This window comes from Neopsephotus bourkii, unplaced genomic scaffold, assembly GCF_033783945.1.
Source record: "Neopsephotus bourkii isolate Nb327-2 ecotype Australia unplaced genomic scaffold, CSIRO-AGI_Nbou_v1 NB_1189, whole genome shotgun sequence".
In the NCBI taxonomy this organism is placed as follows: domain Eukaryota; kingdom Metazoa; phylum Chordata; class Aves; order Psittaciformes; family Psittacidae; genus Neopsephotus; species Neopsephotus bourkii.
This window is the reverse complement of record NW_026901674.1, coordinates 4914160-5058338: the sequence shown is the minus strand read 5'-3', so window position 1 is coordinate 5058338 and position 144179 is coordinate 4914160. Positions and strand designations below refer to the sequence as shown.

At 40.9% G+C, this 144179-nt stretch overlaps 2 protein-coding genes and 1 long non-coding RNA gene across 10 annotated transcripts; 1 reads left to right on the top strand and 2 right to left on the bottom strand.

The window, feature by feature from the left end:
• Nucleotides 1-11638: 11638 nt before the first annotated feature.
• Nucleotides 11639-21170, bottom strand: LOC133218111 (uncharacterized). The gene is made up of 4 exons (XR_009727052.1): nt 20315-21170; nt 18650-18780; nt 15212-15330; nt 11639-11740 (listed from the first exon to the last, which is right to left on the bottom strand). It is a non-coding gene; the product is annotated as an uncharacterized LOC133218111 (long non-coding RNA).
• A 14762-nt stretch (nt 21171-35932) lies between these two features.
• Nucleotides 35933-57509, top strand: ENO4 (enolase 4). Of its 3 annotated transcripts, XR_009727051.1 has the most exons (15): nt 35933-36173; nt 38713-38841; nt 39734-39924; nt 41495-41628; nt 43740-43909; nt 44217-44342; nt 45806-45871; nt 46860-46922; nt 48560-48727; nt 50442-50567; nt 52785-52980; nt 53919-53986; nt 54548-54665; nt 55103-55298; nt 57295-57509. XR_009727051.1 is itself a non-coding variant. In XM_061364243.1 (14 exons), exons 1-14 carry the CDS (start codon nt 36030-36032, stop codon nt 57402-57404), a joined length of 1809 nt encoding a protein of 602 aa, XP_061220227.1. In that variant the 5' UTR covers nt 35934-36029; the 3' UTR covers nt 57405-57509. The 3 variants fall into 3 exon arrangements, 2 of the variants coding, with proteins under 2 accessions (XP_061220227.1, XP_061220228.1); XM_061364243.1 differs by lacking the exon at nt 55103-55298 and having other exon boundaries at nt 35934-36173; XM_061364244.1 differs by lacking the exons at nt 35933-36173; nt 55103-55298 and adding an exon at nt 37113-37701.
• Nucleotides 57510-57991: 482 nt separating this feature from the next.
• Nucleotides 57992-123747, bottom strand: SHTN1 (shootin 1). 6 transcript variants are annotated; one of them, XM_061364238.1, is made up of 17 exons: nt 123565-123746; nt 114259-114311; nt 107078-107138; nt 102652-102746; nt 100357-100525; nt 97724-97821; nt 96685-96766; nt 95202-95296; nt 82093-82239; nt 80659-80812; nt 78250-78355; nt 76609-76691; nt 73054-73166; nt 72372-72425; nt 69481-69601; nt 68416-68548; nt 57992-59940 (listed from the first exon to the last, which is right to left on the bottom strand). In XM_061364238.1, the coding sequence occupies exons 1-17, from the start codon at nt 123620-123622 to the stop codon at nt 59730-59732; spliced, it is 1833 nt and encodes a 610-aa protein (XP_061220222.1). In that variant the 5' UTR covers nt 123623-123746; the 3' UTR covers nt 57992-59729. The 6 variants fall into 6 exon arrangements, with proteins under 6 accessions (XP_061220222.1, XP_061220220.1, XP_061220221.1 ...); XM_061364236.1 differs by having other exon boundaries at nt 68416-68599; nt 123565-123745; XM_061364237.1 differs by having other exon boundaries at nt 68416-68599; nt 73054-73163; nt 123565-123745.
• Between the last annotated feature and the right edge of the window lie 20432 nt (nt 123748-144179).

Genomic DNA, 144179 nt, shown 5'->3' with positions numbered 1-144179 from the left:
CTTCATTTTACACCTGAGGTAACTAAACCAAGAGGTTTTCAAGTCAGTTTTTCACAGGCATCTATAACTCATTTTTCATGCACTGTGAGGGTATTGTGAGGGCTCAGTATCTCTAGAAGACTTAAGGCAGAGAAAACAATAGTTTAGAAGCACTCACTAATTCTGAATGGTTAATTTTAGACTTTCAGAATCCAGCTTACTGCTGCTTTCTCTGAGATGCAGCTGCCCACCATCAGAAAGCATATAAGTCCACCATTTAGAGCACTCAGAGACAGATAGATGCCCAGCTTGATTTCCCCATTCACAGAGGCACCTAATCCTTAGTGAAAATCACAGGAAACCATTGTAAAATGGCTTTTCAAAGTCAGCTGGAAAGCTGGGTCTATTCCTGGCTCCTTTGACAACCTCATTGGCGTAAGTATTTCCCCCCGTAATAGATGTTTCTGTGTATCCATGTGTTTTATACTCTGCAACTATGAGGATTTTTTCTGGAAAGAAAATGAAGTTTGTAAGGTAGTTCTCTTAAAACTGTGTCTTCCTATGGGTGTTTGAAATTTCAAGGACTTTGGATGACTGGATAGGTACGATTATCACAAAGAAGGGAAGAAGCTGTACTTGTATGTTATGTATGAACAAGTTTTATGTGGATACATACCATAATTTCCCCTTAATGTGATACAGTTTATAGACAGAAATACAATTTTAGGTGAGCAATTACAACCACTGCTAAATCTCCTCATTGTAGGCTCTTCTGTTTGTAATGTTTCTGTATTTGGGTGGCCCTTCCCAGCTGGTACAGCTGAGCTGCGGCACTAGGTAAAAGTTAGGAACTGGCCACTTTCTGTGTCCCTGTTCACCAGTTAGGGACCACTGCTTTCTCCAAGACCTACTGTAACGTATTTCTAAGCCTGTAGGTACCCGAGTTACTGTTAGCTGGCAGATGTTGATAGTTTTTCACAGCTAATACACAGTTTCAGCTCCAGCTGATGCCTTGGGATCCAAAGCAGGATTTTTAACTTATAACTTCCTGTGCTTTCTGATCCTTTCAGATGCTTTGAGCATACCTAAGCCAGAAAGTGACTAGCTTTCCAGATGTATATAGTGAAAAAGAGAGGTGCTTGTCTTTTTTTCCCTACTTTCAAACCAACAGTACCTAAGAGGGGCTGACAAGAAATCTGGAGGACTTTTTACAAGGGCCTGTAGGGACAGGACAAGGGGGAATGGTTTTAAACTGACAGAGGAGATTTAGATTAGATATTAGGAAGAAAATAGAGAAGCTGTGGCTGCCTCATCCCTGGCAGTGCTCAAGACCAGATTGGATGGGGCTTGGAGCAACCTGCTCTAGTGGAAGGTATCCCTGCCTCAGGCAGGGGGTTGGAACTGGATAAGCTTTAAGGTCCCTTCCAACCCAAACCATTCTATAATTCTATGATTTTCAGGTAAACTGCTAGGCAGGCTGTTTCTACTGCTTGGTTCTGGAATGTAATGTGACCTGAAATATGCACTACAGTACTGCACAGATGCCACATTTAATTTCTGTGCCTAAATTAAATAGATTTACGATGCAAATCTGGAGCCAAATGTGGATGTATGTTTAAAAGGGGCCCTAAGGCATGTACTTTTGCAGTACAAGACAAAAAGGTTGACCACGATGTCATCCTCTTTTGACTGACAGCCAGCCTCACAAACCAGCAGGCATGCCACCCCTACACACCTAGAAACCCCTGCTGAAAAGGCCCAAAGTAAATTCTTTGCAGAATTTCCCCAGCAGAGGTTCCTGCTCCTTCCTACTAAAATCAGTAGTTTCTGCAGGAAAATCTGAGAATATTATGCTCTAATCAAAAGCTCAAAAGGTGCAAGAGATGAAAGTTAAACTTGTCTATTGGCTCAAGGCTCCTGAGCTCCTTGTATCCGACTCCCTCACAGTTTCAAGTAGGGAAAGGATGGATGTGAGGCTCTCAGCCTGTACTACTGCTGTTACATCAACTTCTGCAGTTAGAAGTCACCAAGACAGAGGATTTCAAAATCATGCCAGATTCAAACTGCTCAGGACTTCGAACACTTGAATCGTTCTCTTTAAATAGGCCAGCAACCACTTTCCACAGCAGCCAAAGCTTCCAATGACTGCAATGTATTACTCAAGATACCATGTACTACACTAATCTACTCAAGAGGTGACGGGGGCACAGAAAACCGTGTAAGGCCAGCATCTGAAAGGAAAGGTTGCAGACTCTTGGGCAAACACGGATGATAAAAGCATTCCTGGCAGCTGTTGCTATCTAAGCATTCTGGAACAGCCAAGGACATCTTCAGAATGGCACAATATCATCTTCAGAAATCCACTCTCATTATCTGTTTGTGCAGTGCTTGTTTTGTCCCTCAACAACCTTGCATAACCCTCTTTACAGCCAATGGAAGTTAAATACACTCAGGCAAGAGCAAAATGGAAATCAGCTCCTTACAAAACAACCATACATTGGCTTTGAGTTCACAGACAGAACTGAACCCAGTAACATTTTTGGATAAACATCACTTTGATTTGCCCCTTCAGGCCCAAACATGTCACATAGATCCAGCTAGGAACCAAAACCACAACTGCCAACATGTTGGCAATGAACTGAATACATATTAAAACAGAGACAGAGCCACGCACAAAACCCAAATGCAAGAGCAATCCACAGAAATCAACAATGAAAACTAAACCGATCCAAGGAAACTTAAGACTGTGATCCTGCCCCTACATTTCACAAAAGCAACAACTTACATGGAATCACAGAACTGTTTGTGTTGGAAAGGACATTAAAGCTCATCCAGTTCCAACCTCTGCCTTGGGCAGGGGCACCTTCCACTAGAGCAAGTTGCCGTAAGCCCCATCCAACCTGGCCTTGAACACTGCCAGGGATGGGGCAGCCACAGCTTCTCTGGGCACCCTGTGCCAGCGCCTCAGCAATTTCATTCCTAATATCAAATCTAAATCTACTGTCTTTCAGTTTAAAACCACTTACCTTCTCTTCTTCACCTGGAGGCTGCATTCAGTGGTTTGCAGAACCTTTAAGCACTTAATCACTGGCAAAATATTCCTACCTTTTCAGTGTTATTCTCACTCTACCTTCTTTTTAATCATCCCCATATGCATGGTATACGATGTACCCAAAAAAAATGTTATGGCAGGAGCTCCAGAAACAGCCAGTGCTTACTGCATAGCTAATGACACTGTCCCAGCTGATTAATTTGTGCCTTTTGATGTGACCTTTTTCTTCAGCCAAGTTAATATGCAAGCTTAACTTTGTGGAGGAAATCAATCAGCTTCTGCTTACAATTCCAAGAGTGTAAATGTGAAGCAAGCTCATTGTTCTATTCCCAGTGCTACAGGAGCACAGACCTACAGCACCGTGAAATGTGATGCATATCTAAAATCAGACAATAGTAATGCAGAAAGATTACATTTTAGATTAGCAACAATGTCCCAGCATCTGGGACAAGGAAAACAAATGCAAGGCAGCTTCAGGAGGAATAATTTGAATAGCCTATAAACACTGCTTAATTCTAAATTAATCCCAACCAAAAAAAGCTTGCTGTCATGGTGAATACACCATTCAACACCTATCAAGAAATGAGAGAAAGTTGAAGTAGTACAAAGGAACAGAACAAAAAATCAGATACAAAGCTATGTTAAACATGATGCTCTCACCTGGAACACTGTATTCGGTTCACACTGTTATATAAGCTGTATCAGAACCAAGCACCATTCAAAGTGCATTATAAGAGTGTATATAAGAGTGTATAAAAGTAAGATACTTTTCCATATAAGAACTTCTTAAGATTGGGATTGGACACAGAGGACAGCCAACTGTAGGCCAAATCTCTGTTGACACACAGCTCTGCCTCATTAGACTCACCAGGCAGTGTTCAAAGGCAGAAGACAGGACCTAAATCCCAACCTCTACCAAATGTCTTGAATCAGAAAAGAATCCTCAATAATTCTGAATATGCTATGTAAGCAAAGAAACTAGAAGAAAAGACATGCTGCAAGAATATCAAACAGTGAGACTGAACATTCCCAAAGAGGAGAGGGCTAGCAAACTGCTAAAATAATCACTTGCCTTTTAATGCCAGCACATAGAATCATAGAATAGTTAGGGCTGGAAAGGACCTTAAGATCATCCAGTTCCAGCCCCCCTGCTACGGGCAGGGACACCTCGCTCTAAACCATATCACCCAGGGCTCTGTCCAACCTGGCCTTGAACACTGCCAGGGATGGAGCATTCACAACTTCCCTGGGCAACCCATTCCGGTGCCTCACCACCCTTACATGCACCACAATCATGCTACTAGTAATGTCCTTGTGTCTTGAGGATGTCCTAGGTGTTTCTGAGGTACTTTTGTGCACCTTTACTTAGGCCCAAGTGAATAACAGTGAGTTCCCACACTCCAGCTAACAGGTCCACTGCAGCAGCTGAACAGCTCCTGCAGAAAGCTTTGAAATGAGAAGCATCCAGGCATGTGAACCAAAACCAGCTAGGATCAAGGGGTAGCAATCTCACAGACAGCATCTGCCCTTACATCTCCATTGTATTGATTAGCTTAAAGTTTTCATTTCAAGTTCTATGGCTTGTACTATATTTTTTCCTTTGTTTTTATTTTCTACATTAGGAGGTACAACAGCTCTGTGTTGCAGCTGTACCAGGAGACAAGAATCAGGACTAGCAGTACAAACATGTCAAAGAAGATGCACAGAAGACATGTCATAGAAGGCATAATATGGTTGAAATTTAAGCTGAAGTGCTACCACACAGTATAGAATTGCTACCTTGTGAAGTACAGTCATTACAGTCTATCTGTAATCTTGTATATTTTTGTGCTATATCTCAATTTCTTCCATTGCTTCTGATAATAATCCAAATCTGACATCCTAGTTACACACTCCAGTAGTTTCTAGGACCCTGGGGAGTGAAATAAAGGACACAGCTGCATCATGTCACTGAAACTATTTACCTTCCCACTCAAAACACAAGTGTCAGCTCAAAGATGCACCAGAAAGGTGCCCACTGCTTTTGCCACCTGCAAACTCTCACCGGTCAGAGGCCATGAACAAAGAGTTCCCAAATGGAGGTAGGGAATGAACAGTCTCCAGCTGCACAACAGTGGGAAAAACCTGACCTTTCCTGAACCGACCCACAAGATCCCCTGTGTCTAATATGTAAATATGTGCATAAACAAACATCACTTAAGACCTACATCAACAGCTCCTTGTTGCCTTTTCATACAGAAAAGGTTTTCAGAAGCATGGGGACATATGAACCCTGAATTCTCACCTTATTTTGGAAGGTTCTTTTTTGTTGAAATGTCACTGGAATCCACAGTTAAATATATCTTGCCCTTAACTTTCATCACGTTTTGCATTTCTTATTAACTATCCCATAGATTTAGTTTGTTGGAAACTTGGATGTCATTTTTCTGCTATGAAACACATTAGCACTGGTGTTTTCTCTGGATGGCTCCTTTAAGGGCTTCATAGCTTTCCTTCTGCTTTATTATTTCTAAACGTTTACAGCTTATTCAGAATCATGCTGCTCTTTTCATCTCTTTTTGGACCCACTGTTCTGGTGTTACGATGCTATGTCTTGAGCTACATTAAGATAACTTGGAAATGGAGAAACAGGATTAAATCCTTCTTATTATTTATGGCTGTAACAAAGCTTAATGGGAAATTGGAGGGAGTGAATTCAAAGAGGGAAAATGATTAAGATGCTTCAGTAAGACATATCTAATTACTTTCAGAAGGCAGCGGCTAACTAACATGGGCGTAACCAGTGCTACTAAACCTTCAACAAGAATCTGAGCAATGCGGGGGCAGACTCACCATAGTGGGAGAGAATTTTTTTACTGGTAAGAAAGCTGTAATGGGATGAAAGGGTGAAAAATTGTAAATCTGAAATTCTAAACACATCAGATGGGAAAAATTAGGGCAAAAGAACAAAAATATTCTGAAAAGGATTGTGTGATGTTGGCAGGGGGAAGGAAATTACCTCAGCAGCTATTGCTTTTGTGTATTCATCTAGAATTTTATCACTCTTCTCTTTTTTTGTGTCAATGTAAGCCAATTCTCATTAATCTGTGAGTCATTCTTATGAAAAGAAGAAAGAGATTAAGAAGTCTGGAGCTGGTTAGAAGCGTTCCTAACTCTATTTATCTACAAGGTGACAAATGAAATTCAGGTTTTCCGAACACAAAACTTAGATTTTTTCTGGAAGTTTCCCAATCATGTCCCATGTCCTAAGCTGATTTTTGTTCAGAAAACAGGCAACAGTATCCAGAGGGTTCTATAGCTGGAACACTGATCTTTCTTCAGAATCTGGCCACTTGTAGTGTGCAGGCAAAGAACTGAGTTCTCTAGAGAAGATGACCTTATTGGCATCAGACACACTGGAATCATAGAACCATAGAATAGTTAGGGTTGGAAAGGACCTTAAGATCATCAAGTTCCAGTCCCCCTGTCATAGGCAGGGACACCTCACACTAAACCATGTCACCCAAGGCTCTGTCCAACCTGGCCTCGAACACTGCCAGGGATGGAGCATTCACAACCTCCCTGGACAACCCATTCCAGTGCCTCACCACCCCCACAGTAAAGAACTTCCTCCTTATATCCAATCTAAACTTCCCCTCTTTAAGTTTGAACCCATTACCCCTTGTCCTATCACTACAGTCCCTAATGAAGAGTCCCTCCCCAGCATCCCTATAGGCCCCCTTCAGATACTGGAAGGCTTCTATGAGGTCTCCACACAGCCCTCTCTTCTCCTTCAAGGGACATGAAGAGAAGTCCCTGGGTACTGATACAAGGGAAAGCAAGAATTGAGTATTCTTATTACTAAATGAAAGAAGGGGCCTCAGCCTCATTGCTACTGAATGCAACCACATTACAGCTTTTTGATTATTAATTCCACCAACTAAACCCACTTCTTGGCAGATAACTCCTAAAGGCTAAGGCCAAACGAGAATGTTTGGGAAGAAAATTTACGGATAAATTCGAAGGGTAAATCTCTGCTTGATATGTTTGTAAAATGGTCTTAAAATAATGGGCAACCATCAAGAAACATAACAGATAGGCAGAAAATACCTTTCTAGCCTTAGCAAGAGCTTCATGACCTATTCTGATGACAGTGTCCAGTCTTCCCAGCTGAACAGATCACATACCTTCTGCCTATATCTCATGGCAGGAGATTGCTACGAGCTGTGACCTTTCTCCTGACATGTAGCTAACCATACAGCATCTCCATGCTTCTAGGAAGTTTTGGTTCCATTGTACCTGCATGGGTCTGTAATTGTCCATGGGAACTGAGTCTGCCTGAAGCTCCTCTATGTTTGCATTTACAGAGTTTGGGACAGCAGGGCACTGGTGACAGACTCCATGTAACCTGTTTCTAGCTGTTAGGTTTCTTCAATATCCCTCAGGCTCCAGCACAGAATTACCTGTAGCACACATGAATTGTTGCAGTGTGACAGCTTCCTCCTGAAACCATTTCTTCTGGAAGACCCCAAGCTGCTGCACAGCTGATACCCCACTGGATGGAAATCAGCACTCGGTGCTCACTATAAGCTATAGCCCATGCAGCTCCTATTGATTGCCACTGTGTAAGTTCTTCAGTTAATGTCAGTGTTTCCATAATTGACTGTAGACCCACAAGGCTGGGATTCTTCTACAGCTCCTGAAAAAAGGCAAGGCTCCAAAACACAACAGGGTATAAAGCTCAAACATTTTACCTGCCTTGGAACATCTCAGCCAAAACAACCAGAAACAGCCCTGCTCTCCTAGCTGTGTACCAGCTAAGACCCAGCAGGCCATAATCTAACAGCTCTTCATGCAGAAGAGGGAAAGGAAGGAGTCCTAATTCTGGAATTTTTATTGCCCCTAATCTACCAGACGCGACTATCAAACCACACTGTGACACTCCTTCCTTAAACACTGGAATAAAGTTAAATTTCAACAAACGTGAGCTGGGAGGGATGGGCTGTCTCCCATGTAAAACCCTCTCACACTTTTTGCTGACATTGCTTTGCAGTTCTTCATAAACTATGGTTTGGATTAGGGATAGGAGTACTTCAGAACAATAAATGAATGCGACAGAGCAATTTTGCTGCATCATTTTTCCCCCCACACCCTTTCTTTCACTTTAGAGGAACAGCCAGGATCAATGCAGAGGGTGCTTGACTTGGCAGATAATGACCAAGGCAAAAGGTCATGTACAAAAACTTAGCTCCAAGAAAGACTCAGCTTAGCAGCTATCTCTAACTGACACTGAGGAGAGACCAGACTCAAGCACTCAGACACTCCATTTCTCTTTATCTGTCAGTGAGTTAATTGCTGCCTCTTTCTCCACCTCAAGAGATGATGAAACCAGGGTGTCCAGCTTCTGAAACAGTCACATGTACTGACACAAACTTTCCCAAATGGCCTTTCAAAGGCTGCTCTGTGGTGCTTCTTACAAAACGCATTAGAATTGTGATCTTTCTTTGCTGGCCCTAATGATAAGGCTAATCCAGTTCTGACTAAATACAGCCACAGTTTTAATACTGGCTTCATCAGGAGTGGGAATGCAGAGTTATATTTGGCATCCAGCGATGATCTACTGCTTACAAGGTCACGGAGCCTGGAATCAAGAAGAAACTGTAACTTCAAGTCACTCTCATGCTCTAAGGTTTGCTGGAAAGAAGCTTATGTTGCTTTTCAAAGAGCTGCTTTGGGGATATATTTAACCAGATCCTTGGGAAAGTCCTTCTTGTGCTAAAATTAGAATCCAATGACCCTAAAAGACAAAAGTTTCTGTAGCAGTAGGTAAAAGTACAAGCCGGGAAGCTGGTTTTTTAGACTCCTTGTCTTTATCCAACAATACACTGCCATCGTGTGGTTCAGTTTATCAACGGCAATATTAAGATACATTGATGCCATATTCGTAGGATGTTTTCAGTTTTTATTGCTTTAATTTCTATTATGTTAATAATGTACCGACTTTATGCTTTCACGGTATTTACTGGAAGTTTAAAAGAAAAGGAAACAATGGGATTCCCTTTTCAAATTAGAAGAGCTAAAAAATATTCAATAACAATATTTGAAATTAACTGCATTTCATTTGCTTTACTTTAATAGTGGCCTGTTTCTAAATGTACACCACTTCCATCCTTCCGTTTTCTTTAATTAATGCAAAATGGGTGAATTCTTGGAATAACTGTATTTTATATATACATATATGTGTGTGTTTACGCACATAAGTTTATTGCTCTCACGTTCAGTTGCTGCTTTGACTTGAGAAAGAGCATATGGCTTTCTAGTTGTTCCCTCAGTCCTTTGTTTTCTAATAATAACTTGCTGTCTTCAGCCTAAGTATTCAGCTATGGATCCCAATGGGGGAACTTCCTGAAAGCCTCTCCCCAATGGGCCAACCTCCTGAAAGCCTCTCATGTTGCTTTGCTCAGAGCTCTGGTCTTAGACAGAGCTGCACCTGAAAAGGTAAGCTCCTTAGAAGCTGAAATTAGGGAAAAGTAGTGCAAAGGAAACATTTCTTATTGCATCTGCTAATTGTTCCTTCAAGATACAGAACAGTGAGACCGTGCCTTGTCTTCCCTAACAGAGAAAAAAAGCATTATGATCACCATGAACATAACATTCATATGGGGCCTGTCATTTCCTCTGAAAAACTCATACAAGGTCACGGCTAATCCAGTGCTAAGCAGTTGGCAGAAGAAACTCACTGTTTCGTTTTCTTCCCTGGAATCTTGTTTTTAATAGCTAATCCTGCTTTAAAAAAAATCAATCCATCTGGCTTCACAGTGTTGGGAAGTCAGTGCTGTCCAGCAAGTCAAGAGTTGTAGGCAGCACTTTATTTGAGATGGTAGGGTAGGATAGAATAGGATAGAATAGGACAGGGCTATTTCACTTGGAAGCAACCTATAACAATCAAGTTCAACTACCTGACCGCTTCATGGCTGACCAAAAGTTAAAGCATGCATATTAAGGACATTGTCCAAATGCTTCTTAAACACTGACAGGCTTGGGGCACCAATCACCTCTGGGAAGCCTGTTCCAATGTTTGACCACCCTCTTGGTAGAGAAATGTTTCCTCATGTCCAGTCTGAACCTGTCCTGGTGCAGCTTTGAACCAGTTCCACATGTTCTGTCACTGCATTCCAGGGAAAAGAGATCAGTACGTCCCTCTCCATATCCCCTCCTCAGGAAGCTGTAGAGAGCAATGGGATCAGTCCTCAGGCTCCTTTTCTCCAAACTAGACAACTCCAGAGTCCTCAGTCACTCCTCACAGAAGGCTGATATGCCTCCCAGCTCCTTCACCAGCTTTGTTGCCCTCCTCTGGACCTTCACATCCTTCTTAAATTGTGGGCCCAGCACTGCACACAGTATTCCAGGTCAGGCTACAGCAGCGCTGAATACAGTGGGATAATCCCCTCTTTTGACCAGATGGTTATATTGTGATGCACCTACTATGTGGTTTGCCCTCCTGGCTAACAGAGCACACCGCTAACTTGTATTGAGCCTGCTGTGATCAGCACCATAGATCCCTTTCTGCAGGGCTGCTTTCCAGGCACTCTTCTTCCAATTTGCACCCAGTATTACTCTGTCCTAGCTACAGAACCCAGCATTTCGACTTGTTAAATTTCATCCCATTAGTCATTGCCCAGTGTTCCAATATATCTAGATCCCCCTGCAAGGCATATTGTTCCTCAAGAGAAGCAACAGCACCTTCCAGTTTGGTATCATCAGCAAACTTGCTAATAGTGCATTCCATCCAGATCACTGATAAACACATTGAAGAGAACTGGTCCTAAATTGGGCCCTGAGGAACCCCCTGATGTTCTATTTCATGCTGGTGTGGTACTTTTTAAGGATGCGCCTCCAATATGTAGGCTGTTACAGATGCAGACTCATAGCTGTGACTGCACACTGAACATGCAACAGCTTGCTTCAAAAGGCTGTCTTTGTTGTTATTCAGAAGGATTGCACCAGCATCTCTAAGGGACACTCAGCTGTTGTTTCAACTAAGCAACTTACTTGGAGAAGACAGCATTCAAAGCTCAGACCAGGTATTTGTTATCGCATGCAAATGGAAAAAGGTGTATCTGACTCAGTCATAAGTGCAATTACATTATGACCTGGAATGTCATAATGTAATAAGTAACTTTCTGATATAAAGTTAATAAAAAAATCAAAGCTGTATTCCTTCTGGCTCTTCTATATATAAACCCATATAAAAACTTGCAAAACTCATTTACATGCATAAATTTATACGTACACAAACACGTAAATTTACATTACTTTTATACATTCAGTTTCTTTTTTTCATATAGTGTAGCCCTTAGATGTCATAGTGGGGAGATAGATACACAGGAATATCCCACAGGTTGTTCAGTGTTATGCCATATACTGTATTACATCACTTTTATGTTCCACATAAAATACAATTTATAAGAAATATATAAAATAAACTTATAAATTGTATTAGGTTCCACAAAATACAATTTATTAGAAAGGCTTTCAAAGACCCTCATCCTCTCCATCTCCCCCATTTTGCTGTTTCTGTATCACTGTTTGTATGAAGTATGTGCACAGCATATGTGCACATATGTATGGACACAGCAATCCAGAGGAGGGCGTCCTATGGCTTTGTATAATGACCCGGGCTCCTGGAGTCCAGAGAGCCGTGAGGAGGGGATGGGGAGAACCAGGACACTGTAGGACAGCGTAAAATCAGGAGTGGATGCAGCACATACATGTAACAAGAAGGGAGAACCCTAAGTGAAGACACCCTACATCCATCAGGGATGAATGGATTTCCTCCTGGGGAAACCTGAGTGCTCACTACATGCCTCAGCTATGGGAGGCAGCTGACCAGCTGGAATCTGGGTGCTCCCTAGATCTACCTGCATACTGCTCCTATGTCCTAGCTCCCCGACACCACAGACTGCACCCCACAGTCTTTCACTCCCTCTTCCCTTGAAATCTCCAAGAAAACCATTCCACAGCTCTTCTAAGAGCTTTGGGGAGTTTTCTGCAGCATAACAAGTCTGGAGTGAGAGGTGAAGATTTCGACCCAAGTCAGTTGTCTCAGCTGCTGGGCCAGTCTTGCTGCAAACTCATATTTAACACTGAACCTGAGACAGTGCCTACCCGAAAGGAGATCCTGTACCTCTTATGGAAGAGGCTGGTTCAAAGTTGGACACCCTGCAGGTCATGTCATCATTAAAAACAGCTCTTCTGTGAAGAGATACCAAAATGAGCTTGAAGAAGCATCCTAAAATATGGCAAAACTTTTGGGACAGCAACCAACATAAAAAGGTGATCAGAGAACTGGAGTTCTAAAGGAAACACCTGCAAACTCTGGCCCTTCTCAACAATTTATGAGCCTTACTTTACCAATCCTGTGCCTGGGGAAGCCTTGAATAAATCATGAGTGAAGGAAACCCTGCCTCTGAATAAAGGTTCTCTTTTAATCAGTACCTTTGTAACAAGAAATTGTTCTATTAAGATCTTTCCTACAGTGAAAGAATATTTTTAAAGGGGAAAAGCTAGACATGAAAAATGCTTTGCTAACTGCTGGGAGGAGCACGTTTGCTTAAAATGGAGCAGAAGTATTTCAAATCACTCAGTGATGAAAATAAAAAATAAACAAGAGGAATGGTATATTTAAAGAAAAGTATAGTGTATCTGATTGTCACACTATTTCAAGTATAAATTATTTATAATGTTATCAACTGCCATATAACTATATTACAAAGAAATAATATTAGAGGTATTTTTAACATTTAAATTCTATTACATTTCAATGGCTTTAGTTGGGAGAGATTTTTCCTGAGGGAAAGCTGTGATAGGTTTCATGTCTTCTGCATTCTGCTGCTGTATTACTGAAGTCAATGGGAGCTTTTTCACTGAACTGAGTAAGAACAGAACTTTACAGCTCTAATCAAACGGAAGGATCTGAGGTCATCTTGATGACAGGTAAGCATTTTGAATTGCTAAATACAGTTTTCCACAACTTCTGGTCAGATGAGTGTCTCAAGGCAGTTATCAGAAGAGTAAACAGTCTCATACTCTGCTGCCCTGAAAACATACACCTCTACGTTTTCAAGGGTTTTTAAACCTGAATTTCCCATCTTGATCCATGAACTGTTACCACTGACAGTTAAACAGGTATGACATTTCATTCCTGTGATGTTTCATTCCAGAAGACCTGCATTTCAACACCAGGGATGCTGACGTTGCATCTGCAACAGAGCTTGCAAAGTGCTTCGAGTTCCTTTCACATGAAATACAGCTCAGATTTCAGATGATCAAGTTGACTGGTGTAACACACGATACACCTGGCATAGTCACTTACATCCAACCAATGAAAAGTCCTCATTCTTCCTACAGTATTCAGTAGGTTCTGCAATTTTTCTCTCAACAGGAGACAAAATGTTAGGTTAGACAACCCTTAAAATTCCCTGCTGGATCTCACAGAATGGGCAAGTCCCACCCTGTGGGGAATGCCACTTTCCAGCAGTCTCCACACATTCCCTGAAAGAGTTCAAATTCTTTACCTCAATTGAACGCGTTTCTCGTCTGGTTTGAATGGCAGCCTGAAAGGAGACACTTGAGAGTTCTTGGTCACAGACATTCTAATTGATCTCTTGGCTGCAGTATACTGTAATTTGTATGGAAATATGCATTTCTCTGTGTAGGCTGTCCTGCAGTGGACTAAGCATAGTCATGTCACCTAACAAGAGCACTTTATGAACCATAATTTTCTCTGTTCAAATTATATCTCTCAACTTAGGAGGTACATGAAGCACCTTTCCATACACACACACACAGGAGAGAACCTGTCAAAACATGTAGCTTTGATAACATTGACTCAAAACCTGAACGTTTAACAAGAGCTCTCTACGAATTAGATGGGGAAGAGCCTAAAAAATCATGTTTTCCTATGGCTAACATGTTTTCCACGCTATCTGTAAGGCAGAACGAGCTGTGGCATTAAAGGTGCACATCTCATGAGATAGGCTGGTAAGTTATGAATGCAGAAACAGACTTCTAGGAGGAAGAATTGGCAGCACACTGAGCACTTCCCTTCCTGCTCCCTATGCTGTGGGATCTGGTGCATCCCCAGCTGTGCTATAAAGCAGACCTCTCAAGGCTCACGCACTGCATCATTCTTTTATATCATACTCTGTCAGTGTCAGCACTGCACATTTTTATATGGCAGTACCATGGCTTCTCTCACACTTTTGGATCCCACACATCAGATGCAGGTGGTCAGTCTGCTCTGTGATTATCTGACCAGCTGCATCTGATGTGTGGGTCAAGGAGCACAAGAAAGGTCACGTTACTGGCGTTGCAGCTGGGGAATGTGCTGTTTAGCAGGAGCCAGGACTGACAGGAGCCCTCCTAGAAGGCATGGTCCCCTCTCAAGGCTATGTGCTGCAGGATTCAGCTCTTTAATGACTGGACATCTATTTATCACCTAACTTTGCACAGAAATGTGTGCCCCACCATGTGGAGTCTCACATATCTGAAGACCAGAAAGTTAAGAGGTCTGTCTTTTTAGTTTTCTAATGAAATATATGCAAGAGGAAGAGATAGGATGACAACTCTGAGATATGTCTGATATTTCCTCAAGAAACCTTTTGTTGACCCTACCTCTTCCCTTCTGCTATTATTGGTCTGCTCTTGAAGATACAGAAACAACAACATGAATTCTAATCTTTTAATTTTTCCTCTCCTTGATTTATAAAATATAAAGGCAATAAGGAGGTACTTATGGTGAAGGTAACACCTGTGAACTGATTTATGTTTACTTAAGAGTCTCTCTTTGCAACAATCAAAAATTACATTTCAGAAGTACGCACTTGTATGCAGTTAATTGAAATGAAAAAGGCGAATATTTCATTCTGAGGTTTTAAATGTCATCCACCCCAAAAAAGCACTGTAAACGTTTTAGCTGCTCTCAGTAGGGAAGGCCAGTGACTGACATATTAAAAGCCTTGAGGCTGCAGTTACCAACTCTGATATTCTAGATTCTTCCACAGATTTAATTCCTTTCCTCATTGTCAACCTTCCCAGGCATGTTAACAACATTCTGGTTATTCCTAACGTTTCTTTCTCCAGCCTGATTTTTCATCACTTCTAGAACTGTGCCAAGGAAGACCAAGAACTGAGAAATACCTCTATGCAGAGAGCTTCCATACAATCTTGTGTATCGTTCATTCCACGCTGATGGACGCAGCAGGCTTCTGTTGATGCACATGATCCTCTTTAGGATTCCCATAAAACTAGGAATGGCACTGCATAAACACAGGCATAATAAATCAGCACATTTTAACAATTTTCCCCACAAATACAGCCCCCCAAAAACTGAGTAAAATAATGTTGAGGAAAATATTACTGTCTATGCCTTTACAACAATTAGGATCCCACGGTTTATCTGAGAGAAAAGCTCCCTTTGGCAGAATCTTCACTGACCACTATTTGTTTAGAGTACCATATTTGTTGGAACACAGACATCTGTTTTTTAAGGCATTTAATCTTTCACTACACATGAAAACCACAGTTCTTACATGTAAAGAGGACTTCTGTTCTTAAAGATAGGTCATTCCTGTTATATTGCTTGGCTATTAGTGCAATTGCATTTATTCTTTATGTACTGAACCCTAAACATCTGCTAGGCTGGAAAATCTTTGTGCACTGTTCTTACTTCATTATATCCAGAGGTGCAAACATAAAAACACGGAAGAAACAATATGCAGTTCACCCTATCTCAAGTAATCAGACACAGATAAAATAGTAATGTTACTTGGAATGTAACTGGATAAATCCAAAGCAGACATTCTGTTTAATGTTTAAAACACTAACTCATGTTAAAACCTTTTAAATGGAATGTGTATGTTTTGCTGTTCTTCATATAAGGCAGTACACACAGACAATAAAAAGAAGAGTCAAATGCTTCAACGATTCAAAGTATATTTCAAAGACAGGTAGGGTTACCAATATCTGCCCCCAGTGTGTAAAAAAACAACATGAGCATTCAGAGAAGCCATGAATTCAGCCCATGCTTAACCTTCTATAGCAGTCTATCAATACTATTCTGCAGAACATAACATCTATCTGCTTTCTCCAAGTATTTTCCTCTCTAGTTACAGCATTTGCAGCTATGGTTGTTGACTGTTATTTCTGATGAAAGTGAAATAATAGTCATTCCCTACAGATATTATTCACACTTTCTTTTATCCTCTGGTCAAATAAATCCAGCATTCACAAGTGAAAACAGCTTTCAAGATTCCACACCAGCTCTCAATCCCTGCTTACTAGTTTCCACCCAAGAACCCAAGCATTCCTGTTCCCATAATGCCTTGATTTTATTTGCCACATTACATCCATAATATTCCACTCGCTGCCTTTGGAACAATGCAAACACTTTCACCTGTGCTACCACCAGCCACAAAAGGGGTTTGCTACACTTATTTCACTAACTCTAAAGGAACTGCACTCAGTCTTTGAAGAGATTGTACTAGTGGAGTCTGAGGCTGCATCTACCTCCTGCAGTGTACCTTCACCAAAACAAAACAGATGGAGCTAGCTTGGTATTTGGCTGTACATAAAGTTGTACCTTGCATAGAAGAAAGGCTTAGGAAATGTTAATGAGTTCTCCAGAACAAAACTCCCCTTCTAAAACCATTCCCACCAGTTCACTTCTTTCTTAGTTCTACCAATAGTTGATCTTACACATCTACTATAACATCAGTGGAAGAAAGGGATCCACATTTCCAGTCCACCTTTGAGTAATGCATCCACATTCTTTCATTTAGAAGGTAAAATATGATTGGAAATATCTGGCAGAGGAGCCGCCTTATGCAAAAATCAGTGCTTTATACATCACATTGCCTTTGTGTCCCCTGCTCTACACACATTGGAACTAAAACCACAGCAACACCCTCACTTCCCAGTCCTCAACAATCTCTCCCTTTCCTCCCCTCTCCTCCTGTATTTCTAGTAGTTTAAACAGTTCTCCCACACCAGCACAGAGGACAGGCATAAGAAAACCTCATTATTACACTGGGCAATAGATTACAATGACAACAGAAGGGGTAACTCTAACCTTACCTGGCTTCTAGATTTGCAATCATAAACAGCTTAATTTCAAGGATCAGATTATGATTCTTACTACCTTCTCATAGTAACAAAGGATTCAGATATTACATTTCTGCCTTTATTAACTGATAATCTGTGTTATTTTGGGTGCCCGGTACTTCATTTACTTAGTTACTCCAAGAGAGAATGAAAAATTTAATTCTTGAAAGGTTTCCAATTTGTTCCCTTCTCCAAATTTATTTGCTTTCATTCTGCTATTGAACGTGAAACAAGAGCAAAAAATGGAGGGACAGGGTGCTCTAATGGCCAGAATTAATTAATCCAAGAAAGAGGATATCCATCCTTCCTCCTGGCAGGTTTGCACCTCTATTTTGCTTCAGTGGACCCTTAGCAAAATCTAGACATAGATACAGGACAGGGAAACAAAAAACCCAAGAATGCAGAGGCTGCTGTTTGCTTTGGGGTTGATCCTAGCTTCCTCCTATTCTTTTCTGTTACTGTTTCAGGATAAGGCAAGAAAAGATACACAGCACATGACCAAAATTTATACTTATTATTATTTATACTTATCATTATACTCATTATACTTATTACCATTTTAAAAGAAGATTCACTCCTATTTTGTTTTTTCAATACTGTAAAGGTTGAACACTCAAGTAACCCACTGTGTTTATTCCCAGAGGGCTTCACAGAGATTTGTTAAAGATATAAAGTAACATAACAAACAACGAAAGAGCTTGTTTCCCCAACCATTTCTGTTGGAAGCTACATTGTATATGTTCCTATGCAACAAAAAATTAACTTTATGTGTAGGTGTTCCATGTTTTTACAAACTCTACACTCCTTAGTTGTTATAAGATTAAAACAATTTTCTCCCTCAGTAAATGCTTCCCCTGAAAACCACTGGAAGCACATAATTCATCTGCCCATTTATAGATTCTATTTTCTTCTAGGCACTGAGAAACTGCTGATTGTGATTGTTGTTTTCCCTTTTAAGAAGCCAATGTTGAACAAGTGACAGATAAGACAATTTAATGTTTCGGTGACCATACAGATCAATTTTTCATTTATTCTGAAGTTTAAAAGGAGGGGGGGGGGAGAAGGGAGGCAACCAAGGTACGATTGCAGGGATTTTGTTTAGCAAATTATTCTTCTGTACCCAGAAAATTTAACAGGCTGTCTCATTAAACCTGCAGGGAGTTTTAAGGTAGCTTTAGTCCTAATATTTCTCACAAAATGCATTCAAATACTTTTCCCCTGAATCATTTTCTTCTCTATGGAATCTACCAGAAAGGTTTGGAGATAAAGGACAAGTCTTTAAAAGCAAATAATAGAGGAAAGAAGAAAGAAAAGAAATGTATTACCACAAGCTGTAGAAGATCTCAATAAAAAGATAAGCGAAAAGGCAACATTGTGCAGTTTCTGTACTCGGTAAAGAAATGGAAAAAACACACATAGTTGGGAAAGTGTTTGTCTGGAAAAGGTATGGGACTGGTATCACCTAATAGCACTTACCCATTGTCATTGTAGGGTGAGGGACACCTGATTTGCTCTTTCCACCCATTTCATTTCTTCCTGGTTTTTCCCCCTGTAGACCTCTGCCTTCTGTCCCTGCAGGAAACACACGTGCCATCTGATGTGCAGCCCTATTAAGCCAGCTAGCATTATAGCATCATATGTGGGCTGGCAAAGTGTGTGAACTCAGCCCACCCCACAACGGGTCTTAGCTACCTGATAGCTGCACACTTCATACAGGTTCAAACATAAAGACACTAACCCCTGGTGCAATCTGGTGTTCCACATATAAGCGACCCTTCTGGAAAGAGGAGGGGGCCTGAGGTATATGACCTGGCTGTCCTCAGGAAGAGTAAGGATGAAGAACATCTAAGTCAGAATCTCCCTCCTTCCATTTATTCATCAGGAGACTGAACTCAGATGCCAGGACTGTCTACCTGCACCCAATCCTGCTGCCAAATAAGACAGCACTCACAGGAAGTTAATCAGTCTTCATGCTATCATCCCACAAAAGTAAAAACTGAAAGATAGTTTAGCACCATGAGTAGTCAACAGTGACACCTAAATTGCCATCAGCAATATTCAGTGTTTTCAGCCTCCTGAATACATGAAAGACATTTCAAACTTATGTCAAGGATTTTACAGTGATATCACAAGCAATCTTACAGAAGTCCTGGAGATACTATGTTGGTTTATATTCCCAAGTCCTATTGCCTTTGCAACTTTAAACATCAGGGAACCACTGTAAAACACCCCAGAATTTAAGCTTCAGAAATGTAAAAAGAGACCCTAGATATAAGCCTGGTCACTTTTTATTGTTATTATATATATATATAAAACATGAAAGCTACTAAAAATAGCCAAAAATTCCCATCTTTGTACCTTATAAGGGAACATTTTTTTCTGCTTTTGGGCTAAGTCCTGCTCATTTTACTGATGGGAAGTAGAATTTGAAATCCCACGGATGGATATATGTGAGACTAATTTAGAACGTGGGTCTACAGGTAGTAGTTTTGTCCAAGTGTTCACTGAGATTTTTCCATGGGCTTAACAGTTATTCTCATGTTTTAAAACATTACAAATTGTACACTGTATGAACGAATGTGTTTCTAGTCAAGCTTTGAAGTATAACATTTACATCATTATCAGTATCCTGTAAATAACATGCTAAATGCTAGAAGCAGATTTTACTGCCTCATATACTACTCTTGACCACTTAATTAACTCCTACAAAAGCTAATTAATTAGACATCACAGTCTCTAATCATTCTGGAATTTGCTCTATTATGTTCAGCTGGAATATTCTCTTTCCTCGACAGACCCCCTAAAGTTTAGATGAACACAATAAAGCACTCTGGGGTTTTCATTCTCATCTTTCCAGATACTCAAGATCAGGGTGAGAATATTTAGGCTGATTCTATTGCAGATTTTCCCTGTTTAACTCTGTCTTTACTGCAATAGATGTTTTTGTGAGCTTGGAAGGCTTCAACCTGTTTCAGTGCCAGGGTTCTGATATTTAAACTAATGCTGTCAAAAAATGCTTCTTAAGAAGTCAAGAAGAATTCCAGCAGCTTAACTCAATGACTGCTTACTGCTGATACATCACAACTTGCATGCCACACGCACAGGTATTTTATGAAGCAACTTCTCACTTAAAAGTTGTACCTCCAAGATTATTAATTGTTTTGTCAACAAGATGCAGCCAGTCTGTAAAGTCAGCCTGTCTCGTGCTGGAATGAAAGTCCCAATGAGAAACAAGCTGATAAATTGGTTTGGCTGATCATTAAAACCCATCGAGTATAATCGTTTTAGCTGATCTCGTTTAAGTCATTCCGTGAAGCTGCCAAGAGAGTTCAGGGACAGGTCGATCTTCTATTCGCATCATACAAGGATCAGGCAGATAAAATCCGATCAGTTACCTGAGCATTCTTGCATTTATATGTAATTATTCCCTGTTGTTCTAAAGCTTCCATCTGGAGGAAGGAAATCTGTTCTGCTCCTGACCTTTTCAGGCCTCATGTCACTGTATTTAGCTGTAACAGATGGATTCTACCAACCTGATATGAAGATAGAAATAAAAGACTGAAACCACCAGAACAGTGGAAAAATATAGAATCATTAAAGCCTTGAGTCATTGCTAACAGCAGGTCACTGGGTGTATCTTCACTGGATTCATGGGTCGTTGAACATGCCTCACAGTTTGTTCCTGCCCTAAACTGCAAAGGAATTAAAAAGACTCTATTAAAGAGGTGACTGGCACTACCTTCCTCTAATACACACATTGGTGAGAGCAGGAAGAACTGCTAACACAAACTCTACCTCCAAGGTCATGACTACTCCTAACAGACAGCTATAGCCTACAATCAGTACCAGCCCTGAGCAACATTCTGATCTACCTTGGAGGAGCAAGAGCAACTGCTGTAAGTGGTGCAGATTTCTGCATAAAAGTGGAATTCTTCCTATCTGTGCATGTTTTTAATTCCTGTTATTGGCCAGACCAGGTGAATCAACCATAACCTTCTTGCAGATTCATACACAAAACACTTCAATAAAGGGGTTTATTCTTCATTTAAAAAAAGGAAAAATTATGATAATCAACATGGAATTAAGAACTCAGAGGAACAATACACACATGAACTAGCCAGTCATAAAGAAAGGAAGCAACAGCTTCCTTGGGCATGTATTTTATGCTTAAGGAGCAAACTGGTGAAGAAACTTTTCTGAATCTTATAAATGGAAAGCAACTGAGAGAAAACCTGATTCTCTGTCCTTGCTTCAATTCACTTCATCAACTTTATGAAGATAAACTGCAAGGCAGGATGACTAGATTGATGTATGCTGCAGTTTAACATAACTGTACACAGTTTGGAGTAAGCTACAGCAGCATGAATATCTGGGCATATTCCCAGAACTGTACAGAGCACAGGGAAATAGCTTGTAAAACAGCCTTGTCCCCTCCACATACCCATCTTAAGATTCCCGAATTACACATTTTAGGCTACTTAATGTGCTGCATCTGTGGATATAATAAAACAGGGAGATAAAGAGAGATTTCTGCCTAAAAAATCCCCAGCATTACCTTCACGGTGTTCTGCATTTTATAACTTTCCATCATTTGAAACTTCCCAGCACAGCTTCACCTTTGCAGAACGGCACTTTAAGAGGTTAAAAACGTACGTTTGGTGTGCACATTTCTTCAATAACTGGTATGTATGTTACAATGTGAACAGCAAATCAAATTTTTCAGCAGGCAACAGAAACCAAATCACCTTCTCAACACATGCATTCCTGAAACCTGCTGAGGATCTCCATATTTTATGACTGCGGACATCGAATCAAACTACATATGAAGACAGAGGACAAAATGCAGGAAATTATGAACTGGGATAACCAAATGGGTAATTGGCATTTTTTGTATTACCAAAATCATAACACTCCCATTGGACCCATCTGGCAAAAAGTCTGTGCTACTGTCACTGTCATCAAATACCCCAAACCAGCCAACATTACTAAAAGAAGGCTAAAATCCTTTTAGACCACAGGACATTAGTAATAAAGCAAGCATTCTGCTTCATGCTCTTTGACTAGCAACGAAATAGCTCAACATAAGACAAGGAAAACTACTTTTCCCAAAAAAACCCTATCAATCAAAAGAAACAAATATCCCCCCTGGAAATTACCTTGTAGGCTTGCACCGAGCCAGCAACTATCCTGCATGCCAAGTTCTTTTTAAGATGATAAAATAAGATGTACACTACAGAGCCAGAAAGCAGATCAGGCAGGATATTGACTGACGTGATTCATTATGTTTTCTGGTTTCATTTTCTCCTGAAAAAAAATGCCTGTCTCACCATTACCTTCCTATTTTAATATTAATCTCTTTTGAAAGACAGGAATACTGTCTTAATAAACCATGTAACATAACATTTAGGTCTCCCTATTGGGAACATCTGGCTGCTATAATACTTGTCCTCATTAAAAAATAACTTTTATTAAAATATTGGAATAGAATTAAACTTCAGTTGTCCTTGCTCTCATAAAGTATAACTGCTCCTCAGCTGAAAGTTCAGATTTTATAGTTCCAATTCTGATGAATACAGCAGAAGAGGGTTTGTTTGCTCCAGAGCTGAATTTGAGTTGTCTTTTGGATTAGAGATAAGGGCAAATTAATAAAATAATATTAATTTTTAAGTGTTTGACATCATTAATAAGGATGCAACTGTTTCCTGTTACAGTCTTCCTGTTTAAAAAGCCCCTAACACACCCTATCATTAAATTATGGCTACAGCTATCAAATGATTTCCCTTATTGCTTCCTGTCTTTAATATTATTGAGCGTTATTAACTAGTTGTCCATAATTATCAAACTATTACCAGTGATTTCATTCCATAGAGGCCAAAGCAATTTCTGCATGTAGTGACTTTTATGTACAAAGGGAACAGTTAAATACATCAGCTTAAACTGAGAAGTTCAAAATCTAGCTGACATCTGAAACACAGAACATGGTCTGAAGATTAGATTAATCTTAAAGAAATCTAGTAAATTATTTCAAACTTGATCAGTCTAATGCTTTCTGCCATTTCTGGGTAAAACATTTTGAAATCCAGAGTTATTTATGTAATGGTCAGCAAGGGTTTATGTTTTAAGGGTTATTTTCTCAGTTAACATAAACTAGCGTAACTCTGCTGAAGTCAAAGTGCTATTGATTAACTAAGTGAAGATATCTATTTGAAAAAGCCAATTCCCCAATATGCTGATGATCTGATTTTACACTCACCACCTGTCAAAACACCTAAACCTGGCCACCAATCAAAAGCATGTGGCCACATATGAATATGGTCAGTGTGCTACCAAGACACAGGTGAGGACAAAGGAAAACTTCATTTACTCTGGTTTTCTTGTGGTTTTAAGAAAATACCTTTACTACAGTGGGGACAAAATAAAATTTTAAACATGTTCTAAGCCTTTTTTTTTTGGTGATTGTGGAAGCATTTTGTGTTTTCTGAGGGTTATCAGGGTGTTTTGATTGAGATATTTAATGTATATTAATAATATGGAACAGGTTTGGAACACAGAAGTAGAAAAGATTTTATTTATGGAACACTCTGCACTTACTCGTGTTTCTTTTCAGATCTGGACTGCTCAGTGCCTGGTTTCTGGAACCAATACTATTTCTGCACCACTGCCTAAGGTTTATTTGGGGAGGGAGGGGGGAAGCACTGCTAATGATCTCCCAGAGATAAACTAAATTGCTGATTTAGTCAAGCTCATTCTTGACCTTGACACAAGATAGGACAGGCAAAGGGAAGAGCTCAAAATAGAGCAAGTGAAAGAAAGGAAGATCAAACGAATGCTCAGGTCTGGCCAAGAACCCCCCTACATTCAGCTAACACCTGGCTGAGTTAGAAAACATGACCAGCCCAACCTTCCTGTTGGAGCCGATTGAAGCTGTCAGCTCCCGGCTTGTCACCCACTGCATCAGGAGGCCCCTGGGCTGCCACAAGAGCCCTAATTAGGCAGAAATGGCACTTGGGCAACTGACCCGCCAGGACCTTTGGCAAAGCATTTAACATCATTAGTTAACATTTTTATTAAAAAAAGTGTGAATGTAAATGAACAGCCAATGCATTTCAATAGGGTCTGTCGGTGGCATCGCCCCCCCACCCTCCCAACCACACACACACTTTTTTGCATGAATAGTTCACTTGTTTTCTCTAAAGGGGGATGGGGATGTAGAGAATGTTTTTCCAAGGGAACTAGACACGTTCAAAGCAGAAGGAAGGTCTAAAACAATCGCACACAAACTCTTGCCTTTTGGGGAGGGTGGTGGGGAGCGAACAAACAACTAAATGCAATCTTACCTGTACCACACCTAAGGGGACATCTGAAAAGGAAAGTTTGCAGAACCCACACTGGAACAGAGATACACAATCACATATTCACCTGATTGTTCTAAGTGTACTCATTGTATTTGTGTTCTTTTCTGCCACATCCAAGAACAGATAACTAATCCGGTAAGGCTGCAACCCTTTGCCAGAGCTATCAAATGGTACAGCAATGTAAAAGGATGAACATCTAAGAATACTCTGTCCTCTTCTTTTGTATAATTTCTTTAATCTTTGCACAATACCTTTGACAGAAGATTATAAAAAAATACCACTCAGGCATGTTACTGACCTACCTCAAATAACTCTCCACTGGCAGGAATTTATGTGTGAAAAGGGGTTCATTCATACAGAAGAGAATGCAGCCTTGAGACACTTTATTAGTACTCAATTTTTCTGCAGGTACTTTAACTGAGGAGTTTCTGTAATTTATCAATATTTGACTAAAATCCTGGCACAGGTTTTTCTAGATGAGAGACACAAGAAAACATAATAATTACAAACATATTTTTTAATAAAGAACTGGATAGGACTTGGAAGGGTGTCCAGTGCTCAGCCATTTTATGTCCACTTCCCACGAACATGCCCTAGTCCATGCTCCTTTTATTTCCTTTGAACCCATTAGCTTCTTCTTCCTCCACTGGGGCTGTCTCCTGGATAAAGACTATCTTACCTTAGGTTCTGGAATTTGCTCCCTCCATCTCTAACAGACGTATGTTACCAACAATACTTGTTCCACCAAAGAAAAGACTTTTCCTTTGCTAGGAAATCATTTTATTACATTGTAGCTGCACAGACTATCACTTATGCCTTCTAAAATATAGCAAAACAGTATAGATTAAAAGAGATCTTCCACATAAGGTACTTGGGATGAAGGTGATGAAGATGTCAGTTCAAAACCCAACTCATCAGACTTGCTCTGCAGCCGATGGAAGGTTATCCTGTTTCTCAGATCCATGTGTTAGAAACTGAAATAACAGTATTGTTATTTTCTCACACACTGGAATACCCAGAGGTTCGGGTCCCTGTTTCCAAGCCACATAAATGCTGTACCAGGAAAGCAAAAAACCAAACCAAAACAAAAAAACAACCCCAAACTTGGCTCTGCAGCTTTTTCCTGAGTAGTTCAGTTTGTTAAGTAAGCCAATCTTCTCTTTCAACCCCGACCTCAGTACAAAGGGAGAAGCACTGCGTTTCCATACATCACCTGAGAGGGAAAACCAGAAGACCATACCTTCAGACTACATCAGATGCCTCACGAATCTCCTGTTCTGTGATTGATATGCAGCAAAGTTTGTGTCCAAAACATTTGAGTAAGGCCACACCAGGACATAACTCTGTCCCACAGTGCAGCTGCAACCAGTGTTGTCCTCTTTAGCTTCTCCGCAGGAAACTTCTGTCTTATCTTTGTGCTCAGCCTAGTATAAAAAAAGTCTGACTGCAACTCCAAGACCTCTGCACTAATAATATGCACACACAATAAGAAGATTTGTACATGCAGAAAGAACAAAAAGAATGTTACACATGTGCATGGTACACACGAATATGTTCAGACACAAAAGGACTGCATGTTCACAGGACGGGTAAAACCTTCTCCTTTGCAAGTGCTTTGGGATCTAGGGACGATGCCATGAAAGTTCTTACTCTGTGTGTGTATATATACACAAACAAGTGCTTTCATTCTCTTTTTAAACAAGTATGTGTAGCCTTTGAGGACACTCTAGAAACAATAAAACAATATGGGTTTCTAAATACTGATTTTGGCAGTATTCAAATCATTTTTACCAGTGAATTAACAAAACCAAAATCCACATCTTTATTTCTAGACCAGGAATATGAGAAGATAAATATTCTTTAAATGTATTTGCTGACAATATTCATATGGTGATTTGCCTGTCCCAATGAAGCAGTGGTTTAGAGGTCATTAGTTTAAAAGCAGTACCAGCAAAAAGAATAAATGCTCTTTAGGAATTGCCCAAGAAGCTGAATCATTCAAGGCTCAGAAAGTTAGTAACAGTAATGTGTCTGCATCTGACCCCTTTTCCCCATCACATGACTATTTTCCAGTCTAGTTCTTCAGTATGGCTTCTCCTCTCCTGCTGGGAACTAGAGGGGTAGGTGAAGGGAGAGAGAGGTGACAGCTTATTGAAAAGCTTGTGCTCCCTGCCTGGTTTTGGCACATTTTCTGCAGGTGCCTCGCTCTATAGCCACAATAGGCTCTGGAAGAGAGGATTCAGACCTGTCAACAGCTACAGGAGGTAACTCCACAGCTTTGTCTTACAGGCTACAACTTCATTGTCTGCTGCTCTGAACCCTGCAGCACAGGCACCCGTTAATGAGATGAGCCCCTTTTTCCTCTAGCTGTTCCTCCCTCTGTTTCTCTTGCCTTTTTGTAATGACTTAACTTGATCGTATTGGTTCCTTTCTAGTGGGGATTGCTCCAACGATCAGATAGATAATTGCCTGCAGAATACTGCTCAGCAACAACTATTACTTCCTTTGCTGAAAATGTCAGAGCAATTGAAAGCTCTTAGCGAAGTTCAAGAACAACGAGGCAAAAACGAATCACCTTCTATATATGGATGTACCTGTGTATCTATGTTTGCATATGGAGTGGCCAGCTCTCCTGGAAAATCTGGCTTTCTAAGCACCACTTCCAGCATATTTTATATTTTCATAACTTTTTTATGAAGCTAAACAACATAAACATACACCACCCAATTCACATAAAGAAGTATTTATCTCATTTACTTTGGATTTGCATGTCATTTACTTCAATTTTGGAAGACAATATTGTGTAACTGCTTGATTTGCACTTTCCCCAGTTCCCATTCCATTTTTTAGAAACCAAAGTAATGCGATTTATTTTAATGTTTAAATATTGTTTGCATACATGAGATGCTGAGGGAAAGCCTGGCATGGCTTGAAGAAATGGGTGGAGGTACTGAATAGTGCTGTGGCTTAATGCTCTTCTGACTTAGTCACTTGCTAGCAACAGTGACTTGCCTAACATTAGAAACAGGCCAAGTTTTGTGTTGATCTGCTCTGTAGCTTCATGAAGTGATAGCTGATAGGAAAATACTATACCAAGAAAAGGTCATGTAAACGTCACACTCTGAACCTCAGTATAATTACATAATTATATAATATAATTATATTATAATTATAACAGAAATAGTTTGTGCCAGTATTTAATTAATTTCTTCATTGGAAATGTATGAACTTCTACCAAACACGTGATGTCAAGCATTGATAACCAATTCAAGAGCACACCCAAGGACATGATGCTTTTTACCACTCAGGTATGTAGGCTGTAGAGGTGCATGAAATCAAGATCTCCATTTATTTGACTTATAGTACAAATAAGCAAGAAAAAGCCTGTACGTAAAAACATACTCAGAGTAAAAGCAGAAAAACTGCACAAAACCTCACCCCTTTATCATTTTCCAAATCACATTTTTGCTATATGTCATATGCATTATCGCCAGTAACACACCACCATAGTCATATCCATCAAATCTTTGTACCACTAATTCCATAAGGAATAAATAGCTTTTTGAAGCTTACAGCTTTGCGACAAGGATAGAGAGCTGAAGCAGCAAATGGATCACTACGGGCTATTCATACGCTGAGTTAGTGAGGAAGCACCAGAGGGAAATCACTTATTCTTCGGGAAGGAACTCCAACATGTCCAACTACATGATGGTTCTTCTATTACAAGCCCCAGAATCAGTGTGCCTGATATCTGGAGAGATCCAGGTTCCAATCTGGCAATATAACTGAACCAGACTTACACTAGTTAAACTACATGCAGAGAACCAGATGCACAATTTGTTCATACATTGAAAATTTCAGAAACCGAACTACTATTTTAAAACTAATTTCATGGCTACATTTTGTTATACAGAGCTACGTGCAGTAGGCTTGCCCCCTGATCATGTGAATGAATTATAGTATAGGTATCCAATTCAACTAAGCAGCGATTTCTAAAGTCCAACCTGTAACTTGTTCAGTATTACTTTAAAGCTTTTGCTGGATGAAGTAAAAAGATTCAGCAGACGCATGAAATACTGTTTCCTCTTACTATTTTCATAACTATAGCTTGAAAACTTGATAGTTGCAATAGGATCAATTCAAAGAGAGTCCCACAACTTGTTTGTCAAAAATAGAGGGGAAATTCTATCTAAAACTTCAACATCAAGAACTGTGACACAGGAAGCTGAGAATAACTGAGCTCTCTTTGTGTCTGAAGCACAGGCTAGCAGCCTGACTCTGGAGCCCTTGACACAAGCTCACACTTCTAGAGAAAAGCTGGAAGTGGTAATTGCTACTGATGCTTGTCCTGAAAAAACATGGCCTTTTAATGAACTCTCATTACAGGGCAGACTAGCGCTGTAGCTTCACAAACACTTCATGGCCGTCCTGAAAAAGTGACCATTTATAAGTAGAAACACAAAAGAAAAGCTCTACTATCTTCTGACAAGTAGCCAAGGAATTTATGATGTTCCTGTGCCTTTTCTTGCTTGTTATAGTCAATGCTCACAGAATATGGATAGAATTAAAAGGCTAAATTGCTAATTGAGAGCTATGCTGTTTATTAGGATATTTTGCTACAAGCAGGCAACAATTTCTCTCAAATTAAAGCCTAAAATATTTCAACTTGTAGATTACATGCACAGAAAACCCCAACGCAGCACTCGGTATACACAGGAGGTCAAGAGTAGATGATCCGATAGCCCTTTGTGAATTTAAGCTTGTAAGTGCTAGGATACCATTTAACTTTGAAATAAAGCAATAGTGAGCACTTCTCAAAATAATCTCATTGTGTTATTTACTCAGACACAGCTTGCACTGCCAGAATGCTCTAGGTTGTGTGTGATGGCCTGCTTCCCTCCCCGTGAATGGAGGAAGAAACAGAGAATTCATAAACTTACACAGTCAAAAAATGTGAAGGTTTTACCCTCTGACATATACACTTACATACATTTTGGTTCTTTCCATCAGGTCCTCCCGTTGTGTTACTCCCATTAGCTGTTTGTAAGAAATAGAAACTAAAAGCAGCTGTCCTCTATCATGGTTAAAGGTACATTCCTATGCAGTGAGTAGGTAGTATTTTCAGTGGATAACATGTATGGTTTTTAATAAATATACGAAACCTGACAGAATTTAAGAATCTGACACTGAATTCTATTCTTATGCACAATTCCAGTTACTCTCCATCAAACCATAATATTACTTACAGTAATGTAATTAACCATGCCATACCAATACACCGTAACCAAACACAGCTATGCAAGTCCATCAGTGCAACTAATGCCAGAAAGGAATGAGCTTGCTGGAGTGAGTCCTTTATACAGTAGAAGGATGATTAAGGAACTGCAGTGTCTTTCCTAATAGGAGAACCTGAGACAGCTGAAACTCTTCACCCCAGAGAGAAAGCTCAGGGAGCAACCATCAATACATATAAATACCTCATGGGAGGGAAGGATGAGGAGGAAGCTAAAACCTTTCAGTATTGCTAACTGGCAAAACAAAAGGCAATGGGCATGAATTAAAAAAAAATAACACATTCAGTATATGACAACAATATAATTTTTGCTGTGCGTGTGGTCAAACACTGGACCGGTAGCCCAGAGAGGTTATGGAATCTCCCTTTGGGCAGGTATTCAAAACCTGGCTGGACATGGTCCAGTTGATCTTGCCTGAGCAGGGGAGATGGAGTAGATCCTCTCAGAAGGCCCCTTCCCACCTAAACGATTGTGATTCTGTAATTTATATCATAGTATAACTTCAAGAAATTAAGATAAAGATTTGTGAAAGTTCACTAGAGAGCTGTACCCTTGTGTTCTAGGAATATGAAATATTAGGCTAATATTAAACTGAATTGTTTTCTAAACATCATCGTGTTTATTACCTTACTCACTTGTTACAGTTCTCAATCATTCCATAGAACCAAAACTAGCTACCAAAACCAAGCCACATTCAGAAGTAGAATATTTGTACCTCTGTCCATATGTATTTGATTCTCGACACTTTTATCAAAGTTTGAAAAAGTAAAGGGAGGTTTTGTATTAGAAACAGTCACTATTTCTATGTCTGTATCAACCACAGTTTAATTTTAAAAAAGAGAGATGTTTGAAGTATGAACTAATTCCCTCTTTGCAAATGGGCCACCATTTCTCCAATCATAACTTCTCCAAAACACCAAAAACACACCAGACTGACCACATCTTCACACAACTCTTTAATTTCCAGCCATTCTGGAAGAAATGTTATGGATTCACAAGTCTCATCGACTTTTACAAAATAAGGGATAGGACACAGCACCAGTTGGATGTTATTCAAATATATATCTTACACAGAACGGTACATATTACGTATTCTTCAGAAATCAGACTGAAAAACGTTTCTGTTTGTAATCACATTTAGCTTGAAACCTGTGCATACGTTTTACAAATATGCAGCAGCAATATTTCTGCTTTTATTTTTTTTGACTGAGTCTTGAATTGAAGAAAACTATTAAAGATAAATGGAAATAGGGGAAAATAGAGAATTTTATATCTACAATTCATCCAGTATTTTCCTATTCTCAGGGGAACAATCTTGTTTATAGCAAAAAACAGGATCAAAATTGTTATAAATGAAATATGACTCATACAAAACCTGAAAATTTGGAGGTATTGTGCAAAAAATACCAGCAAGAGGAGGCAAGGTTTTTTCTTTTAATAATAACATATTTTTTTGAATTAAGGAAGTGTAAATCAGTGCAATGGAAAAAAATAAGTCAGTTATAAAATCATATGATCTTATGGGCTTATCCTGAAATGATAGTCAAGCTTTTGCTCCAGATGGTGCAATAGTGTTTGTGACATCCACTTTGAACTGCAATCTAGTTATGTGTCAAGCAGGAGAGTCCATTATTCACAGCATCAGTGCTGGCGGAAGAAGGTTAAAAGTTCAAGACATGCCCCAAGTGATTAAGGTTGTAAAAATCAGGAGATATACCACAGGGGAAAAAATGCCATTCTGCCTTTTCTTCCATGCTCAGTTTGTCCCAAAAAAATGTGTTTAAGTTAAAAAAAAAAAGAAATCATCACAGGATGCAGGAAAGCTCCAGTTCTCAGCAGTAATATAAAAATTATGTTTGTATTTGAACTCCTTAAACCCCCCTGCTACCAGCTTTGCTTTCCTGGAAAGAAAGAGAGAGGCTTCTCTTAAAACCGTCAGCAAGTTACAGGACTTAAGAACTCAAATTAGCTGTTTCTCACTTGTGATATTCACTTCAGCTGCTGCATACATGCAAGTAACTCTTGATTTCCAAGTTCATTTTTCAGGTAGCTCACAGATGACAAGTCCATCTGCCCCTGCAAGGCTTCACTTCTGAGTCATGTAAAATCTGCTAACCAATAACAAATAACCTAGAGATCACTTCCATCACCCCAAACTTTCTGTATTTGGAACTGCAAGCGCTGTTTCTCAAATACTTGAGCAAATTCAGAGGGATTTCTAAGCCAATAGAAAAGGAAAAAAGAAGACATATAGCCTGAAGGGTGAAGTTAAACAAAATTAGATTTCAAAAAATCTTCTGCAAAATTCTTTATTGTGAGAGTAATGAATGGAAAGATTTACTAAAACAAAAAAAAAATAAAAAAGTTGCTTTAGTGCTCTGATAAGATTTGATAATTTAAGAAGATATCAAATCATTCTTCTCAGAAAGGTATCTCTCGTCAACAAAGCAGAAAAGTAGAAAAGAGTAATTCCCTTCTAACCAATACATTATTTTTTCTGCCTGCTCTTTGAACTGCAGGTTCAAATGAGAACATCAAGAAAACCATTCCGACCATTAAAAATAAGAGCTGATGAACAGGAATAAATTTTGCTAATTTCTGTAAAAGTAAGATTTTCTTTTAGCAGTAATTAGCCTCAGAACTAGAAAACTCAAGTACATGTTCCTGCTTTTCTAACTCTCTGCTCATCTTGGAGTTTGCTGGTTGGTATAAATGGCAAAAGTATTATGGGCAAGTTGCCAGATCATCTTTGAAATCATGTGAATACTTCATCAGAATTAACTGATGCACGTCCACACATTTCTGTTTTCATGTCCTAGAAAATATTTAACATAGATTTCTCAGAGCCTGGTAAGTTTCAGACTCTGTATAGATTTGTAAGTGCATTTCCATTTCAGAGAATGATATTGACAATATACTGACAAAATATACTGACAAATATCCCTCTAATCCATCATGTCAGGGGCCCTGAACTAGGCAGGTTTCAATAATGCCTTAAAGCTCATCACAGTCACTTCAAAATGCATGCATAAAGAAATCATGTAGTAAACTCCTGATACCTGAAACTAAACCCAGCATGCATCCATAACCTGTGCATTACACTGCATAAATCTACAAACTGAGAAAACAGTTGTATCACAGAAATTTGAGAACAATCTTCTGTAACCTCAAAAATCAGCTCAAAACCTTTGTCTTTAAATACAAATAAATACGTTCCAAATCACCTTTAGAGTCAGAATGATAAATCAAAGCCTATCAGCTCTCACACCTGAGTTCAGCAGACTCCTAAGGAAGAGGCTGAGCTTACCCTTGCACAGCAGGAGTCGAACAGGCCCACAGAAAGAATCCTCAAACTTTAGAAAGAAATTAGTACTAAAACCCACTCATCTTGAAGTAACCATTGGAGCGGAGCACGATTACTCAAGGCAAATGAACTCTTATATCAGTACTCTGGAAATTAAAATAATAATGCTAGAGGAATTATTAGAAATTCTTATATATACATATATATTGCTCAAGATTTTGTAAGTTTTTAATCTTGACTCAATGTCCAATCTAAACATTATGTTCAGTTGTGTCCTAGGACCAAAGCTTTTGTTTACTCTTGTACACAAAGTTCTATTTACTTTTGTACTGGAATTTATGCTTCATAGAATACAGAATATTAAGAATGAAAAGAAACACAGAAGCATTTTAGGTGCAAAAAGGGGGAAATCCCCCACCTTTTATTTAAGAAATTAAAATGCCTCAAAACTAGTAAGATAGCTGTACAAGACTGTTTGTATCACCAAGCTAAAATGGCAATCCTGATTTTATTGGAAATGTTGTGCAGGTTTTATGTACTCAGACATGGCTTCTTGAAGCCCCTGTCAGTGGAATGAGCACACATTACTCTCCTGTGGAATCCCACAAGAACACAGGTGGCAATGAGACCATGATCTTAATTGATTTAAGGGTCAAGTTTGTATCTTTAAAACAACAGTTTAGAACACCAGAAAGCAAATCCTTTATGCAACACTCAAGCACACCATGTTATACTTGCTTTTAGAGTGCCCCAGATTAACATCACATATAAATACTCAAGTGAGATGCAAAGCATCTTGCAAAAAAAGGAAGGTACACAATACAATTTCATAAATTAGGAATAGTTTATCATAATTTATTTCCTGGCACTAGTTATAGTAAAGGCAAGAGGTGATATGCACTACTATTTGCAAAAGAAACACAAGACTCATTTCTTTATCCACCCAAAATACTATATGATCTCAAAGATTCTGAGAGAAAATCTATTGAAGACATCAAAATACAGTGTTACAGGATACCCCTAGGAAAGTGATGATTGCCAGCTTATACAACTGGGTTTGTATGTTTTAAATGCGCATGTTTATATAAGTAAAGCATCTTTAGTGTTTAAAAACAACTACTGTAGGGCACCATTTTTACCTGATCACTTCTCAAAGGCCAGAGCCACACTAGTCACAGGCTTTTCCTCACTGGGTTTTTCCCTGAGGCTTGCAACACATACTTTGATTAGAGAGTTTTTAAATTACACTTTAGCCTGTTAACACTACAGGGCAAATAAAACTAAGAGAAATAGAACTAAATTCTTTTCATTCAACACAACTGTTAACTAAACACCAATTAATTACACCCACACAAGCCTAATGAAGATAATGGGGTTGCAGAGAGTTCACCAATGGTATGAAGTGGCTTGCAGCATCCTAACCTTAATCAGTTAACTACTGCATAATAGGTAGGATCACAGGATAAGCCATCCTCTTTCTACATGCTTACAATTACTATTACTGTTAATGGAAATTACATGGCCATACAGATAATTCATGTAACATTCACTTGATCAGGTACCAAAAGTGATAAATACTTGAGGGGAATCCTTACTAGTATTTCAAATGGTTTATTAAATAAAACAGTGCAAGGTTACTAAATAAACCAAGTATCAATCTGCTTCAGGTCACTGCTGTCCTAAAGGTAAAGCTGATAACTTGTTTTTTTTTTTCCCAGATGGTTAATCAATACCATCTGGGAAGAAGCGGTTTCTCTATGATGCATTTTATTTAGAGCCCTTTAAAAGGCAGAACGTGGGAAACTGATCTAGAGGCACTTGAAATGTATCAGAAGGCACGGTTCTCGCATTGGGTTGTATTATCTAGCATACTGAGGATGCTCCCAGAGCACGACACCAGTTACCTCCACAAGTCTTCTTCCAGGAATACTTTATTAAACTGGAGCTTTCCTGGCCAAGCACACAGACGTAACACAGACCTGGAACTAGTCCACAGTAACGTACCCAAAGGAGCAGCCGCCCATCGTGCTAACGTGGTCTGAAGGAGGAAAACCTAATGAGGTATTCACTGCCTGCTCTCCTCAAGGAACAGGTAGTGTCAGTTTAGAAACTTACTCTGAGGAAACAGCTTGAAAGAAAAGAGGGTTTAACTCTCTGGAGAGGCACCATATTATTTCTGAAGGATGTGAAAGGAAAGGAAAACGATTCAGTAGGGATTTTACTTCATTATCACCCCACCCAGAGAAGCGAACACACAATGAGCAAAGGTCTACACATATTGATTTTAGAGCTGAGGAAGTGTGCAGCTAACAGCTTTTTAAGTATCTCCATTTTCAGTTACTTCAACAAAATTACCAATGAACAGTGTAACAAAGTGAAAGTTTTTTCGTAGGAAATTGCAGACTAAAAATGATCATTTAGGTTGTGAAACGTTTCTTTTCATTGAAAGTAAAGAGCTTTTAAACACAGGAGTTACCGGGGCACTTTGCGGCGTTCTCCTCACTAGACATTTCACAAACCATAATCTGTCTCTCTTTCAGGATGATAATTTCACACCATTTTGTTGCTCGGAGACTTTTAAACCTAAAGAGTACCTGCTCCCGGCATTCTGACTTTGAATCACCACAGCCAGCCTGAGGGAAGCGCCGACACGCGCGGTATGAAGGAAACCAACCCAACCCACCCCACCGCCCGGCTCTGCAGCACCCAGCCCAGCAGCCCAGCACGGGCAGGGGGTTCATCAGCGGCTCCACGGCAGCAACCCCCGTTTACCGACATTCACCCCCTCCTCAGCACCGTGAGGACACACCGGGACCTCCCGATGGGATGGCGGTACCGGCGCGCCGCTCTCGCGAGAGCTGGGGCAGCCGTCGCCTAGCAGCCAGCCCGGCCACAGCCGCGCCATGGAGTCCGAGGCACGGCAGAGGCTGCGGGCGATGCGGATGGAGGCGGCGGAGTACTACCGAAGCCACGGAGTGCCGCAGCGGATGGAGGACGCGCTCAACACCCTCTTCCCCCAGAGCCCCGGGGATCTCTACGGGGAGCTGGTAGTGCGGGGAGGGGTTAGCAGCGCGCAGCCTTGAGGGAAACCCCGCAGAGCCGCCCCCCGCGCCGGGCTGAGGGGCTGCAGGGCCCGGGGGTTGCTTTCCTCGGCGGGCAGGATGGTCAATTTCCTTCCTGTACTCACTACAGGGGCGAGGAGCGGAGGGGAGGCCCCCCCGATGCACGCCGTACCGGGCCTCCCCGCGGCTCCCCCCCAGTACCCGGCGAGGTGCCGGGCTCTGTAATTGCCCTCAGGCAAAAGGGATGCTGCCTGCGCCTTGGGTTTGGTCAACCAACAGGTTGATGAGAGGTGTTCAACTTCTCCGACTCATAGAATCACAGGATGGTTTGTGTTGGAAGGGACCTTAAGGTTCATCCAGTTCCAGCACCCTGCCATGGGCATGGACACCTTCCACTAGAGCAGGTTGCTCCAAGCCCTGTCTGACCTTAGATGGGCTTTGACTCCCACAAGGTTTGCGATGGTTTTACCTTTGCGACCGGTGGCACTTTGACACTGGGCCAAATACATTTCCACAGCATCGGGGCTTTGTCCTGTGCTGGTTTTGTGTACCAAAATAAGGTCCCTTCCAACCCAAACCATTCTATGACTCTGTGTAGGCTTAGGAGGGCACAGGTGGATGTCCCTAACAAAGGTGCTGCCTATCATGGCGTTGTCTGGGGCCGGTGACAATAGGAGACTGGGTGCTATCCATGCTGCAGCATGCTGCAGCTGCTCCTGAAAAGCAAATGGGCCGCAGTGGAAGTGTCAAGAATCGGACCAATTTTATTGTTCCCAGTTGGCAGAATACTGTAGACAGAAGTTCTAATGAAACGTCTGTTAGTGGTGATATTGGAATTACCATCACTGCAATAGTGAGAAACTCTTGAATAAATTCTGATATGTTCTCTGATGTGAAAGTGGCTGTGGAAGTGAAATACTTCATTGCATCTTCCACCATTTCCCATCTCCAAGAGTTTTGCTATCACTAGTGGGAGGGCACTAGAACTGCTAACACCTTTGCTTGGTGTTTGGCATGTCCCTTTTCTATGTAGCTGCGTTTCCTGGTTTTCCCATTTGGTACATTCAAGGTTCCGTGACTGTGTCTGATACCAGACTAAAGAATGAAACTAGTAAGGAAGTATGTAATAAACCTCAGTAGCAACTTAATCCTTTTGGTAAAGCAACATCAGTGTTTATTAAATATGGGCAGAGCCCTGAATAAATTCACATAGGTGGATGATGACAGTTTAAGAGGTCCATTAAAGACCATGTTGGAAGAAGCAAGAGAGCTCTGCCTGCCAGAAGTCCAGGTTTCCATCTTTCATAGACCTCAAAGCGTCCTAACCTAAAATCCCAGATTTCCTATGGAGTAGTGACCTCTAGCTATACCAGTTGTCTTGAGTCTTGCTGCTAAGTGCAGCATAATCACAACTCCTTAAAATTGTGCTGGCCTTGTTAGCTCAGTTCTGGATAACCAAAACCCCACTTCTAATTAGGAGAGTTGGTCCTGGTGATCAATAACCTTACACCAAGTATGTTCTGTAAGAGAGGAATCTACAAAAGAAGTAGTTATCATTGATACTGAAAAACTTCCTGACAAGCTTCTCTTCCAGATTAAATCTGCTATGAAGATCTTTAATACTACGTTATTGAGTGTTGAGACACATCAACATAAGAACATATGTTCTCATGTACATATGTATTTGATGAAGCAACCTTGAAACATTATTAGATATGTGGGACATTACATACTTCCTATAAGCAAGAAATATATTCTAAATATACTTATTGTTTTCCCTGTGTGCAGCATGTACACAATTTTATGCATAGCATTTCACATGAGAACTTTTTCTAAGCAGGAGGATTTGGGTTAAAGATTGGTTCTAGTTTTATTGTTAGGGAAAAAAATTGTAATATAAAGCTTAATAACTACATGTTAATAGATGTTAATAAATAAAAACATGCTACAGGAATTTTAATATACCAGTAGGATCTAGTAGCATTCTTTACGGATTTTAAAGAGTTACTCTTGGCCAGGATTTTTCTCTTTCCTTATGAGAGAGAAGAGACATGCATTCTTTCAAGATCTTGTCCACAGACGAACCCATTATTTTAGAGCACCTCACCGCACAGTGGAGGTGGAGGCTATGCGAATTCTAATAGAAATCAGTTTAATGAGTAGCACAATGACTAATTTTGGTATTCTCTATAAAGCCAAGTAAGCTTTGGACAAATGCCTGGTTTTTAGGAGAGTAAAGGAGATTTGGATACTCATCGCTAACTTTGCTAAATAAAACACATGTTCATCTAACCTGGATGCGGCTTTGGACTTCCACACTTAGATATGAGTTGGTTCTGTTCCCTGGAGTCTCATTCTCAAGGGTATACTACAGAAGTAAATGTTCAGTAACAGAAATATTTTGAATACTGCAGAATATAAATGAATTTGCTCAATGGTGGATTCGATTGAAAATACTTATTGTAATAAACTCCTCTTTGCATAGAAATTGACTTTTAACAAAGTTCTTTCTCTTTCATTTAAGGCTAACTACTTTTCTACATTTTCAAAAGCTCCAGTAATATCCAAATTAGTTGGAAGAAAAGTTCTTGATGGAGTTGGTCAGCCAACACTGGAAGTGGAAACACACTGTACAGTTAGAAACTATGAGAGGGTATGAGCTGCTTCTTCCTGGTTGATTTTTTTTAATAAGGAATCAAGGAGAAGTACTCTTCTACTCACATCCTAAAGAAAAATGTGTACAGGTGAAAAACACAGTATAGGTGAAGGCAGGTTTTTACACTGAGCTAATAAGCTGATGTGGGTGATAGTTAAGTCAAACATGATCATCTAGCACCTACAGTGCAAAACTAGTGGTGCATTGCCATCTCTTCCCCAACCACAAATACTCAAGATATTGTGTTTGCAAGTCTAGCTGTTCTGGAGTAATTGTTTCTGCTTCCTCTCAGCTAAACTAGGGTTCACCTCATTCTTGAATTAAATAGCATTTCTTAGCTACTCACACTATGCAAAGGTAATACTGTTAATGCAGGCAGCACTGTGATATTTGTAAATGATTTCTTCATTAAGGAAATTCTCTTTAAATATCATTCTTCAGCAATACAGAAATGTAAGTTTAAATTACTTAAGTAAGACAAAATGTAACCTATCATGAGGGATGACATTAAGCATGAAAGCTGGTGAATCAAGGTACAACAGGCTACCAACAGCTGCAATAAAACCTTCTAATGACTGTATAGTCTTTAAAATAACTTCATTCTATTCTGATAACAAAATGTATGTGTAAACCAGCTCTGTCAGGAGGTTTTTACCTAAGTAGTTGTAATTGAGGTAAGAAACTTGAATAACATCTGTGATTACCAGAGATTAGGAAGAAACGGATGAAAAAGCGAAGCAAACAGTAAATTTGGAGAAAAGTCCTTATAGAGTTGATAAGAACAAATACTTCTTAGTCCTTCAAATGCCATTTCCAAGTGAGAAATCAATAAATAGTGTTTTATTAAATCGAATAGTGGTTTAAGCCTTTTAACGTTTTTATTTTGCAGAGGATTTGCTCTGTTGTCATGTCTTCGCATTTTCAAACACTTGTGAATGCTTTACCTGAAACAATTGAAGCTGATGAGAAAGAAAGGAATAACTCTGTTAATGCTGCTGTGGAATGGGTCAATGAATCACTGAGCACAATGTTAAGAGACATGAAGCCTACTGACCAGGGTGAAGTTGATAAGATGCTTGGGTAGGTCTTGCTTATTATGCAAATTATTGCATCTGAAATATACACCATTAATTTATATTGTAAATTAAAAACATATAAAAAATGTTTTCTACTGTTTTTTAAATATTTTTAGAACATGATGTCTCAGGTACATGCATCATATTATTTCCTGCTTTTTTCGCAATTATGATACGAAAATTGTGCTGGTTTTTACAAGGTTTCATACATGGGATACAAAAATAAAGAGTCTTTAAGAAAAAAATGCTTGGACATGTTCATGAGTCAAAGTTTCCATTTATGAAACTCATTCGCACCAGTTTAATTCAGTGGGAATGTTTTTTCAGACTGCTACTCCCCTTCTGTTCATTGCACTGCAGAATAACAGTGGTACAAAATGCCTCTGTGTGTGTCTTCTGCATTAAGGTAATCCACAGATCTTCCTTATGTGCAGGAGTCTTCCTTATGTGCAGGAGTCTTCCTTATGTGCAAGCTACTCCAAAAGGCTTCTTAGTTGAGGCAATTATTTTCTTTGGAAATACAGTTTCTGTGGTAAACATCCGTATTTTTTCATACAAACATTTCTTCTTGGGAGCATCCCAAAGTGAAATACAATGGCCATGTTTTTCCATCTAAAGAAATATGTTTGGATTTTATAAGTAAAAAACAAAAGAAGTAAGGTAAAATTATCACAGATGTATCTGAATGTGTTTTCACACTAACATTAGAGGAGCTACCAGACAACATTAGTGGCTTGCTTTACCCTGGAAGCAGTAATATCATCCTTTGTTGTAGTCAGAAGTGTTTCTTTCAGCTATATCACTGAGGGAAATGACACAGCTTTAAGGGGTTGGCCTGCCACACTTAACACAGTCTCAAGCAAACAGACTTAATTGCCTTCCATGTGGATTAGCTTTGGGGAAACCTTGATGAAGGGAGTAAAGTCTCCACTGGGAAGAAATTCTTCCAACTGAAGTGAGTCTAAATAAGATTTTAATGCCTTGTTTACAGTACTTTATATATCTTACATTCTTCCTTTGCCTGAATTGGGTGAGTGTGACCCATGACTTTGGGCATGTAATTGAAATTCTGCCACTTCTGAGCTTGGAGCTGCTTAGATAACCAGTATACAGTTTGTCTATTGGATTAGCAACCTAGGCCAGGCTGCTGTATGTCGTGAAGTTATGACAGGATCTGTTAATACTCACGAAAAGCAAATACATCCTTCATGCCAAAATTGTCTGCTCAAAGCTGACTTTCCAACCACTGTGATTTGAAAAGCATGCTTTAACGTTTATAATACTTGCTTGTGTTTCTTTTTGTTTAACCAACACTGCAGAAGACTACAAAAAAAAAAGTCATTTATTGGCTTCTCTAGCTTCACACAATGAGTCTATGGCAGAAGCTTAAGTAGATGCCCTTAATCCACCTCTTAGCATGTTCTTTGCCATCTATCTGTGTCTGCTTGTCACATATCTAACAATATTTTATTAATATTGTAAATATATTTTGTTATATTGTTAATATTAACAAAACAAATATTAGAACATAATATTGTTAATAGAGACAATAATCTTTATGTCTCTTCCCTCAGTGAATACTTTACAAAAAAGGTAGAGGAAAAAGAAGAAATTCGAAAGCGAGAAGAAAAGGAAAAAGGCCAAGAATCCCCTTCATGCATTCCACCAGCAACAGCACTACCTGGGGGGAAAAAAACAGCAAAACAAGGTTTTATTTTACTTCATTGTAATGTTTTCTGCAATACAGATATTGATAAGGGTGCTAAAATACTTTCTGAAGGATTCTGTGGACACATTACATGATGTCTCATGGTCAAAGGGTTTGGTTACTCTCTTCTAAATCTTTCTGATCACAGCATTTCTGCAGTTTCTACTGCAGAAATGAGAGGGGGGGAATACAGTTTTCTCATCATTCACATGCATTTCTGCCTTTGTTTTACAGTTGGCTTAGACAGGAGGTTATTAATATTCAGAGTGAGGAATAAGAATGGAGGAGGATGCAAATGAATAATAAAAATGAAAATGATAAGGAAAGAAAAGGGAATCACAGCACTGAACAGGGAAATAGAATTAAGATAGAAGTTGAAAAGAGTGGAAAGAGGGAGGAAGGGAAGTTTCTTGCTAACACCAAGAAAAGGTGAAAAGCAAAAGAAGAAGAAGGAAGGGGATGAGATGGGATTGATGGACAGAACATAGTAAAAAGCAGTAAACAATCCTACTAAAGGAAAAAATGGTGTGAGAGTAGGGAAAGAGGGGAAGTATAGTGGCCCGGATTAAAATCCCAAAGGGAAAAAGCACCATATGTTATCTTCATAGATGCATCACCCTCATAAAAAAATAAAAAAAAAAATAAAAAAAAAAAAAAGTTTTTTTTATCATTTATTCAAAGGGCAGAAAATTTTGGCAAATTATTATTTCTTAGCAGTTTAGTTTCCAGTCTCATATACTGTTAGTAAAACCTCCCAACTAATATGTTAGGTATGCACACAGTAAATTCACCTTTGAGCTGAAATAGAATCATAGAATCATACAATAGTTAGGGCTGGAAAGGACCTTAAGATCATCTAGTTCCAACCCCCCTGCCATGGAAAATGTATTATCTGCAGCTGTCAGGACCATCCACATATCATTATGTTGCATCTTATACTTTTAGCCAAGCTTCTGCTGACATATATATTACTTGTTATCACTATGTTTTCTTAATACTTGATTGTGGCATTGACTGTAATATTATTGTTATAATCAACACCTACTATTAACAGCCAATGATTATAAAGCTCCTTGTTGTTCCAGACCACTAACAGATGGTGACTTCCAGCAGCAGGTGCTTTCAGAGCATCTATGGTGTAATTTATGCAGGTTACAAAGTAGTGTAGTGTGAAGGATCTCTTGGAAACACTGTGCTTTGTCAAAGTTGCTGAGTACTGGATTACTAGTGTCTATGTATGTAGCTTTTCATCCTCAGTGAAAGAAGTATAGAATCTGTTTATATGATGAAAACGATGTATTATCTACTCTGCATATCCCAATTAAGGTCCTATTAAGAACATTTTATCATAAAATATCAGTTGTATCCTGTAATATTTATCCTTTATTGAAATAAAAACTTGTTCTGCACTCCTATTAGGAACCAAAGTAGTTGGTCAGGTTAACAAAAAAGTCCCCAGTACAAAAGTGTTGAGAATCAGAGTACTTACTGTGGTTTCACATAGGTGTTTACTGTACAAGTTTTTGTAAGCACTGTAGGCAATAAACATGATAGTGGAGACTGCTAGGTCTCAAGCGTTTTGGCAGCAGTTACTCTACTCTGTGTGAAAGGGAAATAATTCCTTTTGAAAATGTAGACTATGTAAAATACTTGTTTTCTCATTGGAAGACCCAACTATAATAGGACTAAATTTGTTTCACATACATTATTAGAAGAAATCAAGTATGGGAACTCCCCAAAATCAGGTTATTATGTCATCCTCTAAGCTGGTTTTGCAAAAGCTGATCATATAAAGGAGAAGGATAAAGAATACTGAAATCACGGTTATGAAAGGAACCTGAAAAATGAGGCAACATTACTGGATATAAACATAGATAAATAAAACCACAGATTTCAGTGGCTGAACATCTCCAAAAGAAATGGATCTGAAATACATTTGAAACCAGAGTGACCTTTGCATATTTATAACGTCATTTCATATGAAACAACTGATTCTTTTGTAATACATTGGATAGAACTGAAATGACAGTAGCATATTTACATAGAACTGTGGTACATAAGCACATGTTTTAAACCAAGAAAATAATTAACTACTAGTCTCTGACTTGCAGGAAAGAAGGTGTCAGTTCCAGAGAAAATGATCCCACCTGCAGAACCCGTTGAATTGGTGCTTTGTGGCAGCTTAGCTATTGGGGGAACATCCCTTGCTATAGCTAAGGCTGGTGCCACCATTAACCGTGTCCCGTTGTACTTACATATCTCACTGCTGAAACACGATCAGGTACATGTGACTTTTGTCCTTTTTATTTATTTTATCCCAGTTATCACAATTACTCTGGAATTCTGAAGCCAGTAGTCCCTTGTGACAGTGGTGTTAAATATACCTCATGGAATACACCTTTAAGACCATTGCCTGTAGCAGCCTTTGAGCCCTGTGCCATAACTCAAGTATATAAGTTTTATATATATTTACATTTTATATAAATTTATGTAAATCTGATTTTTAACATTTTTATAAACATTAAATATGTTACTTTAATGTTTAATGTTCATTTAGCACTTTTATTAATTGGTACCCCCAATTACAGGATTCACCTAAAGAAATGACTCTACCACTCCCAATGGTTACTGTATTGAACTGTGAAAAAACTGCAAAACTGAAATTAGTGAAAGAAGTTATGCTTATACCACCCGTTCATTTATCATTCAAACAGGTACCATTTCATTTATGTTCATATATATGTATTCTATAGACTTAATATCAACTATATATGTACATGAGTACCTGGAACTTTGCAATATAATCCTTACAAATTGTATCTTTCATTTTTTTGTTTGCTTGCAAGGCCAAACTTTTAACAAATGTTAGTGCAGAATTCTAACACTAGGAACATTAAAAGAAGTAAATAGATGAAAACTTAAAAGAAGGTACATGAAGATTTCAATTTAAAAATGTATGTGCTAGAGGAAAAAAACCCCAGTGCATTGAAGATGATGTAGGGCAACTGTGTTACACAGTCAGGGATTTTAATTTTGTTTCGATTGTGATTTTACATTAGTAGATTATAAATAGTATCAGTTGACAGACCACACAAAAATAACAAAACTCTTAAATTCATAGGAGAGCCTAAAATCTTTGGGAATAAATTGCTTTTAAAATGGCATTGTGAAGATAGAATGGAGTACAAAGCAGAACAAAATCTATTCAAGGGGCAAGAAGGATGGTTGATCCAGTCTGTCAGCCTGGATCAACCTTCTCTTTTTGTTTAGCCATGTGTTGCATTAAAGAATGTATCTGCACAAGATGCCTACATTAGGGATGTGATTTCTACTTTGTATGCTGGTGACCTGAACAAATTGCTGAGCTCGATTCTCTTTTTCCTTTAACTTTATAGAATCGTCACCAAGAGCTCTGAATAAGTTTGCTAATTCTGTGCCTTTCAAAGGCAGAATGCCTCCTAGTGCTCATGGGAGAGTAGCAAGATGTTTGCTGCATTGCGAAAACCGTAACCATTCGTCCTGTGTTGGTGTGTTGTCAGCTGTGACTGACTTCTGCCCCCTTCAGTATTCTTTTGCTGGCACAGCTGAAGAAAATCTGAAATGGGATTTATGAAGTTAGCATTAAACTGTTACTAACTAAGCAAAAAAGGAAAAAGGGTCTTAACACTAAAAGCAATGGATTCATTTAATCAGAGTGTTCGTCGTTCCCATGTTTAAAATTAAGACAGCGATTTCTTTTTCCCTGCTTTCTGGTAATGTTCTGAAGGTAAATACATTCAATCTTGCCAGAGTTTCCACTTAGGAAGTCTTAGAGTTACGATTGTGAAAAGTGATTATCAACTTTCCATTCCTCAGATATTATACAGACTGAGATAATGCCACATGTTAGACTTGGAAAGGCTTTCTTTTGAAGAAGAAGAGACTACTTTTCTTGCCATCCCATTCAGCAACATGACCAAATACTCATGTTCATGCCACTGCTACTAACCCTTTCTCATTTGATACTTCATGCATTTTTGGGTGGGGAGGATTGCATTTAGGAAGCTTATAATAGTTTTGGGGTTTTTTTAAGACTTAAGATCTACATTTAGAATAAGTGTTCTCTCTCATCTGATTTAACCTGCTAAAAAGGAAATAATATCTCTTCCTTTTGAAGATTGCTGTTGTTTAATTTCAGGGCTTAGAAAGAGTTCTGGATATACAGAAAGAAATTATGAGACTGTTGGATCCACTAAGCAAAGAGGTACAATAAGAATGTGTAATAATATTGTGATGTACTTCATTTGGTCTATTTCTATTCTCTTTTTAAAATTAAACATGGAACATTTAGCCTGTTATCAGGCTTCGTCTTATGGCACAGGTTAGAAGACGTGTTTCTCTGACAGATGAATAAGCATTGGCCTTTTGGTGATATTAAATTAACAAAGATAAAATAGAACAGTGTTCTAAGCATAGTAGGACTGTCTGATTACCTGAAAAAGTATCCTGGGAGTGAATGGTATCACAGTGAGTATACAATACATGGTTCTGAGCTTGCTAAATCACACACAGCTACACACAACATGCATTATTCAAGGTGCTGTTGCTGTTAGAGTCTTCATAATAATTTCTGAGATCCCCTGTATTTTTGACAGACTTGGTGAGAATCTTTTGAAACAATGGTTGGAGTGATGCCCATGTAGAAATGAACATTTCTATACAGGTTTAGGGGAGACCTTATCACCATGTTTCAGTATTGAAAGGGTGGCTACAAAGGAGATGGAGACTCTCTCTTTACAAGGGGTCACATGGAAAAGACAGGGGGTCATGGGTACAGTTAATCCCAGGGAGATTTAAATTCAACACAGAAGTAAAATTTTTCACAATGAGAACAATCAACCACTGGAATAATCTCCCCAGGGAAGTGGTGAATTTCCCACCATTGGACACTGCTTAGATTCAGCTGGACAGGGTGTTGGGACAACCAGTCTAGGTCATGGTTTGCCCAGAAAGGTTGGCTCAGATGATCCTTGAGGCTCCTTCCAACCTGGTATTCCATGATTCTGAGATTTGAAATGAGTTACCACCACAAAATGAAAGTGGATAGCTGCTGATAGTATTCAAGACAAAACAGAAGCTATATCCTAACAAATATTTGCAATCTCTTTAGGCCAAAATTCAGTCACTTTATTTGTATGACCTTTTTGGACTTTTCCATGAAATTGATTTCTTTCTTGTTTTACCCCCACCAGCCCAGTCCTCGAGTACCAGACAGTAAGAAAGGCAAAGCACAAAATGCAGGGAAGAAATCCACGGTAAGAAAAGAGACTTTCATTTTAAGCCTTCAGAATAGTAATAACAACAGCAGGGAACCAAAATGTTCTAAGGAAATGAAGCATTAATCTACATTACTGCTTTGGAAAGGTCAAGGCAAGACTTTTAAGTGTTCCAGATGTTCGTATCTTACATACTAATTTGGATGCTTCTGGCCATACCTTCCCTTCCTGTGGAACAATAAGAGAAAGGGGAAATTCTTCTGGAATCCAGTCATTTTTCATATAGAAATCCTGGTAAATTATCCAAACAAGCATTTTTCAGGCCTATAGTGCCAACAGAGAATGTGCCTTTTTGACCATGTAGGCCATAAAACTATAACCAGTAAGATTTGCATATTATGCTGTTTCCTGACTCAGGGAGCATAACTCCCCTCTTAATCACAGAATCATAGAATAGTTAGGGTTGGAAAGGACCTTAAGAACATCAAGTTCCAACCCTCCTCCCATGGGCAGGAACACCTCACACTAAACCATATCACCCAAGGTCTCACCCAAGGCTATGCTGCATTAAGTTCTCAGTTCCTGTTTCAGGTTATAGATAGTGGCAGATACAAACCAGGAGCTAAAGGTCAGCACTCCAATGTGCACAGGACATTATTTTGTATGACTCAGATCACTTCAAAGCCTGTAGTTTGTAGATGAGTTTTCCATTTAATGGGATCAAAACACCATGTGGATTTTGCTCTCCATTCTGAGAGTGTAGAAGGTTATAGTATAGACAGGAATTACTATATGCTATAGTATAGACAGAAAAAAATGATTTTATAAAGATCATGCTTTTAATAGAATGAACAAGGCACAACATATGGGTACCTTGACACTCACATGAAAATGCAGACTTAACCTCTGTAGTTCATTTTCTAATTCTCCTCAAAACTCATGCTTTCCAATTGTCGTTTCCAGTCTAACCTAGGATTATATCCTGCTGCTTTCTGGGCAACTTAAGGTCACTCTTTATAATCCAAAATTTACAGGCTTTAAAGTAAAAAATCAGTGTTTGAAAAACCTACAAAAATACCTGACAATAGAAGGACACATGAAGGGTTTTCTTGATACAGCTCTGCTTGCAGCTCGTGTCCAAGAACACTGTTCCTCAGGCAGACAATTCTATGGAGCTGTGCTTGAGGTATTTCCCCTCTATGAAATTTGTTCCTTCTAGAAGTCCAGGAAGATTCTAGTGTTTCTCGAACACTCCACAGAAGGAGTATCAAAGCTGTAGTTGAGGATAAATGAGTAAAAGCTGTTGAAAAGTAGAGATTATGTTTTTGTTGCAAAGAGATGGTCCACAGCACTGTCAACTTTTACACAGCATCCATAGCAACTCAGTGGTTGTTAAAAGTGTGTTTGAAGTCTTTTTGCAAGCCAGTATTGGCCATGTAAGTACAAGAACTATAACATGACTAGACATATTTCCAAAGATAGTTATCTCTCTACTCACTAGCACTTGATCATCCCTAATTCATAGAAAATTGTCCTTAAAGCTGCCAATGGAATCTCTGATAACAGATTTATGTTTTGATGACTGAATGCAGACTGAAATACAGTGAAAATATATATACAATTATAATATATATGCATGTGTGTACATAAAGTAATTATTTTTGTTTTACTTGCAGCAAGAAGCCTCGAAAAGAATATCACACTTAGGATGCCCAATAACAGGATGTGATAATCTAGAACAACTGCTACTCCTAATGCAAACAGCTTGCGACAATAGAAGCCTGCAGCTAGGAAAAGATATGTACTTAGCAATAAATTGTGCTGCTCATGAATTAATGGATTATGTAAGTTATTTTCAATATCTATCTTGTTCTTTCAGAGAAATATAGCCATTGGTTAACATTATTATCATTACGTTGCAAACTCACCTCGAAGCTTCTAACTAATTTTTTAAGGTAGCAATCAAGCAAACCAAAAGAATTGTCTTTGCGTTTAAATCAGTCCTACAAGTGTAACAAATGTGTTACTGGCTTGTGAGTGCAAGGGGATGAGACATGCAGACATCCTTCTGGTAGCCTGATGCGGTGGGAGCAGGGAGAATGGATGTATTCCTCCTCCTCCTCCCCAGCATACTGGTGGCATGGAACAAGGCTCACTGGACCAAGGCAGACCCCCATTATAGCTTTGTCCTACATGCATAAATCTCTGTTCCTTTCATGATTTAACTAATCACTGAAATGGTATAAGCCTGACTGCACCAGCCAGGTTTAGTCCTTTTCTCTGTTTAATTTATTAATTCAGATTTTTCAGATCAGTCTGGGTCAAACATAGCAAACTCTTTAATGGGCAAACACCTCTGTTTACAAGCTCTGTTCTTCATCTCACATCACATCTTAGGCAATTTTGAATTCAAGTATTAAGCAACAAATCCTGTTTTGATGTTTGTTGGTTTTTTTCATTTCACCACAAGGTATAAATGAAATAATTCTCTCCTATCCACCTTACTTTCAAGGATGAAGAGCAAGAAATTATTTACACAAATATACTTCTGCAATTCCTTAGCACCACTACATGTTTATTTCTCCATTATACTATATCCGTTGTTTAATTCAAACTACCTTAACCTTCCTGTCATAGTACAATTCTGTACCCACTGAGATTCATCTCATTCTGTATCCGCATTAACCTTTTCATTCTGATTTTTATTTGATAGTTTATTTATCTGCAGCTGAAGTCTGAAAGTTCTTGCCCCTTGTTCCAAAATTTATCAGGTTTCTCTTTAAGCAGAAAAAAACCTTCCTATTCCATTTAATATCTAAAGAGATTAATTTGGGTGTACTGTAGTGACTAGTATCTTTCGTTAAAGCAGTTGGTTTCCTGACAGTCTGGTGTCTGTATCCCATATACCAGAACAAGAAAAATCTTAACCAATGAATTACAGTTACTCTCTAACTTTCTGTTACTGAACTGCTGAAGTCACTAAAGCAGTGGCTATTCTGGCACAGTCTGACAGTCTGCTCTTAATAATCCTGCAGTTTGTGCTTCCCATAATGATGACACTCGTTTTAAACTAGCCCTTTTTGAGAGGGGTGAGGGACAAGGAAAGGCAGCACCTACGTTTTGAGCACTGGGGTGCACTCTTTTCCCCTAGCAGTATTTTCTTTATGAAATAAGGACCCAAAGTTAGCTCTGGGGGGGAAGTGATTAATGAAACTTTTCATGCAAGAGTCAATAAAAATGTCAAATACTGATAGCTATCATAAAGCAGTGTAAAATGGGCAGAGTTCCCTAAAAATGCTGAAATAGATCTCCTTTGGTTTAGGAGTGGCATGGCTCAGAGATTTTGGCATGAGCCCCCTGGCAGAGTTTTCTATAACGATATGCTGGGCACTTACATGCAGAGTAAAGCAGACAAATGAATGGGGGCTTATTGAAGAGCACACAACCCACTGCATTGATAGGGATACTGGTGTCACAAGAGCTGTGTGCTTACATTAGCGCTCTGGTTTTTAAATCATTACCTTCCTTATGTTTTATGCTTTTTACTTTACTTTCTAGCGTAAAGGAAAATATGAAATACTCACTGGAACATTCAAAAGCCCTGATGAAATGATTAACATGTATGTGGAGCTGACTGACAAATTCCCTTTTATTATTGCATTAATAGATCCCTTAAGAAAAGAGGTAAGATACCACAGTGCAGTCCTTGGGAAGCTGATAATACTGTTCAGTGGCAAATCACTGAACTTTTCACATGTTTACAGAAAAGAAAATACAAAGCTTCTGCTTTTGGAGTCATTCAGCATAAATATATCACTAGAAAAATTATCAATTCATTTGCATATTTGTAACTGACAGTCACTCTAAATCTTTGTGTACTTTTGACACAACTCCTGATGAAAATAATCCTGGCATGAACAGAAGGTGGTCAGTACAAACATTTTAAAGAATTACAAGAAAATGCTTATTTTTCCCTGAGCCACTGTGCCATTTTTATTACATTTTCCTTGCATTTTGTTACATTATTTCCATAATTCAAATTATAAAATAAAATTATAAAATTCAAGTTATATGTTGCTATGTATATTATATTATATCTAAAATTTGGACATAGCTGTATATTCCTTCAAATCCCTCAAAAAAAAAAAGGTTGCTGCTATTCTTCATGACTGAGATTTATTCCCAAAGCCTGACCAAGCCTGTCACTGGCAGCATTGTGTGATAGGGATTAAAGTGATTGTAAGATCTCATGTATTTCCTATTGCAATCAAAGTTAGAGGAGTTAGTTTAGTGTGGCTGATAGATTATAACAATAAAGTAAAATACTGTTAAGCATGTTATCAAGTTAGAGATGGGTGAAAGAAACAGATTGAGTAACTTTATTATCATTTCTACATAGCTAAGATTGTTTCCATGTATGACACGATAGATCAGGACTTAATCGTAGCAGAACCTACAATTGCAGACCTGGATCCTGCAGATGCAGAACTTCATAAATATCGCTCTTGCTGTCAAACTTTACACATTATCTCCTTTAAAATAAATATGAGGTGTTGTTTTCATGAACAAAACATGACGGCTGTGATTAGAGGGGAAGCACAGTGAGGTTGTCTTTGTGAATCTGCCCAGTGAATAAATAATTCTAAAGCAGATGAACTGCAAAATCCATCTGAGTTTATTCTTAACTGGAACTTTAAAAGTTCATTTTTCAAGTGTCTCTATTAATTGTTACCTCACTGTCTTCCTGCACTGCTTCACTCTGACTCTCTGAATTACCCATGTTCCAAACCAGCAGTTTATTCCCCACTCCTGCCAGGCCTGCAGACTTCCATGATAATCTTTATGAAGGAACAACTGCAATATGAAAATCAGCAGCAGAACCTCCACAGACAGTAAAGTGCAGTTGGGATTAGAATACTGCTAAGGGACATGCCTCTCCTGCTTCTCCCCTCACTCCCAAATCTATAAGGTTTGCCCATGCCACATCTTTGCCACAGATCTTTAAGCCCTTGAGGCTTAGTTCTGGTACCAGTTCAGCAATTCATTGCCAGACAGCAGAGTGTTTGAGTTTTAACATTTGTTCAGCTGTCAAAAGCTTCATTTTCACTTATGTGTGGGCTTAAAATCCTGAGAGGAATGGACACTTACACAGATTGCAACTACATTGGTACAAAAGTCCGTCTGATCTGCAGATAAAGAATTGTTAGTGGCAGAATGATTAACTATAATAATAATGTTTTTCATGTGATAACTCTATGTTAGTTGATAAATTTCTGCTTTCAAATTATTTACATATCCTTGTCCTTTATTTATCCTTAAATCTCAGTACCATGTGGGCAGTGCATTAAAGATCAAGAAACAAAACCCCCAAAACGCCAGAGCTTTGCTGAAAGCAAGCATTGCATTCTGCTGTTCCCTCTGGCTCAGCCTTGCAGCTCTGCTCATCCTGTCTCTATGCATGTCATTGAGTCTATGACTGCCTCCAGTTTCAGTATTTTATATCCAAACAAGTATTAGGACATTAAAATGTTAACATAAAACTGAGTCCTCTGAATAAAACAGTAGAAAATTATTTGTTACTCCATTAAAATGGAATAAATTTCAGGAACAAAACCAGATAGCAAAGTCCTACAGTTAATTTAAATGGAAATATTTTAAACTATACTGTATGCAGCAAGCTTTCAGTAATTCCAGATCAGCATTTATGTTTTCTAGCAAGAGCTTAAAATTCAAGCAAAATTCCAGTAGCATGTTTTTCATAGTTGGACAGATTTAAAATACAGTATAAAATAATGTTTATATGAAGAGTAGCTTTAGGATTAAATCCAAATTTATTCTTTATTTTTATCTCCTTCAGTTTAGTTTTATAAAGTCCAGTTATTTACCTGATTCTTTATGCAGGACAGACAGCAATGGAGTAACATATGCTGTGCTCTTGGTTCCAAATGTTTCCTGATTGCTGAAGACACTGCCACGTGTATTTCCAAACTTAAAATTGACCAAAACTTAAATGTACCAAAGTGCAGTGGTGTTGTCCTGAAGTATATTAACCAAACTAAGGTCTCAGACCTCATAGAACTTACTGGACTTCTAGACGGTGAGTAGAGTTGTGGCAGAGGGGGGGAGGCTGTCTGTCAAAGCTACAATAAATAGCATGGAAATACTACATCATTTTATATAGTTATCGCCACTTCTAATTTAGAAACTAAAGAAGAAACTAACATTCATGTTTTGATTCACGAATCTCTGTTCAGGAGCTTAAACCAGCATTCAGTGCTTAACTACAGTAAATGAATACACTGATGTTTTCAGTGTGGGTGCCCTTTGACACTGCAGCCAAGTGACATACACTAGATATCAGAATTCAACAAAATGAAGACGTAGTGGAGTAATCTGAATTTTAACTGCTACTAGCATTAATGATTAAGGAATCCAAACAAGTACAAAGTGTTTAAAACTGCAGTTTACTTACATTATTGACTACATAATACTGAGCCTGTGTGGTAACAGTACTACGATCTTGTGCAGTTTCAATAGGGATTTCTCTTTCTATCTATTTTTCTTTACTCATTTTTATAAAATAGATGGACAAATTTAATATATCTGTTTGCTCCAAAAGCCCAGAATCTCTATGTCAAAGCAACTAAATAGCAACTTAAAGTTTTAATTCACTCAGGATGTAAACTCCTTTTTTATACTGAACAAAAATCATTACTGTAGTAAGGAGCACATTTCAAATGAACAGAGCAGCCTCCTAGCCTGTAAGAATACATTACCCCACAGATCAGTGAGAGACAGGAATCAGGCTGGAATGGTAGAGATGCCCTTCTCCACGCTGGAAATAAACCATAGTGTTAATGCAGCAGACTTACAGAGTTTACATTTAGATGAGCTGGGTTTCGGTGGGTTTACTCCTGTTTGCATTTAAGCTTTGGTAGCCCAAGGATAAAAAAAAGAATGCAAAGTCCAAACAATTTCTATGTCAGATATGTAAAATATACTCTAATTAAGGTTTTCCACTCCCGTTATGTGCAGGTCAAAGACAAATTACCATATTAGGAAGCCCAGATGGAGAATCTTCTGATGATAGCCTTGTGGATCTGGTACGTATTGAAAGCTGTTCAATTGCAGAATTGCCAAAACACTGCTTTTAACATGAACTGGTTTTTAAAGAGAAAGCCTCTTTCTGCTTGAGAAAGAAACAGCGTTTTACAAAATGGCCTTTTTCTTGAGAGTTGCTTTTTTTTTTCTCCCCCCACAGAGTGTTAATCTTTGAGTTTAAAGAGAGCACACAGGAAATTTGCCAAAGCAGGGAGGATATTCAGAAGTGTGCGTGATCTGTTCGGTTGCATAAAAAACCCTGAGTTACTTCAAACATTTCTGAGTAGTAATAATATTTTAGGCAAAAAACTCCTTCACACCAATATATCGAGTCTTTTTGGATCAGAGCTACATTTGCAAATACAGTTCCATCCCATATGCCAGTGAAAATTATTGTTTGCATGCGACCAGTCTTTCACGAAGGGGTTTTATTTCTCCTTAGAGGAGGGGTTTTATCTGTAGAAAGCTGTGAGTGTTAAATTAGGAGCAGGATACCATGTTTAATCAGGAAGAATGCCTTCGCTTCCACAACTCTAGTTTTAAACTGCACTTTCTCATTTAAGGCTGTCGGACTGGGTGCCAGGTTCATCAAGTTGGGAGGTCTTTCCCGCGGAGAAAGGGTGACCAAATACAACCGCCTTCTTGCTATAGAGGAAGAACTGGCCGAGAATAGAACGCTACGTATGAGCTTCTTTCTTACTTTGTTTTCAGCTCGCAATGAATACGGGAACAAAGATTGGAGGGAGAATGATTGAAACTGCACCACAGGAGGGAAGTGAAATCAAAAGACTAGAAATAAGCGCTGACAAAAAAAAACGTAGGATAGCACTTGCCACAATGTATATTGTTGTCCTAATGGATTATCTGTTTACTGAATGTTAAAATAGACCCCTTCTTGAGGAGTAGCCCACATTAAGCTTTTCTCCAGAATTAATTGGTTGGAGTCTTGAAGCCCACAGTGCAAAAAGGAACAAAACAAAACCCATGCATGTAACACGCCGAAAAGCTGCCAAAATGGAATTTTAGGCCAAATACCCCACCTCCCTGGAGCCCCTAAACAGATATTGCTAACAAAACTTCATTTCACAACCCTCCTTTGTGCGTTACATTTCCAGCAGAATGTGTTTGGAAAGCTCCAATTGCATAGGGAACCAGGAAATAAAACCCAAGAAAACCTGAAGCTGGCAATGCACATTCAGCCTGAGCCACTCGTACGCATCTGCCTGCGTTTCAGCATCTGCATCTTCTTTTTACACCCTTAGCTACCCTGTTAAACGCTTAACAGTTCATTAGAGGCACTGCTCACTTGCTCAGGTATCAATCAAGGCAGAATAAAGGCGTACAAGCTGAAGGGGAGGCAGAGACAAGGGGAGGAAGAAAGGAAGGAAAGGGTTTGCAGGAATTGCATTGTGCCAAAGAAAAAGACACATGAAGGAGAATTAAGTCATTTTACCCTCTTATTTCTCATCATTTTCAGTGTGCTATACACGGGGTAGCAGCACTTGACACGCACACTATAGAACAAAGTTTTTATGTTAAAAGAATTTGTACTGAAATCTGAGTTGCTGAAATCTCCCCCTTGCTCAAGTATAACCTGATAAAGAAACAGAAGAGCAGAAATTCTTCTTTTTGCTAAGAAAGTGGTTTCACAGAATGCACTTCTCAAAAACCAAGACAGATAATTACAGAACTATAAATCTGAGCTGCCTCAGGCGTAGCAATGTGTTCCCTATTCAAATGGTATAGTCTAAACAAAAGAGCTTGAGTCTGACAAATATTTAGACCTATATCTCATAAAATGAAAGAGCAACAATTCTCCACGCCGTTAATCGCTTGGCAGCAATAAAATCAGTAACTAAATCAACAGCAGGGAAATACTGAGATAGCGCATCTGAGCTGCATACCAAGCTCTTCATTTGGCTGCGCTGCGAGCTGTGGAATACACCGGAGAGCTGGGAAGTGGAGGGCTCGCTAAGTGGCTCATGGATGGGAGGTGACACTGCCCCATCCCTGGTGTGGCTGCAGGGGACCTGCAGCTGGGCCAAGGAGTACCCCTACAATGGGCAAGCTCAGCTCTCCACTGCCTGCTCCCTGCTCCCTACGGGTCAGTCCAAGCCTTAACCTCAGTGCAGGCGTGTGTATCAGCCACTGGGTTCACGTGGCTATTGCGTGTGAGCTGCTCGCAAGTGGAGTCAGAGAATCCCAGACTGGTTTGGGTTGGAAGGGGCCTTAAAGCTCATCCAGTTCCAACCCCCTGCCACGGGCAGGGACATCTTCCACTGGAGCAGGCTGTTCAAAGCCATGAATCACACACTAAAAAGCAGTCTGTACTAAAAGGTAACATACAGCTGAGCCATGTCGGGGTGGGCACTCGTGCCTGTGGCAAAGCAGGGAGTGAGGTGGTGAGGTAAGGGAAAGGAGTCTCACAGAACTGGGGAAAACAGCAGTGAGAAGAGGCTGAAGCGTTAGTTTCAGGAGCAATGGCTGAGTGTGGGCTTACATGAGGTTGTGACAGGCCAAGGCAGAGAAATGGCATGGTCAGCTGAGGGGAACTTCTGCAAGAGCAGCATTGCAGAGTAAGATGGGTGTTCAAAGAAAGGGCAGTGAGATGATTAGCGAAGAAGGAAATGTGCAACAAACACCGCAGCTCAGGCTGCTGTGCACCATGCCCTGTCATTAAAGTGCAGGCCTGGTGCTCCTCCATTTCTAAGGAGCATGAGGAGGGCCACAAAAATGCTGCGAGGGCTGGAGCAGCTCTGCTCTGGAGCCAGGCTGAAAGAGCTGGGCTGGGGCAGCCTGGAGAAGAGAAGGCTCCTGAAGGGGAGACCTTAGAGCAGCTCCAGTGCCTGAAGGGGCTGCAGGAAACCTGGAGAGGGGCTTGGGACAAGGGCCTGTAGGGACAGGCCAAGGGGAATGGCTTGAACCTGCCCGAGGGGAGACTGAGCTGAGCTCTTAGGCAGAAGCTCTTCCCTGTGAGGGTGCTGAGGCGCTGGCACAGGGTGCCCAGAGAAGCTGTGGCTGCCCCATCCCTGGCAGTGTTCAAGGCCAGGTTGGACACAGGGGCTTGGAGCAAGCTGCTCTAGTGGAAGGAGTCCCTGCCCGTGGCAGGGGTTGGAACTGGATGAGGTTTAAGGTCCCTTCCAACCCAAACCAGTCTGGGATTCTGTGATTCTATGACCAGCTTGGAAAGGTGCTTCCAGGCTCTCATAAGCATCACATATCCATGATAAAAAAATCCAAGTGCACCAGAGAACATTACGGGAAACCAGATTCCAGCAAACATTAATTTCTTTTTTCTCTTCTATTTCAGGTGAACCAACTCTTGAATTTGTTGCTTTTCCTTATGAATCACAGCCAGAAGAACCTTCTGATGAACTCGCTCCCTCCACAGCTCTCCCAGAGAGCCCCACAGGTTCATAGCCCGTCTGCACAGCTCCCGGCGAGCAGCACACTGACTGACCCAGGTTGTCAACATTCACTTCTGGATAAATTCCTAAAGAAAACCCTGTTCTAGTAAGAAACTCATATAGTAACTGTTCTTTAATCCATTTTAAAGGCATTCAAATTGTAGTAGCTTCCCTTTTCCACTGCTTTCAGCTGAAACCAAGTTAACTGAGCGGTGGCTGTAGTCTGAAAACACCCCCAAATTCTGGGCTGTATTTACAAACTGACCAAACAAATACCTCTGTGTTAAGTCCAAAACCAAATGTTTGTTTTGGGAAAGTGGAAATCTCTCTCCATACAAAGAGCAAGCTATTGACAAGCAGTAAAAAACCAACAACAAAGCCCTTGACTGTCATCCTGCTCCATTGCCCCCCCTCTCCCCCCGCCCCAGCACTCTCAATGCTGCTCTTAGATGGAGCCTGCATGGGGAGTTGTGCTCCAGTTCTAGTCACCATCAGCACAAGTGCATCTGTGCAAACCCCAAATGTAGGGCACAAAGCTGTAATTGGCATCGCCAGGAAGCCTCAGCCACAGACAGGGAGTAACAAGTCAACTGCACAAGGTCTGGGAAACTTGTCAGGAGTCTTTTTAATAAGCACCAGAGAAGAGATAAATAAGTAATTGATGTCCGAGGTAACAAACAGCTCAAGTGAAAGAAAGAGTCCTTAAAAAACTTGTGGGTTTGGTACCATTTGAAAATTAGAACATGTAATACAGAAGCAGTAATTCCAGGGGAAAAATACATATATAAAATGTTGCATTTTAAATTCAGTGTAACAGATACCCAAGAGAAAAATGAACCACCAGACCCAATCCCCCGACCCCCCAAATGAGGATATCAATGAGAAACAAATTTCCCCGAGTTTAAGAATTCTATGTAGTCCTGTAATTAGACCAAGTCCAAGATTTTCTCAGCAAACATGCAGAAAGCACCAAAGAAGATGTGAAACTACCACACTCGTTACTATCATTTTATTGGTAGGGAAAGCACCAGACAGTTGCATGCAGAGCCAAACCACCGAACTGGGAACATTCACCCATCACTACTATCACTATTTCAAATCATGAAATAAGAAAGAATCCAAGTGCATTCAAGTACTTGACCACCCAATTTCAGTTACACCCACCTTTAGGTAAATCCCTGATTACATTTGTTTGTTCATTATAAAAGGATGAGATACCGTGTTGGATTTAAGAAGAGACTACAATGGAATGTGAGTTGGCAGTGGAGGAAATGGGTGACGTACCTGCCTCACTGCCTTCACAGGAAGTAAGGGCTGAGGGAAACGGGGATTTGTGTTACCAAATGCAGACATCTAAAGTGTTAACTCATCAAGTAATTAATGCCACCAGTGTGTACCAGCTGCAAAGCAAAGGCTGATCTGTTAGTGCTGCAGCTTTCAGCTGGAAGCTCTCAAAATGCTGATGCCAAATAACTTGGTCCCAGAATGAGTGAATCCCAAATGTGCTCCATGATCAGGGAGCCTGGGATAAGTTGTCCTTTTGCAGGAGTAAGTGCAGACTCCGCTTGCAGCAGTTCCACACTTTGCTGTGTACACTGAAACAAAACTCAGGATGTAAGTTATCCTTTGAAAAGCTTTTCATCCAAATGAGAGCACCAGCTTCAGCTCACACACTTCTGGTTTATCATCACCAGAAGTCTCGGTACCAAAATGACAATGCTGCACTGCCTCTGCTTTTCAGTCCCTGACCTGGCTGGCCACTGGGGAGTCTGAAGCAGGCATGGTGTGCTTGTGCTTTGAGCTTCCTCACAACAGCCTCTGTGGAGAGGGCAGGAAGGAGACCTACAAGGTCTTGGTTTAAGTAGATACCAAAATACTTTCAAACCAATGTGTCCAAATGCTTATTTTTTTACTAATGAGTAACCCCCCACTGTACAGCTGATATGTGCGTTATCACCTTCATGGGGTCTAACCCAGACCTGTGCGGTTCAGGAGGGCTGCAAGGGGCTTCTGGCAAGCTTTGGAATGGACAAGGCATCTTCTCAGTAAAAGAATAATTTTAAAAGCCTTTTCAAGTACAGTTTAAAGTAAAGGTAACTGACCCTATCTAAGAAAATAATAACCATAGCTGCAAAATTAAAATGGAAATGGGATTTTGAGGGATATATCGTTATGGAACACTTTAAAGCATGTAACAAAACTGCAATACAAAAGACCATTTCAATGTCTATTACTGAAAACCAGTCGAAGAAGAGACCGCAGCCCCTAATAACACACCTAAGCAATCCACATGTCCTGATCATGATTCCCAAAAAGATACAGCCTTTCCAAACAACAACTAACAGTTAGAGCTGTCTGTTTCTTTGATTTTCCCAACAGCAGTTTCTTTATGCAGGGGCTTGAGTTTTCCTTCTCTCATTTTGTTCTGGCTCAGCGCGGCTTCAGACATCTGCTCCCCACTCGTGGAAACGGGATCTAAAACCACCACGGATTCTGTCTCTTTTTCACTGCTAGAAGCTTTTCTTGTGAATTCTGGGTGACTAGTTGATCTAAAGGGAAAAGAACACATGTATTTATACTTACATAAATATATATACTTATATAATACAGAAAACAATTCACATATTTAGGAGGAAGAATATAAATATACAGAAGAACATTTCTATTCTTAGTAGCACATACGACCAGGATGGGTCTACTCAACTAGTAAACAGATTTGTAGATTTAATAGCTGCTTCAAAGAGAGTGTAGTGCACTAAATGCAAGTCCCATTAACCCCTTCCGAACCACGGAAGGTGGTGAACAGGAAAAATGAACTCAGAAGGCACTGAGTAAGTCCTTACACTACGAAAGAATCAGTTTAAACATAGTCTCAGTCTCCCAGTCTCCCAGTCTCAGTCTCCCAGTGCTCTGGGAGGAAATGCTACCAGTTCCTGCAGCCCAAAGCATGGCTGCTTCTCCACACCTCCATCCAGAGGAGCTTACACAGGGCTTTCTCATAGCACTAGAAGCACTAGTAGCACTACTACACTCTTCCATACCGCAGGGGGTGGCAGCAGCGTCACCAGATCTTCCATGTGGCTCCACATCAGCAGGCTGCTAGTGGTCTCAGCGGGAGCAAGTGCAAGTGATTTCTGAACATTCACCTGCTGCATTTGCTGGAACAGAGGGTGCAAGACCTGCATTCTGTACTGCACAAACAGGGCTACGCCTCGGTGCCTTGCCAGGCAGGGATTCGTGCAGATAAAAACCCCTCAGAGCACAGAGAGGAAGGAAAGGTCAGAGACAGCAGCGTTTGTTGTTGAGGCTGGCATCATGCTATAAATACTAAAAGCACTTGTCTATATTCAAAAGCTTTGTACTATGTGTTGAAAACATGCAGGCAAATCCTTACATTAGCTAAAACACGCCAGCAGAAAATCAGGGAATCACAGAATGGTTTGGGTTGGAGGGGACTTTAAAGCTCATTCAGTTCCAGCCCCATTGCTGTGGGCAGGGACACCCTTACCTCAAATACTGACCAAGCCACAGATGGGGGGAACTCCATTGCAGGAGGCCTGTGCTTCCCACACCACCACATCGTGCTTCCTGAGCCGGCTGGTCTCAGTGCCAAGGGTGTGCATCCAAGCACAGTTAGGGCAATGCCACACTGTGCCCTCCTGCTTATCCTTAGGCAGGGCCACACACACCACAGTGTAGGTGTCCACACCGACAGCCACTCAATGAGCAGGGGCAGGGATGCTTTAAGCAGGAAGGTCCTACTCCCACCAGTGGGTGTGTGGCTCTGCTCTCCCAGCAGCCTCACTGCAGAGCTGCCAAATACAACGGCATCTGCTAGTCCAGAGCCTTTTGTTTTCCTTTTTGCTGTTCTGTTTTATTTATTCTTTATATTTTCCGTGCTTACTGCTATGGAACATCCTTCCACACTGCTACAATAACACCCTCGAAAGGAAAAGCAGTAGAATCAACTGGAGGGCAGAGAAAGAAATTCAGCTACAGGATCCATCTGCCACGAACCGCCCTTTATTGTGACAGTCTTTGTCCTAGAGAAAATGACAAAGCAAAATGAGGTCACCCCATGCCACAGAGCATGGGGCGGGGAATGTGCTGGCTCCCACCTGATGGAAGAAGGGAAAGGCACAGGTTAAACCCAAGCGCATAATAACACAAACAGTTGTTGCCCTTTCCATTTCAGACAGGATTTACTCAGCTTGCTGCTGGATAGAGCAAATGAAATTCCATGTTCAAGCTTTAATGATGAGAATTGTCTCCAACATTAGAACTTTGGCATAAGTTAATTAATGCGGAAATGGGTGCTAATAGACACAGTTTCACGCTCATTTGATTATCATCAGAAGGCAGTGATTTCATAAGGAAAATAATGCTTATTTTATGCAAAGTTGCCAATCATTCCAGAAAATACAAGCCGGGGTATTGGGACCCTTACAGCAAATTAAACTTTTTAAAGCAGTGTAACCAGAAGAGGGTTATTTTTAAAAGTGCTACCCTCTGAAAAGCTGATTGCCCAACATCATCAAAATGGTCAAAGCCATAAATGCCAAGTTCATTTTTATTTCACTTTGGAGGTAACTATCTTTCAAATCCCAACAGCTGGACTATTTAATACAATCTGGTGAATCAAAGTATAATTCTTCAGTGGGCTCACAGCGGGGAGTCTGCATTAGTGTATGGCAGCATTCCAACAACTGATGCACGGCCAAGCTCGCTCAAGTCTGTTTCATTTCTAACAAAAATGGATAAAACTGCAATCATATTTACCACCTTCAAAGGACAGAAAAATGAAAGATGTCGATATAAAGTAGCTTAATGGAGAAAACCAGTGATTAAATCAGCGTTTCCAGCATAAAAATAAGAATTACTATTGAGACTTTGTTGCACTACCACTGCCTTCTTCAAGTCCCTTACAGCACCCGCCTGACGGTGATGCTGTTACAGCTGAGGTGCTGTTAAAATCATTAACCCTGTGTACCAGGTGTTCCCAGCTCCTTTTCAGCAGTTTGTCACAAGCAGAATGCAGGTGGAGTGAAGTTTCAGTGCAAGAATGAGCATCATTTGGTGCTCCCTTTCAATAACGGGGTTTTACTGCTAGAAATGAAGCTGGGGAAAGCAATTCATGCAGATAGAGTGAACCACAGCTTTGAACTGTTACAGATCTGTCCAGCCAAGATACTTGCATTTAGTTCTATATAAAACTCTTCCCTCATTACGGCTGTTAATGCTGTTACCAGTATTCCTGTTATTTGCCCAACTATATATGTAAGCCAGAAATGGAGAATGTCGTTCTACTGTACTCATTCATACATCGATGTTCGTAAGTCTGCACATATTTTTATGACTAAACACATAAAATCTGTACTGATTTAGATGTTAAATGTGTTTTAGGTTAATTATCTGTGATATGCAAAGTCCCATGCAGTGCAGAGGACTGCTTGTGATACATGAGTACCAAACTATTCTATTTCTATAGTTCCAGAAGCTACAGAAGGGATGAAAGTAAAGGGTTACGCCTGACGGGCCATCCATGCGCTGGTACTGCTGTGCCCTTAGTAAATAATTTACAGCAGGAGTACAAAAGGACAAACTAGGGCTTGGATTGTCAACTGAGACTTGGAGTTTCTTTGTTTCCTCTGGTTAATGTTATGATCTTGGTATGATTTAACCTTGCTCGGTGCACTATGCCCGAAACCATTGCACTGTGGTTCCATTAGAAAACAGAATTTTGTGTAAATATTATGGAACATGTGATTGGATCAAGTCCCATCCTATTTTTAACTACATGTAAAAGCAGAAAGCTAAAGGAAACCATTCAAGGAAAACACTGAAGGAAAATCCGTGGGGTTTACAGCATATTCAGAAAATACCAGCAAAAACCTATTCTGGCAAAGATGGTTTTGCAAGTATGTCGTATAGGCACGGGAGACCCCATGGAGGCGGCTCTGCCCGGAATCCGAGGTGGCAGGAATGAAGGCATTTCTGCTGCAGGAGCCAGCGCCAACAGGGCACCAAATCAGCACCCTGATCCAGGACACTGAAATAGCTGTCAGCTGCCTGCAAACAAAACTGCTTTCAAAACCAAAGTAACACTGAACCCTTAGTCCCCAAAAGATGAAATATGAAGTATTAAGATAATCGGATGGCTGCTCACCACCAGTTGATTCTTCAGAACACTTAAAAACGCGGCTGGCATGTCACTCACAGAACCATAGAATCCCAGACTGGTTTGGGTTGGAAGGGACCTTAAAGCTCCTCCAGCTCCAACCACGGGCAGGGACACCTTCCACTAGAGCAGCTTGCTCCAAGCCCCTGTGTCCAACCTGGCCTTGAACACTGCCAGGGATGGGGCAGCCACAGCTTCTCTGGGCACCCTGTGCCAGCGCCTCAGCACCCTCACAGGGAAGAGCTTCTGCCCAAGAGCTCATCTCAGTCTCCCCTCTTTGGACTCAACCCAACCAGCCCATGGAGCCGGGTGAACTCCAGTGCAGGACAGTGGGTCCCAGCACGCAGGATGACACCACATCTGTCCGTGCCATGCAAAACAACAGGAGTGGTGCCTCCATTTTATCCTCCATCAAAAACTCGAACTGAGAACAGAAGTGAAACTGCAGATGCATCTACTAAATATTCCAGAATTCTTAATAAGGCAGGGAAATCCAACAGACAGGACCAAAGCCTAACATGGAACAGTAGTAAAACACCCACTAATTCCAAGTCTTCAGTGAACAAAAAACTCCGTCACACTGCGGTATCTGCAAACAGGAAATTACAGGGAATACAAAAGGTGAAGCTACTGATTTTGTCTATTGGTTCCCTCTTCCGATTTTTAGGTGCTGTTTTGAAAATGCCCAACAAAAAGACTGGCAATGAAGAGGCTCAGAAAGTTTCTGCCTGCACTGAGAGAGTGCATAAGAAATACACTCATAAGGAAAACATCTTACAGTATCTTTTCAACCAGTGGAAACTGAGGAGACCTCAAACTTCCAGAACATCCCATTGTTTCCTTCATCTGCTGTCCACACTAAATTGCCCATGCTCAAGCTGCAATGGCAAACCTCTGCAGTGGTGTCTGGCTGGGGCTGAGCTGCTTCCCGCAGAGCTGGTGGATGATGCAGGGCTACTAAGATTACAGCCAGGGGAAGGAGGACAAATCCTTTAATTGTATAAAATCATCAGATTAAGACTAACCCTCTCTGTGGTTCACTGTGAGCAGGGAGCTCTGCTGCCCAGAAGCTCAATGTTTATAAAGTGGTGGGAAGAAACCAAACCCAAACCCCCAGAAGCAGCAGGGCAGAGCCAGACACACCTTCCCCTTCTGGGCCTACACACTGCAGGGGGCACAGGAACTCTCCTTGCTCACAAGGGAACTAAACTGTCACCTATTCTCCCTCAAGCAATTGTCACCAAATTGCACTCCTGCTGGATTAAACATTTGGGAAGAGATCTGCAGATTACCTGAATGCTGAGGTAAAGCCTCAATTTCCCTACAGGATACACACCATTGATGTCTTCCCCCTCAGCACCACCTTCCACGCATTTCACACATTCATCATCTGCTGAATGGCTTCAGACCTTTCTTCTAACAGCCTCCTGCACTGAAGTAACACCTCACCTGGGGGTTCAACCCCCAAATTTCCCACCTGAATTAATTTCTCTGAGCTATTATCACTTAGTTTGATTAAAAGAGTATTTCAGAATCCACCTGATTCACCACGCCCAGGTGGATGAGGCTTGCAGCAACCTGACCTAGTGGAAGGTGTCCTTGCCCGTGGCAGGGGGTTGAAACCAGAGGAGCTTTAAGGCCCTTTCCAACCCAAACTATTGTGTGATTCCATGAACCCGTGTTTATGGATGTTACACCCTTTTCCACAACCCCGCTTTAGGCGACTCACAAGAACAGCCCAGAAGTAATCACACCATGTGTAGAGTCCTACTGCAACCAAAGACTGAAATTGCTTACCCCATGCGTGTGTATTTGGGTTGGACTGTCACCGATTTGGGGGTGGGGAGGGTCCAGGGTTTCACTCAGTGAGCTGCCTCCTCTCTGGGCATTGTTCTCAGGTACATTCTCAAGACTGGCTCTTTTTCAAAGGCACAACCTTCTTTCTCTGTCAGAATGGGTGTGCTCAACTGTTACTCACCGTGAATAAAGGATCATGAATAGGGCTGTCCACATTTAAATGTCTGTATTACCTCCTCCTTCACATTACTAGCCTTAGGAAATTGATGGTGCAGCAAAGAGAAATAGCTCATGCACACCTATTCCTCAGGTTTTCTATAGGAGGCTGTACATTAAGATCTGGGTGAAGAAAGAGGAATAAACATGCACAGTATGCACAGTACAGGACCTGCAATCCTCTGCTGTGCTATAAACTGTTTGGCTGCTGCAAACAGTCAAAGCAGGTCACACCTCTGTCAGATTGCAAGGAATTGCAAATGATGAGGCAGCTGCATCCTCTTACCTCAGGTATGAATAAGGAGAAGAACTACAATAAAGCTTTTGTATGCCTTTGGCACTTAGGGTACCTGTTTGTTCAGTTAACAGGGCCTAATTGGGGAAACAGCGGCTCAAGAGGAGCAGGCATGTAGAGGGAAACAGCCTGTGCTTCAGACCAGTGTCCTGTCAGTGCAGGGGGGGTATTCACTGAACTAGATCTGATGTGGCCCCTGGGCCAGCCACTACAGGCTGGATCACATCTTCTGGCTTAGTTTCAGTCTTCCAATGAGTCCAGGGATCCAGTTTATGCACTAAGAGCACTCCAGGATACAAATCAAAGCATGGCAAATTAGGGACAATGAAGAGATGCTCTGCTGATCCAGACTGAACCGCAGGCAGAGATGGACCCAGGGAAGCCCAGAACACTGCCTAACCACAAAGCCATGCTGTCAGACAAATGAACTTCCTTCTGACGTCTGCATCACATCAGCCCTGTTTCAGAACAGCATTTACACACCTTGGAGTCCAGAGGCTGCTTCTACTGACCTCTGCTGCAGACAGTACCCAGGAGAAAGTAACTGTACTTCCACATGGTACGAAGCATCTGGGTTATCTCTGCTCCTCCCTGCCAGCCCAGCAGCAGAGTAGGAGAGCCACAGCCCCTTCTCTCTTGCTGGAAAACCATCCTCAAGGATAAGCCTTTCCAGTTAAGCAGGCTTACACCAGTGGCTGGCTGCAAAGATACCCCACAGTGCTACGGAATCCGGCCCACCGCATTTGTTTTAATGCTTTAAACAGATAAAGTGAAATGTGTCTTTCAGGATGCCACTGAATAGGCAAGCTGAGAAATAAATTGAGCTTCACATATGCTTTTATAACACATAACAACTGTGACTGTCAACACAAGATCCTTTTCACTGTCAATTCATCACGCTTTCTGCAAGACCTTGGGGCCTGCAATTATTTCATTTCCTTTCTTGTAAATGCAATTTCCACTTAGTTTTGTGGAATAAAGGTAGACAAAAGGGGGTAGGAGTCGCTGTTTTTCTGATTAAGGTTATCTGCTCAAAACTGAAGAAATCCACAAACTACACACACAGTATTTTTCAGGAACAGCCTCACCTTTCTGTCAGGGTAGCAGTTCAAGAAAACACAATGGCATTACTCCTGTCAAATTAAATGTTGAACCAATCGTCATCTTTCTGATTAAATTAAAATGAAGATCACCTTTCTGTTAAGAATACTCAGACGAAACCAAAAGGAAAAATACACATGACTGGAAAAGGCATTCTGCTTTTAAAACTTGGTGTGAATGAAATAAAACTGCAGAGCACAAAAGGAAATTGGGCTCTTTATCCATCCAAAACTAAATGAGAAGAGTACCTGCAGGAGAGGCAAACCAACACTAGCTCATAAAAATAGATGGGAACCGAATTTCCAGCTCATTTGTCATGACTTGCTCCTTTGATCCAAGCAATGGAGACTTGCTACACTTGGTACTGGTGGTATTTTCTTACTGACAGAGCAGGAAACCAGAGGTTTAATTAACCACGATTACAATGTTCTGCCAATCTGATTTGTCTCATCCACTCCCTTTTCTTGCAGTGACAAACTGACAAACAACCCAACAAGGGAACTGAAACAAGTGCACAGCCCAGTTTCAAAAGGAGCTTGGTATTGTTGTAAAACAAACCAGTCCTCCAGGGGATATGTCTGAAATAAGTATTCCTGAAGCAGGTTTAACTCTCTGATGCTTTACTGGCAACCTTGGGTCTTCAGGCTGTCACGACAGAAGATTCTGCTGCCCATCTGTGCAAGTGCAACACCAACTGTATGTTGGTTTGGGGTTTCTTGAAGAATTCATCTTGAGATTTCAGGCTAATTCAGAGCTTTCACCAACAAACATTTAAGAGTAATAGTGAGGACTTGTTTGGGTCCAACAGGACCTGCCCTGCACATGGACTAGCATCACTTTTATGATTCTAGTTTTTAACATATTGTGCTAGAACTGCCTTTTATAAATCAAGAGTTAACTGTATAACTATCACCCCTCTTCAGGACATGGAAAGAACCCTCAACCTTGCTATTCCTCTTAAAACCCTGAGCTGGTTTTTATTTGGCAGAGAAGATGAATGGGTTTTTAAAGAATATTCACAGATTTTACAGGGAAAGAACTTCATCTCAGAGAATTCAATTTCTACCTCCATGTGAGACTTCAGATTCTTTGAGGAGTCGGTGGTAACCAGCTGCAGACTGTACGTATATCCTCTTAACCAAAACTGGTATTAAATTTATGTTAAATTAAAAACATAATAGGGTGTATTTCCTAATAATAAGTACATAATGAAGTGGCTGCCCCACCCCTGGCAGTGTTCAAGGCCAGGCTGAATGGGGTTTGGAACAACCTGCTCTAGTGGAAGGTGTCCCTGCCCATGGCAGGGGGTTGGAACTGGATGAGCTTTAAGATCCCTTCTAACCTAACCATTCCATGCTTCAATGAAGTTACATTCAAAATTCACCAATTAAACAGATCTGATACTAAAACACATCTAGAGATCCACATTCTACTTACTGTAGTGTAGGCTTGCAGCCTGTTACATCCTTAAGCTGGTTAGAGGTGGGACCTGAGTCAGGAACTTGGGAACTGAACTGTGCCTCCAGGTCTTTCTTGTTCAGGGCTGTTTGTGCAGCACTGGCTCCAGAACCTAGCACAGGCAGAGATTTTGATTCTGATGTGGCCAAGATTCCAGTGGGACCTAAAACCCAAAGAAAGTTTAATGCTTCTGTTATCCTGGTCTAGGAACAACGCATAAGCACAGCAGAATTCAAGCTAACTGCAGAAATCAATTAACAAACAGCATTCAGTGAATGGAGAGGATCAAAACACTGTATTTGCAGCCTCTACGCTCCCCACCAAGATCAGACCTGTCTTGTACCATGAGCAGGGCTTGGTACATCGAGTTGTGCACTCAACCCCTTTACCTTCTGCGATGGTAAGTCCCATTGCTCACACAGCAATAACAAGTCACAGCTTGGCTGAGCTCTCCCAGCAGATGTGCAGCTGGAGCAGGAACCAGCCCAACAGCACAAAAGCCTCTTCTCATACTAGTGAGTACTCAGTGAACTCTCTATCTGTGAAGTCCAAGCTAAAACCATACAGTTATACTGACACTAGCCACACCTGCATCGACTGTGGCATGGGCTTACACTTGCACTGACTGTTTCTAATCAGGCAGGAGGTCAATAAATGATAGTAAAGCATAGTTTAAAAACTGCAGAACCTTGCTCTTCAGAAGAGATTGATTCAAAATCAGTCCTAAACCCTCATTTGCCTGGTTACCATTACTTGTTTCACAGTAGGCTCAGACTATTAACTCCAGTAACAACGTCTGAGCTCCAGACAGGACAGAGTAACCTGTGTCTATATGGCTGCGTGCGCAGGCAATCCTGACAGAGGCATCCCTTGGAGAAAATGGGGATGGAAAGCGGCAGGAGCGATGGGGAAGTGAGTCACTGCAGAGGTAAGCAGAGTTCTCCAGAATGGCTGAAATGGCAATGGTCTGTAAGAGAAAGTAAAGCTTCAAGAGTCACTTAATGCAGGGAGAGGAAGAGGACTACAAAGAGTCCAGCCACTTACTGCCACTGTCCTGGTCTGTGGTCACTTTCCGGCGCCGCAGCACTCGCTCCAGCTCTGTTTCACTGCTGTCTGTTTCGAGGGACTTCAAGCTTCGGGAACTAGTGGATTTATTCAGTGTTTCCTACAGCAAGAAACAGGCATGAGAAGCTGAGGGCATACTGTGCCCTGCCAAACATCCCACATGCACCTTTTAAACAGCATAAAACCAACTGCAGTTCTAGACCAGAGTGCAAAGCTCTTCCTTTAGTGCAACAGTGAGCATCTGGGGACTGGCTTACCACTCCTCCCCTCACTTGGATTTCCTGATGTAGGGATTAACCACACTTACCTACATATGAGGAGATTGATATGAGGCTTAAGAAAGATGCTCTGGATCATTAATGAACAAATTCTGCTGTTTGCAGGGAACTGCCAACTGCCTCTATCTTAACATTTAAAGGATCTTATAAAAAAACCTGCTACAGCGTTAGCATGCCCAGAATTAACCTTTTGGCAAAAAGCCAAAGATCCATATTTTACATGATGTATGTTTTAGCATGATCCTGTGTTGCTGCATCCTGGTACGTACACGTACCTGCAGAAGTCAGTGCATATTAGCTGCAACTGCAGCATGTTATTACATCCTGTATCTAGCTCATCTGCTATAACCCTCACCCTGTGCCCTTGTACTTCATGTGGACACAGCTAGATCTCAAGCTGAAAGTTTTTTAAACATAGAATAATCAAGTGGTTTGGCTGAAAGGGGCCTTAAAGCTCATCCAGTTCCAACCCTCACAACACAGGCAGGGACACCTTCCACTAGAGCAGCTTGCTCCAAGCCCCTGTGTCCAACCTGGCCTTGAACACTGCCAGGGATGGGGCAGCCACAGCTTCTCTGGGCACCCTGTGCCAGCGCCTCAGCACCCTCACAGGGACAAACTTGTTCCTAAGATGTAATCTAAATCTTCCCCTTCATACAGAATACATGATCCAAAACATGTCTGACTCATACAGTGGTTTTCCACGGACTAAATGACATATTCTTAACATCTTTTTTTGACAGGCACGTAACTGCTGAGCAGAAATAGCAACTGACAACAAGAAATGGCATCACAAGCTGCAAAAGCTGTGCTGCCTTAGGATCCCAGCAAAGTAACTCGTTCTTTATCCCTGCCCCAAAAATTCAAGCGTTCTCTTTGGCAACTATTAGAACTTGAACTGAGGAGGGACATTAATAATCAGCAGCATGCTCCAGATCCCTACAAACACGCACATACCAGAGCAACTTGAGCAACGGAGTCCCTCAAACTCTGCAATTTACAGAGCATAAATGAGGTTTGTGTGCAACGATTAGATGGAGGCCTATGTGAAATGCACAATTAGCAGAGTAACAACAAATGTTTACTCCATCACATCCCACCCCCATGTTTGTTGTCTGACTGTGCGTAATGATCGGTCTCGAGAATACAGGGGAATTGGATTTTATACAGTTTGTCTCACACTGCAAATATCCTGAAGGGCTCAAAAGTGACGAGCCAGATACAGAAGGGCAGCGACTGCAGGTTTCTCTCTGCTCCCTCTTAAGTACATAATCGATCAAGTCTCCCCTGATGTCTGTGGTACAGTGTCAAAGACATTAAACAGCTATTAGAAAAGGAAAGGACCTTCAGCAGGACCCTTCAGCCCAACCCTCTCTGGTCCAAACAGCTCACCACATCAAATCAAACCACTCCTGTAATTACAGAGTTCCATTTTAAACATAACCTCCGTGTGGCATTTTATTCCTTTTCTATTTACCTTCACATTTAATTATGTGTCCCTCTAATTAGAGCTCAGCGTTAAGGTCTGGTGGCTCTCTAGATCATTTCTTCCCTTCCTCCCCTGCTTTCATGTGACTGGCAAACTGTGAGTTTAACACAACGTTGGTGCCACACTCATGATTTTAAATCACAGCACAGGCTGTGGCTACACTCTTTATGGTCTTCCACCACCCAACACAACACTGAAGTTATTTCTATAAGGGCTGTTTAGGTGCTATCACAGATGGTCAGAATGATTAGCCCTACCTTCTATAGAGTGCATGTGAAGCATTTTGTTTCAATGCAGGCAGAATTTCACCTTACAAAGGCAATATTTCACCTGATGTGCCGAAGTTGCACTTCAAGTTCAAAAGCCTCAGGGTCAGGGAGCAAGAACTACAGCTCCTTCTGACTGATACAATTTTAGCACTTGTGCAAATGAAGCCATCAGTTAAATAAGCAATGCAGTGTATGAGTAAAGGACAGAACAGGAGCAACCTTAGTACATTGCTGTGAGTAGGACCAAACACACGCCTGATGGTTGTATTTAGTGATAAATGGGTATATGGACAGATACTCAGACTCAATGCTCTTTACACATTCACATGCAGACAGACTAGAGAACTCTTGCTCTATTTAGACTATGTGTACCCTATCAAGAAACTGGGTGACTCAGGAGGGAGCAGGAGTTCAGAGCAGTTGATGAGGAGAACCTCACATCTACTATGCGCAGTCCAAGGGCTTCACTTCGGACTAGATACAGATACTTGGCTGTCTCTCCCTCCCTAAGCATCCCCACTGTGAGCCCTTGGAATGACTCCAGGGGATCCATGCCAGGTGTAGACTGTAACATCCCCTCTAGTGGCAGGAACATACACATCCAGAGCAGTTAGCAGGCTAGTTTCCTCCCACATAAATTCTGTTAGCAAGGCTAAAACCCAGTCCTTCAGTCGGACCAAAGTCAGAAGTGCAATTGGTGGATTCACTCCAAACCTGCTCTACAGCTTTAAACCAGAACACTAATGGAGCAGTTTCCAACACTCAGCTATTTTGAGCAGAAAGCCCTGTCAGCTCAACGAGAAGAAACGGAAATACAAACTTAAGTTTTCTTACCAGAATCCCTTTTAATTCCTTCATTGCACTTTCAGAGGGCTTTGGTGTTTCTGGCTGTAAACAAACACAACACGTTAAAAACCACATGAAATGGACCATGACAGACTTTGTACTTGGAGACAGACACAGCATGTACTTGAACACACACAGGCATACAGTTGCGTTATGCTCCTCTGCTTTCTCCTCTCATGGGCTATCATCCAAAATACTATCTTACATGGATGATGGGAAGAGTCTTAGCAGGCTGTGAGTCACCCTTAACCCTGTGAATCACAGTCTACCCATAAAGATTATGCTTTTCTGAACATGGTAAGCAATATTTTATTGTAGCTGCATTCAGGTATTAAGTCTTCAGTACTGTGTAACAGGAATAAATACTGCTAAATACTGTACTTCTGGGTCACCCCTTTACTCAATTCAGTTATTCTGTCTGTGCTTTTTGTTTCTCGGTACTTGTTTGCTTTCAGTTCCTTTCTGTGTCAAAGAAACTGGGATTCTTTTTACTTACTGTTGGCTTCACTTCTTCTTCTGTTCTTCTAGATATACGCTGCTCTAGTTAACTTTGTTCAAAATCAAGGTGAGGCAAATGTGTTCTTTTGACTGTTTTACAGAAAGCCTGATTTATTTTCAGTGTAAATTACTGTACTTAGCTAATATTACTGTTCTGCTGTTTATTCCAAACCTTTGTTTTAGGCCTGCTTGACTGGTTCACTGGTCTCAGATGAACTCCCTTTTTAATTCTGTCCATCATTTCTTCAACAGCTTGTCTCTTCAGATCTGTAACTTCTTCACCTGCTTCAGAAAACAAAGAGGATTATCACATTCTAGATATGAACTACAGAGAAATATGACAAAGGAATAAACGTGTTAAAAGCCTCCTAAAACAGCTTGTTTGCCATATACAGCCAGTTACCATAATCATAAATTAGTTTTAATGATGAAACAGCATTTAGATACACAATGTACTTAGTTATACTTGGTGCAGTAGGTCTTCCTGCCCGTGTGATACACAGTTAAGGCCAGGTTGGACACGGCTTGGAGCAACCTGGTCTAGTGGAAGGTGTCCCTGCCCATGGGAGGGGGTTGAAACTGGATGATCTTAAGGTCCCTTCCAACCCAAACCATTCTAGGATTCTTTATGGCAGCAAAACCAAGCAACTCAGCTGTTGCTATCAGGAACTCTAGTTTCTGGACACAGCATCACAGAAGTGATCTTTGCTATCAGCTAAGGTGTCTCAAGCTCTTCGAGGATAAAATGCCAATCCACACATTGAGGATCATGCCATGGACTTCACAAAGAACAAAACACAGTGTCTGCAGAAGCTGAGACAGAAGTAGGGCCCACATCCTGAGAAACACAGAGCTCCTCTAAGTGGGAATTGCACAAGATCAGTGCTATTGCCTGAAGCACCAAAGATTGAAGAACACAGCCCCACTTCCACTGTGGCTCAGCAGAAATCTCCACAGCTTCACTGACATGGGACAAGTTGATAATGCCTCATGCAACCCATCACAAAGTGACCATACGTCTCCTATTTCTCATGGGTTTCAGAACCTTGCTGAAACAACACCCAGCCGAACTAAACCCACACATTTAAGGAACCCTGCATCAAGTTGAAAGGCAAAACCTAAATACCATGAAAGGGAATGGTTGCTTTTTCAAGAGATTCAGTATGAGGACTGAACAGGAAGCTGCGTGACGAACCTAAACAATACCTGTTAACTTCTCAGTGTTCTGGGTAATGTAACAAAAGACACTTAACGTGCCAAAAGGTGGGGGGGGAAGAATACTTACAGCAGATACATGGAGAAATAGGGTTGACACTATTCAAAGCTGCAACGCTGTACCTTATGTAAGAGGAATTTTAAATAGACTTTCCCTCGCTCACTTGTCAGGGTACTATTGATGATTCATAGAAATGCAGTTTCTGTATTCCAAGGTAATTTCATGTCAGGCTTTAATTTCACAAACAGGCTGTTTCAAATATAAAAGCTTAATTGGTGGTATGGGATAGAAACCACTCATTCTAAGTCCTTAACAAGGGTCAAAACAAGCTTCAAGTTGGATATAATAACTAGATCAAGAAAGAACTTTCCCCCTTTTTTATCTTTATTTTAAGAACAGCTCAACTATTAAGAGAAAAAGCAGTTTAGATGTGATTGAAGAAAGGTCAGAACTGTTACAGTTTGCTAATAAATAATGAAAGAATGGGGTGTAGAGAATTTCATAGAATTTCCTGCAATCGCTGTTTGTAACAGTCTCAACAAAGAGGTGCAATCAAAACACTGAGGATGCTCCAAGGTAAGGAAACGTAAATGAAGGCAAAAGAACTGAACTTACTGAAAGATAAGACTGACTCTTCATCAGAGATCTCAATATGTAGGCTCACGTCTCCAATTATTTTACCCAGACCAACAATCTTACTTCTCTCAGCCTGGTAACCAGGTCCCAAAGATTCCCCAAGGGACCTGCCCATGTCATCCCATTCCTGTGAGGTGAGGAACTGAAGTATTCCGCCTGTTGGACCCTCCACCAATCCAGCCATGCCTGCATACCATTGCAGTCTGCTAACAGTGTTTTTTTCTCTAACAGTTATATCCTACACCTATAATTTCAGCAGGTTCCCTTCTGCAACCCCCTTCTTTGTTTAAGTGGCAGCAAATGAGTTAAGCAATTCACTACAAACAAACTCCTGCTGTTTCAGAAGAAAGAGAGAAACAGCAAGAAAAGCTTTGTTTATTTAACTGGCAATGCCTGCCTAACTAGCTCTGACTCTTCAGGCACTCATGATCATTTGTAAATCTTTACTTAACTCCTGTTCTCAACCTACTAAGTTTGCAGCTTCCATTAAGAACAATAAAAAGCAATTTCAGCTGTTACTACACATGCAGAGCCACCTCAGTGCAAGATTCTGTTTTGTTTTAGGGCTTCCAGTATTATTAAAGGATTAGCATTACAGTCAACTCCGAAAGGTGATTTTGCAAGGTATGAATTGAGGGATGAAAACTGAAGCATTTAACAAACTAGCTCTGTGGAGAGGCTCTGAACAGAGGAAATCACAGAGAAGCAGCTATTGGGAAGTTGGAAGCATCCCTGTATTATGCTGTATCTAACCTGCTCTCTGCCTAATGCTTGTTGGATTTGTTCTTCTGCCTCTTCCAGGTAGCCTGTGGAAGGCCAAAGCCCTGTACATGCTATAGCTGCAGCTACAGGCTGTAGTATCTCCAGTTTAGAGGCACAGCTCGAGACCCTTAATGCTGCTATAGTTCAACTACTACAGGCAGTACCAAACTGCCAGGGTACAACTCAACAAGATGCACAGCATCAGTGTAACAGCATGGGGCCTAAACTGAACCATCCTGTTCTACCCCTCCAGCTTATCACCTAACCCAACAAAGTGCTTATCTTCTCAGGGCCTTTTGTGAGCCTGTAAGAAACACACCCACAAGGGGAAAAGAGGTATTTTTCTGCCACATCTGCACATGAAATCAACTCAGTGACATATCTGATACCCATCAGAGCTAGAAGCTGGAAGATCAGAAGCTTCCTTCAGTTACAGCTAGTGCTAGGTCTTCCCTTAAGGTTTTTGATCCTCAGCATCAAAAACTGTTCATACCAAAATCCATTTGGAAAAAGCAAATTGGACGCTGATCACCAGCTCAGTTGTGGAGGCACACATGACTACAATGGCTACACAAATTTACCCAAGATCTCAAGAGGCTTGCAGTAGAATAGCACAGACTATTTCAGTTGGAAGGGACTCTGACAGGTTTGGGGCACCAACCACCTTTGGGAAACCTGTTCCAATGTTTGACCACCTTCTGTCAAGAAATGCTTCTCCATATCCAGTCTGAACCTCCCCCGGTGCAACTTTGAACCATTCCTACACATCCTGTCACTGGATCCCAGGGAAAAGAGATCAGCACCTCCTTCTCCATGTACCTGCCTTGGGAAGCTGTGGACAGGAATGAAGTCTCCTCTTAGCCTCCTTTTCTCCAAACTAGACAACTCCAGAGAGACCAAAGCTTCAGTGCCAGAGATACCACTTTCTACCTCAGAGCATGTATACCTGGGCTGCAGTCACATTTCTGGACTGCAAGGTAGATGAATACACTTGGCCACGGACAGCAGTAGTTAATGTTGACAATTCTATCTGTACCCACAGCTCATTTTCAAGAGCTTTATCTGCATTATCTAGTGAATAACGTGCATGACCTGAGAAAGGATGAGCCATACCAGACTCCTGCTGAGGAGGTTTCTCCTTCTTGCTCACGTTGGTGTTGGAGTGAGATCTCTTGCGAATCATTGACATGAGAGACCTGTGGGGGAAATGAAACTGCAGATTGACATGCTGTCCTGTGTTACACACTCCTAGAATGAACTTTAACATGACACACAAACAGCTTGCTTGTACCTGATTATACAGCTGCTTACAAAAGACTCAACAGTTCTTGAATGCAGATGTATGTACTGAATTACCCCCCACAATGCCTCCCATCAAAATGCACCAGAGAAATTTATTTCTTTTTAGCAGACATTAGGCACAAATCAAAACACTCTAGATTTGAATATTAAAAGGCAGTGTCTCATTGTGACACATGACAAATTGAAGCTGCTCTGGCATAATAAAAGGAAAGAAGAGCCGTAGATATTGAAGTATTATTCTCCAGAGGACACTTAAATATGGTGATCAGTATCTCCTCGCCAACTCCAAGTTTGTAATCTTCCTACAGTGTCAAATAATTATCCCTTCACTACAGTCAAAACGTAGAAGTCCAAGCAAGGGAATGATTCATCTCAAAGCCCAAGTATGCACATAAACATCACAGTGCATGAAGGAAACACTCTGATTTAGCTACTACAGGGCTTAAAATGAACAGTGTTCTCTATTTCAAGTAGTAAAGGGCACAAACTTAAACAAAACAAAAACCCATCGCACCTCCACACAGTTAATTCATGCTACATGTTAGTGAGAAAGAAGAAAGAAGCCAAATGAGTTAATGGACCTAAAAAGACCAAAAGCCCAAATATAATTGTTCAGAACACATTTAGTTTCAATTTCTAAAAACAAAGCAAGATGCACAAAGGGATGAATTCTCCCTACTGATCATCCCCATTCATATACTTAACACAGTGTTTAAGATTCCTGTATGTAATTTCCATTACAGAAGGCTAGAAAGCTTCACGGAAGTCCATTTATGTTTAAAACCAAGTAGACAACATGAACATTAGCTGAGTTCCTAAAATTAACTAACCCTAAAGCACACTTCAGGGCTTTGGTAATTCATTTGGGTCTAATGCCTGATACAGCATATGTTGGGCAATGTCTTCTGCTGTTCTTTGCAAAAAAAACAGGCTTGGTTTTGATAATTTCACCCCAAACTGCTTGATGATGGGGTGGTGATTTTATGTGGGGTTTTAACTTGTGAAAGCAATTGTGCGGACTCAATGGAGTCTGCATTTTCATATGAGTAGCTGACAGGAAGTGATATACAGTAATCCAACATATCCTTCGGTTCAAAGGGGTTTTCTTAGCAGTGGATTCAGACAAGCATTTCACAAGTCTATAATTACAGCTATCAGGTGAACAGAAGAAATATAATCTCCTAAATTTGGAGCAGACAGGTATCACTCCTCCTCCAAAGTCACAGCACAGACTATTTGTCAGGCTCGGCAAGGCAGGCACTGTTCAGAATTGGTCAGGGTGTTAGTCTGTCGGCAGGTGGAACACAGAGCATCTCCTGCTGGTAAAGAGCCCAAGACAGATGGAGAAAGCCTTTTTTCTTTAAAGACACTGCTCCTCCTTGAATGCAAGCTCATGTAATGTGTTCTGCTTCAGCAAAGCATTGACACTGGGATCCTTATTTAAGCACTTACCGTATAGGGTTAGGAGGAGGGGGAGGAGGGAGAGGAGGAGGTGGCGGTGGTGGAGGAGGTGGTGCAGGATTTTCTGACTGCTGTACTCGTTTCTGAAGTTCATCAACTGCACAAGAGCAATAAAACAAACTAGAGTGAGTTCTGGGTTCTCACATCTGCTCTAAAAGCCAGGTCTGAGGGTATAAGCAAAGTAGCTACTAATTAACTGAAAACCAAACAAGACTAAACCACACAACTGCTAGCAAGCACTATTTTTGAGTACGTTTTCTACTGAGAACAATGTCTCAGGCACACAGGATTCTCGTTAAACCAGTTACCTCCAACATGAGTTACTTCTGAAACTGAAATGACACTCTCCCTCTCACAGGATTCTTCTTATTAAATAATAGAGCAGGGATAAAAATATCACATTCCTGTAATGGTCTATTTGAGGTTGCATTTGAAAATGAATCATGGAATCCCAGACTGGTTTGGGTTGGAAGGGACCTTAATTAAAGCTCCTCCAGTTCCAACCCCCTGTCATGGGCAGGAACACCTTCCACTAGACCAGGTTGCTCCAAAAGCCTGGCAACCTGAACTAACCAGAATTAACAAGAACCAACAATAATAATGAACTAACCAGAGATGAAAGAAATTAACAATTTCAGCTTCCAGACTCATCTCTGTCTTGCTGATGGTATGGGTTTGCCCCATAAAAATGGCCAAAACTGGGCAGTAGACTGAACAGATTCTTTCTCTCCTGTTTTCCTGTCAGATCTAAGACATGGATATTACTTTTCTGCACTTGAAATGTTTTCAAATACAATTAATTGAGGAAGGGCAGAAACAGAGGAAAAGAAGTTACATTTCTTTTAGTTACAAAAATTCTTAGCAATTGTCCTAAATACAGTAGGAATTATGCAGAAGGACAGAATATGATTTCCAAAGGGCACATGGTTCTTTGTTGTCATAACGATGGATTCTAATTAAAATTACAAACTTTAACATTTACTTTTAAATTCTAAAAGGGAAAAAACCATAAAAAAAATCAATGGAGTCACTTTAAATTCCAGGTACAATCTTTATGCTGATAAATCCCTTCTGAAGAACAAATAAGCCTGGAAGAAAAGAACCTGCTGTGAAGGTCAGATCTTTTCCAAGGCAGCTGAGAAGGACTCACATGTTGCCCGGGCATATTTTTAAGGCTGGGTAATGTAAAACTCTAACACAAAGCAGTTCTTCCAAGCAAGACTGCAACCAGCTTAAAGATAATCCTGCTCTTGAGGATCTGTTTCAGGAAAGCATGGCTGTATGTGGTGTCTTAGCTAAGGATATGGACTTTGGCTTCCTCTGATAGGGGCTCAAATGCTTCTCTGAGCAGGTGTCATGTTTAAAACTAGCACCTGCTTAGGCCTTGAGCTGAACAAGGACTGAAAGCAAAGGCACAATCAAATACTTAACAGCCATAGCTCTGCATGCCCTATTGCAAGGCTACACACACCAGGGCCCTTTTTAAACCCTATTTTAAATAAAGAGCATTAGGTACAAAATTTCCTCATTCAATAGACAGGATGCTTCAGGCAAGCCAGGCACCATCCTGATAGCAATAACTATATGAACATCTGCACTGCTACAGTTCTGCTCTCCCAAATATTCCATGAATCTTCTCTGCCTGTATTCTCTGGGCAGAGACAAGACACAGTAGCTAGCAAGACTGCTTCTTGCCTTTCACTCACTTCACATGGAACAAAATCTCTGACTATAAGGAAGAGATTTAGATGTAGCACTCTCATGGATATGGGCCATAAAAGTCCACTGGATTTGTCTGGTTAACTCCCTCTGTAGAGTTTTGAAAGCAGCATTTACCTTTTAAATATCTGCTCAAAAACAAAGAAAGAAAAGAAATACCCCTCAGGCCCTCTCACATCAGCAGTTTTTTTCTCAAGTGTCAATATGAAGGGCTAAATCATGTTTATTTTCACTGGTGTCCTCTACAGTAAAACTATTAAATAGTTGGGCAGCTTGATAATTATGTGATGGTTTATTACAATTCATACAATGTAGACACCACAGTCTGTTTATTTGGGGGTTTATTTACTTTTAAGACTAGGTAAGAGGATTTTGACTGAATATGAAGGATTGTGTCTTTCACACAGAAACCCATTCACATGTATAAATCCATCTGTAAGACTCAGGGCAATCTAACAACAGTATTTTTATAGCTTACAGGAGTTTCACAGGGTTACTCTTTCATACACATTGTGGACATGACTGTTCCGTGGTGGAAGGCAGCTGCTGTACTTTGCCTTGTGAAGCACAGGTCTAGATCTCAGCTACACAAAAGCTTCTGGGGTCTCAAACATGCATAATTCTATTTGACACCACTCACACCTCTGTACCTCTAAAATGAAAGTTATTAGATGATCTTACCTGAATGCTTTAGGTCTCTAGCTTTTTCTTCTGAGTGCTGACACTTGAGCTCTAGCTCCTTTTTATCTTCTTCCAGGAGTTCTAGTTGCTGTTTAAGACGACTAATCTCCTTATGCAGAGCTTGATTCTCTAGCTGCTCTTCCAGTTCTTTGATCTGGAATTGGCAAACAACAGCATTCATTACACTAAGAGGTACCTTTTGTCCTTCCTTTTGATAAATTAACCCATTAGGTATGGTTATTCCTGAAAACATGATTTTATAGTATAGAAGTCAACTACAAGTCCCAGAAAGGGGACAATTTTTGAACAAGAGCTCGACAGATTTTTCTAAGAGATGTCAAAATTTTCTATTACGATCCCAACTTCTTTCATTTCTTCTTTAGAATGCATCTTTAGCTCCAAAGTACTTAAGCGATACTTAAATTTTATTTTATACTTATAAAAGCTCCCTTTTATTTTTTATAGAGTTTTTATCATATACTTCATTTCAGAACATTTCTTCATTTGAAGCACGAGAACACTGACATTTTTGTTCTCACACTGACTGCTTCTGACAGGTTGGTTATTTAAACTCCCTTGTCTCAACTCATGCAGATGCCAGTGGGTAAATTACAGAACATCCAGTTTAAAGGCAGCATTCAGGTGCAGAGTATCAATCACTTCCCAAGTCCCCAGATAAACACATTTTTCTCTAGACTTCAAGTAGCCAAAGATGCAGACATTTTCAATGAACTGGCAATTATTCTTCCAAAACACTCATTCAGAAGCATGTGAGATTATACATAGTTTTAGTATTGCTCCATTGATGAAAGCACAGGAACTGTCTACCTATTCCCTGCATTACTGTTACAAGAGCTTTAAGAACAGGCCTCACAGCTAAGGGAAAACTTGTCTTCAGGCTTTCAAGCGAAGCAATGGTGATTTCTCACAGTTAGAGATTGATTTAGTCCAGTTTCAAAGAATATATTTGTTTAGATCCTAGTTCTATAAATACCACTTCGCAGCATTCCCCTAACATTTCCCTACTCCAGTATATCTGGCTCTTCCCCATGCATTTCTTTAGCAAGTAACCAGATTACTATAGTAAACTGCCTGCCTCTCATCTGTCTTCTTGGCTTACCCCCCCAGAATACCCTTCATATTACTCAATGTCCAAAATACCCTCCTGTCATCTCTTAATGGAACTTGACTTAATGCACTTCACTGGCATTCAGAGTAAAACACTTACCTAAAGCAGAGCCTTCAGCCTGAAAAGCTTTCAGCTTTTGTACTCAGGTCTTACCAGAGGAAGAGAATCACAATCTTCTCTGAAGTTTTGTTTTCAGATGGCAAACTCTTATGGGTACAAGACCTCAAGTAATTCTGAACATAAGAAATACATGACACTCCTTATACTCAGAAGGCTTTCAAAGACTTGTGCATGGGATGTTTTACCTTTTGTTGGTGTTGAAGCCTTTCTTCTTCTAATGTGTGGGTTAGCTTAGCATTATCATCCAGAGCCTTCAAAAGCTGTTGATCAGGAGCAGAATTCTGCAGAAGCAATTGACTTTGCCTTTTCATCTTGTTTTGTTCAATAAACATCTGCCAAAACAAAACCCACCCCCAATAAAAGCAACAGTTAAGCACATTCTATTGCTATCCTGAGGGAAATGGCAATTAGAAAATTAAGAAATTAACATCATGTTAATAGGGATAGTGAGGAAGAAGGTGGGAAGGAAGGGAAAAGGATGTTTGAGAGTAGAATTTACAAGAGCTAAGCTCACACTGAAAGGAACTGGGTGTCTGCCAAGAACCACCCAGCACTACACCTTCATCACCCACATGTTGGCAGCATTCAGAATTTAAACATTATCTCTGGAAACAGGAACAATCTGATCCCTATTCTGGGAGCTCTAGAGAGACTGAAAGAACTCTAGGTGGAATTCACAGGCTACCTCCTCAAACACATCTGCAAGCCTTAGCATAAAGCCCATTTATTTGGGTTACCTGGGTATCGGAATGATGGAGAGTCTTTGGGAGATGAATTTCAGTCCATGTTTGTGTAATCAGTTTATGCACTGATTGCAAGAAAAGACATTTCAGGGCAATTTCAGCCTTTTAATTCTGATCCTTATGTTCTTTCTTCCTCCTCAGTTATACTTTTGATGTGGAGAATGGATACACTGGAGGGGGGGGGTCAAATACTCAAAATTCCTAGTGAATTTATTGTGTGTCTTTATACCTCCTTCAGGTAGAGGGCTGTCACCACAGGCAGTAAGGGCTTCCACTCCCGACAAACTCAGCTGTGCCTGTTCTTACAGCAGAAATAGGGACTGGGTCATGCTGAGGTTTCAGATGAGTGTGCACAAGTCAGCAAAGCAATGCAGCTTTATGGCAAGAGAAAAGGGAACAGCCTGAGAATGCAGACACTCCCTCAGATTGTAAGAACACTGTTATATAGCACAGCAAACGCAAGAAGATACTGTAAGAATGGAGTATTACAAATACAGGAGTTCAATGTGATCTCTTCAGGTTCCCATACTATTTATTCACAAACCAAAGTTACATAAAATAGTTAGGGTTGAAAAGCACCTTCAGATCATCCAGTTCCAACCCCGCTGCCATGGGCAATGGACACCTCACGACTCTGGCTCTGTCCAACCTGGCATTGAACACTGCCAGGGATGGAGCATTCACAACCTCCCTGGGCAACCCATTCCAGTGCCTCATCACCCTAACAGGAAAGAACTTCCTCCTTATACCCAATCTAAACTTCCCCTGTTTAAGTTTTAACCCATCACCCCTTGTCCTATCACTAAAGTCCCTAATGAAGAGTCCCTCCCCAGCATCCCTATAGGCCCCCTTCAGATACTGGAAGGCTGCTATGAGGTCTCCACGCAGCCTTCTCTTCTCCAGGCTGAGCAGCCCCAACTTTCTCAGCCTATCTTCATATGGGAGGTGCTCCAGTCCCCTGATCATCCTCATGGCCCTCCTCTAGACTTGTTCCAACAGTTCCATGTCCTTTTTATGTTGAGGACACCAGAACTGTACACAATACTCCAAGTGAGGTCTCACGAGAGCAGAGTAGAGGGGCAGGATCACCTCCTTCACAGAATCACAGAATCCCAAGGGTTGGAAGGGACCTCAAAAGATCATCTAGTCCAACCCCCCTGCAAGAGCAGGGTAACCTAGAGTACATCACACAGGAACTTGTCCAGGGGGGCCTTGAATATCTCCAATGTAGGAGACTCCACAACCCCCATGGGCAACCTGCTGGTCACGCTGCTTTTGATGCAGCCCAGGATACGGTTGGCTTTCTGGGCTGCGAGTGCACACTGAAGCCAGCTCATGTTCATTTTCTCATCAACCATCACCCCAAAGAGATAAACATATGATTTCTTCCCATCCACTGCTACTGCAGTGGTATTTATCTTTTTATTTATTATTATCTTTTTACTTATTATATATGATTTAGCTTTTTAATACAATTGGATTTTAAAGAATCACCAGCTGATGCAGATTTGTGGCAAGCATTCCACCCAGAGCTCTGCATGGGCACTTCAGCTGAGGCATCTTAGCAAACAACTCTCTCCAATTGTCCATGCAGACATAGAAGCATGCTGACTGTGCTGATCTTTTAACTCACAAGGTAGCCTGCTCGACCCCGTGTGCCAAGCAGCACCAACTGATGCAGTCCTAATACTAATAAAACCGGCAATGAGCACTTCATTGGGCAACACTGTTCCATGGGGGTAGGCAATAAAGGGCTGGAGTAGTTGATGAAGAGGAAACGATGAATACAGGCTCTAATACTACACTTTGCTGTAAAACAGAGACAAGTACAGACCACTGTGGTACAGTGCAAATGCGCACTGTACATCAGACCCCTGTCCCAGAATTACTCCTGGAGAGATTCTGACTGGACACAAGAGGACAATTTTATCAGTGAGAACAATCAGCCACTGGAATAATCTCCCCAGGGCTGTGATGGATTCCCCAGCGTTGGATACTTCCAAGATTCAGCTGGACAGGTTGTTGGGACATCCAGTCTAGGTCTTGGTTTGCCCAGAAAGGTTGGACCAGATGATCCTTGAGTTCCCTTCCAACCTGGGATCCCACACATCCGATAGAATTCTGCTAGTCAACCCAATTGTGCTTGCATTGCCTTACACTAGTAGTGCTGTGGCAAAAGCAACTCAAAGGCATGAGAAGATCAGAATCAAAACTACCCACCCCAACCCGTAAAGGTTTGTCTTTATATTGCAAGTCATCTATTTAACATTTTATCTTCTTAAAACAGCACTTTTGAATCATTATATTTTAGAAAGGTCCCTAAATCACTGCCACAGAACTTAATGTTCTCTCAAAGCCTCCTGCTTTCAAGTCAGACAAAAGTTATTTAACCCCGACAGATACAACATCTCTCTAAAGTCATCTTTAACAAACATCACAGTTTGCCTACTGTGAACTTCCAGAGCAAAGTGAAAACTTGGGCTTCATTATTTTTGGAATCTGACAACTGGTTTGAAGTGCTTTTTCTAGGTTTGTGTTCCCTGTGTTTCACCAGAACAGAGTTGTTGCAGCCTGAGAGGGCAGAAAGCTGCCGAAACAAGAAATCAAATAGTGCAACTTGATTTCTTCAGCTTGAGCAGATACTTCACCAAATGTAGAAAATCCATATTCACTTTGTTTCATGCTCTTCTGCAACAAAATGAAAAGGATCATTTTGAAGACGTGGGTGAAAACCTTTTCATTCAGAAGTTTGCACATGAAGTCCTGCATTTTCTATTAGCTTCATAAATTGCTTTCATGATATTGCAAATACATTCCTGCTTACAGAATATCCGAAAGTGTCTTTACCATCACAGAAAGATTTGTTGCTTATAACTTAATGCTGCAACCAGACACATGGGAATCAATTTCTCATAGGGAGCCCCATCCATTTCAGAAGTTATTTACACACATGGCCTTGAAGTACCAGCATATTCCAAATGGAAGGGACAAAACTAGACAAGATGGCCATGGCAGATATAGCAGAAAGCAAGCGGGTGTTGAACTGATGGCGAATTTTTGAGAGGTTGCTCTGAGTGTTTGACATGGGACAAAAGAGACCCTTAGGAGTTAATTCTGATTTAATAAATACAATTCCTGCTTCAGCAGGGCAGAAACCTGACTGCCTGCACAGCCCTGAATATTAATTAAAGTGACTGCTGAAAGGGCAAAACAGCTACTAACAGGATTATTTGGACTAGGTGGAATTTAACCAAGTGATGGATTAGTTCCGACTTTGCCACCTGCTAGACAATTATCTGCAGAGCATCCTGATCGATGCTAGAACCGTACATTGATGCTGAAGGAATCTACTGAAACCATGACTGCAACTAAAGAGACATCACAAAGGACAGCAGCTTGCTTACACCTACCATTTTAGCAATCTCCAAGTGCTGTGCAAACCAGCTATGTATCTTTTCCCCCTGAGTTTTCATAGAGAAGCTGCAAGGTGCAGGAAATCTGGAACTTGGCCACTTTCCACTAAAGCTTGCACAAGAATTGGGGGTGAAACCCTGAAAATAACAGATGCTTTTCCCTTGACCCGAATGGGGCCACACCTCATTCTCAGACCCCTGCTCCAACCATTACCTTACAGAGCGTTCACTGCAGCTGTTACTTCTTTACACCAGAGATGAATAAGGAATTCTTCCTCATTAAAAAAGTTAGAAAGTAACTCTGCTAGCAGTGTCAAGTCCCTGGGAACTCCAATCCTTGTTCCAGTAACGTGCAGGGTATAACTCCATGCTCTCCAACTAACTCTTCTCCCAGAAGCAAAATGAAGCTGGAGGAAATGCTTTAATATCTATGTTTCTACATTTACATCTATACATCATTTGGGTACTCTATGTGGAGCAACTGTTTTTGTCTTAGCTAAAGCGTGAAGGGAGAATAAGGTCTCAATACAGCAGCTCTGTTATAATAATCAGTGGTTGTATACAGTAAAATAAGCACCAGTGGCAAACACTATCCACTATGAACAGAATAACAAAAGGTATATAGCAAGGCAGAGGCAAATGTTGGAAGTCTGAAACAGAAAAGAGATCAGTCAGCTGAGCAGTTGGCTCCCAGTTCAGTCCTGGGCAGCACTCCTCCACATCCTAGTAAGAAATCAGTAAGTCATCCTCATGAAGTGGTAACCACTCATTCACATTGGTCACAGTCTACAGGAGCTGATGTCTTTTGAATCATGTGCATCCTGAAGCCTTGTGTTCAGACCTGAAGTAAGTCCTAAGAGAGATATGGTCAAGGTACTTGTATTTTATGTCATGGGGGGGAGAGAATGATCTCCAAATGTAGCTTGACAGGGCACCACGTGGCTCTGAATTTAGGAGGTACTCAGTTTAAAATATAACTCCAGGTGTGGATTTTTAGTTGCGTAGCTAATTAAGAATATGTATCTCTCTCTATGTATATATAGATATATATAAACTCCCACTTTGTAACTGCTTAACTGTACTCCGTTACAAAGGATGCCTGGGCTTGCGAGGTTCACTGCTTATGATTACAGCAGGAAACAATGGCTAGTGGGGTTTTTTGACAGAAGAGTTGAGAAGCAGATATAACTCATTAAAACACATTAATAAACATGCCAATAGTTTGGACACTGACCTTGAAATGCTCTCTCTCCATGCAGGCTCAATCCTGCACATCAAGAAATTATATCAGCCTTGTATGAGTTATGAAATATAGTGTTCATCACGGGTGTCTGAAGCCCTACTCATGAAAAAAGCTACAGCAAATAAATAGGTTCTGCAGTTAGGGCACAATCCAGAAAGCTTAACTCAGCACGTGCTTCGTTTTAGGAGCATGTGGTGTTTTTCAGCCTGAAAATTTTGGATCTGGTGCTTATATTTTTCCCTGCCTGGGAACTACTTCTATGGAAAATAACCACCAAATAATGGCAGACTGAAAGAGATTACCCAAATGGCTAATATCAAGGGCAAGGAGGGCACAGGACAAGATTCTCTCTAACAAAAAAATACCCTAGTGTGATGCATGGAAACCCAGAGTGATGCATTTCTGGCAACGTGCTGTGACCTTCATAGACTTCCTCCTTCAGAGGAGCCAAAGACTAACCTAGCTGGATTAGCAAACTGTCATAGAAAACTGAGGAACATGATCACAACAAAGGACATATGCATAGCAATGGGGGCAGCCAAGAATCATTCCTCTAGATGACCCATAATACTTTAATAGGTAACAGCTTTATGTTAAGACCTGCATCAATTTTAGACTAACAAAGACATAACACACTTGTTTTAGTTATTTGGCTGATTGTCAGACCACTTCTGAAGGAACTATTAAGAGCTACAAGCTGTCACATTAATACATTTTATGGCTCAAAAGAAGAGGCCTAATTTAGTCAGAATGTTGAAACTGGAGTACATGAGTTAACCCTATTTGTTGTCCATCATTTGCTTCTCACCACAGAGGTGCCTGGAGCAGGGATTTTGAGTGTGAGAAAACTGAATCCCCCCCAGCATCATGACTTCCTTCAAAACGGGGTATTATTTATTTTACCAGCCTGGTCTGTACTAAAGGGCTTGTCAAACTCATTCTTCACTTATGAGGCATAACTGCCCAAGACCCAGAATAAAGGGAGAAAAAATAATCCTTAATGTTACTTATTTCTTCATTTCGTGCAGTTAATGGCTTTCTTTTTGCCATGGTGCAAGTATGCAGATCAGGTCTATAATGCTCAGTCTTACAGCATTTAGGCACCATTCAATATTTTCAGAAATAGATCATATACCACATGAAAAAGGAGGAAACATCTTCAGTTCCCCCCCCCCCCCCCAATAGATTAACTGCCTGAACTAAAAAGAGAAGGGGGCAGGGGGAGAGACAGAGACCAAAGAGATAGTTTCCTAGAGCATACATCTGTTACCATTTCACAAGCCTGTTCTTGGGAAAAAGCTCAATGAAACATATTAGTGTTACATCATGCTTCAAAAGTGGTAACATTCAAGCTCAGGAGAATTCAAGTACTAACCACTTATCATGTCTCTTTAATTATTATTTCCAGTTCAGTCAGCTGGACTGCAAATTAATTACCTTCAGATACCAGTTGCTGTTGAACTAGCCTTGATAATGCACAGAGCATCCGATTGTAAGGACAGAGTTGCTCCATGAGTGCTGGTTTTGCAGTACACACTCACAGATGTAGCATGTTAATGCAAAAGACCTCACAAATGAACCCAAAAGGTCAAAAGCATCTGAGGAAGCATTCTTTGGGAGCTCATGTCATCAAGATAACCAAATCCATTGCACGCAACCTCATGAGCAGTGCAGACATCTGTTGAGAATGACAATTTTTCCTAAGTCCTATAAAATGATAGCCACCTTTTATCTTTCTGTAAAGGAAGATTCAGTCCCAGATTGAGTAATGACAGCTGGACACTGACCTAGGTAAGAGCTGCAGGCATTTTGAGGTAAACAAGTTAAAAGCAAACATGTTGTTACGTAATGATTCCTTAAGAGTATAGTGTGCTGGTTTAATGCATCCATAAGTATTGAAAACTGGGGGGAAAACCAACGCACATTATGATTCACTTTGTATGTTTTAATCCATTAGGATCACAGTTCCTCTGAACACAGCCTTCCAGCCTCTCAAGGGTGAGGGTGGTGAGGCACTGGCATAGGTTCCCCAAAGAAGTGGTGAATGCTCCATCTCTGGCAGTGTTCAAGGCCATGTCAGATAGAGCCTTGGGCGACATGGGCTAGTGTGAGGTGTCCCTGCCCATGGCAGAGGGGTTGGAACTGGATGAGCTTAAGATCCTTTCCAATTCAAGCCATTTTATGATTCTATGATAAACTGCAAACTATTTTACAGGTAACCATAAGCACTTGGGGAACTCTTTCCCCCTCCTCAGTTGTGCATTTTGGGAAACAGCCTGCCCCAGCCTCAAAAGGGAGAGGAACCCCAACAAAGCGCTCAGCAGTTTGACAATTCATTTCTATTTTTCCCAGAGTCAGAGGACAGAAAACAGTAGCTCAGTGCTAACTTTGAGAGTATGCTGCCTCTTCTGGGGAGGTTTCCAAAGTAACTTTAGGTGCAGATTGTCTCGATGCCAGCACACGTGACAGTAATGAACTGTTCACTTGTGCTGCTTTCGGTTGGGATAGAGTTAATTTTCTCCACAGTAGCTGGTATGGAGCTATGATTTGGATTTGTGATAAAACAGTTGGTTTTGTCACTGTAGAGCTGCATTTACACAGAGTCAAGGCCTTTTCTGCTCCTCACCCCACCAGCAAGCACTGTGAGGGTGTACAAGGAGTTGGTAGGGGACGCAGATGGGACAGCTGATCCCATATGGGGTATCCCATTTGATATGGCATCATTCTCAGCATGCAGACCTGGGGGAAAAGGAAAAGAAGGACATTGGGAGTGATGGCATTTGTCCTCCCAAGTAACTACAGTGTGTGGTGGAGCCCCGCTTTCCTGGAGATGGATGAACACCTGCATGCAACAGGAAGTGGTGAATGAATCCATTGTTTTGCTCTGCTTGCGTGCATGGCTTTTCCTTTGCCTATTAAACTGTCTTCATCTCAAGCCACGAGTTTTCTCACTTCTACCCTTCTGATTCTCTCCCCCAACCCACCAGTGTGGAGTGAGTGAGTGGCTGTGTGGGGCTGAGTTGCCAGCTGGGGTTAAACCAAGAGATCACTTTACAAAATATTGTTGCAAGGCAGGATGTATGGGACTTTTACATCACCAAGACTTTCAATTTGCTTCTCCCTGTATTCCTCCCCTTTTGGCTCGCTTTGGCTGTGTGTATTGTATTTTGCTTGTGTTTGTAGAAGAACGCTTTTCAGGGCTAGCCTCTGTATTATTATGATGGCCTTCAAGACACTCTCTGCCTTCCTTTGCTTTCTTACAAACTGCTCCACAAACAGCTGAGAGAGCTTAAAGTGTCTCTTAAAACATGACACTAGAATCCTGGTTAAGCTTGCCAAGATTCCTGTGTTAACAACCCTGTTTTATTCAGGTAGGTGCAGATTCTTCCATGCCCCCGCCCCTTACACACTCTATTTATTTAGTTCTTTTATGCAGATTCCTGTACCTTTCACAATGGATTGTGACTCACTTCAAACCCTCTTTCTTTTTCCTTCCCCCTCTCCACACCACGGCTGACAATATTTACTCAGTTTCTTTAGAACCTCTAAAGAGCGTGAATTCTAATGTTTGAAGTTGGACCATTTTTGATTAATTAAATATATATTATGGTGGTGCCAGCAGCATGACTATAATTACAGCTGTATTAGATTTTTTTTTAATCAAAAGCTCTGATTTTCAAGTGTTCGCTCACTCCTATATGTGCTTCTCCCCCTCTTCCTCTCTCCTTATCATTCCTCTCCCCTCATCTGTGTTCGCCTCTGCACACACGCTCACCCACCCATTACCTCTCACACCTGCACTCCCAATTGCTCATGTTCTGTGGCAAATCCTCCTTGCTTGTCAGAAGGGCAGGATGCAAAGGGCAGGATGTAAAGGGCATCCCTTTGACAAGCAGCAAGCAATAGCCGCTCATCTGCTCTCCTCCCATCGCAGCCGCAATGCAACCCCAGGAGGGTAAAGCTAAAAGGTGAAGCCACGCTATGGAGAAAGGTTTTAATCTGAATACATGGGCCAACTCCCTCCGTGAAGGCAAGATTCAGATCCTTCAGACCCTTAGACAACATGCCCATGACCCTCCACAGGCAGTAAGTCTATAATTCAGAGTTACAACACCGAGAAGTCACAAACACTGAGATGTGCCATACTGATGTCATGGTGCTGTGGTGACACCCACATTACTCTGAGCCTATTTCCTTTCTCGAAGTGCTCCAAACAAGTAAAACACAAAGCACTGAACATCCAGTGCTGCTCTTTACTCAAAGCTATTCCTTCTCTCAACACTGCACAGCTTATAACAACCAACAACTCTGGCAAAATGCAAGCAAAAATCCAGCTGGATTTCTGTTTTGTTTTTTTTCCCCCAAGAAACATTTTATAGGGACAGAGAAAACATGTGGCTGATGAAAGCAAGCACAAAATCCCTGCACATCCTTAGTGTAATCGAAACAGCTCCTGGAAGCACATCCTAGAAACCCCAGCTCTCAAAACACAGCTGCAACTGCGGCACGATCCATGTGAGAGGAGGCTCAGCCAGCCTCACCAGAGCATAAAGCTTTGCTGTTGTGGATGCAGCTGCAGGCCAGAGCCCATCTCTCTCATGTCTCAGGTCACTTAAGGGACACCATCAGTACGAAACCAGGCCAAAGATAATAGATTTTTAGAGTAATTTGAAATGCTCTTCATTGCCCAACCACAAATGAGCAATGTCTTTGTTGTCTCAGGCTCTTCTAATTTTAGAAAGCTTCCCAAAATCTTCCTAAATAGTGTGATACCAAAGGAAGAGAAGCAGATACACAAGCAGAAGATTAACACAGGTCTCAAGTTTACTGTTGTAGTGACCCCTTTCTGGATGGGACAACTTCGTGGAGTGAAAAGCCTCAACTGTGCTGTCAATCTGCAATAACAGGGGCCTGTATTTTTGGAAGAGACAACAACTAAATAATGACAACAACCAAGAAGTACTTGCTTGCAAATAATAAGCATTTCTTTGGCATTGTACTTAACAGCTTGCCTGTCACTTTGTTATTCAAATACGAAAAGCACTTTCAATATCATCTTTCAAAATGTATAGGTGTCTGAATATTACATTTATGAATCTAAGCAGAAGCAACATTCTAGGCCCAGAGCATCAGATTATACTCTTCCATGATGTGAAAACCAGATTCACTATGCATTTAGAAATCCCTCGTTTCTGAGAGATGCAAGGTCTTTACGTACAGTCTTCTGTTGTTAATGAACAGAAGCACATAATTGCTCTGTACTTTAGAAGATAAAACAAAGCAGCAGCAGGAGACTCAAGACAGATACTGTAATAATGGATAAATGAACACGCATAACACTTAAGAGATCTGCTTTCTTAAAATAACCATCCTACAGCCATTACAGACAACAAACACCACTAATAAAGCAATAATGCCTGCACAATCTCATGAGGTTTAATACAATTCACATTATAAAAATAGTTCTCATGAAAGGACAGGTAATGAACAAATCCAGGTTTTCTGAAATTTAAAAGTAGTTGCACAAAGGTAATCTTTTATAGCACAGACTGATAACAGGCTTGAAAAAATCCAAATCCATACTTCAAAAACATAGGCAATCCTTTGGTTTACAATCATAGAATAGGGTTGGAAAGGACCTTAAGATCATCCAGTTCCAACCCCCCTGTGCAGTTCTGGTGTCCTCAACATAAAAAGGACATGGATCTGTTGGAACAAGTCCAGAGGAGGCCACGAGGATGATCAGGGGACTGGAGCACCTCCCATACAAAGACAGGCTGAAAAAGTTGGGGCTGTTCAGCCTGGAGAAGAGAAGGCTGCGTGGAGACCTCATAGCAGCCTTCCAGTATCTGGAGGGGGCCTATAGGGATGCTGGAGAGGGACTCTTCATTAGGGACTGTAGTGATAGGACAAGGGGTAATGGGTTCAAACTTAAACAGGGGAAGTTTAGATTGGATATAGGGAAGAAGTTCTTTACTGTGAGGGTGGTGAGGCACTGGAATGGGTTGCCCAGGGAAGTTGTGAATGCTCCATCCCTGGCAGTGTTCAAGGCCAGGTTGGACAGAGCCTTGGGTAACATGGTTTAGTGTGAGGTGTCCCTGACCATGACAGGAGGGTTGGAACTGGATGATTTTAAGGTCCTTTCCAACCCTAACTATTCTATGATTCTGTAAAGTGATTTTAAATTTACTTCAACTACAAGGTGACATCAAATGACTGAAGCTTCAGTAGTGGACCTGATAAACAGTAGTCCTTCTAAAGCTAGGTTATATCACATACCTGTGCGAATGAAAGAGAATGTATCAAAAGCTTTATACACTTGAATTTGCAAATACCTGACCCCTTCAGGATGAGCACCCAGCCCTGTTACACAAATACCAGTCTTCCTGTTAACAGAATCTGATCTGTACCCATAAGTTACCAGGTTTCAGCCAAGTTAGCTCCTTGAACAGGTTTCCCAAAGGGTCAATAGGGTGACCTCGCAAAGGAGAGAACAGGAAAGAGAAACAATCCCCTTGGTCAAGATGCTGTGAAGTCCTCCAACCTCTATACATGGCACAGAGGGCAAGTGCAACAAACGTCTGTCAGCTTCCTCACCCTTAGCTTGCAGATTTTTAAATGTGCTTACAGTCTACCTCAAATCCCAAAGATTTGTTTTGTTACTATATGATTCTGTTCATATCCAAAATACTCAAATACCCCACAAACAGAACGCAGAAAACCTCTTCACTGTTTTCTATGCAGGTTCAAAATGTTTATATGCCCTTGTTTACAATCAGTGACTGAATGCAGTTAGCTGTGCAGGAGTTATCAAACATATTTTTAAGGGAGTTTTGAGAGAGAAACAGCAGCAGCGAAAACAAAAAGCAAACGAGCTCTACTCAAAGCCGACCTCCTGAAGGCTAAATACCTGCTTGCTGGCAACACGCTTTCAAAATGTAAAATCCACTTCATATCAGATGTTTCTTTTATTTACAATATCCCAGTGCTGATGACTCATGTCATTTTGCTATATAACGGCTTTAAACCTGAGCAACCTGAAACATGATTACTCAGGAAGCCCAACTTTTATTAAAGAAAATATCAATGCATGGGTTGGGACAGAAAAGCTTGAAAATATAATCCAAGTGCAGAGCTCTCAATATCCAGAGTGCAAACAGAAAAAGCACGAGGAAAAAAAATAAAACACACACACACATCCCATTCCACCCCCAAAAAGAACCCCAAATAAACCTCATGATTTTACAGGGCTTCAGTCTATTAACAGATTGAAAGAGTTTGTTGTGTTCTGTAAGGCAAACATTGCCAGTTTCAAGCCAGCAGAGCAACCACCAGCCATTCCATAATGCTCGCCAGTAACTCATATTGCTCATTGGGAGTCTATACCTTTTCTAGACTATGGAAACAATTTTGTCAGCTTTAATGGTGCCTGCAATAGGTCATTTGAAAGGCCTATGTTAAATAGCAGTCAAACTTGTACAGGCCTAAACTAATACTGTATTTGGCAACTCTTTTTTTGTGAGTTCACATGTTTTTCAGGAAAAACACAGCACTTCGAATTGTATCACTAGAAAGGCCCCTGATCCTTCCCAGATCAAACAACTACACATAACACACTGAAATATCACAGCTAACTAAACCTGTTATAAATTCAAAGCCTCACTTTAAAAGGCAAAAGAGGTAAGGCTGCAGGGACAATTCTGAAATGCTTTATTAATGCTGTTTAAACAATAAACCTATTTTACAGATGAAGTACAGATATTAATTAAGTAGTATGTGGCCTCTCAAAGACATCTTTTGTATGAGATCTAGGAACTGAAACCAAGTCACCTAGACTGGTAAGTTTTTGCCTGGGTGTCTTAATTTCACAAGATCTCTTTTTCTTGACCACTCACCTCTTGTGCAAATGACTCTGCTTTCTTCCGCAGGTTCTTTTCCAGTTCAAAGTTTACATGGAGCTCTTCATATTCCTCTACTGCCATCACAGACACTGTTTTACAAGAATAAAATGAGATCAGAAGTAGAATGGATCAAAACAAGAAAGTACTGCTCGATTTACCCAGATAACCTGTTATTCCCTAGTATCATGAATTCTTGAATGAAGGTGTAACCTAGTTTTACACTTCCATATATAGTCCATTTTGCAATATCTATCCTGTTTGCTGTAAACCTCACTACATATATATGCACAATTACTATTCTTCTAAATACAGTAATACTCCCCCCATCCATACCCCGAATCTCCAGTAACAGGGATCATGTAGCACAGATCACATTTTTCCTCTTTAGCTCTAAGTGCCAAAGTATTAAGTGAGCCTTGCTGAATCAAAGATTACTGTTATTTAGGAGGCACCTATATTTGCCCACCTGGTTTCAGTGAGACTAGACGCATCCCTTCACAACAGAGGTTTAAAGACACCTCAAGAAGAAAACAGTGCAATTTTGTGTTGCCTGTATTTAATATGTGCCCACAAAAGCCAGGCTCATACAGGTGGCTAAAGCTAACCATGGGGCATGCCTTGGTGTTTTAAGGCAAGTAATACCATTCCTAGGCTTAAGCAGTGCAGACACATGAAATGAATACATGATGGAAGCTTACAGCATACGCCGTCCCATATATTGGACAGATCCATTGTCTTCCACTTCAGGAAAATGTGAAACAGCCAAGAAGACTTTTAAACAAACAATTTTTAAGTTTATAAGGCTAAATAAGAATCAAGAGAAAAGGGCACAGTCATCCAAGGCACTAAAATCTTTCTCCTCTCTGAACTTCTTTTGGGTCAACTGTTTCTCATCTGGAGGCAATAACATTCATTATGAAAAAGCTTTCCTTTTCTGAGCTTTTAGACTTGCCCTGCCCTGGTTTTCTCTCTCATCTCTTTCCAGGAAAGGAAAGTCCCCACTTTCCTTTTGTAACTTGCAAATCCTACTTATCTCATTCCTAGCACTCTTGCCTTTTTCTCATCATCCTCTGAACATACAAGAAGTTGCTCTCAATTCTTCAGATATTCATCTGCTTCCCAACTAATAGAAAGGCTGATGTAATGATTCAGGAAAACAGGAAATGAAGATTCAAACTCCATCTCTGTGAAGGACTGCCTTAGCTTGCCACTTACACCACAGGGCAAAGTATTTTTCTATTCACACACACAACCAGCTATTTACACTGTCACATCTTCCTGCAGTAGAGAGAGTCCAGAATAATCCATGTGTTTATGCAGTCCATGTGTTTACTTAGTGCCTGTTCCAATGAGGCCAAGTGTCAAATCTGGACCATAGTCACTGTTGTGTAACCTACTCTGTGCTACAACATAAAAGCTCTGAAGCTTCTTGCAAAGGATGTAGCAAACTGTTAAAGAACCTGCTGAGACCACACACCTCTGTTACATTTCTCCAACAGTTTTTGCTGCTTATTAACTTCTGATGTCAAAGCAGCCTTTTCGTCTTTCACTCTATTTACCTAGAAAAGTATAAAGAACAAACAGAAGAGTATTTTAGTTAGTGGCATAAGGCATATGGCGCATACATAATACAAGCAATATTTTTCTTGATGTAATTCTGTTTCTTAGATTTAGCTTGTTGTTAGGGTTTCCAGTGGAATGGAAAGCATTTTTACCCCAACCCACAGACCTCACAATAGAGGTCATAAAAGGGTTATGAACTGATCCTCCTATGGCCCATTCACATGGCACGTACCACTCACAGCTGCAAATACAACATCTTTGGAACCTTTCAGGATCAAGCACCATAGCACCTGGTTGAAAAGTTACTAGCTTGTCCTTGACTGTTTGTGTCTTAATATAGTCAGGCTGATGTTTTGGATTTTTTCCTGTGCTCTGTTCATTGTCCAAGAGTCATCAGCTGTGTCTTTCTGAATGCAAGAGTTGCACAGACAGGAAGAAGCACTAAGTCTTGATTCGCATCGGTACATGGCTTATCCAGTTTTCAAGCAGGAATGAAACTCTGCTGGCTCAAAAAGCCAATTTACTGGTCTAATTACCATGACAGGGCACTGCCAATGGCTAAACTCAAGGATATGCTCAATGAAGTAGCACCAATGATTAAACTGGACATCCTCCAAAAGTATTTCTTGCAATCTACAGGTTTAACAAAATCCAAAAAAACCCTGCAGGCTGCATAGGAGAGGCGCTGTCAGGAAAAGGAGATGAGAGTTATAATATGGGTGTTAGAACAGATGAGAAGTCACGAGCCAGCAACTGCAGCTGAGTGGACTCTTGACATAGAAGGCCCCTTCTAGGTGTATGCCTTAAGTGGTCCATCATATGGGAAGGCTGGCAGGACTTGTGATTAGATAGTATTCAATTAACTTCACAACTGAGTGTTTTTAGCAAAACTAGATACAAAAAGTACTGACTACACGCCAACGTGACCTCGCCTTCCATGGTACAATACATACTTCTTCAATTACTTCTACAAGTTTGCACCTCAGGTTTTCCAGTTCAATGGCCAAGGTCTTCTTTTCCTCATGAACAGATACGATTTGATCTCGCAGCTCTACAGTTTAGGGAAGGAAATGGAAGATATATCTTACTCTTAGAAGAAAACAACAAAGGAAATGTCATAGCAATGCAAGTAGAATCAACTATGAAACACCCTAACTGCATACAAAGCATCAGCTGTATTCAAGGCATGTCCTCAATAATTTAGGAACTTCGCATAAGTGTCAAGTAACAGATCTATAACTGGGCCCCAGTTTCAGATTTACGCTATTGAGGTAAGCTGCCCTGTTCAGTATTGCTGTCTTTATTTGCATTCTGAATGATTTATTTCCTGCTACAACGGGGCCAATCCTGCCACCACAGTGTCCTCAGCCCTACTCAGGAGACCAGCACATCTCAGAGATAGATTCTGGTACAGAGGTAGCAGAAAGCAATTTTTAATAGGCATCCTTTAAATCAAATTAATGCACTTCAGTTCTTTTTGGATCATGAGTTCTTGTCACAAGGGAAATAAACAAAACAACAGGCAGTTAATACTTGGGAGGTTTTCACTGAAGAAATTGTCCTGAACAGCTGCCAATTCATAGTCTGCAATGTTCTGTGAGCAAAGGCAGAATAGAACCTTTACTGATAAAGAGCTAATGCTTGTAATTTTCCCCTCAGAATTTTTTGTTCCTTAATTATCAAAATATGAAATAAATTAAATTCACAATGGAATAAAACATTTTATTATAATCGCTTCTTAACAGGAGATCAGTTTGCATACATAATACATCAAGGTTTAGGTTAACATAAAATCACCACAAAAAATATAAATGCATTGATATGTATTAGCTTCCAGTAAGTGCTCCAATTCCTCACCTGCTTCCAGGATTTCATAGCACTGCTGTTCATTGAGTAGCAGCCATGAGTTGAGACAATCGTTGCTAATCAATTGCAGATGATGATGACCTACTTGATGTCATTCTGTTTGGTCTCACATCTTTAAAACGTTGATTCAACCCCAGCCCCCTTATCTCAATTCAGGAGCCTCAGACTTATTTTCCTCCAGATTACCAGCATATACACTTTAAAGTAAACAGAAAGATCTGTTTTCCCAGAAGATTCTTAAACCAAATTGTCTGGTCTATGGATTTGTGCTTTCCAGTGAAATTAACAGGGGAAAAAGTCTCACTGACATTTATAGTAACTGGATTAAGTCAGGTCTTACAATACACGTATCAACCTCATTATCTAAAAAAAAGAAGCATATCCCTACAGCATGAAGAGCCTCAGACTGTGCAACCTTATTTGTATATCCTTAAAGAAATGTGGTGGGAGGGAAGGAATCATTCCAAGAAACATGCAGTATTATGTTGAATGTTAAGAAGGCTAAAAGAATTCCAAGATCCCCAACATGTCACATTCTGCTCTTTGATGAATTCTTCATCACGACAGAGAGCATGTGCATCAGAGCCTTTCTCAAATATTCTTTCCAGTTTGACCCTGCTACCCTCCTAACCATGCTCTCCTCTGATCTGCAGCCAGAGTCTCTGCTCTCTTTAAATGTATTCTTGACATCTTTCTCCAATAAAAGACAGGAGGAACTCCAGAGTCTTATTTCAGACTCAGATGGGTTATATGGTGTGGATCACACCCTTCTCTGCCTCTTTTCCTTCATCTACAGGATGGAAATATGCTTAATATACAAGTGTTCTATGACATCTTATTTCTTAGGTGGGATTTCTTTAAAGCATTTTTACAACACTCCTTTTTTTCTCAGTGATACTTTGTACCACTTCACTGAGGCTGCTGCATTCAAACAGAAAACAATTAACAAGGTCAGACTGAAAGTTCAAGAACACTGTTCTTAGACATCATTTGCTATTGTCACTAGCAGAAAGAAGTGAAAGTAAGAATAAAAATTAACCATTTCTCTCTGTCACCGAATGTGGACATTCCCCTTTTTTGGATACTGTGATGTAATAACACACAGGATCGTGTTAGATTCATTACCGAGTTAGACAAAAAAGGAAGGCAGATTTGGGGTTATAGAAATATGATTTGCCTTTCAAAAAAGAACCAGAAATTTCTTTATAAAGCACAGAGTTTTCTTATCAATGTATTTCCATGTATAACCAGTACAAAGCTCCTTTTTAAGCTGCTTGTTTTGTAACAGCTCTAGAATATGAAGCTCCTGCATATGAAAGTACATAATGGAAACAGAAGTGGAGACTCCTATATTATAAGCTTTGCAATAGTGACATTGCAGTTGAAGCAATACCAAGGTGACCTTGTCCTTCTGCTGAACATTTACTTTGTCAAGGATCTGAGGAAATATTTCTTTTACCAACTCTGTAACACTGAACTCAGCTGTAATCTCATTTTCCTATTGCATTGTAACCTACTTTTCAGGCTGTATACCCACCACATACAGTACACAGTATCACTACAAGCCTACCATGCTCTTACAGTCCCCTGGAAATCCTTTGATGACCACTCTCAGCAGGACGAATTGGGAGCCAGAAGGATCTCTGGTCCAAACCAATACTGCCATTCTTTAGGCAACTTTTGCATTGTATGGTGGCATGGGCTCAGCAACAACACTCACCTTTTATTTGCTGCTGACAGTGCACAGAATTGCATGATCCAGAGTTAGCTTCTGTATCTGTGGATGAATCATCCTCATCAATGTTAATCTCTTCAGTGATAATATCTGGGCCCAGTTTTGCCATATAAAGCATACTAATTCTTTTCAAGGTCTTATTTTCTTTGTTCAGCTGGAAGTTGAGAAGCACAAACAGTAAGAAGCTAGTTAGGCTGTCTTTAAGCTGCTGTGCAAGAAAAAAAAGAAGTCAACTTTATTTTTTCTCCTCTGTCATTAAAAAAAAATTCTATCAAAACCACAACAAAGTAACAGTAGATTAAATACTTCATTCAAAATTAAAATTGTCTGAAGATGTTCAAGCTTGTTCACTTTCTCCTCTGAGAAGGCTTGAATTCAACAGGATGCTTCATCCATGCCCATCTTTTCTCTCTGGTACTTCTGATTAAGTAAATACCTTGTGCAGATTCAAAACAAATCAAATCAACTATCAAGCTTACTTACATTCTTTGTGATAGCTGCTTCAGCTCCTTACCTTTAAGCATGTACCAGCACCACAGGAGCCCCAGCTGAATGACCACAAGAAGGGCTTGTGCTCCTGAAAGCTTGTCTGGTTTTGCCACCTATAGCAATTGGTCAAATAAAAACTCTGACCTCCTCCTCTGCCTTTATTTTGCTCATAGACTACAAACACCACAACTACTACACTCCCAGTCATAACAGAATTACCTCAAAATTCTTCTGAATTATTTTCAATTCTCAGGAATTATTACTGTACAGTCAACATATGCAAGATTCCCCATCATAAACCAATTCCTTATGGGTCAAACCACAAGTCAGGAACCACTCTGGGCTGGATGCTTCAACACATGGATGATACAGAAGAGGCTCTTAAGACATCACCATCTTGGTTAAGGTGCCAGAATGAACTGAACAACAGGGATCACTGCAGATGTTTCACTCTCTCAATTTCTTTCACTGTCCTGCAAACAGACACCCCATGCCAGCAGCTCTGGGCAAGTTCTTCACAATCTTAGGGGTGCTGAGGCATACATTGGGGTGACTGCCCACCCACCAGCCAAGCAATCCCTGTATTCAGGCCTAGGAATGAGACTCAATTTTCTGTTAATGGCATACAACATGTCAAAGTCAAGATGCACCTTAGAAGCTCAGTATTTACCTTCAAATCAAACACACTGTACGGTTAGCCTGACACTGCTACCTTTGATCCCCCTCTTCCTCAGCCCCCCAACTACAGGAGCTTTCCTTGAGAACTTCTTCAGCTCATTCTCAACGCATGAAACTGAGAAAGTGGGAAGAGTGATGTGAGGAAAGTTACATGGTTTAGTCAACTCACAGCAACAAACACGTGAGCTTTGGCAAAGCAGCCCCATAGGGTAAACCTAGTCTTTGAGCTGCCCCTATATGTGCATTACAGGAAAAGTGCAGAGAAGAAGAAAAGTTGCATAAATATGTTCATTTTCTTACTTATATGCTGATTGTCTATCTTATGAATTCTAATATAGTGTCATTATGCAAACAATTAAGTAAATACCTCCACAAAGTACATTGCTAATGCATCTAAATTAAAGTGATTTCTTGCTGGTGTGATTTTTACCATTTCTAAAGATGTACTTTGGGCAGGGGATGGGAGGGTGGGGGGGAGAAGGGGTAAAAAAAAAGCAGTCAGCATCGCTAATGAAATTTGGTTCAAAATTGCTGTAATCCATTTTCTGATGAAGTGGCTCAGATGCATTTTACACAACCAAAAATATATAAGAGAGATAAAAACATTCTTTAATAATAATAATGCACTTCTGATGAGACGGAATATAGAAAATTACACACTTGCTAAATTCATCAGACTAGACGCAATCAACAGAGCAGTGGAGGTCACCTTTCCCCTGCCCTCGCTTTGCTTTCACAAACAATCACCTGAAATGTAATGCAGTGGTTGACTTTTTCCATTTGATTTAGACATTGAAATGCTCATTATGGCTTTATATCTCACACAGGACAGTTCTAAAACTTGTTTTCCATTTAACCTAAATGCATATGAAAACTAGATATCAAGATGCTGGTCCCTGACTTACTGTTCCAAAATAGAAAGTAAATGAAAACAGGTATTTTTTGGTTTGTTTAAAGGTAGGAATTGGATTTTGCATCTCACTTATGGGTTTTGCCACTTCAAAACCATCTCAGAGATTTGAAAGATTATACAAAAAATATATATGGCACATCTACACAATCTCAAGTTAGTAAAGAAATGGGATGAAACAGAATCATCATAATTCTTCTCACCTTAGAAGCCAAAGCCTCAGCACTTTCACGGCACGTCTTCTCAATTTCAAGATGGTTCTGAATACAGTTTACTTCCTCAATAACCATGTGAGAAACTAGGGGAAGAGTTTAGGAATTAGTCAGTATTTTCCTGCCTTTGACACATGCATCCCATGATCAGAAATACTACATCTTTCTCTGTTGGCTTTCTATGTAAGCATTGCAACTACAGGGAAGTACACACTTAGATAATCTCCATGGATGGGAACTATTTTGAACACTGAATATATGGTTCATTGCTTTAAGGAATTCTTCCTAGCCATGTCTGCAGCATTAGGGGTGGAACTGGATAATTGAGCATAAACTTATGGAAGCAGAAGGACAGCAGGAGCCTCCCTGACCATTGTCATTCACGACCATTATTTCATTAACACTTGAGGAATCAGAGCGAGATCTTTAGGACTGTCCATGAGGATTGCCACTATAACTCTCTTCAAAGTTTGGTATGGTTGTCAAAGAAGATCGGAACCGTTATATTTTTAAACAGCAAGATTAACTCAGGTGTGTTACAGAGATTACTTCCACTTTCTAGTCTTTGGGTTTATACAGTGTTTACATATCATCACACTTGCTAAACATACTGTGCCAGAAGAGCTGCAGGACAGACACATAGCACAGGCCTGGGGCAAGTTTACTAGGAAATGGAGAAAGCAGTTAAGTGACTGCAGCCTCCATATTCACACAGCCTCCTACAGGATGTGCTCCAATGAAGTCAAATCGTTACCACAGCACAATTCCTTCACCTCTGCCTTCTGCCCCATCAGCTTTGAAGCTACCTGCAGCAGCTGGGATAGACCCTAATGGATGCAATCCTGATGGAAACTCAACACTGTTTACACTGCCTGACTTCTGACAACCTTGTCTGAACAACCTAAGTTCTATATTACCATATGGCTGTAGTGTCTGAACTGTTTCTTATTTGATCTCTCTGTGCTGGAGCATGCCCTAAAATCAGCACTGCACCTGAAATACACAGCTGTAGTACTACATTTGATACACACTTACAGGATCCCTATTACTGCAGTGGGTACCCATCATTCTGTTGAAGATACACAATATTATTAAAAGTGATCAAAAAATTCTGGAACAGATCTGATTTTGTAACACAGCATACCAGTGAGAGTTAACAGGAAATGTAAAAGCACAGATAGGTTTTGGCTTGCAGTTCCCCTCAACTTCCAGCAGTACACAGGTACTTTACTAGTGAAAGTCTTCTAAGTGACAAGCTTCAGGTTGCACAGGGAAATTAGAGCAAAGCAGAAAACCCAACAGTAGTTCCCATTTCCCAGGCTAGCACCTCGCTCATTGATACAACTTCATGCTTCCTGGCACCCTGATCCACCCTAAGCAGCAGCCAGGTCCCTAATTCTGCAAGTTATTTCATGGTGCAGATTCCTTCTCAGTCCAGTGTCAGGATTTTGATGTTCAGGAAAGACTATTTGCAGATGAACAATACTTTGGAGCAGGAACAAGGCTGGAAGAATGTAGGGTACATATGGAAAACTTCTGCTATCATCTTTCATTTTCATGAAGATAAGTTCTAAAACCTACTGAATTTATACCACTGGGTAGAATATCCCCCCTGCCCTCTTCCAAGACTTCTGCCTAAACACTGAGGAGAGATACTCAAGTCCTCTGATATCCAAACGTCATCTAAATGACTACAAAACACAACTTCAAGAAGAAAAAAAGCAGGCTGTTAACAAGGGTGATTTATGCAGCTTTACAGACACTTACCCAATATTAACTAACATTTCTGTTAGCAACATGGGAAACCAGCAATATATTGGAGTTTGCTGTTAAATCAGTAGCTGCATGCAAAAATAATTTCTACAAAATAAAAGCAGTCAAAATAAAGCAGAGTAGAGTACTGAAAAACTTTGGCCCCAACAGTACATTCACATGAGGTCTTCTAACAGCAGAGCAACCACAGCTCTTTGGTTGTGTTCTTATTTCCACCTTTTCTGATGCTGGAGAAAATACCTGATCCAAGCACGAGGTACCAGCTGCTACATTAAACCGAACTAAGGAAGAGCTTCAGGTAGTATGTGTCCATACCTCTTTGGGGTTTATTGTACCTATCTCTGGGAATTTGGAGCAACGAAATGCTTCAAGCAGGATGAGGAAGCAATGGAGATACAGAGCTGTTCCCATTTTACAGACAGGAATCTAACAGCCTCAAGCAAGGCTAAAGTTAGGAAACCAGGATTGGGCTCACATGGCAGAACTAGGGATTACTCTTGCTTCATTTAAACTTAATTAACCTGCAATTATGATTAACTCAGGGGAAAAAAAACTTTCCAAATTAAATACAAAAAAATATATTATTTCCTAAGTCTGTCCAAAGTTCTTATTATGTCAATATTAATATTCATAAAGCAGCACTAAGTGGCCTGAAACATCTCTAACCTTGACAGTTTTTTTTCAGGGGTAATAATACTGCACAGCAAATGCAGGCCAACCAAAAACCACTTAACTAATTAGTAGTTGCAGTCACCGAGAAAACATGAATCAACACTGTTATTACAAGTGGCACATTTGAGTGGCATCTAATTATGACTTGATGAGCACGATACTTGCATTATCAACATTACTACTGCATCCCATCAGGGACTAAAAGCCGCTGATGGCATTGACTGCGAGAAACTCCCACTCAATGGTACTGCAGCACCCAACAATCTCCTTGGCAGGGGCACCCTCACTAAATGACATGTTAAGCGTAATTACTGGTAGACATTGTAAATAAACAGGATTGGAAGTGAAAATTGTACCAAGTGCATAAGACACAATCTGACACATTGGAAGTGGCAGCCTTAATTGAGAGTTTCTTTGACTGCTCAAGATCATTTCAACTGCATTTCTCGGAGGACAGTGATTATAACTGTGGAGACAGACGGCATAATGGTATCAGCACTGCTGACAGAGCAGTGAATTAAATTGTATCTGCTGTTGTGTGAAAGCCTTGATGAGAGGTACAGATCCTTAGTGGTCTTATCATTATAACACAATGGTCATGTTGTCATCAACCTTGCTGGCTCCAATTGAAAAGAAATGATTGTGTGTTGAAGCTTTCCCCCCCACCACCACCTTCTATCTCTTGTGCTCAATAGAACCAATTTTCAGAGAGCTATGAAATCACGCAATAGGGCCTAAAATGCAGCTGCTTGGCATACAAACGGGGCCCCATTAAACTGGAATCACACACAATATGTGTTTATGCCAGGAGAACAAATAGAAGCTGAGTACAGGCCAAGTTTATTCACAGACACAAAGCCAATGTAGCTCTTCATCAATATAATTGCCTTTTATATTGTCGTTTAAATAATGGGCTCTATTATTGCCTTAAAATCCTAATATTCCTGGCATTTTATCACTATGTTTACAAGGTATGTCCTTTAAAAAATGTGAAAGGAAGATAAAAGAAACCTATAAAATTTTACAACATCAAATATAACTTCAAATTTTAAGTCTTAACTACTTGACATTTTCTGCCACACTCTTATATTCCTCCTATCATAACAAAAACAAAACAGGCTGCACTTTTTTCCAGAGGAATTAGACTTCTTGGAGAACATTCTTGCCTCACAGAGCAGTTATCAAGATCACAGATGATTCCCGTTGATCTCAGATTCTTTTCCATAACTGTATAAGATGAACAATTGTAAAACAGAAGCAAGCAAATTCCTCTATTAACACAGTCACACAAAAATACAGACCATGTGATTTCCTTCTCTGCATTAACTTCATCCACATTTCTGATGCTTTGCGGTGCAGTTCATGGTACTGGCATAAACCAGACATCACAGACCACAATCCCTTGTCTCTTGTAAGGAGCTATTCCACTAGGATACTTCCACTCCCATTAGATGTGCTTTGTTGCTCTCAGACACCATACGGTTTCAATAGAGCCATTACTACAAAACTGTAAAACTGAATATTGAAATTCTCACAGCTCAGACAATACAGAACTTGCACTAAAAACTATTAAGAGACAGCAGTTCATCCTCAATAGCTTTATTGGCATTTTGGATGAACTCATTCATGATGAAAAATACCATTATTATTATTATTATTAGCAGTCTCAGCAATGGGTCAAATCCCACTCCATCCAAACATGTCACTTGCAGAATCCAGGTGAGATAGAGATGCATTTGTAGGTGTATTTTCACCACTCTGCAGCCCAAGAATGGCTATATGGCTCCCTGTATCAGATCATATAGATGCTGGGACAGCAGTTAGCCTGACAGTGGTTAAAGTCTCACTGGATTAGCTCCTTAACACAAGGCTTAGAAGGAGAAACAGCACATGGACCTGAATCTCAGCCTTCTTAACACTGCTATAGAGTACTCTCTATACCAAAATAACCCCACTAACATGATCAGCTTACTTTTCTGAAACTCCTCCAGTTTTTTGACAGCTTCATCTCGTTCTTGCTTGATTTTGTCACACTGCAGAAGAAGAGAAAATTGAAATGAAACACTGATCCCAGTTATTTCATTAGCAGTCAGTCACAACATGCAAAAGCATCAAAGATCAACTGCTGGCACAGAAGCTTATCAAAGCATTGTTTCTTCTTGCTCTCAGTCATGTAGGATCAATGGAAACTATGCATAAAAAATTCATTACCCAGAGTACTTCCTAATGAAAGAGGAAAGTTGCACTTGATTTTAGGTTACAATTCAGAGCTACTCTGGAAATATTTTAGAACCACATTATCCAAACTGATACAAACACTCATCCATGTTCCATACAACAGTAAAAGCAATACTTTCTTAACATGCAAAACTGCATGTCAAGAATATGCTTTAAGTCTGGTTTCATTATTGCAACTAGACTTGGATGAGAGGCTTACATTTCTATACCTACCATGGGCAAAGAAAACCTCAAAGCCAATAAACAGGGACATGCTGTTCGGTTTCCCAATCTCATGAGCCAAATTTCACCCTTGAAGAAGGGAGAACAGCCACCTTCATGCTCTAAGGATTTCCTGTCACCCCATCTTTATTGCTTTGGGGGTTAATACTAATACTACACAGGACTGCAACCACTGATCTTGAGATTGAAAGTTTCCCCAACAAGAAAGAATAAAACAGACATTAAATAGACTTCTCTAAGAAAACCACTTCCATAAGCCAATGACAGAACTCACAAAGAAATAAGTAAAGTTCCCAAGAGCCACAGTCAGTGATTAACCACGCTGTGAAAAACACATGACCCAGGGGGAAGTATGACTGGCACACAATGTGTCTTACACACACGGCATAGCAGACATCCTTCCTCACATGCGGCTGCCTATGCTCACAGTAATAAATCAACGTAAGACCATGAGTTAAGTTTTGGAAGAGATCTGTGTGACTGAGCTCTTTACGGTGTAACTGCAAGAACAAGGACACTGGTCACTGGAACAGAACTGGGAAAAAAAAACCAACTGAACTAATTTTGCTTGATTTTCAGTTTTTCCACATGAGAACCCACTTTCAGTTAGCCGGGAAAGGAGCCTGCTGTTAAGTAACAAGAAGGGGAAGAGCCTGATTCAAAGGCAGCCAAATTCAAGAGAGAGCCTTTCCATCAGCTCCAGAGGAGCTTGGATCAGACCCAAAGAAGGATCTGCTCCTGGGCAAGCAGAGGATGCCACTGATGTTGCTTCAGGGGCAGCCCCCATGCAGGCTTTGGAAGCTGCTGCTGATGGCTCTCTGTGGGAGCAAAAGGAGCTGCACTCAACAAGCAATCTCTCTTTTCCATAATTGTATCAGGTGAACAATTATAAAACAGAAGTGAGCAAGTGTTCTCTTGTCACTGGGATGATAAGGTGAGGGCAGCAGCTGAGATGGGGACACAGGTTAGTCACCAGCTCCTGTAAAGTTCTGTGAAACAAGGCAGAGCTGCAGAAGCAACATGATGTGCTAAGAAGCAGCAAGATGTACTAAGCAAGCGGCACCGGACAAGGACTCACCGTTCATCTGGCCCTGTTAACAAAGGAGCTGTTTAGAGAATCCTACACAGGAGAGGTGGGGAAGGAAAATCTGTGCACGAATCTTGCTGTCTCCCCTCTGTTTCCTCAGTGTTACCTTACCGGTAGAAGTGCAGTCTAAAACAGGCATCAAAAACACAGAAAGTCTTCCTGATTGCTCCTACAGAACACAGCCCAGCTGCAGAAGGGGGATGACTGTGAGCTGCTGCCTCTTTGTACTTGACAAAAGAGACACTGTCACCACACTGGCATACTTCACCCACGGATTTTTCTGCACGCTGCAAGCTTTCAGCCCACTGCGCATTAAATAAGAAAGAGATTTTTAATGCTCAGTTTAAAAAACAGGAAGATTGAGCTCTTTAAGGATCTGATCTATTGCCTGTGGAAGTCAACAAGACACTTTCTTACTGATGGGAACCTTGATGTAGACGATGCTGTACACTCCCTATCCCAATGATAGGAAAAACTCCTTTTGAAATCCTCCAGCAACACACTGTAAGGCATTAACAGCTTTCCTGGTGCAGCGAAAGGGGAAGTTCAGTGACCTATTCCACTTCACCTTGAGTGCTGTTTGCAGAGAGAGCTCCATCTGGACCACAGCAAGCTGACTATTCTCCCGATAGCGACGCATGTTTCTCTGCACAATCAGGGTCTGTGAGTTTTGGTCTCTGCAGAGCAATTCCTGCTCCCAGTTGTAGCTTCCTCAGTATTTTCCTTTCTCTGCTACTGTGCTTCAGAATGAAAGAGCAGGAAGAAAAGGAGAGCGGGAGATTGTTGCCCTTGCTGAAACGATCAATGGGAAGCACTTTGCTTTTTGTCTTGCAATCAAACCTGTGCAAGCAGAGCTGCTGCAAGTCCTACCAAAAAAACTAGTTTAGCTCCAATTTTCCTAAGAATTACATAAAGTTGAGATTGTCTTTAACTACTTGTTACTGTTTCAAACTTGAAAGTTTAGCAAACTAAATATTCCTATTATGTCTCATCATAAAAAAACTATTGTTATCCCTTAAAATGAACTGACCTTACCTTTAAAACAGGAAAATTAAAAGATCAAAACTTAGGAGAGAGATCTGCTCTCAGAAATTCACAACCACCTCACTTTTCAAAAAGGGAGTTTAATGCATATACATTAGGATTGTTAATTAAAAAAAATCACTAATCCTAAATATTAGAAGATGACTAGCATAACATTGCTATAAAATCTACTGTTCATGTTTCCCATTCAAGCACTTGCAACTGTTGAGAAAGAGCTTTCATGTATTTACTAAGTCTCTCCTTGTCAGTATTAGCAGACAGCTCCATACTCCAAAGCACCCTCAAATAAAAAGTATAATAATAAAAAGGTTGATAGCTCCTGGATTGTCCATATGTTTTCCATTTTAAACTTTATTTTGTTAAGAGTTTCAGCTTCTCAGCAGAGGAAAATGAGCATTTATATCATTTTACTCACTATATTTTTAATCTAATATTTATTATCCCAATAAAAAATAAATGGTGATAGACAATTTTCCCATTCTAGTCCTGAATTAGCCATAGGAGTCAATGATAATTTTCTGGCAATAAAAAAAACCACACCATTGCATCTGTCTTTTTAGAAGCAAACTAACAATTCAGTTGCCAAAATTCATTTTGTGAATAACTCCATTGAATTCCTCATCTCTGCAGGAGCAAGTTGAGGAGCTTTGCTGATCCCACTCAGTTTCAGATTTTTGCCTTCTAGGTACACAAGGCAACACTTTCATTTCTAGCACAGAGAACTGGTACGCTGCCTGCAAGTCTATCATGTACATGTCGCTGGCATTCAAACCAAATGCTGCATATACAGTGAGGCAAACAGCAGTGCATGAACTTGGTCTGTACTGGAAGCTAGCACAACACCAGGACAGTTGGGAGGTTGGTGCACACAACCTGCTGGAAGCCTGAGAATACATCATCTCCTTGCCACTAACTTCAGGGAACTCCTTGCCTATTCTAACAGGCTTCTTTATTACCAACTGTTCTGCACATAAGCTCCTACTCACTTCAAGTAAAAGACCTTCAAAGGGCAGAAACAAGAAGGAGATTGTTCAGTCCAGATATTAAGATGCAAGAAGTTCACACAGTAGCCATATAGTCAATCAAGCCATTGCTAAGTGACACAATATGCATTCTTTCCCATTTACACAGACTGTGAAATTTATGCAGATTTAATGCTTGTTGTAAAATTATGAGTTTGGTACAGTGCTCACAAGTGTCATCTGACGTTTGCTATACTCTACTTACAGAAGAATAAGCATGTCATCAAAGCAGAATCCCTTCCCCATTCCCATTTGGTGACAAAACATATAATCCACTCTATACATTTGCTTTAACAGAGCAAACACCGTGAATGATGTATCAGAGATACAGTATTACACCTACTGTTTTGGATAGCTGTCTCGCCTTCCTTTTTTCTTTTCCCTACTGGCAGCATGACAAAACACTGTCAAAACCAAGTGTTCAGAGTCATTTCTGTCTGATTAGCAAGTAGTCAAATATTTATTCATGATCTGTCTCTGAATACGTCAGAACTGCATATTAAGTGATCTACATTTGTGTGCAACTGAATGTTAGTTATCTGTTTGGGGGGGACTGGCATGTGTGTTTAGTCTGTTATTTCAATTAAAAGGATGACCTAAGAGAAGTAATCTGATAATATCATTTCTGCTCTGGGTTTTCAAAGGATTTAAAAATATTAATTAAAAAAATGCCTGTCAGAGACCCCACCAAATGGCAGTTTAGGAAGACAATGAGGAAGGCACACTATGGATCAAAGATCTTATATTTTGCTCCTTAATTTTCATGCCCTTCTAGGTAGCAGGGCTTTGAACAAAGTAACCTACATAAAAGTCAGTTTTACACAGAATAGTCTGGGTTGAAAGGGACCTTAAAGACCCTCCAGTTCCAACCCCTGTCACGGGCAGGGACACCTTCACTAGACCATATTGCTCAAAGCCCCCTGTTTTTGATGCCTTGAATTGAAGAACCTGCCATATAAAATGGAGACTCAGGACACATTTTAAGTTAGCTGCCCGTTATACACCAAGTCCCATGTTTCTAATGTAAACTAAGATCATTTCTCCAGGGCAAAGCTCATTTTTCAGAGCCATACAAGTGCAGTGGTGACTTAGGAAAAAAACTCCAGAGCGTGTCGAAAGCACACAGATACAGATCCCTGTCTAACTCCTGTGTGCTACTGCCACAAATAACCTCCAAGTCCTTTGCTGAAAAGCAGTTTCACTTGTCTTCCTCCTACCAATGCAATTACGGGACCACAACTGACAGAGAGGAAGCCATCTGCTTACACTCATACTGACAGACAGTGGCAGAAACTGGAACTGAATGCACCCACAACTTCCCAGACCCACAGGCAAAGATAACCTCTGCTATACTTCCTCCAATATCAGGTTTGATCCTGCAAAGCATAAACTAAGATACAAAGTTAAAGCCATTAATGAGCTTTCAGGATTACCCAACCTTGCAATAACTCAAGGCATAGTTTCTTCCAGTATTGGCACTGTAAGCAAATAAAACCAAGAACTCTGTACCAGCAGATTTTGTGGAAGAAATGCACTCAGGGCCTCACACTGAGCCACTTGAGCCCAAGCACTTAAGCAACTAAGCAGGACTGCTTACACAAGCCCCCAGTTTGCAGGATACAGCTTCTTGGATGGAGAACACTTGTGTAAGAACCGAAAATCCTCCAACCCTGAGCACGTGCTTAATTTGTGGATGTAATCCCCATGTGCTCACAAGTGTAGGATTTTCACTTGTTATGCAAGTATTCTGAAAACCATCATATCAATCTTCGAAAGAAACACAAGGAGTGGCTAGAGAGATGCTCTTACAGGAAAGAAGCCTTGTGAGAGAGACGAGCAAGGAATAAAGAAGAGCAGTGGACAGGCCTGGAGTGAAACTCCTCACACATGACTGAAATCAGCCATCAGCATGGGCTTGGGAGGACAGGACAAATTCAAGGGAGAGAGCTGTGGAGGGCAGAACATGCTGAGACCACATGCAGCTGAGGAAGTCCCCAAGCTGCAAGTGTTTTGGAGATCAGAAGAGTACTCTGTGGAGGTGTTATACAGGCTTTTACGCTACTCCCTCTCTGTTGCTGTCAGAGACAGGATACTGGGCTAGATCGGCTCTTGGTCTAACTCAGTTTCATTCTCCTTTCCTTCTGAGCACCCTGACATGAATTGCCACAGTCTTCCAAACTGCAAAAATAGAGGATGTATTTCCCAGGATATCTAAGGCTCTGGTGTAGGACAGCAGAACAGAAATGCAGCAACAAGCATAGTAAAAAAGATGAGGAGGCCAGTGGGGAGGAGGGAGTGAAGCACATTATGCTGAGCTCAATGGAAATAGACATAATCACTGCTGAAGCATAACATGAAGATAAGCTTCAAGTTTTCTTCAAGAATGATACAGTAGTTAAGGACAAGATCTCCCCAATGCCTTGAGTTGCAACATTTATAAAAACTGGACTAGAAGTGAGCCTTCAGAAATGACTTCATAAAAAGCTAAAATAACCTATATGCTTTGGCAGCTAACAGGGATCTGAAAACTAACATTTCTTACATCTTCAGCTCAGTAATACTGGTGAAAGGAGTATTTTTTGTTTACAGTATAGTGCAGCACCAACTTCTCTGCCTTCTTCACTATCTAGAATTAGTAAGAGGCTTTTAGTGGCCTCAGTTTCTTTTGGCAGGTATCTGCTAAAAACCTTTTGCACACTGACATGGATTTATGCAACGTAACACTGCCATCAAATCTGAGCACTCTGTTCCTGTTGGCTTCCTCGCAGAAAGCAGGCATAGTGAATGAACAAGAGTCCTGAGTAAAAAAAGATACTTAATGTGCTTAATTTTACTCCTATAAAGACAGTTCATTGTAATTACAAGGAACAATCTAGAAACTAGTCATTATTTCTTACTCCAGTATCTCTAAACACTGAAACAATAGGCTTGTAGTAATGTGTGAAGTTCAGCCAATACATTTAAAGCTTTTCAAGTTGTACAGGCACCAGATTTCACAGAAGGATGCTGAGAATTCATTTTACACTGCAGTACCATCCTGCAAGTAAAGGTATTTTGCTCTGCTATTAAAAATTGGGTTGGAGACTTCAAATACCTTCAGAAACCATATTCCCACGTTCTGAATTTTCAGAAGGGTTGGATAAGCAGAATTGTTTTATTTTCTTTTCAGGAAGTCTGACTGTGCAAATCAAGTTGTAATAAACAATTTTCAGATCCAAGAGAAACAAGTTTTCCTAAGAATATCTAAACACTTTACTTGGTCTGTGCCCACACTGCAACCATAGGCAAACTGGCTATAGCATCAATCATATATATATAAATATATATATATAAAAAAATAAACTTTTCTGGAATAGAACAGATAAAATAGCTGCTGGAAGTTGTACTCCTTGCTCCTTAATACATATAAGTACAACTAATACTTACTACTTGTAAATAACGAGCTGAGCTCACAAAAGCAGACAACAACCTGCCATAGTCAATAGGGTATTCTGATATTTAGCATTTTAGTATTATAAATAAGAATCAGGAGATACAAACCTCTTCTTTCGTTTTCTTATTTTCTGCTCTAAGCTCTTCATATTCGCCAACAGCTATGTAGGGAAAAAAGAAAAAGAATAAAGTTAATGCTGCAGCACCTCCTTTGGTTAAATTAGCTCTCCATTTCATTTATTGTAAAGCTCTTCTGGCTATCTACACAGACTTCTTATATAACATGGGTCATAAACTTCATTAATAGTCCACAGATGAACTGGATGTACTTCTAGAATTGAAGTAATTGGAAAGTGTCTGAGTAAGATGGTGGCTCCTCAAACAATCAATTTCTGATCAATGGAGAGTTAAACAATCTTATTGATAGAGTTCAAAAATTACAAGGTGAATGTACTGGCTTGCAGTCACCATTTTAAAGCCACACTGGCTCAGCTTACAGATCAATGCTAGAAAGCATGGTTAAAGAAATACTGAGACACATGTACATCCAGACCAGCTGAGTACCTTCCTTTATTCACATTTCCTTCCAACAAGAGTCCTAGGAGAGGTTTTCTTCTTTAAACTCCACAGTGCAGACATGAAAAGATCGAATGATTTATCCAAGATCACACAGGAACTGAGCTGCAGGGATCAGCAGGGAAGGGATCAACCTCCAGGATACTGCAGGTCCATTGTTTCAACCACTAATGATATGCAGAACAATCTATCAGCTACCAATTCAACTTCCACTTTACTGCAGATTTTCATGTGTCTTTCTTAAACCTATTATTTTACTACCTTAGGGATGTGTCATTATTGCCACAACTTCCCAATTCTATTCTTTCAAGTGTGTCCCATGTGGGCTGTTTGGTCTTTGAAACCATAGACATTTTATTGTCACTAGACAGAAGCTGGAAACACTACCAAACCTTACAGAAACCAACCTTGACATGAAACAGCACTGTTCAGTCTTCAAGATTCATACTGCAACAATAAAATGAGAGGGCTGCTCACATCACTATGCATCTTAGTCCAGCCCCTTAGTATCTCCTCAGATTTCCCCTTGTACCCAAGAAAGGCTATACTAGAATACAGGTTTTATTTCAAGCCAAATGCATTAAAACCAGATAGAGGGTATGAATATATAGTTTTCAGGTAATGACAGCAGAGATGTTGGAGTTTCATCCTAAATTTAACATGTTTTACCCTACATCTGAAGGCATGAACATGTAGAGTGGTAGATTAGCCACCTGAAAAACTGCTAGCTCCTTCTAGCTTTAGATAATTAAACTTTTTCCAATGAGAAGCTCTTACAAATGGAGTTGTACTTTGCGCTGTTGTTATGTTCCTTTTCTCCCTCCTCCCCACTATTTCAAAACCCATTGAAATAAAACTAACTCAACTCACTCCTAGAAGCTAGGTCCACAGCACCACTGTTTTATTTGCCTTCAGCATGCCTGTTACTCGCAGCAGCAGAAGTACTTTAGATGTAAAAACCTCATGTTACCCTCTTTTCTCCAAGATCATTTCAGTTTAGAGATGCATGACTGAGATACATGAAGGATGGGATAGACTGCAGTATTAGCTCCTGGGCTACTAACTCAAAACGCCGATGCTTCTTGTGTGCCTGGACCAGCAACAGGGAAATGGCAAGACCCTGCTAACTATATTAACTAGAAAGCGAAATGAAGGAATGCTAGAAATCTCTTAGCCAGAATCTCAGCTCAGCTGTGATCAGCAACCCAGGGCCTTCAAATCAAAAACATTAAATAAACCTACTGAAAACAAAGTTGCAGTCCACATGCAAACTTGCCTGAAATTTGATTATTTCAACGTGTAGGAAAACTCCTTCCTCCTGCTCATCCAACTAAAATGGTGGATCTATAGAGCGAGAATGAACAAACCAGCTTCTTAAAAATGTGCCCTGCATCCCCACACCACTATAACTAATGTCTCCTACCCATCCCTTTACTTTGCTACCAAGACCCCTGCTATCTCCCATACTCAAGAAGCAGGGCAAAAAACAACCCAACAGGTAGATAAACAGTGAAGAAACCATGCTGATGCAGTTACTCTAATAAAGAGCACCTTAAGTGAAACAGCATTTCCTACACAGGAACTCGAAAGCTCTACCTATGCCTCTCCATCATTGTTCCACTTCTAAGCCATTTCCCTGTTTCCTTTGGGAAAACAAGGGAAGAGATTTCTAGCATCCAGATGAAAAAAAAGAAAAGGAAAAAAAGGAAAGGAAACAGATACACTCAAGCTTCTTCATATTTGAAAACTGGTGGTGTTTGATCACCTTTAAGGCAAACGCATACTTGTTATTCAGTACTTTATAAACGACCAAAAAATGTAAATATAGGTTTGCCCCACCCTTGACAGCTCTCCTCACATGCCCAGAGAACTGAGAACTCTGAATCACCAGCCCTTAAGGCATGGATACAAGAACAAGCTACTGAAAAACAAGGATAAGAACTTACCGGGAATTGCTGGCATGTTGTGTAAGGGCGCACCTGCGCAAGACTGGGATTAAACTCCTTGCTCAGGGCAGCCCTTCCCATTTTACTGTTCATGGCTCCTTACGGAACAAACACAAAATCATCAACTATTTTATGCTGCACTCACACAGCAACTTTCTTCAGAGTCTTTTTACGATACCATTAATGCAAAACTACTAGTTCTTGCTTGAATACAGCTAATGCACAGTAAGGATGTGATATCTTAATATGAGAATGTTCTTTGTGGATGGCAACCTCTAGATGATGATTCCATAAAAATCCATCATTCATATTTTCAGGTATGGAGTTATTAAACAGTAAATTAACAAAGAAACTACAGTTTTTATCAGGCCTGGAAACAAGTAAGATTTCTAAATGACCACACACATTTTCTGCTCCGTATCAGATTCTCTGCAAAGGCAGAAGATGCAAGTTGGTGGACTTTTTCCCTTTTTTAATATTGTGGGGCTTATTGGGATGCTTTTGCACAACGTTTTTCAAGTGGTTTATGTACAGCGAAGTTCTGAGGCCATCCACAAAAAAAAGTCAAGAGTTTATGTAACCTTCACTGAAGCATAAATGGCATAAAGGTGACAATGATTTCTGTGTTCTAAAACTACTCTACAACAATTAATACCAGCAGCACTAGGCAACACTTCACATGTTCCAAATCTCATGTTGATTATTAGCCTTAAAACACTCTTTGGTATATTAAGAAGCATCACCATTCCTTATTTATAGATTGACAAGCAATAAATCCTGTTGTATAAAAACTTTCCCAAACCTTCTCCGAGAGGTTTCCCAGTGATGAATGAAACAAGATGCTTTACTAAAGTGATACTGAAATGCCAGAACTACCCATAATTTTCTCAAAGAATCAGTAATGTAGCATATATTGATAGTAAACCACCTACACTGTACTCATCAGCCTCCAGTGAATCCTGACAAAATGTAATCAATATGTGTAAGAGGCCTCTTGAGATACTGTTGCTGTCTGACCCCAACTTCAGTTTATCCTTAGTAAAATTACTCCTGATATACAGCAGTATTACATAAATGATTTATCAGGACACAAATCCCATTTCTTTGCCTCAGATTAACTTCATGCAGCAAGAGGACAACACTACGCCTTCATCTCAAGGCTAAGGAGAGAAAAAAGGTGGGAAAAAGAGAGACAAGAACAGATTATTTTGGGCTAATAAAACATCCTTAATGCACCCAAAACATAATCCCTGCTCTTACTGCAAAACACTCAAACTACGGAAAAGCCAATATGAGTGAACACAGAGTGCTCCTTCATAACATGACCAGGCATACTCACCAGCTACTCACACTACAGCTCATCTGGCCAGAAGGGACTGTCCTGTCAACATCTATCAATGCTCTTGATCTGTATTAAATTAAGCAGGGACCTTTGTGTACAGAAGCTCTTTAATTATAACTTAGTCTTTTGATTTTTAATTGTGAACCTGTGTCTCCTGAACCTGGATTTGCTAACAGAAACTATGTGTTATCTGAACTAGATGTTTTATATATTAGATACTTACTATGGCTAAAAAAAAACACTTATTAGTGAAACAAGGTCATAAGAATATGACTATGATTCACAGTGAATAACCAAAAAGACCCTTTCATTTACACAGCGATGTGGTAAGAGTTTTCCTAGTCTTTTTATTAAATAATTCATCAATCCCTTTTCTAAAGCTGAATACCAAAAAATAGAGATTAAAAAAAAAGAAAAAAACACCTTAAAAATGCTACATTCGTGAACTTTAGCACTTATATTTAAACCAGGGTGGCCTTCGAGTAGACCCAGAGCCCTTCCATGCCAAAGCAACAAGTAGTGCCACTTCAGCATTTCAAACCTACTTATTTAATCAAAATAGCAAGTACAGCTGTCAGAGGAAGCAAGTGTCTTCCTACTATTTATTCTTCTTGACTATGGATGAGACATGTCTTTGCCGGTAGAGGCAAGAAAAAAAGCTTTGAGTGCAAGAAGTCCTTTGCTTCAGATGAACCAAGCTATTCTAATGAAGGCATTTTCGGCTGTAGATGTAAACTTAACAACTGGCTTTTTGCAGGTTTGGATGCCTCATTAGAGAGAGAATTACCCCTGACAGCAACACTGAACCAAAAGCTTTATTGGGAGTGCTGCCACCACACTCCTCATTCCCAGTGTACTTGGAAGAGGAAGAGGCAGGCCAGGGCTGTTGTACAAACCCTCTCTCAAGTAGCAGTGGTTTCCCTACAAGCACATTATCTCCTGGGCCTCCATGAAAAAGAGATGGAGCTAAAGAATGAGCACTTATGGGCTTGTATAAAGGTGAACGTGTACGATGGCATTATATCCATTACCTCACAATAACTCCAAATCTTGAGTCAGAATATATGAACCTTTTATTAGGCCTAAAGCTTATGCAGCCAAACCAGGTCATGTATCAGTTACACCAGCTGATATCTACAAGACTCTGTTACCAAACAGCTCTTGAAAAATATACGTGAAAAAGAATATACTTGACAAATAAGTAAATAAAAATCGTAGGTGTAAGTATACAAAGGTAAGCGGTGAGTACAAATACTGTGAGTCAGTTCCCACATGCTTTGATTTTATTCAAATCTGTAAAATATATACAAAGAAATGCTTTAATGAGACCCCAAATTTGCACCCTGCAGCTTCCTGCAAACTGGACCGGGAAATTAAACACACCACTGCCTGATAAAGCCCAGCCACGAAGCTCACACCCAAAGGCTGGTCTTCACAAGGTCCTGAAAAACACATACAGTTCTATACAAGAAAGTGAAATGGGAAACACTTTAAAACTGTAATAAATGAATTAAACATTCAAGCAGAATGGGTTCTGTTGGGGAGTGATGACTGCTGTGCAGGAATACCAACATACACAAGCACATAGGGAAAAAGAAATAATCTATAGAGCCAATGACCTAGGAAGAGAATATAGCAGCCAGCAAGATACCCTCCCCTAAACAGAGAAATTCCTCTGGCTATAAAAAGTTACCCATCTGCCACAAAGAACGTATTTGTCAAACCACATTACGAGCTTGTCAATAGCATATACTTTAAAAGTACTCTCTGAGATATTGCTGTCAAATTGGCAGTCTGTTCCTTAGAAGATATATGGTGTTCCCTTATCCAAAGGTTCTGTCACATTTTTATTAAGAGATCAAATAGAGCCACAGGACTAGAGACTGGATATCATCACACTTGAAATCCAGCCAACAAACACAGAGCAAGATAAGAGCTTTAAAACTCATCAAGAAAAGCCAGGCAATACAAACACATTCAATATACGTGTATTTAACAGTAGTTGTTAATCATTGCACTTTAGCAAAGTAACCAGAAATGTGACTATGACAGTGGCAGATGAAGTAATTTTACTCAGTTTGTAACTCCACACATTCTGGTTGCTGACTCCTGTTTTCAACTGAACAAAGAAGTGACCACAGCAGATGACTCTGTCTTTAAGGGCAAAGTACCAGCAGTGCCAATTAAACCAAAGACAAACAAGGCAACTTTCCAGGCAGGTAATCAGCTACTGTTACAATGCAGCTGTTAGTCAGTTTGCTGCAGGTTTGCTCAGGTTTTACAGCCAACCAATAATAACACAAGGTTTTGACCCCTTGATCTGTTTTTGTTTCAGTTTTAAGTCTTATCCATAGGAATTATAAGAGGCAGTTCAACAGAAATGTGGAAATCACACTTAGTTAGGTAATGCTAATATTTTATAGTGGAGCTGCTTTATCAAACCAAGCCATCGCTGAAAGCCAGTCAAAGGATTAAAACTCAACACTTTTTAAAGTCCTAAATATCAACACAGAGATCGTGTTTCTGCATAATGCTCACCTTAAACTTGGTAAAGAAACCAGACAAAGAATGATCATTATCAGCTATCTGAGTCTAACACACAGGGCTTGGAAAATTCAGCATGGGTAAAAGATAAGCACATCTTGCACACAGACAGCATCAGTGTCCTTGTCGCTGTTCAGAGCTCTGCCAAACAGCGAAGTGAATTCGCCCAGACACGAGTCAGTGTCACAACTGCCATTAAGAATTGAGCAAAGAGCTGCAAAACACCTGCCTCAGGTTCAGTCTTAGGAATCCTAAGGACAAGCAGCAGTTGAGACATGACAGCAATCAGCCACGTACACTGGGACTTGCCTTCCCCTCCACCTTTCACGTGGCTTCTCAGACAGTTTAGCTACCTGGTGCCAGGCAAGTTTCTCAAGACTAGAAAAACACACCCAGAAAGAGAAACCAAACAAGGGTTACTGAACCATGTTCTCTGAAGCCCCCCACTTGCCCCCTAAATCAATGAGTGTTTCAGAGAAATCTGACTACAGACCATAATGTTATGGTAATCTGAATCCACATGTCACTCCAAATGCAATAAAGGTGAGACAAGATAAGTGTATACACCCATTACCCCAAATACTCAGAGAGAGCAGGTCCTTCCATCAAATGCATTTACTTCCAAACCAACACCATTACCTACATCTGGAAGCAGTAAAGAGGAAAATCAAGACTTTTCTTCCTTCTTTTCATGCTGCCTCTGTTTAACAGAGCATCTTAAAATTCCTTAAGGAATGCTGTTAGTGTCTACAATAGCCTTATTTTGTTTTCAGTAAGAATGGAAGGGAAACTATATACTCAAACTTACAGGGTACAAAGAGGAAGGAAATTTACTTTCCTACAGTAACAATATTGAGGTCATTACTGTTAGGATAATTTTATGCACCTTTTCCTCACTTGGAATCATTACTTTGGGAACCTCAGACTCACCAGTTAACATAATTTAACTACTAACTTAACTACAGTGTGCAGCCATAGCTTTGCACTGGTTTAGATACAAAACAGCACATAGAAGAGTGTTTTCTTAAGCTTTCCACTGGGTAACTTTTCACCTATATAAAACAACTTCCTCACCAGCCATACAGCTACAAAAGCAATCGTTAGCCTCACAACAATATACAAACATCCACCAAGAACAGTGCCTAACAGGACAGGGCTGCCAAGTACAGCTTCTATTTCAACAGCTCAAGTGGATCTGGGACAGCCAGTCCTCAAATTACAGAAGCTTTCCCTTGAACTAATTTCTGCAGTCCCAGGAAATTTCATTAGGCATTAAAGGATACGCAGACCACTTGAGCAAAAGACTCACAGACACTGGAACTGAAGCCCCAGTATAACCAATTTCAACAGGTTAGGATTTCCTAAAGAATAACCCAAACTTGCCTTTTTTTGCAACTTATTATTGTCATTTTAGCAACTGTCCTTTTGGCACAGGCAACTCCTCTGGAGCCAACAGTACTGGAGAGGAACAGTTAGAAAGAAAACTCAGATTTTTAGCCTTATATTTCGCTCCCATATTATTAAAACACACATCTATAAGATTATCATGAGTTTTACACCTACTGGTATCCCTTTTAAGTCACAATCTACCTAGTGCAGCTGGTAATCATGAATTTACAATGCTGAGTATATGGAAACAACCAATAAAAATAAGTGCCAAAGCAGATCATAAAGACCTTGCGAATATCCAGCTGTAATGTGGTTAAGAAAAGCTTTGGCTGTATAGCAAAAGTGACCAAGTGCATTAATGGTCAGAATGAATGGGGCACTACCCACATTCCCGTAACTTCACTTTTACACAGCTTTGTCCAACACGTCCATTCCAAACAGCTCCTCCCAGGTTATGGGAGACCAGGAGAATGCAGCTGAGCCAACTACCAGCTGCGAATTAAAGTGCTGGTACAGTGCACCTACTGTGTATGAAGCTGTGAGACAGGAGGCACACCAATCCCTTGATGCAAACTCACAAGCAGATGTCCACAATTCAAACAGCCAGTAATGCTGGTTCTTCAGATGTTGCCTACACACTTAACCACGGTAGAAACTTTGCTGGAACAACTTGGTTTGGGGGTAGACTGATCAGGGAAGTTAAATGGGCTACACTTCGAGCATCCAGGGTTGTTTCCATGCCCTTTATTACAGAATACATACTATTACAGTGGTTTAGTTTCTAAGCCAAGCTACCCACTCACGAAGCTGAACACTTACACAGCTGAAGTACTGGACTTTCCAACTAAAGCACCAAGAGTGATTCACATGGGGAACCAAACCAGCCCACGACAATCACTTCCTTTCATTTACACCCTCACTACAAAGGCTCTACAGAAGCTCATGGCATTATCAGGGCAAGCCTCAAGCTATCGGCGGGAAGTTTGCACACTGATGGGGAGCAGATAGAGGGTGTTGATGGGTTGGGTTAGCACCAGATTCTGCAATGCCGAGTAGGAGACAGGACACGATACCAGGTCAGGTAAAGCCTAAAGTGCCCTCATTCCACATGAAGCTCAGCTCCACAGACAACGAGGCACATAAACTTCACCCCTGGAGCTGGCCAGACAACGAAGATCACCAGTACCACCAGCCAGGGTATCAACATCAGCCGCCAGCCTGATCATGGGCATAAGGTTGGGATGACAGCAGCGACAGCCCGTGTGCCACAGCCCTCACCCTGCTCACCATCACCCACCACGATGCCCACGCTCACTCGGCGACAGCCGAGCTCACCTGCGGGGGGGCGAGGCAGCAGATTCATTCCCTTGAGGCTTTTTTATCCCTTCTTCATGGACGGAGAGGGGGGCCTGGCTTCGAGAGGGGGTCGGGGGATGCCCAGGCCCCGGCAGCCCCCGGCGCAAGCTGTGCCGCCCTTACACCCCCTGGCCCCCCTCACCGCCTCACACCGCCCCACGGGGGCCGAGCTCCCCCCGGCCGAGCACCGGGCCCGCGGCGGCGGAGAGGAGGGGATGTAGAAGGGGGGTGGGGAAGACCCGCGGCACCGCCCGCCCCTACCTTGGTCCTTGAGGCTGGCGAGCAGCTCCAGCTGCTTCTCCTCATCGGAGCTGTTCATCCTGCCCGGCCGCCCCGCTCCACCTTACCTAGCGCGGCTTCACCTGGCAGCGGGCGGCGGCCGGAGCCCCGGGGCGCGGCGGGCGCGGCGAGCAGCCCGGCCCGCTCTGCACATGCCCAGACTCCCGCGGCGCCCCAGTGAGCATGTGCGGGGGTGCGGGCACGGCGGTACCTCAGCCCGCGGGCGGGCACCGGTGACAGGAGTGCGCACCGCGGCCCCTTCCCTTCCACTGCTGCTCCTCAGGCCGGACAGGGCAGCGGAGGGCGCTTAACAAGGGGGTAGGAGGGGAAGACCCATCAACAGGCTACCGGTCAGGGGAGACCCAGGTACTTGTAGCCCCCTTGGCACAGTCAACACGCCAGCCCCCGTCACGCTGAAACAGACGGACAGTGAAGGCCTTAACCTCCAGACCCGGGGCAAGCCCCACCGATGAATGCCCCATAAGCTGTGAGGAAGTCCTCCTGAACTCCTTCGGGTGCTTGTGGGTTTAGTAAGCCGCTTTGCACTGTTTGCATGGGGCAGCTTTCCACTTGGGATTCGTGCCCTGGCCAGAGGAGTGGTGGGAGGGCATAAAGTGATGGTATGGAGGACATTGACTGCTGTGGTATGAGGAAAGCTAAAAGGCTGTAAAGAAAACTAATTGGAGGGTTGCAGTGTTGTTTGTGGGGATATAAGGAAATCAACTGCATGGCAGTTCCAGTGTCCAGCACTTAAGGGCAGCTTTGGAACAACATGAGGACAACAGGGACCCTGCTGTGTGCATCTCAGAAGAACACAGTTCTCTGCTATTCATCCTTACCTGTCTTACCTTATTTACCTACTCACCTTTACTACTTCTTCCAGTGCCTAAAGGGTCCTACAGGAAGCCTGGGAGGGGCTTGGGACAAGGGCCTGTAGGGACAGGCCAAGGGAAATGGCTTGAACCTGCCAGAGGGGAGACTGAGATGAGCTCTTAGGCAGAAGCTCTTCCCTGTGAGGGTGCTGAAGCCCTGGCACAGGGTGCCCAGAGAAGCTGTGGCTGCCCCATCCCTGGCAGTGTTCAAGGCCAGGCTGGACACAGGGGCTTGGAGCAAGCTGCTCTAGTAGAAGGTGTCCCTGCCTGTGGCAGGGGGTTAGAGCTGGATGGGCTTTAAGGTTCTTTTCAACCCAAACCAGTCTGTTCCTATAACCCTCTGGTGATCCCTGTGTGAAAAAGAAGGGGATCCAGTGATGATCTGTCTGTTAAAATGGTTGCCTTACCCAGCTGATCCCAAGGCTGACACAGAGAGCACTGCAGAAATTGTTTCTGCCTCTGTTTCTGGCTGAGCTTCAGTAGCGATCAGCTGAGTGGCAACTATCTTAAGAATTGCATGGGTGAAGGTACAATTCATACACCTCACTACCTTCTTGGCAAATACCTGTGGTTCACCTTGGCAGGCAGTTCAGAAAACAGCATTGCCATAGACGTGGCAACATTAGTTAGAAGTATCTGGGAAGGAAAGGAAAAAGACCTCACTACAAAGGGTTGCTCTGTCCTCCTGCCTCCTTCCTCCCAGAACACATCCTTTAGTCTTCTCATGCTGACCTAGTAAACCTTTAAAAGCTGAAGAGATTCCATATTGATGCTTTACAGTGTTATCTGTCCTAGAGGTTGTTGCTAACACGTGTAGCATCCTGGAAAGAAGCCAGGAGATCCATGTGAGCTATACTGGTGTCTCACAAGCGTGGTATGCTCATGTAAGGCAAAGGAGTTCTTATGCTAGTCATCTTATTTTGAACTAGTCAGCACAAAATGCATTTAACTGTACCAAATGGAAAGTTATAAATTCATACTTCAGGAGGTGGAGTCATACGTAAAGGATGGGAAATCATCTTGGAAAAACAGTGGCTCTGTAGAGGAAGTGGAAGGCAAAGTGCAAGTAATTACATATGTGATGCCAGTAAGGTACTGCAGGGAAAGAATGGGATATACACTGACAGCGGGGAGGGGGGAATCCTCTATGACATTGACAAGACCAAAATGAGGTTACTGTATTCAGTTCTTCAAGAGATGGTACAGAGACATGTATGGAAAAAGCACAAGAGGAATAAAATAACCTAAGGTTTGAGGGAGTTCTTTGCAATGAGACACATCAAACCCTTGATCTTTTTAACTGAACAAAAAGAAAACAAATGTGGTTATGTTTTATTTCACAGGAGAAAATCCTCAGTACTTGAGGGGTTTCCAGCCTAGTAGAAAAGAGTCAACCAGAATCTGTGACTGTAACCAAAAGCTGAACGTAAGAACTAGAAATAAAGTCACACATCATTAAATGCCTCCGTTTGAAGGAACAGAGGTCCTATTTAGGGCCTTAGAGTCCTGGGGTGACCTTGGCTTCAAATAGTCCCTACGTTAAGTCAGAGCAGCTTTACCAGTGTTTTACTTTTTCATGTCCTTTCTTGGGCTGCCTGTTGGCTTCCCTTCAACCACAGGTCTCATTCCAAGTCCCTCTTCCCATTGCTGCTATCATCCCCCTCCGTTTCCTAACCGATTTCTTTCATGCAGTGCAATGGCACAGTTTGCAAAGGAGTCATTGTAGGGTTGCTTATCCCTGCACCATGCCAAGACACCGGACATTTTCATCTTGCAACAATGTTCTATCTGTTGTACACAGCCAGAACAGGGCATAAAATCTCTTTGATATTTGCAGAGACAGTAAGTTGATTCTTTCATTATTTTATTTATTTATTCTCATTAAAGCATTATGGCTCTCTCAGTCCCCTTCCATGGTGCCTATGTTGCGGCTTTGTCATTCTTTTTATTGCTATTATTCACTTAGACCTACATCGAGTTACAGTACCTTGAAAAGTAAGTATTTAAAACAAGAATGTCCTTGTTGCAGACTTATCTGGTTACAATAGTAGGATGGGTGCCACTATGTGATTCCCCAGATACGTTAATCAGTCAGGTACTAAGTGTTGCTTTTCTTTTTCTAAGTTAGCAGACAACTGAAAATCTAACTCCATTATATTTGCTAATAGATTCCCATATGCTCTAAGGACTTAATGCCTCCAGAAGTCTTTCCATGGATCATGAATTCAGTTCCTTGTTTCAGGGTTATTTTAAATGAGACTTAGCCTGTAATGTAGTATAGGAGTTAGTCTGTAATATAACATCTACACTGTTATTTGATAATTGATGCTGTAAACCATTAAGATCATAAAAGGCCTGAGCAGGTGATATAAGCACCTGATGTGGGATTTCACAATGTTTAAATAGGCACTGTGTAGTAATTGCTTCCTCTATCAGAGAAAAGCAACACTGTACTTTGCACACACATAACCAGTTTCTAGTGACAGCATTTCAGGAACACCATTATTCCTTTGTTAAATGGGAAAGCTGAGACTACAGGTGTCTTAAAATTTGTCCAGTACACAGTCAGTGCCAGTGTTGGATAAAAAAATCAAGGATTGAGTCACTTTCTACTGGACATTTGGAGATAAAAATTCAAATGGATTCACCATATCTTTACGTTACACCCATATGTGCCTGTTCTTCCAACACCAGGAATAGTTTTGTCACAGCCTGTACAACATTTTGAGAATCGCAGATTTTACTTGGTAGGAAGATGGAAGAAAAACACAATAAGGAAGGCTAGAAGCACTGCAGAAACTGGGATTGGAACTCAGCTCTTGCCCAAGCAGAGCAGTGATTTAAACTGGGTGTTGCTCTGCATAATGCTCCGTTATGAAGCAGTGATAATCAAATGCATCACTAAAATAAGTGCCTCATTTCTGGAAGTTTGAGCAAATTAAGGTAACGTGGCTCTTAAAAAAGACAAAATTTGGAATATTAATGTGTGTGGATTCATCCTGCTGTCTTGACTCTGTCGAGACATCATGCAGAATAACATGCCAGCTCCTACTGCCACACATCAGGTAGAAACAGACCTGTCAGGAAGAGTCTGCAGAGAGCCTACAATGAGAGCAATCAGTTCTAAATCTAGACCTGTAAGAAGAATGTGTGTGGTTGGGGGGATCATTTCCTGTAAGGAAAACCAAGGGAAAGAATAAAGAAGGTCTTGATTTTGCAAAATAAAAAATAACTGTTAATAAGCTGTCCTCAGAATCAGTGGAAAATCAGTGCAGGATTTAAACTGTAAGAGGGGAGACAGTTCCATTAGTAAAGATTTTGTTACTGGAAGCACTGGAATAAGCTACAAAGAGGGAAGGTGAAATCTTCACAAGTTTCTGAGAAGTCTGGGTGACCTGTGAGGGTTTGCCCTTCTGACAGTCAACAGAGGTGACAGGACTGAGAGGCAAAGGTACTGCTCCTGCTCCTTTGTGCCTCCAGTTCCCATCATCCACACCAAGACTAACTTCACAAGAGGTCACCCCTGCCATCTTTCTAAGTCTTTGCAGGAAGTCTCATATCTCCAGGCAGGTCCACCTATACCCAGGAGCTGGTGATGGACTCTAAGCTCAAGGAAGGATGGGAGAGAAATACAGAGCTGAATATAGAGCAATACCTCTTCCCTGCTGAATCTCTCAATGTAATAATGCGGACCAGATACTTGAAGGTTTTGCAGAGCACTTTGTTCTGAGGTATGATTCAGTCTTCCCAGATCCCTGCTCCCACCTCCTCTTGTTCACAGATGATTATGTTTATAAGCTTTATTGGAAATAACACTGACACACTTCTTCAAACCCTTTTGTGGTTGTTATTCTTCTTGCAGCAGGACACATTTATTTATTTTTTGCTTCTGCTGAATAAATAATAAAATAATTTGTATATATAAATAAATAATGCTTCGTCCTGAGCCATGGACAGACCTATGGAGGCTGATCTGTGGAAGTGGACTATGGCCACAGCTCCTGGAGCAGATAGAAAGAGGTACCAAGAAATGAAGGGCCACAAACCTAAGCACAGCATCCAGGACAGCATCCCTGAGCAACAGTAGTGGAGGGCAGCAGCTCATGTCTGCTGTCCTTCCACTTGCCTCTCTGACTCTGTGCACTGCCTCTCACTTGCTGCCAGCTCAGCCACGCTGTACTCAGATGGTCAAGTTCTTCTGCAGGATTTCCAGGAGAGTTGGTGTCAGTATGCAAGTGATAGAGCAGGTGATAAGCAAAATAGCCTAAAATTCAGGTAAACAGATTAGTCACAAGCCTGCCCCTGACCCTGCTGATGTAAGAGCAGGGCAGGTCTTACGTTCACATCCAGAGAGGTTAGGAGAGCTGGGTACTTTTGAAACGATGCCGTTTCTGGAGAGGCAATTTCTTTTGTTCCCATAGGTGAACTCTCCTAATCACAAAGGCAGTCTGGGAGGTCCATTGCTCCCCATTTCTTCCTGCTACTGTCGGGAGATTTTTTCAGGAGGCATTTACTGACTATCTTTTGGAATTTTTCCAAATGTTCATTTTGCCAAGTGCACTTGTTACCAACTTGTTCCTACTGATGATGTATTTAATATGTGTACATATATATCTTTTTATTAGGGCTGCCCCTCATCTCTAAGCTGCATGCAAACAATACAAATATTTGTTTACTTGTGAAAACTTCTAATACTTTTAAATTAAAACTCCCATAGCGTTCCTGCACTTTTTACAACCAGGTTTCCAGGATCCTCACAAACATAATAAAGATAAGCAAAAGCTAAAGGGAAAAAAGCACATAAAGCATTCAGAATTTGCCTAAAATCAATATTCAGTATTGGAGTGGCTTCAGACTTGTGAGAGATCTTCATAAAAATCACATCCATTCCCATCAAAACATACCTGCAATCAAGTAACCAGTGCAGAGGGTGGAACAAGAACAATGTTCATACTTCTAAAGAGCTACTAAAACAGCCAAAAATTAAAGGAATCATTGTTTTCACTGTATCTTTTGTTCCAGAGACGTTCCTTTGTAATACCTACAAGAACAGATGCTGAGGTAAGAAAAGATAATCACAGCAAGCAGCATGAAGGGAACTGTGTGGCTGGGACTGTATCAAGCAGTAAGAGAAAACAAGTAACAGAGAACTCAGAGCTGTAATGGAGAATACTGCTGGTATTCTCAATTTCACAGTAGCCAACCACCATATAAAATAGGATAACTATATAGAAAATGGAATGTAAAGAAAAATACCAAGAGATTTAACTTCATCTCCCCTTGGGACAGATCTTTGCAATGTTGGACACCTCCTCTTGTTTTCACTGGTGCTTGGAGTTGATGAAAATGGACAGTTCACAACACATACGTTGTACTGGTGCAGAATCTTGCTAATAATTAGCTTGCCTATGATTTCTGCAGGGTTTTCTTCATGGTTAAGAACATGCTTTATGCCTGTTCTCCTCTTGGATGGGACATTGATGACTGTTCACACAGATGGACTTTGCAAGTTGAAAATATCACAGAATGACAAACCAAAGCAAATGCTAATGATTATTCACATAACTCCTAAATTCATAAAATCTAGAGTGAAGAGCTAGAAATTGGGAGCAATTATCATGTGAATGAGTGATTTTGGTCTTGAGTCATCTAGACACAATAGATTGTGAACCCTAGCTATTTTTTATAGAATATAATTTTTTTTCTCATAAATTACCTATTCAACAGAACACTGCACGTAACTGCACATGTGGAAATGAAGAGTCTGGTACCTTATCAAACAGGTATTACAATCAGAAATTTGATGTAGTTGTTTTCCATGCTAGAATGTGCATATTCCTATTCCTCATTTGAGCTAAGTTACTTGGGCCTTTTAATGGACACAATCTTACCTCTCGTGTAAATAAAACTCCAACATCTCCCAACAGCAAACAGCAAAGGGAGCAATGGAGCTCTTCTAGCTGGAAGAGCAGGGAATTCTCTTCTGAGTCAGTGGCATTCATCAGTCCCCAAAAAGCCTGAATTAACTCTTGAGGTTTCATCATCCTCCTGTTGAGGAGAGCTACCTTGTGGAGACAACTGTGACCACAGGCTGAAGTTACCCTCAGGGCATGGCTATAGCCATATGTTTACCACTTTCAGAGCAGACATATTTTGAGGGGGTAAAGAGGGGGACAAGGAAGAATAGACTACATAATCCTTGCACAGATAAACAACTGTTAATAAACTCACAAAAAATGGTAATAGTTATATGAGCGTATAATTATCACTATGAATAAGACTAAGCAGCTTATCTACTGAGGTAATGTATATTTTCTCCATCAAACCAATCAGTGCTGAATAATGACTAGCATAATATGTCTTGGTAAATATAAGCATTTCTTGTTTCCCTAAGATGGCAACTAGCTAATCAACACATATTCAAACTGGAGTATAAGTATGATTAAAAATAAAAAACTCAGATAATATGGATTCGTTTGAAAGCCTTAACCATTTGATTAGAGACATTGGCATGATCTTGGCTTCTTATTCCCATCTAGGATGGCAAACATGTATGTCTATCTGCACAAGAAAAGGGCACAAACTGATTGGAGGATAAACTAGAAGATTAAGTATTTAGCATGGCATTTTTAAATGCTCTAATTATACTGTAATTAGCAACACTGCGTATTAAATTTGCAACTATAAAATATAACTAGGCAAATTATACCTACCTGCCCTTCATAGCACTACATCGTACTTTATGGTTGCTCAGCTCATGTAATTTGGTTGCAATAGGTGCTTCCTCTGTCTGCAAGCATAGACAGGTGGTGGGTTTCACCCACCGAGATGTGAACACCTGCCAACACGTGCAAGAGCACAGGTTTAGAGATAACAAATAGCTCAGGAGTAACTCACTATGTTCCTAACAGCAAAACAGGAGATCTCATTTACTTCCAGCCTGGCACGGACAAATATTGTGGTCTTGGAAAGCCAGAAGTTGAGTTGCTGTCCAGACCTCTCTCCTGAGGTGGGAGACCCCATTTCACCAGTATCACACTGGGGAGGATGTGCTTCAACACTGCATGTGAATGTATCTGCTTGAAAGAGAATCTGATGTTCCCCCTCAGATGCATACATTATTATCAGCACTCTGGAAAGTCCATAAATTTCCTGTTAACAGGTCTGCATATTGCTCACCTGCAAATACTTTAACAGCATTTACCCCTAATACTCTCTTCTCTATCTTTAAACAATTACAATGTTTTGGGTGATGATAAATGACAATAGCAAAGAAACCTTTTTTTTTTCACCTAGGGATGATCTGTCACATCGGGTGAAAAAAAAATTTAGCCATGTGGAATCAAGTATCTTTGCTCTTAATTTCGTTATGAAGCATGGGCATAATCAGATTTTGGTGTCAACAGATGTTTATCATGGGAAAGAACTTCGGGAAAGAACACACTGAAATGTAATGAAGTTTCACTGAATACAAAATTACTCCTTGCTAAGTTATTCCTGGAGCTCCCAGTTCTATTTTAGGCCTTGTTCTTTGATAAACAACTAACATCACATCAAACTAGATCATAAAATCAGTTAGTTAGAAACTTAAGTATGTTACTATACAACAGTCAAGGTCTCTTGGTACTGATCATAAGCATGTTAATAGACGACTCATTATGCCTAGCTTTTGAATTCAATGCCACTGTTATTTTGCCTACATCTTTATTACACTGCTCTGTAAAGTTGTCTTCATGGTTAATTTCTACAGGGAGGGCAATTCATTTCACCTACATTAAGCAATTTTGCTGCTTATGAGAAATAACCCATTGGCCTGCTTCCTCCACACTTTCCATCAAGTATTTACATGCAAGTGGAGCCACTTTGTCTCTCTCAGTTGAACTTTGCATACAGCTCAACAGCAGTTGTTGCTTTTGTGCTTGCTGCAGACTTGTCCATTTACTGGTGCTTGCACTACCTCCATTTTCACTACATAATTAGGGTCAGATGCTAGTTCCTTGAATTAAAAGGCATTTGGGCTCTCCTTCCAACAAGCCCTTCTACTCCCTTCTTGCAAAACAAAGCTGTCACATGCATTCTTTAGATGGTGTTGGATTACATTACACCACTTGACCACACTTGCTACACTAAGACAATTATGCCAGGTATTCTGCTGATAAAAAAATCACCATGGCATTATTGTGTGCTGTGGAGCTCTATCAATTCATGCCATCAGAAATTTGGGCTCTTTGTAGGAATTTAGGGACAGAGACAAAGCTCAAAGTTGCCATAAGGATTCTCACCAGGTTAAACAGCATTTCTGGAAGTCCTTCTACAAGGCAGGAGTAAAAAGACCAAGGAGTAAGCAAATTGACTTCCATGAAAATATACAGACTTCTTCCCACTTGCCCAACTTTTCATTATCACATACCAAAGAAATATATCCTTTGAAAAAGTCTTCATTTTGCTGATCTGCTGTACTGCAAGGGCAAGTCCTGTCCTCAGGACAGTGCTCACCCAAGCACTGTTACTAGACATGAAAAAAGATAAATTGTATCTTGCACTAGAAATTCCAAGAAACACAAAGGGATGATCAGGACAGAGAAAGATTTTTCACAATGGAGTTTTTCTGGGACTAAACTTAGCCCAAAGTGTTTGTTAACACTTAAAAGGACTCCCTGCTCTTGGAGCCTAAAAGCCAGGTTGGACAGAGCTTTCAGTAACCTGCTCTAGTGGAAGGTGTCCCTGCCCATGGCAGGGGGTTGGAACTGGATGAGCTTTAAGGTCCCTTTGAACCCAAACCAATCTGAGATTCTGTGATTTCTGCAAGGCCTTGGCCACCCACACCACTCCACTGAATCTTCCCTATCAAAACAGGTCATACAAAAACTCCTTAGAATTAACATTTGGGGTAAAAAACCTACTTGCCACACTAAAATTCGCTTTCAGTAGCCATCTTGACTTTAAAATTATTGATTCACCCTGTTTTAACAAGTGAAGCTTGCTCTACTCCTTGAATGAGAATATATGCTATTTCCATCACCAGAAGTAGTATATATCATAGTCTCACTCTGACAGTGCTTTTTATTTGTATACTGATTCTACATTAATGCTTGTTAGTTAAAATAGATGGCACATAGTGCATTAACCACATCTCTGGGTCTGATCAGAAGATTATATTTTGTGGCTTAATTGCATCTTAACTGGCTTCCTCCACATTCAAATATCAAGCATATCATTACTTTGATATAATAAACCACCTAAAACTATGTGAAAATACTGCTGTCATGCAAAAAAAGGTAGGAAGTCTGAGAGAAAACAGTTATTTGCTACATTGCACAAAACCAATGCAGTGCAACAATCTAATAAATCAGAGTGTTCTCACAAGGTGAGTTGTTTTGTCAGTTGAGTGCTTGAAATGCTATCTAATGTCTCTGTGGAAATGGCTGAAAGAAACAACAGATGTCTCAGATTTTTGCCTTTCATGTCTTATTAAAATCAAGAGGAGATGGAAAGGCAAACAAAGGGTAACTCATCATTTTTCTCTCCTTGGAAGAAGTTCCTATGAACACCGCCTACAAGAAGAGGCAGTGATAACTGAAAGCCAAAAAGCAATTTAGATAATGATGAGCATTAATAAACCAAAAGGTTCACTGAGAACACTATTCCCAAGGATAAAAGGTAGAAAGGAGCAGGGAAATTCTGCAAGCTGCTCATCCGAATAACATTGCAGCCTTCAGCACAGCCATCTTGTGTTATTCCCCACCAAATGCATTCAGCTGAGAAAATCCGAATGAGGTGTTTGTGATCTGATTTGTGCTGGATAGTTTTGAGTTCACGCTCCCATTCAGTCTTGCAGCTCTGGCCTGTGAGTCACATCCCTGCTCTGCAGGTTCTGAAAAGCTGGAACCCAAGTAAGGCTCGTGACTTTGAGCATCCAGCTCAACGTTTTACAGCAGAGCTTCCCACTGCCATTATCTAAGGTGTCTCCATCTCCTACTTTCATCAGCTCCCCACACTGCCTTGTATGTGAAACTGCAACGTTTCCCATTGCTGATTATCTGCTAAACAACAAGAAATGTTAAAATCTGCTTCACATTGCCACAGTAGCCACTTACACTTTGAGCTATAAGACAAAGCAAACACCCAGTCCCTTATTCTATTATCTTCTCTTGCTGTTCCTGGAGGAAGATATGTAAGTAATTTGCATCGGCTGTACCAATCATCTCCTGATAAGATGAAAACACTTAGAAAAAATGCATATGCAAAGTGTGACCCAGGCAGTATTTCTGAGCCATATTCCAGCTCTGGGAAGAGCAGGTGAGCACAACTCTGGGGATCAGACATTCAGCCAACATCCCTGTGCTTGTCATCAGGCATTTGGTGTCACACAGCCCACCAGAATGCCTGGTGATTGCAGTCAACGCATCGCAGTGCTGCCTGTGCTGCCCACTGCACTGCTCACACTGTGGCTCCCTGAGGATGCCTTTACCACCCCTCCTTTGCCTTTGTAGGCAAAGGGCCAAGTATTAAACTAAATCATCGCAGGCTGCATGCAGCAGCATTCAACAAAACACTAGAGGAAAGGTGCCAGAGCAGGAGATGACTGTTCTGCAGTATAAGCCACTTGAAGATGCACAGAAATCCAGCTGAGGTACTTCAAACAATTGAATAATAATCCTGATTTTGCATTCCTGAGCTGAAATCCTGCTGAGGAGTTCAGACAGAATAGGTTAGCTTTGATCTTAAATATGTTATACTTCAAATAAAGAAACTGAAGTGACAATGTTCCTTTCCCTGGTTGTTTTCATTTAAGGCCTGAATCCCAAGGTGTTGACACAAACAGGCTGTGCTGATGCTAAGTGCTGCTGAAAATTGACAAGAAAGACTTTAAACCATCCACTGAATGGTCTCATATCCAACACCAGAGGCTACAGGCAGTGAAGGTCTGTTGGTGTGTAGTGCATGTGATCATGTCTTTAAAGAAGGCTGTTCTCAATTAGAGGGCCATAGAACAATCCTTAAAAAAAATACTTTTATTGAGTAATTTTTGAATACTCCCTACAAAGACATAGCCTGATCTATGTGCAAATGCATGCAAATCAAAATTCAGTACCTACTGCAAAAAGCTTCAGACTAACTGTGAAGCAGACCTAGTGTCATGTACACGACATTATAAGGACTTACATGAGATACCTTCAAACTTAATACTCAGGTAGGTTGCCTTCCCAAAGTGTTTGAACCATACAGGACGGGTAGCCAGAGTGATGCAATGACCACATTCTCTCTTATTTTTTGCAGTAACTCACATCTGGACCAGAACATTTGCAAAGTTACCACTGCAGAAAAAGCAATCCCTGTTCCAAGAAGTTTGCACTACCCAATACTACTAGTGGAAACTGCTCTGATGTCTGCCAAAAAGAGAACACCACAACTCCCGTGTGACTCATCTTCCTGGGGCTTTCATTTCTGGAGCAACCAGTGAAAGAAAAGCCTTAAAGACTGTGATTTTCAGGAAAAACAGTGTTTACCAGCCCAAAGTCAGCTAGGGCCTCTAGGTGGTATTGTAAGACAAACACAAAATAACGACCCTTTAGAGTATGGCAAGTTAGGCACTGAACTTTGCAAAGAAAAGATTGGAGTCTGAGTGCTTTAAACAAAGGCTCTAATCTTGACAATTCTTTGCTGGAGCAGGAATTTACAGCAGCAGGTGTGGGAGGAAGGAAGGGAAAAGGGAAGGCTGCAAAGGGGGCATTTATCCCTGCTATTAGCCCAGGCTGCTGTAACACACATTCCTCTCTCAGGACAGGATTAGAGCTACAAGTCTGAGCAGCTCCATCCCATTCTGAGAGGGGAAGATACAGAGCCACTTGGTTCTCTGCTGTCACTGAAAACAGGTTGGCCATGCCGACGGCACTGCTCATGTGATGGAGGAGAGTTATCCCTGTGGTTTGTGCAATACCACCACCTCCAAGACATTTACAGACTAGCTGTTGACATCAGTATAGCGTGGCTTTGTAGCAGAAATGTCAGACCAGCACTTCCATCCTGACTCTGGGTCCCCACATTGAATGAAATGGCCACATCAGCTTTTGAAGAAACCACTCTCCCCTCCACCAAACATATACACTCTGAGGATTTGAGCCGCTCCGGAGGCAGCAGAAGGGCAAAGAACAGGCAGTCTTTATTGAACAGCAGATTTCTTTGGAACAAATGCTTGGCAAAAACCACTCTTTTACATTTTTACTTTCTATAGTGCCTCGAGAATTACATCTGTTTAAGTAGCATGTGCTTATTAAACTGGTAAAGGCAGCATTCTGGTGTGGTTAGTAAAAAACACAGGCAATTGTGTATTGCATGGGACACGGTCCAGCTTGTCTAGCTCGGCTGAACAGCCTGTTCTACCCTGTCATAAATAACAATCGACTTTTAAAAGGAACCAGCTATATTTTATGAAAGGGCAGATCCTCCAACCAAATCCATTGGCAGAAAGAGTCTGGAAATGAAGGCAGCTTGCAGTGGTGAGAATCGCTGCCTGTCTGGAGAGACATGGCATTGCAGGTCTATGAGATCTAGTTCTAGCTCTGGCATAAGCACTAGTGTTAGTAATGAGCCTCAAGCCCATCCGGGTCTGATAAAAACCTTGGCATGCACCGATGGTGATTTAGTCTCTATTCTTACCCTTTCTGCTGAAGAACAAAGGACTGTAGTCAAAAAACACTATAAATTGTTCCACCCACAACTCACTTATACGATTTACCAGTGCTGACAGATGCTAATATCTTTCTGTCTCTTTCTAGAAGCTATATATATGAGCAAATAAATCTTGACCCAGTCTGAGCTGGCAACCTATAGATGAGCAGTTTGAATTTCAATCACCTCTCTCATGCTGTCTCACCAGAACACATTCCCACATAGCCAGAGCTACTAAGTTCACTTTCAGTAAATACAAATTTCCCAGCTCTGCTGCTTCTAATGCTCTGTCTTTGTGTCTGTATAGTTTATATCTCAGTAATGCTTTTGAAATGTGTCTTAGTCTTGAATTTGAGGTTAAGAACTAACTGGCTTTTGTCAACTATCAGATGTTCATCCTCCCATCAAGAATACAAGAGAAAATACCCAGCACTTTCTGATTCCCTGATGTGTAGGATGAAACCAGTTACCTCAGTGGGACCACATCAAATTCAAGGTGTCTACAAATGGCCAAGTAGTACAAGTTGGATAGAAATGTATGAACAAGGAAAGGGGGAATATCAAACAAACAGGTCACAGAAGGAATGAGATTTCAACTAGGTGGGCAACCTTTAGCCTAGGAAAAAACAGACTCCTAATGTGTTCTTTGTCTCCCCCTGCCTTTCTGCCCTCTTCATTTCTCCCACCTGCTCAGCAGACTGAAAACATGGCACTGATCAGGTATTTTCCAGGTCCCTTCTCAGCCTCTGTTGATGTTTTTCCATCTCCTTTTCTATATCAGCAGCACTTGGGCTCACAGCTCTGGGCCTTTTGTCCTTGCATTGGCACATTTAACATGTGGGACTCATCACCCTCATAAGAGTAGCATCTGCTTTTAACTGTGGAGAAATTCTATAAGGCATTATCATTGCTCCAGGAGAGGAGAGCTATAAGCACAAATCATACAGATGAACCGAAAGAAGATTTTCAGGATTAATAGGTCTGAAACATTTCCACCAGATCAGTTACAAGATGCATTAAGGCAGAACACAGTGCTTCTCAAGCTCAAGAATTGCTTTTCTTTCCTTGACTTCTACCCACTGGAGCAAATCTTGAGACACTAAGTCAGCTTGTTGACATACTAGGGCAGGAATAATTGAAGCACACTAGTAAAAATACACTGCAAAAGCTCTGCAGTAAGTCTGTATCTTAACATTACCGATATCCACAACAGTCATTCTTCATAGGGTTGCTTGGTATTTTGAGCATACAGGAACCACATTCATTGTAAATTGTTCTTACTTAAGGTACAAGTGCATCACTGTTGACACAAACCTTGAGAAACTATATCCAGGGAACAAAGTTAGCTCTGCCTTCCCTGAAATTACATCAAGAATGATGACTGCAATAGAGAATGGTGACAGAGACCCTGCTGTTACAATACTAGCATTGTAACTAGAACAACTGCTTTCCCCACTTTCTTTTGATATAGATCAGGAGAGAAACTAACACTGTATTTTCAGCTGAAGAGAGAGGTGGTGGATACATTGGAAGAGCCACGAATAAGTTGTCAAATGTCTTTTTTCCATGTCGCCAGCAGTGGTGGTGGAGTTGCTCCTGGCTCCTGTCCATTGCACAGATCAGGGAGGTTTGGTCTCTCAGGCTCCATCCCATGAGCTGCATGGCTGTATCAAAGCAGAAAGGCTTTTGAGCTGCTAGAGTCTTGCTGAACTGGAGTCAGGCCAATGGTCTGATCCATTAAAGGGCAATTCCTGTACCAAACCTCCAGACCAGCAGGAACAGGGGAGCAATCCAAAACTGCTTTAACTAAGACAACTGCTTCTTAGCAGCTCTCCGAACAGGAGCCGCCTCTTAGCATGTTTCTCCATGGGCATGAACACTGCAGCACTTCATTCTCCCTTTACTCATAGTCAGACTAGTCACACTAGAGATGGTCAAGCTGTCGACACCACTTACCCTGTGCACCCAAGTTTACCTTTATGGCATTATAGAGTTCCTGGACACTTACAAATATGAAGACTGCATTGACTAATGCTTCAGCCAGTATTACCTGTGTATAGTTCAAAGTTAACTGCAGGACTGATGCGCAGTGCAGGAGGATGGCCTATTACCCATCTTGGGAACAAAGGTAGGTGCTACATAAATGCAATTAGCTGCCAAATACAAACTGGATTATGGCTTTATTCTTATATAAACACCAACTGCCTCCCATAATGTAAACAGGAACAATATTTAAAGGACCTAAAGTACATGATGAGCAAGCTCAACCATTTTACAAAAGCAAATGTAATAACAGAGGAAGAGAGGGGTCTTATAAAAATATTATAATGAAAAAGGCATTCAGAAATCCATTAGCAACTGACTGTGCTTCATCACAGCCCTGAGAAAGTATTTTAAATGTAAGCAAAGATCTTTGCTTTTAAAATCCCTAATGAAGATGTAAAGTACTAAAAGCCACCAGGAAGTCTTAAAAAAAATGAAAACAAGACCATGCAACAAAGCTAACACCTTGGTTCATAATGGAATACAAGTTGATACTGTTGTTCTTGCCTGCATTACTGCAGACTGCCATTATCTGAGTGAATGATACTACAAAACTCACCGACATTTTTTTCCATGGCCTCCTTATTTCTAGTAAGATTTGCTTCATTTATTGATCTCCCTGATGGGTACCATAGCAATGGATGAAACAGGACCATTTATTCAAACTGCCTTTTATGAGGTAAAAAAAGCAAACATTCAGGTGAAAACTCAGTATGAAGATAAAATAGGCACTGAAAAAAAAGGTAAAGAGAGTACTTGCAGAGGATTGGCTTTTGAAACCTGGCTTAAAGTCTGCATCTTTGGCAGGAAATGCCACATAATCTGTACATTGTAAAACAGCAGTTTTTAGAAGAAAGTTAGGATTTACTAGGTGGAGCAGCTCCAACTTGGGCAAAGGGATCCTGTAGCAACATCTGGAGTTCAGAGCCTCCCAAGACAAATGAAGATACTGAAACTAAAAGGCTTCTTCAAACTTCAAAATGTCTTACACCAAAAGGGAGCTTTTCCCCCAGAAGGCATATGGTTCAGACAGAACCTGACTTTTTTTTGTATGATCGCTTTTTGTGCCCACTCTTTGTCATTTTGTTGTCAGGCATGGCTATAACAGGGTATGTCGTGCAGCCGCTGAATGTCTTTGAGGAATGCAAAGGCAGAACTTCACTTCAAATAACTCATTCATTAGCATATTGCTTACTCTGCCACATCAAGGAAGAGAAAACTTCCTGGAAGTTGCAAAGCCCAGTATTTTAACCTTTGCAAAGAAAATGATCAGGGACTGATGGTCACGGGACTGAAGCACCTCCTGTATGAAAACAGGCTGAGAAAGTTGGGGCTGTTCAGCCTGGAGAAGAGAAGGCTGCGTGGAGACCTCAGAGCAGCCTTCCAGTATCTGAAGGGGGCCTATAGGGATGCTGGGGATGGACTCTTCATTAGGGACTGTAGTGATAGGACAAGGGGTAATGGGTTAAAACTTAAACAGGGGAAGTTTAGATTGGATATAAGGAGGAAATTCTTTACTGTTAGGGTGGTGAGGCACTGGAATGGGTTGCCCAGGGAAGTTGTGAATCCTCCATCCCTGGCGGTGTTCAAGGCCAGGTTGGACAGAGCCTTGGGTGACATGGTTTAGTGTGAGGTGTCCCTGCCCATGGCAGGGGGGCTGGAACTTGATGATCTTAAGGTCCTTTCCAACCCTAACTGTTCTATGATTCTATGAAAAGACAATCAAGGTAATAGCTCACATTTGTTAATACAAACCAGGATTAAGGGTAGAACTTCTTCCAAAATAGGTGGTGTCTGAAAAAAAGATGTTTTTATGTCTGCATCCTTTGTTTTCATATTTGGAGTGTCTTCAGCAAAAATAAATGCCTTGCCTGGGCTAATAATGCCATGCAGCTCTCTTCCATAAGCCATCTCCCACTGCTGTGCTGGAACCAGTGCATTGGAGCTGCAGGTCCTGCTTACTCCACACTTCGCAGTCCCCAAGGTCTCATGTTTGGCCATCATTCCATCACAAATCCACCACACTTCTACACTCCTATGTTGCTTTCTGCTACAGGCAACATCTGCCTATTTTGCATTTTCTAAGTAGGTATGGAGCAGCACAGCCTCCTTACACCTGCTTTGCATTGCAGAAAAGGTTAATGTTCAACCCTAGATTGAAGCAACCTGGCTTTGAGCTCTCAATTGTAAGCTACAACCAAGTACACTTTCCTAAGGTGAGAGAAGCTGATGTGAGACAACACAGCTGCATAAGGGATGAGTGATTCACTTTCTTATGCCTGATGGAAAAGTCAATGTCTTAAGTGTAATGAAGTTTATGAATTATGGGATTGAAGAGATGGATCTTACACCTGAAGAAGAGAGAATGCAGCTGGCATTCAGGCTTGTGAAACGACGGTTTATGCACTCCACAGCTTAACAAATAGCATAACAATATATAGACATTGATTTTGTAAGTTAACATAATGATTTCATGCACAGTAGCTATTATAAAGCAATGTATTGTTTGGGTTTTGTCAGTGCCCAGCAGTAACTAGTTATTTACTGTCTCCCTGCACAAAAGGAAAGTTGGCAGGAGTCCTACCTGGAAGTCAGTCATAAAGATTCATTTTTAAATGGTAAGAGGTCCTCAGATGTGCTACTTTACTTAAGCCTTGTGAAAATCAGTTCACATTTCTTCAGAGATCTAAATTGTAGCTTTTGTATCTCTGAGCCTCAGTTTACCTTTACAATCCAGGTTGTGAAGTCAGGACAGGAGGAAAACTCCTTCTCAGGCACCAAAGCTCTTTGCACACGTCTGGCGTGATCTTTTGCTGCTCAGGGAGTAGCTCTGTGAGCCAACAGAACATTGAGGACATGCTGTTAAGCCCCATGCATCATCTTACACAATACCTCTCACACACTCCTCAAGCTCCCTTTTAGGACCAGGTAGACACTACTCACGCTTACTCTGATTTCAAGGCTACTCAGATGCTAGACATTAGGCAGTATCTAATTAACTATACATAACATCAACCTTGCAGCCTTACTCCCCCAAGGTTCTTTTCCCTAAGTTCTTATAAAGAGTATAATTTCCCTTTTTCATGCTCATTTTGACCGGATAAGTAAGCAAAGCTCTTTTGGTCTCTCTGTATCGAAGGCTCTCCCTTCCCCAAACTTCTAGCCCTTTGCTCACTTGTATCACTCCCCTCCTCCTTCACATCACACAATTAGTTGCTTTCTTAGCAGTCAAGCTTAACTCACATACAACTTGTTCCATTAACTCTACACAGGCATGGTGACCATCACAGCTAGTAAACTTTAAGAGCAGTAAAACTTAAATGCACAAGCTTACACACCTATGTTTCATTAAGATCTATGGCATGAAGTACCATCTTTTTCCTTTATACTTGGTTTCTGGAAAAGCACTGCTTGTTCAGGATCTCTGCTCAGATGAGAGAGACCATCTGATTCTCCAAACCCAGGACCAAAGGGAGCCTCATAACATAAGCAATTCTTTCCAGTGCTTACTCTCTATGTATCCAGCAGCTTAGTTCTACAAGAGCACATAGAAGTCAACAACAGAAATTTCCTACAGATTTCTTAGACAAAAACTGCTTATTTGGGATAAAAGCCTAAGATGCAACAAACCAGTCACATAGTTAATATCAAAACTTAGTGCAAGGTGCACACACCAGTGATACAAGGTTAAGCACAAAGCAGCCCATCAGCCAAGCACACAGGACACAAACCAGGAACACATTCAAACCAAACTGAGATGAACAGCACAGGAAGGTTTGCCCGTTGTGGAGCTGCTTTAAATAGAGCTACAGCTCTCAGCAGGGTGACCACAGGTGTAGCTAGGAGCCAGTAATTGCTTGGTTGCCTCAGCTGGGACAGCTCAGGTCTCAGCCCAGGTGTCTAACACTCATCAGTTGAGGAACACAATGACCTAAGAAGAGTGTTGCTCTGTCCCACTTCTAGCTCTCCCTTTTTGCCTTTTCGCTCAGCCTCTCTGTCTATTACTACTCCTTTTCTTCTTTCTGATTTCTAGATTTTTTCCATTCTTTCACAAAGTGGACAGGAATGGAATTACTTGGGACACAGTGACCTGCTTGTCTAAGGCAGGTTAGTCACTTGCTGGTGGTTTTTAAAGGTTCCCAATTCAGAAGCTGTTATGAAGGATCTATCTATGTTGATAAACAAAAGAAGTCCAATGAGAAATCACTGTCCCCAGGGCCAACAGGCTGAGCCTGGCTGGTATCCCTTCTGCTCACTGAGGGCTGGTTGCTCTTGATGGGCCATGATAAAGCTACAATGGAGGTGGCTCTCAGTATTTCCTTTAGGCAGAAATAATTAGCAGAGGCAAATCCACCTGAAAGCCCACTAGCTCCTTTTCCATACCTCTTTCACTCCTGGTGGCCATCCTGAGTCATTAGATACCTTGGCTTTCCAGTGACTGGGACAAACATACACATCACGGAGGGTCTGGGATGTGCTTTTATCACAGGCATTTTATAATGATTATACTGCTATATGGTTAGAAGATGGAAGAAAGACTTTCTTGTTAGAAATAGGAGACAAGGAGCTGCATGCCGCAACTGCTTTTCCTTTTTAATCAGTTGTGATCAGTGTGATGGGGTGAGATGCCATTGAATACATAGAGAAGATGACAGATAGGTAACTGTTAACCCAGCTATCCCCCAGTGCCCCTGCCTCTCTCTGGGCACCTGGTGTCTAAAATCCACCATTTCTGCTGATACAGGTGTTCCAAGTGGCTGTGCCTGATGATTTGGGGCCAGGAGTGCAAGAGAACGAAGCATTGCCCTGCAAAGCCAAGATGGGTATTAGGGGGACTAAGGGTTGGAAAGGGAAAGCAAAGCTTATGCTGAGCATGTGAGACTGAACATGCATGGTTTGAATCCTGGCTTCATGGGGACTTACCAAATTGCCACTTGTTTAGGTCTAAAGAGATAATTGGTTATTTCATATAGGTCAAGTGTACCAGACCCGATACTTTCCTGAACTGGG

Coding starts and splice junctions, on each gene's coding strand:
- ENO4 (XM_061364243.1), top strand. CDS start 36,030: ATGGAGTCCGAGGCACGGCAGAGGCTGCGGGCGATGCGGATGGAGGCG. Junction 46,923..48,559: donor ATGCAGGGAAGAAATCCACG/GTAAGAAAAGAG, acceptor TTTTACTTGCAG/CAAGAAGCCTCGAAAAGAAT. Junction 48,728..50,441: donor CTCATGAATTAATGGATTAT/GTAAGTTATTTT, acceptor TTTACTTTCTAG/CGTAAAGGAAAATATGAAAT.
- SHTN1 (XM_061364236.1), bottom strand. CDS start 123,622: ATGAACAGCTCCGATGAGGAGAAGCAGCTGGAGCTGCTCGCCAGCCTC. Junction 96,767..97,723: donor TTGTAGAAGTAATTGAAGAA/GTATGTATTGTA, acceptor ATACTTTTCTAG/GTAAATAGAGTGAAAGACGA. Junction 82,240..95,201: donor CAGAGTCATTTGCACAAGAG/GTGAGTGGTCAA, acceptor TTGTTTTGGCAG/ATGTTTATTGAACAAAACAA.